We start from the raw sequence: 144,179 nt of genomic DNA on the forward strand, positions 1-144,179 counted from the left end.
AGGATAAATGCCACCACACCATGACCACACAATACCCCCATATAGAACCCAAATATAACCTGTTATTAAACAAAACCCACTGAACAATGTTAAATTCTGCCGCTATACCATGAGTATATATTCTCACCACACGGAGTCTGAATGTTACCACCGTCCGGTTATTAAACATGACTAATACAGCAGACAAGGGACAAATACCGCCACACCATGACCATATATTACCACCACATAGTGTCTGAATATAACCCCATCATGTTACTAAACAAAATCAGTGTACACTACAATGGAAAATAATGCCGTCACACCATGTCCATATATATCTACCACATTAAGTCAAAGGACATTGAATAGACACTCATTGCTGATCTTATTAGAGAACCCTCCTGGCTTTCTTGCCTCCTTAAACAATAACAGTACCTGTCTTATCCCCCTACCTCTCCCCCAGAGGAGCTCCGGTTGGTGGCTCTGGCCACTAGGGGGGCGTCACAGCAAAAAAACACTATATGGAATCTCTGCTCTTTGCTGATGCATGATGGGAGCGATGCGTAAAAATGAGACAATTAACCAAACTGTATTCTGTGAGAATTTATTTTCCCATGTAACCTGGATGTTAATATCGGAAATGATTGAGATTGTACTTTTGCGAGGCGGCTTCACAGAAGGTCCATTCTGCATCCATCATGGTGATGCCAGGGATTTTAGGTTAATGTTTTATGCGGGGAAGGTTGTGGGAAAGGGGCTTGATGATATCACCAAGGAATTTGCAGCGGTGCCAACTCCCATCAGAACGAGCTCCACGATAGATCTGAAATCAATAATTAACAAGCGACGTCCATTTTACACCCAGCAATTGTCAGAAAGTGCTATAAAACTTATAAAAACTGATAAAACTTACAAATGCTTATAAAACTGATAGAAACGGACAACAATTATAAAAACGTCTGAAAGTGATAAAACCTACAAATATTTATTAGACTTAAAGAACTAATAAAAACTTCTAAAATCTGATAAAAAACTGTTAAAAAAATATATAAAAAGTGATAACACTTATAAAACCGTGTAAAACTTATATTACTGACATATAAATACAAATATTTGTATAACATACGAAACTGATAAAAACTTATAAAAAAGTGATAAAAGTTATAAAACTTTTAAAAACTTACAAAATGATAAAAAAAGGATAAAACTGACAAAAATTTACAAAAATATTTATAAAACTGAGGAAACTTAAAAATATTAATGAATCTTATAAAACTCATAAAAAGGTATAAAACGTATCAAATCTGACAAAAACGTATACAATTGAGAAAAACTTTCAAACATTTATAAAACTTCTGAAACTGATTAAAAACGTATAAAAACTAAAACTTAGAAAAAGTTATAAATCAAACAAACAAAGAGTATAGTGATTGAGACATCTAAGCTTCTAGAAGAACACAAGCCAACTTCTTTGGGGACACGTGCGATCATATCTATTGGATACTTAAAAAGTCACTTGCAATGAATATGTAATTTTATACATGGTGTAAAAGCTGCTAAGCACGTGTGATGGTGCAGAGGACCCTGCGGACCCCCACCAGTAGAAACGTCTTTGCTATATCCTATAAGGTATCATATATGACTATGAAAATACTAAACACGCAAAGAAGCGAAATGTTATTCCAAAAAAGAAAGGGTCAATTGTCACAATACACCATGTATATGGGATTTTAGACATTACTTTTATTTTAGTTCACCAGGGTGCATGCTGGGTAAGAGCCGCAATGATTTGCAAGAGCCACAGGACTCCAATTATAGCCATAAATCAGGATCACTCCACAAAACTGTCAGTGCTGGAGATATAGTGGATAACAAGACAGCAAAAAGAGCAGCGAGCCAGCTGCAAATCACCAGCATCCCAGAGAAAAGGAGAAGGACGATGACGTAGATCGGAGGCTCTGACCTCACTGGGTCTGCGATCCACGCATCATCTGCCAACAGCAATCAACGGTACGCGACAGATAGCAATAGATGGAAAGTCGTCACCTCCTACCACATACAGTCATGGCCAAAAGTATTGACACCCCTGCAATTCTGTCAGATAACACTCAGTTTCTTCCTGAAAATGATTACAAACACAAATTATTTGATATTTAATTTGTCATAAATGAAATAACACAAAAGAGAATGAAGCAAAAAGCAAAACATTGATAATTTCACACAAAACTCCAAGAATGGGCCAGACAAAAGTATTGGCACCCTCAGCCTAATACTTGGGTGCACAACCTTTAGCCAAAATAACTGCGACCAACTTTTAGACAATTTTAGACCATTCTTCTTTGGCAAACTGCTCCAGGTCCCTGATATTTGAAGGCTGCCTTCTCCAAACTGCCATTTTTAGATCTCTCCACAGGTGATCTATGGGATTCAGGTCTGGACTCATTGCTGGCCACCTTAGAAGTCTCCAGTGCTTTCTCTCAAACCATTTTCTAGTGCTTTTTGAAGTGTGTTTTGGGTCATTGTCCTGCTGGAAGACCCATGGCCTCTGAGGGAGACCCAGCTTTCTCACACTGGGCCCTACATTATGCTGCAATATTTGTTGGTAGTCTTCAGACTTCATTATGCCATGCACATGGTCAAGCAGTCCAGTGCCAGAGGTAGCAAAGCAACCACAAAACATCAGGGAACCTCCGCCATGTTTGACTGTAGGGACCGTGTTCTTTTCTTTGAATGCCTCTTTTTTTCTCCTGTAAACGCTATGTTGATGTGTTTGCCCAAAAAGCTCTACTTTTGTCTCATCTGACCAGAGAACAGTCTTCCAAAACGTTTTAGGCTTTTTTAGGTAAGTTTTGGCAAACTCCAGCCTGGCTTTTTTATGTCTCGGGGTAAGAAGTGGGGTCTTCCTGGGTCTCCTACCATACAGTCCCTTTTCATTCAGACGCCGACGGATAATACGGGTTGACACTGTTGTACCCTCGGATTGCAGGGCAGCTTGAACTTGTTTGGATGTTAGTCGAGGTTCTTTATCCAACATCCGCACAATCTTGCGTTGAAATCTCTTGTCAATTTTTCTTTTCCGTCCACATCTAGGGAGGTTAGCCACAGTGCCATGGGCTTTACACTTCTTGATGACACTGCGCACGGTAGACACAGGAACATTCAGGTCTTTGGAGATGGACTTGTAGCCTTGAGATTGCTCATGCTTCCTCACAATTTGGTTTCCCAAGTCCTCAGACAGTTCTTTGGTCTTCTTTCTTTTCTCCATGCTCAATGTGGTTCACACAAGGACACAGGACAGAGGTTGAGTCAACTTTAATCCATGTCAACTGGCTGCAAGTGTGATTTAGTTATTGCCAACACCTGTTAGGTGCCACAGGTAAGTTACAGGTGCTGTTAATTACACTATTACTGCTTCCTATGTACAAGAAAATAACTACTATAATACTGCTCCTATGTACAAGAATATAACTACTGTAATACTGCTCCTATGTACAAGAATATAACTACTATAATACTGCCCCTATATACAATATAACTACTATAATACTGCCCCTATATACAAGAATATAACTACTATAATACTGCCCCTATGTACAAGAATATAACTACTATAATACTTATCCTATGTACAAGAATATAACTACTATAATACTGCCCCTATGTACAAGAATATAACTACTATAATACTGCTCCTATGTACAAGAATAGAACTACTATAATACTGCCCCTATGTACAAGAATATAACTACTATAATACTGCTCCTATGTACAAGAATATAACTACTATAATACTGCTCCTATGTACAAGAATATAACTACTATAATACTGCCCCTATGTACAAGAAAATAACTACTATAGTACTGCCCCTATATACAAGAATATAACTACTATAATACTGCCCCTATATACAAGAATTTAACTACTATAATACTGCCCCTATGTACAAGAATATAACTACTATAATACTGCTCCTATATACAAGAATATAACTACTATAATACTGCTCCTATATACAAGAATATAACTACTATAATACTTATCCTATGTACAAGAATATAACTACTATAATACTGCTCCCTATGTACAAAAATATAACTACTATAATACTGCCCCTATGTACAAGAATATAACTACTATAATACTGCTTCCTATGTACAAGAAAATAACTACTATAATACTGCCCCTATATACAAGAATATAACTACTATAATACTGCCCCTATATACAAGAATATAACTACTATAATACTGCCCCTATGTACAAGAATATAGCTACTATAATACTTATCCTATGTACAAGAATATAACTACTATAATACTGCTCCCTATGTACAAGAATATAACTACTATAATACTGCCCCTATGTACAAGAATATAACTACTATAATACTGCTCCTATGTACAAGAATATAACTACTATAATACTGCTCCCTATCTACAAGAATATAACTACTATAATACTGCTCCTATGTACAAGAATATAACTACTATAATACTGCCCCTATGTACAAGAATATAACTACTTTAATACTGCCCCCTATGTACAAGAATATAACTACTATAATACTGCTCCTACATACAAGTATATAACTACTATAATACTGATCTTAAGTATAAGAATATAACTACTATAATACTGCCCCTATGTACAAGAATATAACTATTATAATACTGCCCCTATGTACAAGAATATAGCTACTATAATACTTATCCTATGTACAAGAATATAACTACTATAATACTGCTCCCTATGTACAAGAATATAACTACTATAATACTGCCCCTATGTACAAGAATATAACTACTATAATACTGCTCCCTATCTACAAGAATATAACTACTATAATACTGCTCCTATGTACAAGAATATAACTACTATAATACTGCCCCTATATACAAGAATATAACTACTATAATACTGATCTTAAGTATAAGAATATAACTACTATAATACTGCCCCTATGTACAAGAATATAACTATTATAATACTGCCCCTATGTACAAGAATATAGCTACTATAATACTTATCCTATGTACAAGAATATAACTACTATAATACTGCTCCCTATGTACAAGAATATAACTACTATAATACTGCCCCTATGTACAAGAATATAACTACTATAATACTGCTCCCTATCTACAAGAATATAACTACTATAATACTGCTCCTATGTACAAGAATATAACTACTATAATACTGCCCCTATGTACAAGAATATAACTACTATAATACTGCTCCTACATACAAGTATATAACTACTATAATACTGATCTTAAGTATAAGAATATAACTACTATAATACTGCCCCTATGTACAAGAATATAACTATTATAATACTGCTCCTATGTACAAGAATATAACTACTATAATACTGCCCCTATGTGCTCCGCAGAGTCCTCAATTAATTCCAGTAAGAATAAGTTCACATCGCCTTTTTTCCCACCTTTTTTTGTAGAAAATGCTGGAAAATAAACAGGACAAAAAAAAAATTGACTGAATGTACAAAAAACGCACGTGGGAAGAAAAAGTCAACAAAGATTAAGAGAAGCAAACAAAATATGCATCAGGAAACTTCAGTGACAAGGAGAATTAACTGCAGTGTCTTTCGCTTGAAAGACTGTTATTTTTGACCATTGGAAATGGATTTTTTGATTTTCTGGTTTTTGTTTTCGCCGGCAGCTTCCAAACATTCGAGGTTTCCACAGCAGTGAGTCACCGGGTTCTGGCAGTGATTCTGGTGTAAACTGCGTCCAATTTCTTTCCCTGCTGTAGCTAGTGGTCTGTGCTGAGCAGTGCACTGAGTGGCGGCATTATATATAGCGCTGCTCCTCACAGAGCTGGCACAGGATCAGCAGAGCTGCGGAACAAGAACATGTCATGCCACATCAGGGTGGCCGGGTCTTCTGTGCCCGCAGCTGCGGCCAACACAGGAAATACCAGCGCTGCGGCTTGTAGAGAGGAGATCATTCACTCCTCATGTGTATATTTAGCTGTGTGTGAATGCAGCAGCACCACAACTACTGCAAAAAGTCCAGTAATCCAGAATGCCAACCATTAAAAACCCGTCTCGGGAAAGTATCCAGTAGACGGCCGGGATTAGATCTGCAGAGAGTCCTGTCTGTGATTTCATGGTGGGGGGAAAAAAAACAAAAAATACCAAAAAATGAGATGATCTGGAATCTGATAATCCAGGATTCTGAGCGCGCCAAGTTATTGGAATTTTAACCATCGTAATCTAATCTGAGAAATGTTGTGACTAGGGAAGAACACAAATCCTCCATCCTTGAGCAAGGGGGTGCTTGTGATCAGTGGGGGTCCTAGCAGTGGTTGTGCATGCGCCCTGCAGCTCCGCTCTAAAGAGTATAGTATGGAGGATAGAAAGAGAAAAGCGCTGCGTTACTTGTTAGATTGGAAAAAGGACTGAGGGCACTGCAAAATAATTTACAGAATCACTGGCCACACACTTAGTGAAGGGCCGAAAACATGGAAGAAAAAGAAGTGTGGAAATACAAAGCTAGGATCTCCGTTACACAACATCAATAATTTTATTTAAATACAGACATGTAGACAAGACAAAAAAGACACGTTTATAAACAACTAGATGGTGGCCCGATTCTAACGCATCGGGTATTCTAGAATATGTATGCAGTTTATTTATGAAGATTTAAGAATAATGCAATGAATACACAGGATTTTCCGGGTAAAATATAAACATTATTATCATTAAATTTTATTGCTCTTAGAACTTAATACAACTGAACGAAATTATTAAACAGATAATCAAAATAAATAAACCATTACATGAATATCTAACTGTATGTAAATAAATCATCGGATGAAAGAAGTACGTCGACACTATAATATATTTGTTAACAATATCAACCCAAAATATTTTTGTACACCACATTTCTTGTGAATACCTTTTTGACCATCTATAAGCAACTTTCCTTGTAAAGGGGTGTGAAGAACTTGCACCTTGACGTTGGATGTTAACTCTTAAAAATGCAACATAGAGTTGTCCATGACCAAAACGGGCTCCAGCAGATATATGCCAACATGGTGTAGAGTTTGACCTTGTGACTTGTTTATTGTCATGGCAAGAGCTGGTTTTACTGGAAACTGTCAAGGCCGAAGCCTAAATGGAAGACCAGTTTCCGAAGGACATAAATCAATGCGTGGAATGAAGAACTTCATCTCCTTTTGCTGATCCAGTGATCACTCTTGCCTGAATTACTTGGGAATGGATTCCAGTAACAATAAGGTGAGTTCCATTACATAGACCATTTTTTGTATTTAGATTCCGCAGCAACATTACGATTGTTCCAACTTTCAGTTGAAGTCTGTGGGATGGCATTCCTGATGGTGTAAGACTATTTAAAAATTCAACTGGATAATGCTCTCGTTCATCTTCATTGTCTACATCCATTGAATCATCATTTTTGTACAACTTATACTCTCCAGCTATTCTATCCATCACACGGGAATTTAGCAGAGCCATGTCTTCGTTCTTGAGTCAGAGAATTGCATGAGAAGAGGCCCTCTCAACACTGCTTTGGTCGTTCACATCAATTTTAAGGCATTGTGCAAAAACATCACTTACGATGCAGTCAGTGCACAACATGTCTGCTGGTATTTCAATAATGTCTTCTCCAAGGTTGTATTTGTTGCTAAGTTCACCGTTACCAAGTTTAAGAAGCCAGTTGCTGTACTCTGGGTCAGAAGATCACATGTAGTTAATTAGTTGGAGTTTATTAAACTGTTTTTAAAGGTCAGCCATTTTTAAGCTGGACTCGATAACATCTGTTCTTGTTCCATTTGGTGTGACTGGAAGGCATTGCCTAAAATCTCCGCCAATGAAAAAAAACTTTACCTCCAAACGGAATTTCATTTTTTTCAGCAACATTTGTAGTCATTACTTCACGCAGAAGTCTGTCAATTAAGCTCAAAGCGTATTTGGGTGCCATGGTGCACTCGTCAAGTATCAAAAGATTTGCATTGTTTAACTGTCTTCCTGCAAATGTGTCTTGTTTTATTCTGGAAACTGAGATTTCCTTGACTGGAACTGGTATCCCAAAGAGTGAATGGATAGTGTGACTTCATCCTAAAAGGTATGCTGCAATACCTGTTGTAGCCGATGGCAATATGACTTTTCCCAACCCTCTAACGTGATGCATTAAAACTTCATAGAGGTATGTTTTACGGCTCCCTCCTGGACCGTTAATAAAGAAACATTTTGGCCTTGCATCTGCTTGGTTTTCTACAGCGCTCACAATAGTGTCATATGCAATCCGTTGTTGTTCATTTAAGGAGTTTCTCTGTTGCCAACAATAATTCATAAGCTTGGTCATACTCTGGAACTTGTGGAACTTGAATTGCAGACTGGGGCAAATTAAAGTCTGAAAACTTTTTTCCATGCAGTAGTAGGACGTTTTGGACATCTTGCATGGCATAAGATTCGCAATTTTGACACTTTCCACTTCTGTTGTGACGACATAAGCAGTAATCCTCGATTATATGTTCTTTGAAATTTGTCCAAAGTTGAGCCGGATTTGTAAGCGGTCCAAATACGTAGATGTAGGCAAACAATTCGCGAAGTTGCTTAGGCATATGTAGAGTAACTGTGTCTTCTAAAGTAAGCCTCCACACAGTATCATCCAATAGAAGTCCTAAAGACAAAGCTGCAGCTTTAAATGTATCGTGCAATACTCCGTTAACGGTTTTCAAATCGTCATAACTTGTAGCTCCGTTGACATGCAGTAGTAACAGCCGAAGGCAATATCTTTCTTGATCCTTGACACTAGCAGTATACATGCGTCCAATTATTCTGCTAAGTCCTCGTTGTCTAGGATTCCAAGTTTTATTCCAAACGTAATGCTCTGGAATCTCTCGATACAAATACTGCGTTGCATTTTCGTCACGTTGGTTCAGCAAAAACCATTCCATTAATGTTGACGTCGTGCTTAAAGTTTTTGAGACATCTTTGACTTGAGCATCTTCAAAGAAATAAAGCTGCTGTTGACTTGGTAAATGAATAGCTAAACGTATAATGGCATGGGACTGTGCATGCACTGGAAACGCAAATATCCTCCAAGCAGCTTCTGGAGCACTGATGTATCTTGAGTCAACAAAAGTTGACGATTCATCGTGATTGACTGTTTTCTGCTGTGTTTCGATGTTAGCTTTGTCATGCCCCTTGTAGATGTACTTGAAAAGATATTTTACTTTTTATTGAAGCACAGATTTCTACGGTGATGTGACAGTTGTAGCGTTTTGATAAGTACGGGTTGTATGGGACTATCCATTTAGAATTTTTTTGTTGCGAACAATGTTATCAATGTGTTGTCGCCGGTAGGATGAGTAGCCATCCAAGTCTTTAACATTGTGCTTTGAACTCCTTTGGAAACAATTTTGTACACTTTCCATGCATGAACTTTTTGGATTTGCTACACCGCATGGGCCATGAACCATATAAGAGACTACAATATTATACAGTTCAGGATACTTTTCTTGGTTTCAAGAGTTTCAGCCCACACTATGTTGTTGATTTCTTCCTCCATGCGAAACTTGGAATCCGCGTCCAAGATAATTAGTATATGCGCATGTGGGAGACCTCGTTTCTGAAATTCTATGATGTGTACCATTGCTACGACTGTTCCAAACAGCCCATTTTTTATGTCTTTCAAAAGGCTGCCGAGTTTCAGTCGAAATACACGTGCGACTAAGTCCGGCCTGTGTTCAACTTGTTGCCAGGGTTCTAGATTTTCAAGCCATTTAGGATTACAGGTCATTATCACAAAAATGTCAGGTCTTCCAAACTTTGTTACTATTGCCATTGCATCTTGATAACGCTGTTGCATGTTGCGGGGGCTATTTTCAAACGACAGAAGAATTACTGTTTTTCCAATTGGAATTCCCTTTTGAATTGTTTTTGCAAATGTTCTTGAAGAACGCAGTAGTCTTCAATTTTAAGTTGTTTTTGGTTCATTCGTATGAAATTTAGACGATTAGCTTCAATTTTAACGTATGCGTCGACTAAGTACTGTTGTGTCAGTTTCCCACCGTTTAAAATAGGATAGCAGTAATTTCGGACAGACAGAAGAAAACTGTAGTATTGCAGCTGTGTAATTCTTCTTGAAGTTCCTTGCTGCTTTAGGTTTTCATGCCACCCTTGATCACCTCTTGGAAAGAATAGCGGATACAGAAGAGCATCAAGGTTGCTGTGCAAAAGGCTAATTCGTTGTGTCTTAGGAACCAAAGGGTTGTTTTTGGTCTGGCTTAAGATGGACTAATATATCCCTTTGAAAAGGAGGCTCTCCGTCATCGTATTGAAAAACAACTGCGACCTCACTTACACGTGGTTTGTTGTAAAGTCGGGGATCCAGTTTATGTTCTTGTTTAATGGCCATGACAATAGAAGGCATTTCAGTCCCATTCTGTATAGCCCTCTGTTCCTCCTCAGCTTCAATGTCTTTTAGCATGCGATATACGGCAGCAAATGGGCTGAGTTTTTTGTAAATGTACAGCAATTTGGTTCATCAGTTCAGCATCACACTTTTCGTTTTCTTTCAGGTTCATCCTTTGTTCTGTAGCCTCATTTGTATCAAGGATGTATAATTGTACAAATTTTGGTGGTTGTCCTATTTCTGGGTGAAGTGTTCCAGTGCGGTGGTAGATCTGGCGGTGAATTTTAAAACAATATGGTCCGAATCCAGGGGGCGGTGCAATGTTGGCACCAAATGAAGCAAAGGCGTGAGAACTGTTGATGCTTCTGATAGTTTCCATAAAATTTCTACTATGTTGATGAGTTCCTTTCATCAACTGCTCAAACAGATCTAAGTAGTGAGGTCTCGGTAGCATAACTTTTCCTTTTTGGCAGCGTTGAGTAAAGTGATTGTCAGATGGTTTTTCATCAATGAAATTCAGAGTCGCATTTAGAGCAAACTGCATTCGTATTCCCACAGTAGTGTTCAATAATTGTAGTTTTGTTGTCTGTTACGTCATGTGCAAGTTGCTGAATATTCTCCTGGGCTTGCCTTAGTTGGTAGAGCGTTCGTTTTTTATGAATTTGGCGATCGTGTTGTTGTCGGTTTGCCCTTGATTGTGGAGATTCATTCACCCGACGTTGTCTGTGGGATTCCGCATCGTGTTCCTGCCTAGCGGCAGTGTGTTGTGGTGTCTCCTGCATAAGAGAATGAGAAAGTACTGCTGTAACATATGCACACCACACCAATAAAAACAAAATAACGTACAAAAAATGTTTATTTATGAACAGGAACACAGCATAACAGTTAAAGGGAACCTGTCACCCCGTATTTTAAAGATGAGATAAAAATGGCATTAACAAGGGCCAGAGCTGAGCTTTACAGTACTGTCTTCTGTGTGTTTATATTCCGCACCTATCTTGCCGAAATACCTTTTGAAAGTCGGCGTTTGGTGCTGTCACTCAGTCAGGTCTGGTCAGATGGGCGTTGATAAGTTGCGGTTCCTCCCCCCTGCTCCTCGGCGTGTATGACTTAAATGCGCTCTGTGAATCACACAGATCGCGCACTTTTTTCGCAGTTGCGCATTAAATGAGCCTCTTGCGCCTGCGCATTATGCTGTGCCCAACTGTGGGCATAGCGTACGTTACATCACTGCGCAGGCGCTTGTCGGCACTTTTACCTGTGTGCCCCGGAAGTGATTATATGCGCATTTAATGTATAGCTGGATGCCGGTAAAACTTACGATCGCAGGTGGGGCTGAGAAACTGTTACCGGCATCCAGCTATACAGTATGCGCATATGACCACTTCCGGGGCACACAGGTAAAAGTGCCGACACGCGCATGCGCAGTAATGTCCATTATGATATGCCCACAGTTGGGAAAACCATAATACGCAGGCGCCAAATTATACGTTAGTGCGCAGGCGCTAAGCACAACGCTGACGGCGGGAATAACATTCGCAGGGAAACGCAAGAGGTGGGGGAGGAACCGCAACTTATCAACGCCCATCTGACCAGACCTGACTGAGTGACAGCACCAAACGCCGACTTTCAAAAGGTATTTTGGCAACATAGGTGCGGAATATAAACACACAGAAGACAGTACTGTAAAGCTCAGCTCTGGCCCTTGTTAATGCCATTTTTATCTCATCTTTAAAATACGGGGTGACAGGTTCCCTTTAAAACATAATTAAAAGCAAAATGCATGAGAACAATCACCCCTCAGGACATATAATGTGCCCAATACAATAAAGTCATATGCAAAGCCTATGTGAAGTATAAACCTATTGGCTCATGAGGCAAAAAAGGACGTCACCAGTGCGAGCCCTCTGCCTGAGCAGTTGCAGCACAGAGAGCAGGAAGACACCGACGGTGAGGAGTCCAGAGCAGAGCAGCGTCAAGCAGCGAGAGGTATTTCATTTTTTATTTTTTTAATATTTGGAGCAATATATGGGGATTTTATCAGAAGGAGCCCATATATGGAGCATTATATATGGAGCATTATATGGGGCTAATTCTATATGGAGCATCGTATGGGGCCAATTCTATAGGGAGCAGTATATGGGGCCAATTTAATATGGAGCCAATTTAATATGTAGCATCTTACGGGGCCAATTCAATATGGAGCAGTACATGGGGCCAATAATATATGAAGCATCTTATGGGACTAATTATAAATGGAGCATTTTATATGGCCAATTATATATGGAGCATTTTATATGGCCAATTATATATGGAGCATTATATGGGGCCCATTATACATGGAGCATCTTATGGGGCCAATTATTATTGGAGCATTATATGGGACCCATTCTCTATGGAGCATCATATGGGACTCAGTATACTGTATGGGGCCAATCATATACTGTATGGAGCATTATATATTTTAACATATTTATTAATGACCTTGTAGGGGGCATTCAGAGTAGAATTTCAATATTTGCAGATGACACTAAACTCTGCAGGGTAATCAATACAGAGGAGGACAATTTCATATTACAGGATGATTTATGTAAACTAGAAGCTTGGGCTGATAATTGGCAAATGAGCTTTAATGGGGATAAATGTAAGGTCATGCACTTGGGTAGAAGTAATAAGATGTATAATTATGTGCTTAATTCTAAAACTCTGGGCAAAACCGTCAATGAAAAAGACCTGGGTGTATGGGTGGATAACACTCATATTCAGTGGCCAGTGTCAGGCAGCTGCTGCAAAGGCAAATAAAATAATGGGATGCATTAAAAGAGGCATAGATGCTCATGAGGAGAACATAATTTTACCTCTATACAAGTCACTTGTTCGACCACACTTAGAATACTGTGCACAGTTCTGGTCTCTGGTGTATAAGAAAGACATAGCTGAACTGGAGCGGGTGCAGAGAAGAACGACCAAGGTTATTAGAGGACTGGGGGGTCTGCAATACCAAGATAGGTTATTACACTTGGGGCTATCTAGTTTGGAAAAATGAAGACTAAGGGGTGATCTTATGTTAATGTATAAATATATGAGGGGACAGTACAAAGACCTTTCTGATGATCTTTTTAATCATAGACCTGAAACCGGGACAAGGGGGCATCCTCTGCGGTTGGAGGAAAAAAGGTTTAAGCATAATAACAGACGCGGATTCTTTACTGTAAGAGCAGTGAGACTATGGAACTCTCTGCCGTATGATGTTGTAATGAGTGATTCATTACTTACATTTAAGAGGGGACTGGATACATTTCTGGAAAAGTATAATGTTACAGGGTATATACACTAGATCAGTGATTTTCAACCTTTTTTGAGCCGCGGCACACTTTTTATACTTAAAAAATCCCGAGGCACACCACCAACCAAAATGGCACAAAATGGTGTGTCCAGGTTTGAGATGAAAGTCTGCAGTCATTCTATGTGACTGCAGGCTTCTGAATTCTCACAGCGCAAGCACTGCACACTTTCAGGATTCTCCCTTGCCGGTGGCCAGAGTGGACGGTCATGACAGCACAAGTATGTGATTTGGATACTTCTGGTCACATTCTAACTAGACGTGTCCGGCCTCAGTCAATTCATTTTCATTGAATGAGGCCACACATGTCTAGTCAGCACGTGACCGCATGTATGTAAATCACCAACATCAGAGAATTATGATAGCAGTGCGCACTGTGAGAATTCAGAAGTCTGCAGTCACATAGTATGACTGCAGACTCATCACAACCCTGGACATCCCCTTTAATGTTCCTAACAAATAAAAATGAGAATTAGTATCACAAAAAAAACACATTTACATCCAGGTACCTGATAGATGACGTTGTTTGTGGAGTCGCCTCTTTCTTTTCATCTTCACCTTGTCCAGATGCCATGATGACTCTTCTCATCCACCGGCAGAGCTCGTTTCTGCAGACTTCCATCTTCTCCTGTCTTCTGCAGCACATCCCGACACAACACCCTTAAAGATAGCAGTGTTAATATAATGCTCCGGAATAACAATATCTGCCCTAGGCTGAGCCCCTGAGTAAATAATTGCCCCTCACTTTATTCCCAGCACATATGACCCTCACTGTCCCTCTTATGGTACATGCCATCCACACTACCCTCTCTCTCTTTTCTATACTTCACACTGCCTTCTCATACGGTGTCCCTCATAGAGAGCCCAGTCTCTCTACTGTGCCCCTTCATTACACTCCTCCTACTTGGCATACTGTCTCCTCCTGGCTGTTACCCTCACACTACTCAGTATCTATTCTGTGTCCACTCACACTTTCATCCCCCCATACTGTCTGCACACATTTCTAATAGCCTCCTCCTGTACATCCCCCCCCTGCTAACATACCCCTTTGCTCTCTCCATATTTCCTCCTCACACATTCCCCCGACTCCCCATACTGTCCTCACACATCCCATCACCGTTGCTCCCAGTACTGTCAGCACACATTTTTCCCCTCGCTACTGTGTCCACCCCCATCTCCCCACTCACCCCCACAGAATATATCCACTGCCCTTCCGATAGAATAAATCCATCCCCTTCCACAGAATAAATGCACCCTGCCCCACACATGCTAAATAAATTCCAGCCCCCCCCCACGTACACACTGAATAAATCCCCCCCACACACTGAATAAATCCCCCCCACACACTGAATAAATCCCCCCACACACTGAATAAATCCCCCCAAACACACTGAATAAATCCCCCCCAAACACACTGAATAAATCCCCCCACACTTAATAAATCCCCCCACACACTTAATAAATCCCCCCCACACTGAATAAATCCCCCCCACACACTGAATAAATCCCCCCACACTGAATAAATCCCCCCCACACACTGAATAAATCCCCCCACACACTGAATAAATCCCCCAACACTTAATAAATCCCCCCACACACTTAATAAATCCCCCCACACTTAATAAATCCCCCCACATACTCCCCATAAACTCGCCCCACGCTGAATCTTCGGTGTCTTCAGCTCCACAACTACAGGAGCACTTACCACCAAGTGTCTTCTGTCTCCTGCGCGCCGGATAATGACGCCAGCAGCGTGATCACATGACTTGATCACGCTGCTGGCGTCGCTCTGACCCAGCGGTCAGAGCCTCAATTGTACTCGCAGCTGGTAGATGTCTGCGAGTACAATTGATCTCCGGGAGCCGACGCGCTGCAGCTTCTCTGTGCCGGCTGTCAGCTTGACAGTCGGCACAGAGAACAGCTGACTCCCGTTCCCCGCGGCACACCCGACCATGTGTCGCGGCACACTAGTGTGCCGCGGCACACTGGTTGAAAAACACTGCACTAGATTCCTTGATAGGGCGTTGATCCAGGGAACTAGTCTGATTGCCGTATGTGGAGTCGGGAAGGAATTTTTTCCCCAATGTGGAGCTTACTCTTTGCCACATGGGTTTTTTTTGCCTTCGTCTGGATCAACATGTTAGGGCATGTTAGGTTAGGCTATGGGTTGAACTAGATGGACTTAAAGTCTTCCTTCAATCTTAATAACTATGTAACTATATGAGGCCCATTATATATGGAGCAATAGATGGGACCCATCATATACTGTATGGAGCATTATATGGGGTCAATTCTGTATGGAGCAATATATGCGGCTCATTCTGTATGGAGCACTCTGTGGTGCCCATTATACTGTATGGAACATTATATGAGGCTCATTATACTGTATGGAACATTATATGACGTTCATTATTCTGTATGGAGCATAATATTGGGCTCATTATTTTGTTTGGAGCAATATATGGGGCTCATTATTCTGTATAGAGGACTATACTGTCTGGTTTCTGAGCTAATGTAGAATGTACAATAGATATCACTCATGTACTGTAAGAAGTAAGTGAAATCTTTGGCATTGTACTATACCTATATTTCTCTGCCGTATCGGTGCATTATGAATTGTGGTATGTGTTAAAGGGGCCCACCGGGACTCTTTCGCCCAGGGCCCATGAAAACCTGGAGCCGGCCATGATGGCACTGATGAGATAAATGATAGATCACCGTGAATTTCACTGCTGCCCCCAGAATGCAGACTTGTGTCCTCCATGATCGCTTCCCAGCAAGATCATGGCGTGAAGTTTAATGGAGCAGCTGGTGGCGCATGCGTCCTGCCGATCAGCTCTAAGTCCATGGCACAGACCATACACAAAGCCGAGCGCTGCACTGATAATTGTGGGATCAATGTAGGTTTCACTGCTCCCCATGATAATAAGAACAGGGGACTTTTGCTCCTCATTTTCCCTTTCAGTAAGGACGAGGCCAGGAGTTGTAAGTAGAGGCAAATTTCCGCATCCGCCCTCATCATCAAAATTGTTCCAGCAAGAAGGAAATGTGGTTGGAATGATGGAAATCACAGGATGGAGATGTCACTGAACTGCAAATGATGGAAACAAATGCATGAAACACCTTGATTTCTTCAGTATCAAGTCTTGTGCAGAAATCCCAGTGCCTCCGGCCTTGATTGCTGTCACTGAGGTTATTAGTGGTCGTCTGAGGAAGGTTCTGCTGCTGAATGGACTAGGGCAAATCATCAAGATCCTCTGTTGGCAGCTCCTGTGTAATCACCGACCAATGAAGTCCCCGATGTGCTCTATGGGAGACAAGTCCAGAGACGCTGCAGCTACGGGAGCGTGAATAGACCACAGATCCTGGGACACATTGGAGAAATGTCTGCACAGCTGGTTCCATGACCGAAACAATGTAACACCAAGCTGTTACTGTACCGGGAATGAAGAGTAGAAGGGACCGGCTACCGTACCTTATGCCCCCCACCACCACTATCATCCTAGAAGTAGGACCGGCATGACGTTCCCTCGTGGACGCCTCTTCATGGCGTTGCAGAACATTTTTCTTCTTCGGTGGGTAATTCTCCAGAAGAGGCTCATAAAGGTTTTTTTTTTTGCTAGTTTGTAACCAATATGAAAACATATAGATCCGTCCAGGGGCCGAGTACACAAAACGTAAATAATTTTTAACCAAAACTATGCTTTAGTTCTAATTTTAACGACACTGGGGCAATGATTTCCTGGGTTGTAGTCCATAGTTATAAACATCAGTGCTGGCCGTATAGAGAGGCTTTAGTTCTGCCTCCGATCACAATGGAAAAAGACCAAGGTCCTGGGCTGTCAGGAAGACCCCAAAATGATCCAGAAGACAATTTTTTTTAAATAACCCTTTAAGGATCCTAATTGGATCTCTTCACTCACACCTACGATAGAAGCGATATGTTTCCGTATTGTCGCCATCTCATTCCGATAAGTGAACAGCGCGACGCCGGCGAAACCCCTGATGATTCCAGGACTAATTAATTTATTGCCCTCGGTAAATTACCGTATATTTCACATTCTTAATTACAACTTTGTTTAATTCGCCATCCTGAGCTCCCGGGGACCCGACCGAGAACCTGAAATATTCATTATTCATCTGAAATTCCCACCAGTCCACATTCTCTGGGATTCGGATACAATGTCAGAGATGAAAAGTGCATTTTTAATTTTTGTAATAACCAGAGGTGCAATTAAAAGTATTAATCATCTACAAGAGAATGGGAAGTCTGGCGGCACAGGGACCAAGGCCACATCACCCCCCGGGCTTTGTGATGTGCCCCCCACAGATGCCATGTTAAGCCAAATTCTAAATCTGGGAAAAATACTTTTTTTAAAAAAATCTAATTTTAAATCATTTCCAAATTTCCCTTTGAAAATATCACATTTTCTGGCGCAAATTTCAATGTCAGTTTTTTAATGACAATTTTTGTTTTTGCGTTTTCTTTTTTTTCCCCCTCCTCTTCTCCCAAGAACCATAACATATTTATTAGTCTGTCCACGTAGGGCTTGTGGTTTGCAGGACGAGTTGTAGCTCTGAATTACTTCATTAATTTTACCATAAGATACACTGGAAGAAAAATCCAAGTGAAATTTGAAAAAAAGAAAAAAAAAAAAAGGAAATTATTGTCAATGTTTTCTGGTTTTTAATCTTCCTGCATTTATTTTGCGGTAAAATTAACATGGCAGGAGATTCTTGAGGTCAGTTTTTAATAAATTTTCTTAAAGGGAACCTATCAGCAGATTTTGCCGCTATAAGATGCGGCCACTGCCTTTCATGGATTATATACAGCATTCTACAACCTGCAAGTGAATAAAAGTACGTTTTATTATACTCACCCGGGGGGCGGTGCGGTCCGATGGGTGTCGCAGGTCCGGAGCCTCCCAACGCCGCCCTCCTGCGCAGGCGTACTTATCTGTCCTGTTGACGGCAGAGTAAAGTACTGCAGTGCGCAGGCGCCGGAAAAGGTCAGAGGCCCAGCGCCTGCGTACTGCAGTACTTTACTCTGCCGTCAACAGGACAGTAAGTACGCCGGCGCAGGAGCGCCGATGTCGGGGAGCGAGGAAAAAGCAGGAGGGCGGCGTCGCAAGAAGATGAGAGGTGCCGGACCAGGACCTGCGACACCCATCGGACCGAACCGCCCTGCAGGCGAGTATAATAAAACTTATTTTTCTTCACTTGCAGGGCGGACCGGGGGCTTATCTACGGCATCATACAAGGTGGGCCATGCATATGAACACACCTAAAGAAAATGGGAATGGTTGGCGAGATCAACTTCCTGTTTGTGGCACATTAGTATATGGGAGGGGAAAAACTTTTCAAGATGGGTGGTGACCATGGCGGCCATTTTGGATCCAACTTTATTTTTTTCAATGGGAAGAGGGTCATGCATCACATCAATGATGTGTTTGGTTTTAACGTAACTTTATTCTTTCATGAGTTATTTACAAGTTTATAAGCACTTATATAATGTGTTCAAAGTGCTGCCCATTGTATTGGATTGTCAATGGAACCCTCTTCTCCCACTCTTGACACACTGATAGCAGAACCGCAGAAGAAATGCTAGCGCAGGCTTCCAGTATCCGTTGTTTCAGAAGCTTTGGGGTCATCTGAAGGCAATTGTCTATGCTGTGAAGATATGTTCATCATTTCTTTTTGTTGATACAGTTACAAGAACATTGGACATGCGTTTAATATTGGCCAAGATGAGCAAGAAGTGAGAAGCTTTTGTCGATTTATGATTATGCTGCAAATCATGTTCATGAATCACCCCCCAAATATAGTCTCCCATTATGTTCTCGTTATAATGTCCTTGGTAGCTTTGTTCAAAGTTCTTTATATCCTGATGAAAGCGCTCACCGTGCTCTTCTGAGCCCCCGTGTTTTCCTTGAAGTTGTCAAGATGGGCATCCAAGATATGGACTTTGGGAGACATCCTACATCCCATTTTTCCAAAGTTCTTCATCATAGTCTGAACCAGTTGCACATATCTCTCATCCTTGCGATTTCCCAGCCACGCACCACTGCAGCAAGGCGGCTCCAAGACGCTTTCTCTTTTCTCGTCAGCACCTTTATGAATTCTTCGTTCTCTAGGATCTGCTTGATTTGTGGTCCGATACCAGCTTGTACTTTGGCCTCAGACAGCTTAGTAAAGAGACCTTGTGGCTGACGATTCTTTGTCGAGAGCTGTGACAAACGGTTGTATCGGACCTAACTTGATGCGCGGGGTTGGCATTAATTTAAAAAATGAAAACCTTGATATCTTAGCTATCAACAATTGTTCACCTTACCCTCAAGAGTTCTCTTGCAGTTTTCACATGAGGAATGAGGCGCCCATGGTTTGTCTCGATCCCCTGCAGGCAGATGAAGTAGGCTCTGTAGGCCTCACACACCTTAGAAGATTCCGCCACGTTGTATCTTTTAGCTGGAATTTTTATAAAATCACCACTAATATAGCTAAATGCATCCGCCGGATACTTACAACCTCTTGACGCCATCTACATGAAATGCAGGTATGTATCAACTGCACCACAAACAGAAAGCGACAATTAAGGATCCTGTATCTACACTACTTTATCGACAGTTCTCGCATTTACGGAAGCTTCCCACGGTCGACACAACGTTGCACCTTTTCCTAATGTCCGAGAAAACATTGATGATTTGAATTCTACGTCCTCCTGACCATAAAAGCAAACTTTCTTGGGAATTTTTGCCATTTTTTCACTTCAAACATAAAGTGATTGGGAAAACACCATTGAAACCCACAAAAAAAATTTAAATTTGTTACATAGTGTAATAAAACAAATTGTATAAAAAAATTATACATTTTTAAATGACTTACAGAAATGTGAGAATTTAAAAAAAAAAGTCTCATTTTCCCGGGTCTGTAACGTGATTGTTTTCCTGTTGATGGAGCTGTTTATTTCATGGAGAGCGAGGTTTTTTTTTCTCTGGTATTTTTGGGATACAGACAGGACAATACCGAATGTCGTGTATATATATATATATATATATATATATATATATATATATATATATATATATATACACACGACATATATATACATATATATATTTGGATAGGGCAGGATCACCATTTCATCATGTTACAGCTATTCAAAGGTTTTATAAAGCAAATATTGTAATTCCCCCAGGAAGTAGCTGGGATCCTATGCTCTATTAAATCATCAGAATCTCCCCAAAATAAAACTCTTTAATAAGACGCTATGTGCACTGCCTGCTGCTGATCCGTCTGTGCCAGTGCTGTCTCCCTCTGCTGGGTGACATTGGGTACTGCAGGCAGGAATTCTAACCATTGCACGTCATACATGTATGTGTCATAGCGCAGGGGTAGTTCAAAATAATTCATATATTCTGTGGGAAACAAGTGCATTCGTCAACTACTTATTATCTGAAAAATCATTCAGAGGTTAACTCTTTGTTGCCATAGTTATGGATCCATAGTTGTAGCATTTGGCTCCCACCTTGGAGGGGGGCGCTGTTGCATTGGTGCCTATGTAAAGCACTTGCGGATATACCTGGTGATAAGTGGTACTGCATGTAACAGCTAATCAAGAACATGTAGTTTTTAGGCACTGTAGCCCTAGCAACCAGACTGTCAAAAGTGACAGCAAGGAAAGGCATCTGTCATATATCAAGAAGCTGGTCAATCAGATACTTTCCAAAAATGGGGAAGGCTTTGCATTTATTATGTGAAAAAAAAAAATTGACAATTGGTCGATCGATATAATTCATATGTATAAGTAAAGGGATGTGTCCCGACGGTGAATAAGGGATTACTGCTGTCTGGCAGACACCCAGCGGTCATCATATTCATATATTTCCAGGAAGTATAACTGAGGAACAGCAAAACACAGAATCCTACAATATGATCGTATGTGTATACAGCTCCTTTGCAGATCAATGGAGAGCAAAAAGGGTAGAAAAAAAAAAACGTTTTGTAGGCTAAAAAAAAAATACATTTATCAATTACACATAAGCGATACATATATGAGATGGTTTATTGAGAGGTGTTACTGATTGTTCTGCTTTTCTTTGCTGCGGTTCATTTCTAGATAAGATGTGAAGAAATGTATTTTTCCGGGCTTTTGGGTAAGACTTTATTGGACAAATAACAGAAGCATTACTGGAAAAAATATATACAGTGGGGGAAATAAGTATTTGATCCCTTGCTGATGTTGTAAGTTTGCCCACTGACAAAGACATGAATGGTCTATAATTTTAAGAGTAGGTTAATTTTAACATTGAGTTATAGAATATCAAAAATAAAATCCAGAAAATCACTTTGTGTAAATATAAATTTGCATTTTGCGATGAGAAATAAGTATTTGATCCCCTACCAACCATTAAGAGTTCTGGCTCCTACAGACCAGTTAGACTCTCCTAATCAACTGGTTACCTGCATTATAGACAGCTGTCTTACATGATCACCTTTATAAAAGACTCCTGTCCACAGACTCAATTATTATTATAGAGCCATTTATTCCATGGCGCTTTTACTATATATAGTTAAAACAAGGACAATAATCTTAAACAAGTCACAACTGGTACAGACTCTAGTCAGTCAGACTCTAACCTCTACAACATGGGCAAGACCAAAGAGTTTTCTAAGGACGTCAGGTACAAGATCATAGACCTGCACAAAGCTGAAATGGGCTACAGAACCCAAAAGATGTTGGGTGAGAAGGAGACAACTGTTGGTGCAATAGTAGTGTCATGGATCCCTTCTCCGTGGTGTCACTTATTCGTCATGTGCCTGCTCTCACACGTGACTTGGGGTTGCGTCTGCAAGGGTTAATCTATCTCCCCTCTCTCAGTCCAGCATTCAGCCTCTGTCCTATGCTGTAACGGAAGCATAAATCACACACCGACCCAGGCCACACACCCGCTCATATACGCTGCCACCACTCATCGAATACACGGGCGATGAGTACCAAAACTAATAATACTAATGTCTATCACTCATAAGGCTCACACACCTTAGGCTATGGATTCTTTTAGAACATTCAAGGTTTCTAGACCGGCCCCTCAGGTTAATATCATAATTGCTGGCTTTCTGATTGGCCACGGCCGCGCTACTAATGAACATATTATTTTTCTCTTGAGACACTTGTGAAAAGGTTCTCAGGAATAGATACCCTCAGGCCGCAATTAACATCTCCCCTCCAAGACCTAGGAGGTGCCAAATGTTACTGTAACAACTCTGCTGGCATCACAGCATGGCCTCTCATTTCTCACACTATCTTACCCACTGCTCCAGGCCATGATGTGGCTTCTGTTTCATGCCAGCTGAATATTCTGTCTCTCTGCATGCTTCCTGGCTGTGTGCATAGGGGGCCGGCGCCTGAACTCTCTGGTTCTTATAGGAATCAGGTGCATCTGTCTAATGTGTTCCTGACCAATTACCAAGAGGCCTCCAGTATTTAGTGCAGCTCCACCCAGTGGTCTGGGCCTGTGCAATGTTAGCTCAGTTTGTGTTAAGCTTGAGTTTTCCTGGCCTTGCTCTGTGTTACTCTCTCTCTGGAGGCTTTTCTACTTGCCTTGATCTTGTTGTCCGCCTTCCAGGAGGCAGAATATCCTGGTCCGTGTCTTTTTCCATTGCCTTGTCTGTACTTTGTCCTACCTGTCTCCTTGTCTGTGGCTTCCTTCCCTGCTGTGTCTTTCCTTGTGTTCTTAGTCTGCTTGCGCTCCACACTCTTGCGGCTCTGTACCTTTGTGGCTTTATCTCTACTCCGCACTCCTGCGGTTCTGCTCCATTCTACTCTGCTTCGCTCCCGTTGCTGCAGTGATCTCTTGCTGCAGCTGCTCTCCACATTCCTTGTGGCTCTGCTCTGCTTATATTGCTGTGCCATCTCTTGCTGCTCTACCGCTCCTATTCGCAGCCTTGCAGTTCTCTTCCAGTCTGAACAGGTCCCAACCTGTTCCTTCTTTCTCCTTTCTTTCTGGCGTGTTTCCGTACCTGCATCTCCTGTGTGAACAGTTCCCAACCTGTTCCTTCATATCTCATTCCTTTCTGCTTGTTACCTTTCCTGCACCTCCTGTGTGAACAGGTCCCTACCTGTTCCTCCATACTTCATATCCGTTTCTGCACCACCTGTGTGAACAGGTCCCTACCTGTTCCTCCATACTACATATCTGTACCTGCACCTCCAGTGTGAACAGGTCCCTACCTGTTCCTTCATACACATCAACCAGCCCTGTGTTCTCTGCCGTGCCTCTGCCAGCCCTGTGTTCTTTGCCTTGTCTCTGCCAGCCCTGTGTTCTCTGCAGTGCCTGCCAGCCCTGTGTTCTCTGCCGTGCCTCTGCCAGCCCTGTTCTTTGCCTTGTCTCTGCCAGCCCTGTGTTCTCTGCCGTGCCTGCCAGCCCTGTGTTCTCTGTCGTGTCTCTGCCAGCCCTGTCTCAGCCGTGCCAGCCTACTCGTCTGAGTTTCAGCCGTGCTCTTCTGCCAGTCCTGCCTGATGCCCGCACCTGTGCTAGTGTTCCTGTTCTCCAAGTGGGATCAGCAGCCACAGCCAGACATCACCCTGGAGTAGCACCTGGCAGCTGCCTGCTGCACAAGCCTGACCTCACCATCAGAGGCTCCAGTGAAAACCCAGGCAGCTGTCATAATCACGCCCCTTCCAGGGTAGTCTGGTTTGTGGCTCAGTGGGGCCACAAACCCCCCCGAGCTCACGCCTACCAGTCAGGGCGCGAGCGTGACAGTTACCTTTCTTCTTGACCCTAGCTAGACCTCCTAGTGAGATATGGAGACAATTTCTACTAGTCCCAAGGAAGTACCTATTGACACCTAGGTGCGACTTGCCTTTAGGACAGATGTTACATTATCACTAGTCAAATATAACCCTAGACATATGTCACTACACACATATATATACACATATTTCATCACAAGTAGGAAAACGGAAGAAATACAAAATGACTGTCAATTGACATCAATCTGGGGCACCATGCAAAATCTCACCTCGTGGGGGTATCCTTGATCATGAGGAAGGTGAGAGATCAGCCTAAAACTACACGGGAGGAACTTGTTAATGATCTCAAAGCAGCTGGGACCACAGTCACCAAGAAAACTATTGGTAACACATTACGCCATAAAGGTTTAAGATCCTGCAGTGCCCACAAGGTCCCCTGCTCAAGAAAGCACATGTGCAGGCCCATCTGAAGTTTGCCAATGAACACCTGGATGAGTCTGTGAGTGATTCGGAGAAGGTGCTGAGGTCAGATGAGACAAAAATTGAGGCATTAACTCAACTCGCCGTGTTTGGAGGAAGAAAAATGCTGCCTATGACCCAAAGAACACCATCCCCACTGTCAAGCATGGAGGTGAAAAAATGTTTTGCGGGTGTTTCTCCGCTAAGGACACAGGACTACTTCACTGCATCAATGGGAGACTGGATGGAGCCATGTACCATAAAATCCTGAGTGACGACCTCCTTCCCTCCACAAGGACATTAAAAATGGGTCGTGGCTGGGTCTTCCAGCAAGACAATGACCCAAAACATACAGCCAAGGCAACAAAGGAGTGGCTCAAAAAGAAGCACATTAAGGTCATGGAGTGGCTTAGCCAGTCTCCAGACCTTAATCCCATAGACTTATGGAGGGAGTTGAAGCTCCGAGTTGCCAAGCGACAGCCTCAAAATCTTAATGATTTAGAGATGATCTGCAAAGAGGAGTGGACCAAAATTCCTCCTGACATGTGCGCAAACCTCATCATCAACTACAACAAACGTCTGACTGCTGGGCTTGCCAACAAGGGTTTTGCCACCAAGTATTAAGTCTTGTTTGCCAGAGGGATCAAATACTTTTCTCAATGCAAATAAATGTATATAATTTATACAATGTGATTTTCTGGATTTTATTTTTTATATTCTATCTCTCAATGTTAAAATTAACCGACCCATAGAATTTATAGACTGTTCATGTCAGTGGGCAAAATCAGCAAGGGATCAAATACTTATTTCCCCCACTGTATATATTAATTTGGCATGTTTTTTTCTGTATTGATGCCTTTTATTCAGTTTTTTTTATTACTATCTCTATATATAATGCATGATCAAAACCAAAAGCAGTCATCTTTTCCACTTGTCTGCACTTTATATGTTCTTCGTATTAATTGCATCAATTTTTCTCTGCCTTTCACACATTGTAATGTCTTGTAATACCGGTGAGATTAGTGCATGCCTCGCCGCTACGTGCCTCGCACATCCCCGGCATGTACATGTTGTTCGCGCATGCCCGTGAGCCATCACGCATCTCAAGTTCCCGCGCTCATGACTTCATGGCCAGGCGGGGTTTAGTTGGCGAATGCTGCACGTGCACCGTTTATTCCGAGCTCATATCTAGTGTACGTAATATATATTTTTTTAGTCTAAAAACTCTTTTTGGATCCATTTAGATGGCCAAATTCACACTATGAACAATGTAACCGATATATTCTATTGTACTAAACCTATGAAGAGTGCAGGCTGGAAACGAGCCCGGCGTCATCCGATCCTACAGTCGGCACATCCCTTCTCTGCTCCATCGTACATTTAGCATGATGTTAAAAATAAGGAGGCGTCGTGACTGCAGGATCCGACTACACGAGGTTTGTTTGCAGTCTGTTGCCATGGCAACACGCAGGAGTTAATAGAACTTTTGAAAACTGTAAGAATGTTTCACTCACATAAAAGATGTAAAAAAAAAGATTTATTGAACCAGTATAGAATCACTTTGTTTTTTTTCCTCTTCTTAACGGAGACACACTGTGACACGTACCGGCGGCGATACATGACTACAATGCCGTGTTTGGCAGAATCTAAAACAATACAGAGAGCGGCAGTGACAGAAACGAGAAAAGTCCTGAGATACAGACGTAGGAAGAGGCCTCGTAGTCACACGACTCGCTCAAACCAGCGGCAGCAAGGAATGTACAAAACACAGCGTATGGGGAGGAGCCTGGTGCCCCGCCCCCTGCAATATGGGGAGGTGCCATAGGCTCCGCCTCCTGCATATCACAAGCGCATATCGCAGCCGCCATCCGGGGCTGTCTATACTTTTTTGTTTTAAAATTATCAAATAAAAAACTAATTTTGCCTAAAACTTAAAGGGGACCTCCATGATGACGGTAGCCGAATCTCTCACTAGTAGATGGGGCTAGAAAACGCTCCTGCAGCTTTTCAGAATGCCATGTGGTGCCGGAGGACACCAGACACCGGCCGTTTTTTAAAGGTACGTGGCCCTCTTACCTATAACGATTTGCGGTTATTTTTACATAATTGCATCAAATTCTGTAAGATGCCCCGGAACTGGAGACAAGGCCGTAATCCTTGATGGAGGTCCCCTATGAAGCCTCGCGCCAACAAAAGCCGCAAGCTCAGGAGAGACAACTATTCACCTCAATATTAACTATCCCTATGAACATAGTAGTCTAGGAAGCTGAGATGTGAGGGGCTGTTTGCTGGAGTCCATACACGATTAAGAAGCTGCCATGACCCAGAACAATGCATTCGCTGGGATTTTCACAGTAACGGATAAACCAGCTTTACAGTGCGAGGAGCCTGCAAACAGTTCCCCATATCTCAGCTTCTGAAGCCTAAATGTACATGACAAGCAGATAAAGCAGCACTATAGCCAAGACCCTCATTATACAGCTCACCCCCCATAACTCTGCTCCCTGCAACAGTTACATGACAGAGGTGGAAAAAAATGACGGAGCATTGTAGGGTGACCATTCCATCATACAGCTCATCTCAGCTTTCTGAAGCCTAGTATGACATGGAAAAAAAAATAATAATGGATAAATAAACCAGCATAGCAAAACGGGGACTTCACCATACAGCTCCACAGACCTCTGCGCTTTTGAGTGGAGTTAAGCTTTAAATTAAGGAACATTAATTACCTAAAGTGCAAGAAATACAATTAAACTATACAAAAAATACAACAGAAAGTTGTAGCCATCGGCAGGAAAAGCTGAAATTTTTCGCAAGCAGTCGGCATGAAATAAAAGTACAACTCGGGGGCCAGAAGAAAGGAAGAATGGACACCCATGAGCCGACATCAGAGGTCTCCAGCCTGCGGCCATGACGGGGGTTGTAGTTTTACATTGGGCAGATGGTCACCTACGGCCATCCACAGAAGATTGTCTGTGATCAATGAACTTGACATCCCTCTGGAGACCCCGTGATGTGTAGGGAGCAGTGTGGGGATTGCCTTATATATGAGCCAGATTGAAAAGGTCGGTTACAGAGGGATAGACAGAGAAAGGAATCATATCTGTGAAGCTCCCATATTACTGACTCAAGAGTCCAGCTCACCTACGAGACCAGACGATCCCCACATACGGCATCTGAATATAACCACGTAGTAGAAACACTTCTACTGTAAAAAAAAAAAAAAAAAAATCATTTCTGCTCTGCGTTGTGTCGTTCCTCAGTTACTCTTCTTGGAAATGTAATAAATTGTCACCTGTCACCGTCAGCTCAACTAGGACACTGACAAGAGACACACGATAAAACTCCAGGAGGAACAACAGAGGGACAACATGACAATTTAGCAATTTTGCAGGAAAGCAAAAATTCACAAAGACCGACGAGTCAAAAGAAGGGCCGAGACCCGTTTGAGGGGCAAAAAAAAAAAAAAAAATGGTAAAACTACAACTTTCTAAGACAATTCAGTCTATGAAAGAAAAAATATGAAAGCAGTGTTGATACAGGGCTGATCTCTAGGCGAGACCCCTGTAAACATATCATACATCCCCTTTTAGTCGCGGTCCCCCATATAACTTCTCAAATACCAAAGTTTAAAAGATAATTAAAGTTTAAAAAAACTAAAAAGTTTCACTGGAGGGAATCTGAATCCCAAAACCTCTAAACAGAAAAGTGCAGAGATTTCAGCTAATCCTCCACGGTTTACGCACTCCCAGACTGTGATTGGTAGGGGTCTGGGCCCCGGACCACCACTGAAGAAAACTGCCTGCATGTGGCAAAAGTGAACATACAATACAATAAGAGAGAATAGCTCCGCCATTGGTTACAAAATCCCGGGGAACCCCTGCTGTTGGGCCAAATTCACACTGGATTTAAGTGCAAGTAAAATATATCATTTCTGGTGCAATTACTTTTCGCTTCCATAAAATAATGGAAAAAATAAAATACAGCTAAAAAAATTGTCCAACGGCCCTGCATGAAGGGAGTATAAGTATCTCGCCCCTAAATACTATGGAATATATAAAGCACCAGAGGAATATCACACACAGCACTCAGTGTGAATGCGGCCTGTCCAGGAATGTGATCTGTGTGAAGGTGCTTCAATGCTCCTTGGAAAATACACCCATCCAAGAAAAGGAAAGGAGACAATAGAAAAGTGGAAGACATGGATAGAAGATGTAAAAATAAAGCCATTCTATGTAGGAGACAGAAGTGCAGGTGCGCAAGTCACAGGGGGAAATCCTGGGAACAAGTACAGATCTCGGCACAGGGTGCTGCTGTATTCGGACATCTCTTTGCAGCGGTCGTATTCAGTCCCAGGAGCGTGCCCCTCTCGCTTTTTAATGCGGGCGTTCACCTATAGAGAGGGCAGAGGAGAAAAGCACATATTAGGGGTTATTACTCTACAATGGGACAGCGGCTGTTATGGTTGATAAAGTGAGGGTTAGGCCGGCGCGGCTAATTTTTGCATCAGGAGGTCAGCGACACAGATGATGCACTGGTGCACAGAGACATTATAACAGGGGTCTCACCTTAACCAGCATGTCAGCTACATGCGTGTCCTTCGCATGTTTGGAGAACACATCAGTAAGATCTTGTATGAACCACGATCCGTGCTTTGTGTTGCGAAGTGATACAGTACCTAAATGATGTCACAGATTATAAAAGGGACATAAAACTATATACATAATGAAATGCAAATAACCAACTATGCAAATACATACATTGCTGATCCAGAATTGCATCCTGCATTTTACTCCAGAGCTGCACTCAATTTTTAATACATTTTTTACACCTTCAGTAATGCACTCACTTTATATGCATGTAGGAGATGTAATGACTATAAAGAAAGTTTGTAGGAAAAATAAAGACCAGCCCAGAACTTAGTTTATGTTTTGTGCTCACCCTTCAGACAGGCGTAGGCGCAGATCATGTCAGACTGGGTTGGCAGCCGAATTCTCCCATCCTCTCTCCCTGCGTCGCTCTGCTCACAACCAGGCGATCCGGTCTGCTCTCGTCCGTCTCGCTGGTCCACACCTCGATCCGTCTCCTCTATTGAAAGTAACATATGTTACTACATGCCCAGTGAGTGGCTGCAGCGGTCACAAGCGCTGTCTTTGTGATATCACTAAGGGTATGTGCACACGTTCAGGTTTTTTCGTGATAAAAATGCAGACATGTGCATCCTATCATTTAGAATGCATTCTGCAATTTTTGTGCACATGATGCGTTTTTTTCCGCGAAAAAAACACATCGCGGTAAAAAAAGCAGCATGTTCATTAATTTTGCGGGTTTTTTCACGCTTTTCCTGCTATTTAATGCATTGGGGAAAAAACGCGCAAAAAAAGCATAAAAAAATGCGGGGAAAAAAAAACCGCATGCGGATTTCTGACAGAAATGTCCTTTTTTGTCAGGAAATTTCTGCAAGAAATCCTGACGTGTGCACATACCCTAAGACTGCAGCGGCAGAAAGGCAGTGCTAGCAAGTATAGCAGAGATTAAAAAATAAATTCTTGAAAAATCCATGCGAGAAGAAAGAAATGTAAAGTGGAGAGGCTGGACACACGCTGACAATGTATCGGTGGGTGGGGCACTGTAAGGCCCAGCATGCAGCTCTCACCTCCTCGGCACGCCTGGATGAAGAACATCTTGGGTTTGTTCTGCAGCTGTGGGCAGTGCGCATTGTCCAACAGTGTGAAGACATCCTGCAGCTACGACACGAGAAGATAGAAACACACCACAAACTTATTACATGACTGTAAAACTATCCAACTGCAAATGTAGTAATAGAAAGAAGAAAAAATTAATGAGCTCCTTGGAGGAACGTCTATTACGCCGCGACAACATCAGCTAACCAATATCACAGAGCCGCCATTTCCAAGAGACGCTTTAATTAGAGGTCCTATAACAAGGCCGAATTCAGATGTCTGAGAAACACTGACCTAACTCTTTGTTTCATATCCCTAATTAAAGAATGAAGATAATATCATGTGGCATTGCCCTACTGTAGACACAGCAGAGGGGAGAGGCTCCTGCTGCAGCCAGCGGAAGAGAACATAGCTGAGATAAGTGGAAGATTTCATTTTTTACATCAATATACAACAAAGAAAAGAAGAAAAGAGAATTAACTGCTGGGATATGTTTTGTCCCAGTGTGAATATACCTGGCCTTGTGTCTTACCTGTACAAGTTTGCCATCAGATCCGTACACAGCACCATCTACTCCATGGGATAAGATGGCGATGATACAGGAGTCCAGCTCGGAGTGATCAGGCAGTTTGGAGAAATGTTCCAGTTCAGATATAATTTTCTAGAAAGAGAGAACGAGAGGTGATATTATCGCAGCCTGTACAACACGATCTCATCTGGTTTTAATCGTCTGACGGCGTAATACGAGACGGGGAATTGCAGATGTGTAACACAGACATCTCTATGTGTAACCTGTGCCGCAGCACATCAACCACAAAAGAACAGCATGTCCGCTCTGTCATACATGCCATCATACACGTCATACATGCCCGCGGCTATCAGTTTTTTTTTGCAGTTTTTGCTGCAATTTTAATAACAAAGATTGTGAAACAGAAAATCTAAAAAAAAAAAAAAAACAACAACATTCCTATTGCTTAATTTTATATTTGCCGTTGGGGCCAATCCAAATCTTCCAATATTATTGTGTATGGAAAACTTAAAGGAGTCGTCCTGTTTCAACAATACAGTCTCAATGAGATATAAAATAACATCCCTCAATTTACTTACCCCCCGTAGGACCATCGCTGTGTGTCTCCGCCACGGCCCTGGTCTCGGCTGTTTGGCTTCATAAGTGATGTCACATCGACACAGCTGCAGTCATCACATAGAGAAGAGGCTCGTGCAGTCTGCACTGGCTAAGCACTTGAGCTAAGTGATTGGCCGCAGCGCTGCCATTGTCACCTCACTAATGCAGCCAAGCAACAAAGCTGGGAGAAGCGGAGAAAGGAATCACTGGACCCGGGGAAGGCAAGTGAAGCTTGTGTTATGGCTGTACACCCAATCACAGGTGTGAGGAGCCGGATAATGCTGTTAGTTTGGGTCATAAGACCTGCGGAGCAGTAACATGGGCACACGTGAGCTTCTTGTCATTACCTCAGCAGAGATGTTGCTGCGCTCCATGACTCTGAAGTTCAGCTGGAAGAACAAAAGTTTCAGTACGTTCAGATCCACTTCCCCTCCGTGTCGATAGTCGAGATCCGGAGTGGAGAAGGAGACATTGCTAATGATCAGGCAGATCCCGCGCGGCCGGGTGGTCATCTTGTAGGCCTGAAACCAAACATGTGTAGATTGTGAAGAGAGTCTACTCCAGACACAGTGCTACGTTTGCATACAGGCAACGTCAGGTACTGCAGCTCAGCCTTACATTAACAGATTGTAATAGATTGTGCAGAGCTGCATTATCACACGCAGTTTCTAAGAAATTACATGTATTTCTTTTCCTAATGTTGATGTACTCACAGACGTGTAATGCGACAGGTAGAAATTCACGGAGGTTCGAGACACACTCCCTGGACCGTCGCCGTCATCCATACATCTCTCACAGGGATCTAGGAAAAGACGAGGACATAAAAGGTGAATAGTGGAGTAACCAGTAACAGAATCACAGCCTGAACCCGGCAAGTACAGCACCACGAGACTCCTAACAGTGTGTGCACAGCATTATGGCGCCATGTGCGGCTAAACCTACCGCTGACTGTGCCTCTGTACCCGGCGCATCATTGTCTCTGCTGCTCTAGGACCTCCGCAGAAAGATCTATAGTCTCTACAGTAGTGTCGCCCTGACACATTCCCTTTACACTACTACGGACACTTTCAGTTCTTGGTTTTCCCTCTCCTTCCAGGAGCCATACCTTTTCTATTTATTTCTCTGTTGAGGCTGCCATACGAGGGCTTGGGGTATTTTTACGCCACGAGTTGTACTTTTGGAAAACAAAATTAATTGATTTTTCAATTGACGGAGAGGTGCCAGGGCGTTTGTTTTTTTTACATGGCAAGCTGAGGTCTTTACGACATTTTGATTGCTTCGTACTGCATTATTTGGTGGAGGTGCAGGGTAACAGTTTTTGAAGGCTTTACAGTGTGTACTATGGTAATTATGTTATAATTTGACTGTTTGGACTTTTACTAAACACGGTGATACTGAATGTTTTGTGGGGAAAAGGGTGAATTATTATGTTGTTTTACTTTTGTTAAACTGTTGTACATTTTCAGTCACCTTAGAGGACTTGAACCTGCAATCAATCGCTTGCTTTACACATTTTGATTCCTGAGTATGGCAGCATATAGCCAACATCACGGTCTCTATAAATACCAGCTTCACAGGAGCATCAACATGCGGCTATGGAGCAGTCAGCAGCCCCAGTTCCCATTGCAAACCCACAATTACATGTGAATGAAAGGCAGCGATTGGCACTGGAAATGGTGCACAACAGAGGTTGCGTGCTATAAATGCTGCAAAGATTCACAGTGATTCCAACGAGTTAAACAAGCGATGCAAGCTCTGATCGCTGAAGTTGCAGGCATATGCCGGCTTTATAAAACAGCTCAGCTCCTAAGCAAGCTCTATACACCTGCATTTTGTAAGATTGTTGGTATATTGCTATGTCTCAGAGGTCAAACTTCTTCAGATCCTAAGTATATAGCCGACTGTGCAACTTTGTTCAAGTTCTACTTTTGACTTTTACAAGAAGAGCGGCGCACCTGGCCACCATGAGAATGGGGCTAAGTTGCAGGGGGGCAGGTACATGTTGAGAAGGGAAAAAAGGTCCATTAAATCTTTAGATCATAGGGAGGTCCAGATCTTGAGCCCCCATTGCTCATAAAGTTATATTTCCTAGTGACATGTCACTGATTTAAAAGACAGGACCACCCAGTAATAGATCACTTGGTACTAAGCCGAGCAGCAGATACCACTGGAGGAAGTCATCTAGAATAACCTTTCATGACGACACTGCTCTGTGCCGCCCCTGATTACAGGACCGGGTATGGTAGAGCGGCCTCACCTCGCCAGCGATGCATCCCTCCGTGCTCCTCCACAGATAAAGGAAAGCAGGACTCCTGTAATCAGAGATAATAGATATTCACTCTGGGGGGCAAACACATACAAGCTCCGGGAAGTTTGCATAAATCTTTATTTAGTTAAGGATTCCTGCAGATTTTATAATGGATCAGGCAATAGTTACTGAGCAGAGACTGGAATTGGTCAGTGATGCTGCATAACATCAGAAAATGCAGGTGAGAGAGACTGGATTATCAAGGGATCCTATAGATTTCAGAGTCAAAGATCTGGCCGGCCGGATGGTAATCTGCCCAAACTTGGAAGCATTATTACAATTTAGGAGATACATTTTGTAAATCTGCATTTTTCAGTATGCTTGCCACTCTGAGGTCCTGATCATCTGGGCACAGACGTGATTAGTCAGGGGCTAGTGGTTACTGTTATGTAGTTTCCACGTCGGAGATAAGAGGAAAGATGTACTGCAAGGGGAGAACTGATGAGCAAGTATTAATGGGGGACTGTGTGGCCGTCCTGAAAGAGTGGAGTCCCACGACACCTAATGAGGTGGAGGATGGCTGTGCACACACGCAGACCTCTACAGAGCAGGGCCATGTAATACTAGGCCAATTAATAACTCCCATACTATACGTAGGAGAAAGCTGTAGGCAGTCTCCTCCCTGGAGTGCGGAACAGATAAGAGGGGAACCTCCATCCACCTGAAACCGGCAGCCATCAAGACATTTCTGGCACATATTTATAGCTTATTAAAAGTGTCACAGACCCTTGGGAGTGACATCGTGAAGTTCTGTATGAGGCCACATGTGACCGGCAGAACATTGCTGATCTTACAGGCTGACCTTACCTCTGGTTTGGGCATTCTCGTTTGCTGCTCCAACTGTTCAGCCAAGTGCCCCTGATTGGTGTCTCGCAGCGCAGCGCAGAAGATGGAGAATGCATTTGGTCCTCGCTTAGGGAGCAAATCCAGCAGAGCGCTGTTCTGTCGGAAACTCACTCCCTTGGACTTGTGAAGAGAAAAGCAAACAATAAGCATCAAAGCAACAGCGACGTGCAGAGGATCTGCCACCTAAACCTGCAGCCCCGTCTCTCTTATGTCTCACTGGCACATTGTGACTGGGTGGTATTAATGTAACTATGTTTAGCAATAGGAAAACTTGGTTCTGACAATTAGGTTGGGACTGTATATTAGACGCTGTGTCGCTGCTTATCACACAGGACCCAGACGGCGCCGCAGCGATCAGTGGGATGAAAAGCTTTATCCTGTGTCCTCAGCTAGACAACGGCAGATGTCTTCCCTTCTTACCTGGATTTTCTCTTGCATGTAGGCAGTGAGCACTTTCTTCCCTATCAGATGGTCGATCAGCTCGTCAGGCACCATCTCCTGGATTAACATCACTCTCAGTCTGATGAGGGCATCTTTGTGGTGATCCAGCATCCCACCCAGCATCCTGGAGGTATAGGGGGGAAAAGTTAGAAGACTGGGCAAGAAGCGGCCACTCACTGCAGGAATACTATACCTGCCAAGCACACGGCGGAGAAACGTGTGCCCGCTCAGATGCTTCACATAGCTGATAGATCAGGCACTTCTGAGCCTCCAGCAGAAAATAAGAGACGTCCATCTACCAGTATTTCACAGGAGATTCAACCTCAGCAGTTGGGGGAGGGAGAAGTGTGGAAAGAATGGATGAAAGGGAACCGGTCAGGTACGTCATTTTTATGCAGGATTGTATTGGAAAAAGTGGGGTGAAATGGTGAAAAATATTTTATTCCATTGTGGGTTTTTATTTATTTATTTTTTTAATCGCTGCAACTTTGATAAACAAGCCACAAAAAGTCAGTACCAGCTGCACCTTTTCTTGGCTAAAGCAGCAGCTCGGAGCGATCACTGGCTGTATCCTGATTAGACCTGACGAGGCTGGCGGGAAAATCCATTTCAGAACGACTTTATAATCCTTTATGAATGTTTATCCTAAATCTCCACCACGAAGCCTGCATGACTGACAGCTCCTCCCTGCTACTGAATCTCCTCCCACATAGGCTGACTGACAGCTCCTCCCTGCTACTGAATCTCCTCCCACACAGGCTGACTGACAGATCATTACCCCTCCTCCCTGCTGCTGAATCTCCTCCCACATAGGCTGACTGACAGATCATTACCCCTCCTCCCTGCTCCTGAATCTCCTCCCACATAGGCTGACTGACAGATCATTACCCCTCCTCCCTGCTACTGAATCTCCTCCCACTTAGGCTGACTGACAGATCATTACCCATCCTCCCTGCTCCTGAATCTCCTCCCACATAGGCTGACTGACAGATCATTACCCCTCCTCCCTGCTACTGAATCTCCTCCCTGCTCCTGAATCTCCTCCCACTTAGGCTGACTGACAGATCATTACCCCTCCTCCCTGCTCCTGAATCTCCTCCCACATAGGCTGACTGACAGATCATTACCCCTCCTCCCTGCTACTGAATCTCCTCCCACTTAGGCTGACTGACAGATCATTACCCATCCTCCCTGCTCCTGAATCTCCTCCCACATAGGCTGACTGACAGATCATTACCCCACCTCCCCGCTGCTCTCCTCCCACATAGGCTGACTGACAGCTCATGACCCCTCCTCCCTGCTGAATCTCCTCCCACATAGGCTGACTGACAGATCATTACACCACCTCCCCGCTGCTCTCCTCCCACATAGGCTGACTGACAGCTCATGACCCCTCCTCCCTGCTGCTGAATCTCCAACCAGTACAAGCTGCAGCTCTCAGTTGAACAATAAATACACTGACTCATTAGCTCTCTTACACTTTAGCTGGACTTATTTTTACTATAAAAAGGAAAAGAATATCTGCGCTGGAAAAAACACTAGAGGACCATAGAAGCTAATAAATAAATACGTAAATCTCACAAAAAAATGGAACCGTGTTAAAAATAAAACTAAAACCGGAACCATATGCAAATAGAAAAGCAACCTAATACTGCCAAACTTATAAAAACAAATAATAAACAATGTTGTGTCACTACCTGACGGAATAGTCCAAGGAGGAAAAGGATTGATGCGATGTAGTAGATTAGAGTCTCCCAATATGGAGTAAAATAGAGTCCGTGCCTGATGGCAGCTGTGCGGGAAGCGATGGTGCGGCTTATTCCGATGTCCTTTACTACTTGCGGTGCCCGAAGAAGGTCAGGTGAGACGAGTATCACAAATTGTCCTATATGGATCCAGGTGGCAGGCGCTGCCCCGGCCGGTGGCAGCGCTAGCCTGCGTTCAGTGTAGTATGTCCGCGCTACTAGACAGAGCCGTTAGGTGTACTGCAATAGCAGGACCTAATGTGACGTCACAATCACGTGATAGGCTACGGGGAGAGCTTGGGACCAATTCCTACGCGTTTCGGAGACAAACGATCTCCTTCCTTTTATTTTTTTTTTTTATTTTTACTATCAGCCATTCTGACAGATTTTAACAATATGTACACCAGCCCCATCAGGTCTAAGAAATCTTTGTAATAACATAAATAGTTTGCACTGTGAAATCCGGTTTCAGATTTTTTTCTTTGTTCTATTTACTGAAGGAGGAAACATGAGATAGGAGAGAGGGAAGAAATCCAGAAGTGAAAGGAGCCAATTCTATCGCAGTCTGTACTACTCACCCAACATCCAGCACATCCCGCTGACGTGAACGCCATCTCCTAAGCAGTATAATCATTGTTTTCACTTTGAACGTGTTCCCATTCTCCTGAAGCAGCAGCTTTAACTTTTTTTTTTTGCAGTTAGTTGCAATTTTTATACTCAGACATTTTTGCGGTCACTGCAAAAATCCAAGGGAAAAAAACAAAACCTGTATATATATCTCCTTAGGCCTCTTTCACACTTCCGTCGGTACGGGTCCGTCGCAATAGGTCGGGCCGACGTACCGACGGACGTTGTTAAAGTTCTGCACGACGTGGATAGCGGATGCAGTTTTTCAACGCATCCGCTGCCCATTCTGCAGTCCGGGAAGGAGGGGGTGGAGTTTCGGCCACGCGTACAAAAAAAAAAAAAAAAACACGTTACATTGAACTTTTTTTGTGTCGACGGTCCGCCAAAACACGACGGATCCGTTGCACGACGGATGCGACGTGTGGCAATCCGTCGTGAGCACATTTGCAGGATCCGTTTTTTGCCCAAAACGACGGATTGCAAAAAACGGAAGTGCGAAAGAGGCCTTAGGCCTCATGGCCGTTTTGTTCAGGCTTCATGAAGCCTCTACTGGACCCCCTGCCACTGTAACCTCTAAATAAAAAAAAAAAAAGCCACACTGCCAACAGACTCTGGATGTATGGAGGTGTAAGGAGAGCGACGACATCCCAAAAAGCCAAGCAGTTCAGGCTCCACGTCACATCAGTTGTAACATCATACACTCATGTTCTCTGCCAAATTTCTGCAAAGTGTATTTGTCATCAAGTTGCAGCTGCGGTTTTCCAAAATCGTTTGCGTCAATTTTGGAACCATCTCTGCCCCGTATAAACATGTACGCTTGATCCCGCAGGCTCTGCATGTGCAGTACATGAACAAGGCGGAGGATGCGACCATCAGACTCACGTCACCGTCATTAGAACTCATGGTGGGGGGGTTAGGTCAGGTTCACATGTTACACACTTGTGGAACTATTTTCCGTGTGTAAATTCTGCAGCATTTTTTTTCACTTCTAGCAAAGTGGATGAGTTTTAATTTAATTCCTGATCTAGACGCGGTTATCATGCTGTCCTGGCCCTGCTCTGTTGCTTTTTTGCACACAAAAAAAAACATGGAAAATGTGTGGATTTTTTTAGATGCATAAAAGCTGCAGTTTAGAAATGGGTGAGTAAAATCCACCCCAAACATGCACCATGTGAACATAACATTAAAAGAGCAAGTGGTGCTGATGGCGTGGTGTCTGCACACATCTCAGAGGACGCACAATTGGTACATTGTCCATTAGTCGCTGATCTCTGTATGCGACAATGAGCAGAGCCAGAAAACCCCTTTGTGGTCGCCTGTGTTACATCGTATCACCTTGTGCTCATCTAAAAGATGGCAATGCAGCAATTCTGCAACCAAAATCCACATCTGCCTCTATGCACCATAACCAATGCCTCCATGCCGCCCTGCAATCCCCAAAATGCAAACTAGAGAAATTCATTTGTAGGTCGGGTCAATAAACTTGTAATGTGGGAGCAGAAAGTTCTATAATCTCCTCTGCCCATTAATGAACGGTAATATACTATTACACGCAGGCAGCGAGGGTGGAACAAAGCGAAACAAGTACAAAGCCAGAAAGGAAAACAATAACTTATGAGAAAGAGGAAGCGAGTAATGGAGGGTGAGAAGAAAGGAAGAGGAGCGGGGAGGGGAAGTGGTGCAGGCCAGGACTCCGTTTAAGTCTTAAAGGGCCCTCTAACCATCCTGTATTTGCACTATGTTTCTGTTCCATGCTTGATATATACTTTTCTTTGTAAGTTCTTTGCCACCATTTTCAAAGTTGTAGCAAATAAAAAAAATAGTTTTCACAAAAACGCAGATGTTTTGCAATCATTTCCTATATTAATCTATGCAATACACCCGAATCAAGTTGTTCCTGCAGATTTGCATAGGATTTCTGTAACCGATCTGAATGCATGCACAAAGGAGTAGGCGAGTCCGAAGTGGAAAGTGTCATACCGGCCTAACTAGTGGCCACTCAACCGTTCCCTAGAATCAATCATCATTAAGATGATCAAGAAATTGGGATTCATTGCAAAACTATTTTATGTTTTGGATGGGATTATCTAGTTTTCAAAAAAACAAAAACAAAAAAAAACACACAAAAGCCATTAGAATAAATACCCCTGTTCTTTGTGGCAGCCAATCATTGGCCTTTGTGTGTCGTACTACTGGCGTGATTTAAAAGACAGGACCACCCAGTAAGGCTACGTTCACATTGGCGTTCCGCCAATGTGCGTCGCTGTTGCGCCGGCGACGCGCCCCTATGTTTAACATAGGGGACGCGTGCGTTTTTTGGGTGGCGTTTTTTGACACTTGCGTCGTTTACGACGCTAGCGTCGGACGCAAGAAAATGCAACAAGTTGCATTTTCTGTGCGTCCGATTCTCGTCAAAAAACGACGCACGCGTCGCAAAACGCGCGCGTTTTTGCGTGCGTTTGTGCGCGTTTTTTCGTGCGTCGCGCCGCCGACGCAGGGCGGCGCAACGCTAGTGTGAACGTAGCCTAATAGATCACTTGGTACTAAGCCGAGCAGCAGATACCACTGGAGGAAGTCATCTAGAATAACATTTCATGACGACACTACTCTGTGCCGCCCCTGATTACAGGACCGGGTATGGGCCTGGCAGCCATGATGAGACTTCTCAGGGCATAGATAAGATATGCAGGGGTTTTGTGTGTTTTTAATAGCATTTTGCTGCTGTTTCTATCTGTACTAATTACAGGGGAAATATAGAAATAAAATAAGTAGTAAGTTCCATTACATAAGAATCACATGCAGCCGCTTCTGTCCCCTGAGGTCTATATATGAGAACCACATGTCCTCCGGCTTCCAAATCCTCCTCTCTCCACATCCCCCAGTGTCCTCTCCAGCTTTGCTCAGCGCTGACCCGTACACATCAGGCCATGGCTTTATCTGCTCATGATTCATTGTTTGCAGACGTTTTACGCCTTTATCCTGCATATCACATAGTAACTACAGACACAAACAATCTCCAGCAATCGGTGACTGCGCTTTATCTTTAAAAACATTTAAGACAAGCAGCTGAGGCGCTCCACTACATGAAGAAGGATGTCGGAGCAGATCAGGAGGGGTGTCCGTACCTCCACCAATCAAAAACTTCTGACATGTCAAGTTTTCAGAAAGTGCAGCAACCAAAACTCCTCCTTAATCCACCATAAATACGCACTAATCTCGGTGAAACATGCGTATTGGGCGGCAGGACAATTAGCGGCTGCTAACACAGGAACCAAATAGGGGGCATGCGGATATTCCCCCCTCTCCAGTCTGTGCTGAATGCTGCAGCCAGGATCATATTCCTCACCAATCGTTACACCGATGCCTCTGCCTTGTGCCAGTCATTGCACTGGTTACCCATCCACTCCAGAATCCAGTATCTACTACCCTCATCCACAAAGCACTCCATGGCTCAGCACCACCCTACATCTGCTCTCTGGTCTCAGTCTACCACCCTACCCGTGCCCTCCGCTCCGCTAATGACCCGAGATTAACATCCTCAATAATCAGAACCCCCCACTACCGTCTCCAAGACTTTTCACGTGCTTCGCCAATTCTCTGGAATGCACTACCCAGGATAATACGATTAATCCCCACAGTTTTAAGCGTGCCCTAAAAATGCATTTGTTCAGACTGGCCTACCGCCTCATTGCATTAACTTAACTATCCCTGTGTGACCCATTCAAAAAACTTCAACCATAATCAGGTTCCTCGCATCATGTTCTCATACACTTTATACAGTTAATAGCCCTCTGTGTCTGTACTGTTATATATTTAGGCTGATAACCGGTTCATGCAGCTTTACATGAACACCCGATTTATTACACTTTGGCTGGTTCGAACAACGAAAGCAATTGTTACCATCCACCTCCCGTGTCTCCTTTTTTCCTATAGATTGGAAGCTTGCGAGCAGCAGGACCCTCACTCCTCTTGGTATCTATTTTGATCTATGTTTATTGTTATGCTGTAATGTCTATTGTCTGTACAAGTCCCCTCTATAATGGAAAGTGCTGCGGAATATGTTGGTGCTATGTAAATAAAAATTATTATTATTATGTGCACCTGCTCTTTCAGATGCCGGCAGACCTGCTGTGTTTTGGTCACTTCTTTTGGCGACTTCACGGCTTTCGAAGCTTGAAGCAGGGATCCAAGAAGTAACGTTTCTCCTTGCAGACAGACATTTTAAGCATGCCGAGATGAGGAGACTTAAAGCATTGCGGCATTAAGTCTCCTCATCTCGGCATGCTTAGCATGTCACTCTCCGCAAGGAGAAACCTTACTGCTTGGATCCCGGTCAGACGCCTCTCACACAGCCAAATCAGACCTCACACTTTGCACTGACGAGGGGCAGTACCCCGAAACACAGTGTGTGTAAATTGAGATTCTGGTTTGGCTTTTATCCGAAGTCATGTGACAAGGCTCGTTAAAGGGTCGACATTGACTTGTAGGATTGCTACTTCCAATAGGTGGCACTAGAGTTCTAGGTCTTTTCCTCTCTGAAGCGACAATTTGCATAATTCCCAGAGATGCTTGAAGCAATAAGAGAAACTCAAGACGCCTGGGTAGAATTACCCTTCGGAGATCACTTTGCACTAGAACATCAGTCAACACCCAGGTCTGTACGACCATCCTCAACACATTACCTGGAAAGAGAAGCAGGGCGCTGGAGATATATGATCAGGTGCACCGCAGAGTCAATTTACGCACTTCAACATCTAAAGAGGTTACTGAAGACTTAAAGGGAACCTGTCACCCCCAAAATCAAAGGTGAACTAAGCCCACCGTCATCAGGGGCTTATCTACAGCATTAGAGAATGCTGTAGATAAGCCCCCGATGTATCCTGAAAGATGAGAAAAAGAGGTTAGATTAAAGGGGTGGTCCCGATGCAGTCCGGTCCGATGGGTGTAGCGGTCCGGGGCCTCCCACCTTCATTCTTCATCCACGTCCTCTTCTTGTCTTCATGCTGCGGCTCCGGCGCAGGCGTACTATGTCGGTCCTGTTGAGGGCAGAGCAAAGTACTGCAGTGCGCAGGTGCTGGGCCCCTCTGACCTTTCCCGGCTCCTGCAGTACTTTGCTCTGCCCTCAACAGGACCGACAAAGTACGCATGTGCCGGAGCTGCAGCGTGAAGACAAGAAGAGGACATCACCACTGGCGGGTACAACAGCAGATCAGCGAGTGTCTTGACACCCGGCACATCCACCGACCCACCCGACAGATCGATCACTACCCTATGGACAGGTCATCAATACATACGGCCCTGGCACGTCAGTGATGTTATTAGTTAGTACCACCAGACTGATGTTCCTTTCTCTCCATTTTTATATGTTTTTATCTACTGATAAACTGAGTAAAGCCTTGATATCGGACTTGCACGGGGCTTTATGTATAGACGCTACATCTTACAACTTACAGCTGAGCGGTATTACACTGCCTGGGACGAGAATTTATCTATACGCGGGGGCTGCGGAGCCGGCTCAGACCCCCGTCATTCATTATTCTTCTCTTTCGACTCCTTACAAGGCTGGTACTTTGTAATAACATTTACTGCAGAAAAATGGTTCAGTTTATTGATAAATGGGGGAGGGGAAGAAGATAAAATGTGTCAATTAAGATTTCTAAACTCATCTAAATTCCGTTAAAAATCAATACTCCATTATTAATTATGGAAATTCTACATTTTTTTAATTGAAGTTGTTACAGGCTGCCTGGTACAGTACACACCGGCGGGCGCCTCAATGACCCCTCCACAGGGAGCCCTGGTGCAAAACTGTGCACACCCCTCTCCTTATAGAAGTCCTCATGCCCTGAACCATGCTGATGGGTGCAATCACCCTGATCAGGAGCCATGACACCAGGAAGAGGACAGTAATCCCCCACACACGGTGTAATGCCAGAGACTCCATAACAAGAATGGCCAATAACAACCAATAAGGTCACAAATGACACAAAAACCTATTTTTTGCCATTTGTAAAAGAAAAAAAAAAGGGACCCCGGAAACCCAAACTAAAGCCCCTTCTGGGGCCCCATCAGGCTTCACAACATGACGCATGCGCGCTAGTAGTCAACACCGCTGTACCCCACCACAATGATGACGTCATGCTCACCTGTCGGTCAAGTAGAGGTGGTCACGCCCACTCAATCACGTGGTGTCATTAACAATAATATTACTGCTGCTGATGTGGAGGAGGCTGTGGCACCGGGGGAGCCCGGCTGGAGGCGGAGCTCATCGCATTTAGCGCCCGAAGATGGCGGTGAGCTCAACCGAGACTGAGCCTCCCCGTCACACACCGTCCACACACGATCCCTCCGGTGCTGCTTGTGCGGGGCGGGCCGGATTCCCTCACAACAACTGCGCATGCGTCTCCAGTCCTTTCCTCCGCCTACTCGTCAGAGACAAAGCCTAGACGTCACAGGATTTTCGCGGGCTTTCCTCTGATTGGTCCGTTTTAGTTTTTCCCGCGGTTTTCAGGACGACGAAGAAGGAGGAAGTTTGAAAAGTCACAAAGCACAATGGCGATCTGTGCTGTGCTGTGTGTGGCTGGAGTTGTGACAGAAATAAGACCTGTCAGGGCTAGTGCTGTCGTGATCGAGCCAAGATAGTGTGGAAATAAAGATGTACAATCCCATAAATAATGAGTATGAGTGCTGTCAGCAGCATGGCTGCTCTCTGAGGTGTTTCTTGAGGTAAATAAAAGTGTTTCTGAGGAGAAAAATCAGTAAATGTAAAATGATTTTTCACGATTGGATTGAAATGGTCATATGGGAAAACATACATTCATGGCCCTATGATAACACTTCAGGTCATATCAAAGCTAAGAGCCAGGTTCACACTATGTGGAGAAAAGTACATGTGCCCCCACCATATTCTCACAGGATATTTTCTGACCTATCTATGTACACAGACATTAATATGGAGCTGGCATCTGGCACTGTGCTTGGTGAGATACAGCAGGCACACATAGCTGCTGACCTGCATCTTGTGGATGTCTCCCGGTCAGCACCACCTACACAGTCTATGAATTGGGGTAACCGCTCAGCATCATTGGAAGTCACCAATTATGGAGGCAGGTGGCCGCTCTAGGAGACTGCCCGGCCGAGAGGGGACAATGACTGACTGAGGGGGAACAATATCCAGTTGAGAGGGGACAATGGCCGTCTGAGGGAGGACCATGCCCAGCTGAGAGGGGACAATGCCCGGCCGAAAGGGGACAATGTCCGGCCAAGAGAACAGTGCCTGGCCGAGAGAGGACAATGCCCGGCCGAGATGGGACAATGCCTGACTGAGGGGGAACAATGTCCAGTTGAGAGGGGACAATGGCTGGCTGAGGGAGGACCATACCTGGCTGAGAGGGGACCGCGCCCTGTAATAGGGGGACAATGCCTGGCCAAGAGAGGACAATGCCCGGCCGAGAGACGATTACCTGGCTGTGACGCCAGCTTCACCTGGGAAGTATTCTCTGGCATGGACACACTACAGTTGTACCGTCGGGTTTGCACCCTTTTTGGGGACAGTCTTGAGCGGTTCCTTCATACTTCGCTCACTGTTCAGGTTGCTTCCTCCAGTAAGGATAAAGCTCTCCCAGCGCCTCAGAGGTTTTAATGTGTTCGAGGCAAAAGTACAAGAAGTCAATTCACACCAAAACATCAACAAAACGCATATTTATTGAAGTGCGCTACAAACTCAAAATAAATAACCATCTCTTAAACATGAACTGAAAGGGAAAAAAGAAAATAAATAAACCGTGTGCGGACGCCGGCCGTCATCCGTGGCGAGGCTGGCTCACATCACAGAACAGCTCAATAACTCAGATCTGGCCAAGGAGATCACAGGGAGGAAGCTCCATCCTTGTCAAGAGCTGGAAGCAAGAAAGATACAGGAGGTTAAATATGAGAGGTGGCAAAACTTAGAATATATTTTGTATTTCACGTGGTCCCAAAGATGAGAGAAGACTGAAGACGACAGGGCCGAATGTTACTATAGAGCATGTGAATGAAGAGCCAGCTCATCGCCGGCTGTGGGGGCACTGTGGTTGCCACAGGCTGTAAGGGCACCACAACTGGTGGTTTCAACTGTATGGAAAGCATGACTTATCTGAGGGGGCACGGTGGCATCACTAATGTGGAAACACCCAGTCTCTGGGCATACTAACTGCTCACCATCTATGGGGCATTCTGTCATTATGAGGTGTCTATTGTGGGCTTAGTCTATGGGGGCACTCTGGCTGTCATTATGAGGTGTCTATTGTGGGCCAAGTCTATGGGGGCATTCTGGTTGTCATGAGGCATCTATATGGTGGGCCCAGTCTATGGGGGCAATCTGGTTGTCATTATGAGGCGTCTATATGGTGAGCCCAGTCTATGGGGGCACTCTGGTTGTCATTATGAGGGGTCTATGGTGGGCCCAGTCTATGGGGGCATTCCGGCTGTCATTATGAGGTGTCTATAGTGGGCCCAGTCTATGGGGGCATTCTGGCTGTCATTATGAGGTGTCTAAGGTGGGCCCAGTCTATGGGGGCACTCTGGCTGTCATTCTGAGATGTCTATGGGGGCACTCTGGTTGTCATTACGAGGTGTCTATATGGTGAGCTCAGTCTATGGGGGCACTCTGGTTGTCATTATGAGATGTCTATGGTGGACCAAGTCTATTGGGGCACTCTGGTTGTCATTATGAGGTGTCTATGGTGGACCAAGTCTATTTGGGCATTATGGTCGTCATTATGAGGTGTCTATGGTGGGCCCAGTCTATGGGGGCACTCTGGTTGTCATTATGAGGTGTCTATGGTGGGCCCAGTCTATGGGGGCACTCTGGTTGTCATTATGAGGTGTCTATGGTGGGCCCAGTCTATGGGGGCACTCTGGCTGTCATTCTGAGATGTCTATGGTGGGCCCAGTCTACAGGGGGGCACTGGTTGTTATTATGACGTATCTAAGGTGGGTACAGTCCATTCGAGGCATTCTGGTTGTCATTACATGGTCTCTTTAGCGGTCACTTTGGGGCACATATGACGGATACCATGTGTCTCATTGTCGGTGTCTTCCACCTCCGCTGTCTCGGTGATCTCCTGGCTCGTTGCTGGGGGTTTCTGAGGCTGCTGCAGAACGGTGGCTTTGTACTGGGAGTACTGGGGCTGCTCCGGCACGCTGGGCACATTTCCTGTCTGAGGGCAGGTATACGGCGCACCCTGTATATACATATCATTCCATGGAGAAGGGTGAAAGGAAAGTCCGCCTGTAGCAAAGAGGGCAGTGGTGGCAGAAAAACAGCGAGAGGCACATAATCTACAGAAACATCCCCAAAGGAGCAGGGGCCCAGGATTCAAAATCAGTCACACGGTGCAGCACATTTTAGTTTCTCAGTTATTACGTGTGGAATTGCAGCTCCGCTCCATCAGCAATACCAGACAACTCACAGACAGGAGTCGAGGAAACCAAACATGTTTTTCTAATATTTTTTGTTCTTAAAAAAAAAAAAAAACAACAGCAAAAAAAAAAACCAAAGTATAGTTTATAGACTATGGCCGTGATTCATTATCATCTTTGCACCTGTTTTTTTTTTTTCAATTTTATGTGTTTTGTGTCATTTTTTTTGTATGCACCTAATACATTATTCTATTTGTGCCTTTTTTTAAAACCTGTGTTTTACATGCTCGTTTTTTTTTTTTTCTTTTTTGCTTTGTTTGTTGCGATTCCTGATGTTTCTATGTGTCATCATTTTTTTTCATACTGATCTTGTGAATCATGTTTCCAGGTAAATTTTAATTTTTGTTGATGGTTATAGGAAGTGATTGATTGCAGTTATTTATTCTAAAGGGTGCAACCAAATAAATTGCGGGTGCCAACAATTTTGTCCGGCCCATTTTGGGAGTTTGGGGTGAAATTATGTCCAATTTTCATTTTTTCTTTCTTTTTTTGTGTAGTTCCAATACACACAAAAGAAATAAACGTGTATAACAAACCATGTGTAGCTGCAATAATTTTCATGGAAAAATATTTTATTTTCCGAAACAATTTCAAGGGTGTCAACACTTTCGTCCGTGATTGTATACGGAAAAATAAAGTTATGGCCCTAGGAAGAAGGGGCCCAAAAACGTAAATTGGCTGCGGAGGGACACAATTAAAAATGCAGAAGAGTCTCATGATATACGGTAAATAAGAATGTTTCCATTCACACACAATAAGCAGAAATTGATGAAAAATTGAAAGAGTATATTAGAAAGTTGCAGAAATGTTACATTACCGCATAGAAGGGTTACCTAGTTCTCCCACTTTGTTTTTGTTTTTTAGCAATTTAATTTCACATTTTTTTCATAAATTACTTATTTTTTTTATTTCGCCTTTTGAATAAAGCCTCCGAGAGGCGAGCTCCCATTATTTCCAGACTGGAGTGTCTTGATGGAGAGCCGCGAAGTGTGTGCTCACATTGTGGCTGGCGTGTTAGGACTCATCATGGAGGAGATCTTCGTCACCGCTGCTGACAATCACCCATTGTTTAGAACAATCGGCTATTGTCTGCACGATGGCTGAGGCGTGGGCCGAGCACAGGAGATCCAGACAAACATGAGAAAGGGGGATTCCAGGTTAAGGGAAACGCTCAGAAAGTTTCTGAAAGCAAAAATTGCATCCAGTCTAAACAGGGACTGATACATAGCAACAAACTCTCAGGGTAGGAGAAGAAATTTGTTGCTTTGCCAAATCTGCTTGTTTTCTATTTTTATAATTTATATTTGGATGGGTAAAAAGTGGGGTCATTTAAGTTTTTAGACTTGTAAAATCCAGTCCTTTAATTAACGCATGGACAAACTTAGCAGGGAGGGGTGTGGAGGATGACGGACGACGGCCGTTTCGCGCTGCCGAGCGCTTCTACGGGTCCAGGAGCCGTAGAAGCGCTCGGCAGCGCGAAACGGCCGTCGTCCGTCATCCTCCACACCCCTCCCTGCTAAGTTTGTCCATGCGTTAATTAAAGGACTGGATTTTACAAGTTTGGTGAGTGCGTTCCTCCTTTTCTTCTTATGTATGGACATTTATTGCCTTCTTATCTCAGATACTGCACCACCTATCAGTCAGCAGGGACTGGCAGCATGGTCAAGGCTATATGATTCGGCATTTTGAGTGAGTGCAGCTGTGCGGACATGCTTTTTTCTTTTCTCTCTGTGTGGCTAAGTTTTTAGACTATTTCCTTGCGGGCAGGGGCCTCTCTCCTACTGTACCAGTCATCGCTTTTATCGTTTAAGAATACTGTACTCGTTTTTATTACGTATACCCCTTTTCAGATGTAAAGCACAATGGAATAAATGGTGCTATAATAATAAGTAATAATAATTTTTTTTTACTTATTTTATTTTGCCATTTGATCGCTTTTTCTATATACTGCAATGCCTTGATGTTTCATTATATGGTGAACGTCATGTTCTTTGAGAACTTCACATAAGCACCAAGTTGGCGGTAATAGGGTTCTTCAGAAAGTTTTGGTTGCAATCGCGTCACTGATGTCAGATGTCCACCCAAACCGATGCCCCACCAGGATGGCGGTACTTACATCTCAATCTCGAATAGTGGCATTTAAGTGGTTAAGCAGCAGAGATCAGAGCTGATACAGTATGTGATGAAGCGGGGAAACTTTAAAAGGTATCCCCACATTGGAGTAAGCTATGCTGAAAATGTCTGATAGATGTGGGTCCACCATCCACGGGGAAAATAAGTAAAAAGGTGGCAGTGCAGGGCTCTCCATTAAATTCTGTGTGAGTTAAAGGGTTTGTACAAAGTTAGAAAGTTACCCCTACCCACAGGATGATAGATGGGGGTCCCACTGCTGGGAACGCCCATACATTTAGATAGGGCACTGCACAGCCTAGTTCTGCAGATTAGCTTTCTAACGTTGTACAAACCCTGATCGATAACTTGTGCTTAAATGAATACAGAGCCGAGCACAAGCGTGGCCACTTATACAGCCATTCCTTGCCTGGATGCAGCAGGGGGCCATCTCACCATTTCCAGGGAGAGTCTTTGGACCCTCATTTTCTACCAAAGATGCAAGTCCCAGAAGTGGCACCCGTATGTAGCAGACATTTATAGCATACTCTGTCCAAGATGAAAGGAACCCATTAAGTCTCCGGCTGTCTTCCCATTCACTGAGAGCAAGAAGACATTTTCAATCAAGGCTAAGAATAATTGAAATATTATTTTAAAAAGTTGCAAAACTTTTCACGACTTGAGGGTTAAGCTGAACTCGGAGCAGAATGAATATACAATATATGGCATAAAGGAAAGTTTGAGTTATCCAACATCCACAGGAGCGATGTGATGTCCGTCTACCAGGTGTTTGGAATTGGCGCCAAGTCTTAAAAAGCCTGGGAAAGGGCCTATACACCAATCTAATGGCCCATACCACATGTCCATTTGCCCATCCCAATGACTTCCATCATTTTTTTTTGTGTGCACCCGTTTGGTTGGGTGGCCACCAAAATCCAGGATATTACGGTCTACATTTCCATCCCCAACCTTTTGCCTAGAGCCAGCACTTATCGCCTGAACTGCCTACTGACCATGCAAGGATTGACACATAGATAGGTATGACAGCTCCAGGGTTGTGTGCCCACCACGTAGCACCATCATGGGACCTATACCATAGAAAGTATTGTAAGGTTACCTGTGCCTGGCTGGAGCACGATGTGACCGGCTGGTCGCGCCTGCATGTAGCTTCCTGGGTTTCCATATGCCAGCATGCCAGTGTTGCTGGCGGGCACGGCAAGGAAAGCGGTGTCTTCGGGAGAAGTTGGTGTAAGGCTGTGCACTGGAAGGCGCTGGTACTGGGAGTAGTGGGGCATCTGGAAAGGTCCCAATGGGTTACTTTGATAATAGAACTGTGGGCCATACCTCATGGATGCAGACACGGTCTCTGGTGCTGAGCATCTGCAAGGAGGAAAAATACAAAATTCAGACTAGAAAAAAATTAAAAGGGTAAAGGTTGTATTTTTAACTCCTCAAGGACATGGCGATATTTAATTTTTGCTTTCCCTTCTTCCAACTGCTCAATCGTTTTTTTGCAGGACAAGTCGTAGTTTTGATTTTACCATATAATTTACTGAAAACCAGGACAGAAATTCAAAGTGGGATGAAATGGGTAATAAAAAAAATGCAATTATGCCATGGTTTTTGGGGTTTGGTTTTTATGGCGTTCACTATGTAGTAAAAGCTTGATTCTCCAGATCAGCACGAATACGGAGATACCAAACTCATATCATTTTTTTTTAAATTATTTTAATGGTTACGAAAATTCAGAAATTCATAAACAACAAAATATATATATTTTTTGGATGCCATTTACTTTGACCGGCAACTTATTTACTCCGTAATGAAGCTTAGTGAGGACTTGTTTTATGCATGGAGGGCATTTTACAATACAATATTTTTATTATTTATTGCATTTTGATTGAGAGCGCTGCAGTGATCGAAAAAACTGAAATTCTGGCATTTACTGTTTTTTACTTTATTGCATTTACAGTAGGGGTTAATTATTTTTGAACTATTATAGATCAGAATTTAATGGACATGACGATACCAGATATGTTTTTTTTATTTCTAGAATTTTCAGACTGAATAAGAGAGCAAATTATTTTTTTTTTTTAAATATTTTTAGTTTTGTTTTAAGTCCCCTTGGGGCACCTGCAATTTTGATCGCTTCTTCTAAGTAGTGCAATACCAAAAAATTGAGATATATAGGGAAACTGGTGGTCTCCTATAACTGAGCTTCATAGGAGACTCAAGGTGGTAGCCATGGGGGCTTTCATCAGGTGCCCCATCATGGATATGTTGTGGGGGGCCAAAGGGAACCACTGACTGTGATTGACAGCAGCATCTAAATAGTTAAGCAGCTGGCTCCGGTTGCGGCTTGTTAAAGGCAGATACCTACTGCGTAACGCTGTTGTCATTTGCCGCGCGTGATGTGGGCTCAGTCTATATGCAATAAGGAGTTAAAAGGAGCCATTCCACCATTAATGCTGAGAAGTCAGCTCACAATTCATACCCAGACAATACATACCCTTGGATATTATAAGTGAAGATGTCGCCGTTGGATGGCGTGCCGGAGTTGTCTGGGGTGTCCAGCATCAGAGGAACCATGTGATTGCTGTGGTTGAAGGCCATAGACATGGGCAGCCCGGCACGTCTCAGCGGTGGTGGGCTGTGGAATGTGGGAGGATATTCCTGGGGCGGTGGTAGGTAAACGGCCCCTGGAGAGCCGAGACTTGACCCTAAAGAATGAAGAGTATTGATTACCATAGGTCTAGAAGGTAAAGTTTCTCCACGTGGACCCCGCCAGCAGGCAATGCTCCCTGGGGAAAAATAAGTATGCAAATTATCTCTCTTGCAAGAAGAAGATGGGTGGTTCTATAATGCCAGCCATGCGCTGCACTGACGAAAGGAAAAAAACAAAGAAACAGCTCTTACTTTTGGAAAAATGTCTCTCGTTTGCCTCCTATTGGAGGGAGATCCAAAAGAAATTAACTGGAGTATAAGTTGGTATACATGCACTGGGTAGGAGCGTGTTCACATGGGACATTAAACATACAGAACAATATTTTTGGACACATAGCAAGGTTTTGAAGTCACCAGGTTTGGCCGATATAAGACCATCACCTTTCAGCTGATATACAGCATTCTACACTGCTCCAAAAAATAAGGGAACACTTAAACATGATGAGAGCATTATACTGCCTCTGTACAAATCCCTAGTTAGACCGCACATGGAGTACTGTGTCCAGTTTTGGGCACCGGTGCTCAGGAAGGATATAATGGAACTAGAGAGAGTACAAAGGAGGGCAACAAAATTAATAAAGGGGATGGGAGAACTACAATACCCAGATAGATTAGCGAAATTAGGATTATTTAGTCTAGAAAAAAGACGACTGAGGGGCGATCTAATAACCATGTATAAGTATATAAGGGGACAATACAAATATCTCGCTGAGGATCTGTTTATACCAAGGAAGGTGAGGGGCACAAGGGGGCATTCTTTGCGTCTGGAGGAGAGAAGGTTTTTCCACAAACATAGAAGAGGATTCTTTACTGTTAGGGCAGTGAGAATCTGGAATTGCTTGCCTGAGGAGGTGGTGATGGCGAACTCAGTCGAGGGGTTCAAGAGAGGCCTGGATGTCTTCCTGGAGCAGAACAATATTGTATCATACAATTATTAGGTTCTGTAGAAGGACGTAGATCTGGGTATTTATTATGATGGAATATAGGCTGAACTGGATGGACAAATGTCTTTTTTCGGCCTTACTAACTATGTTACTATGTTACTATGTTAAACAACAGAATATAACTCCAAGTAAATCAAACTTCTGTGAAATCAAACCGTCCACTTAGGAAGCAACACTGATTGACAATCAATTTCACATGCTGTTGTGCAAATGGAATAGACAACAGATGGAAATTATTGGCAATTATCAAGACACACTGAATAAAGGAGTGGTTCTGTAGGTGGGGACCACAGACCACATCTCAGTACCAATGCTTTCTGGCTGATGTTTTGGTCACTTTTGAATGTTGGTTGTGCTTTCACACTCGTGGTAGCATGAGACGGACTCTACAACCCACACAAGTGACTCAGGTAGCGCAGCTCATCCAGGATGGCACATCAATGCGAGCTGTGGCAAGAAGGTTTGCTGTGTGTCAGCGTAGTGTCCAGAGGCTGGAGGCACTACCAGGAGACAGGCCAGTACACCAGGAGACGTGAAGGGGGCCGGAGGAGGGCAACAACCCAGCAGCAGGACCGCTACCTCAGCCTTTGTGCAAGGAGGAACAGGAGGAGCACTGCCAGAGCCCTGCAAAATGACCTCCAGCAGGCCACAAATGTGCATGTATCTGCACAAACGGTTAGAAACCGACTCCATGAGGATGGTCTGAGTGCCCAACGTCCACAGATGGGGTTGTGCTCACAGCCCAACACCGTGCAGGACGCTTGGCATTTGCCACAGAACACCAGGATTGGCAAATTCACCACTGGCGACCTGTGCTCTTCACAGATGAAAGCAGGTTCACACTGAGCACATGTGACAGACGTGACCGAGTCTAGAGGCGCCGTGGAGAGCGATCTGCTGCCTGCAACATCCTTCAGCATGACCTGTTTGGCAGTGGGTCAGTAATGGTGTGGGGTGGCATTTTTTGGAGGGCTGCACAGCCCTCCATGTACTTGCCAGAGGTAGCCTGACTGCCATTAGGTACCGAGATGAGATCCTCAGACCTCTTGTGAGACCCATATGCTGGTGCGGTAGGCCCTGGGTTCCTCCTAATGCAGGACAATGCCAGACCTCATGTGGCTGGAGTGCATCAGCAGTTCCTGCAAGATGAAGGCATTGAAGCTATGGACAGGCCCGCCCGTTCCCCAGACCTGAATCCGATTGAGCACCTCTGGGACATCATGTCTCGCACCATCCACCAACGTCACGTTGCACCACAGACTGTCCAGGAGTTGGCGGATGCTTTAGTCCAGGTCTGGGAGGAGATCCCTCAGGAGACCATCCGCCGCCTCATCAGGAGCATGCTCAGGTGTTGTACGGAGGTCATAAAGGCACTTGGTGGCCACACGCACTACTGAGCATCATTTCCTTGTCTTGAGGCATTTCCACTGAAGTTGGATCAGCCTGTAATTTGATTTTCCACTTTGATTTTGAGTATCATTCCAAATTCAAACCTTCATGGGATATTAAATTTGATTTACATTGATCAGTTTTATGTTTTATTCTTCTCAACGCATTCCACTATGTAATGAATAAAGATTATTTATTTTTCATTCAGTTATATCTAGGATGTGGGATTTTAGTGTTCCCTTTATTTTTTTGAGCAGTGTATAATAGTGCATATCTGCCCTCAACCTGACCTGCAAGAGAAGAGGAGGAGCTTTTATTATACTCATCTGCGGTGCGATTCGGTACGAGGGGTGTCGCTGGTCTTGGTCCTGCGCCTCCCTTCTTCTTGTGATGCCAACCTCCTTCTTGCTTCATGTGGATGATGTGTCTCTGTGACATCCACGCAGACACCCCGGTAACGCGCTCCTGTGCAGGCGTACTTCTCTGCCCTGTTGAGAGCAGAGCAAAGTACTGCAGTGCACAGAAGCTGGGAAAGGTCAAAAAGCCCCGACGCATGCGCACTGCAGTACTTTACTGTGCCCTCATCATGGCAGCGAAGTACGCCTGCACAGGAGCATGACGCCACGGAGACTGTGTATGACGTAGGGATGCCTTATCCACATGAAGCAAGAAGGAGGACATCATCACAAGAAGAAGGGAGGCGCTGCACCAGGATCTGCGTCACCCCTCGGACTGGACCGCCCCTCAGGTGAGCATAATAAAAGCTGTATTTCCTGTCTTACAGGTTGGGTTGGGGGCAGATATACAGCATTATAGAATGCTGTACATCAGGCCTGAAAGGTGGTGGCTGTATCTCTGATCAAACATGGTGACAGGTTCACTTTAATACTAGAAGTTAGGACCATCCCAACGGGGTACACCTTGGCGTTGGTGGGATGGCTTTTACGCTTGTTTTTTTTTAAATCAAAAACAGCATTTACTAAGTACCCAGTGTTATTTTCATGCACTATTGCTTTTTACTTACAAAAGGGTATATGTTCATTTTATTTCTACCTTAGGTTTTGTCTGTTTAATGGCCCGTGTGAACTAGCTCTTACACGTTGCCTGTATACCACCTTATACTCCAGTTTATTTTTTTGGGTTCTGCTTTATGTTTTGTGCACGTGCAGACAAGGACATGGCCTCCCATTTTTTTGGGCTGAGCATTATGTTTAAATAGTTTCCCATTGCTGGGTGTCCAAAGTTAGGCACCGATCCTGCTCAGCCCTTATTCACATTTAGGAGATTTTCAACATATGGTTAAGTTTTTAATATTAGAGGTTAGGACCGTCCCGACAAAGTCACCTTGTCGTGGTGGGATGGTTTTTACACTTTAAAAAAAAATATGAAAATCGTTGTTTACCAAGTACCCAGTGTTATTTATATGCCCTAATGCTTTTTGCTTCTTTACAGCAGAATTCATTTTGTTTCTATCTTAGGTTTTCTCCTATTTTCACCCATCAATTTTAACCCCTTCACGACCTTGCAATTTTCCTTTTTCATTTTTTCCTCCCCTTCTTCCCTGAGCCATAACTTTTTTTATTTTTCCCATCAACATGGCCATACGAGGTCTTGTTTTTTTTACAGGACGGAGTTGTACTTTTGAACGACACCATTTATTATACCATATATTGTAAAGGAAAACAGGATAAACATTTCAAGTGCGGTGAAATTGCAAAAAAGAGCAATTATACAATGTTTTTTTGGGATTTTTATTTACCACGTTCGCTAAATGCTAAAACTGACCTGCCTTTACGATTCTGCAGTTCAGTACGAGTACGCAGATATTAAACATGTATAGGTTCTTTTTTATTTAAGTGGTGAAATAATAATACAAAGTTCGTAGGAAGAAAAAAAAACATTGTGCCATTTTTTGTAGAGTCTCCATTTTTGGGTGAGGGCTTACTTTTTGCGCTCTGAGTTGATGTTTTTATTGATACCATTTTGGAATAAATACAATGTTTTGATCGCCTGTTATTGCATTTTATTCCAATGTTGCAACGACCCAAAAAAATGCAATTTTAGCGATTTTAATTTTTTTCTCATTACACCATTTATTGATCAGATTAATTGGTTTTATATAAGTATATTTTTATTTTTTTAATGGGGCAAAAGGGGGGCGATTTGTACTTTTATATTTTTTTCAAACATTTTTTTCTACTTTTTATTTGCTTCAATAGTCTCCTTAGGAGACTTAAAGCTGCGATCGTCTGATTGCTTGTGTTACACAGAGGGCTGCAGCACTGCTGTGTGTACCAGAAATCATCATCTTCTATGAACGCTGGGCATGCACCAGCGTCCATAGGAAATCCGCAATGACAGTGGCGCCAATCCACCAGCTCCCAGCGATCATGTGACAGAGGCATTAGGTTTGCTTAAGTGAAATACCGCTGTCAGGGATTGACAGCCGTATTTAACAAGTTAACAGCTGCACGTGGACCACGGTTCCACCTGTGGCTGTTAGGGGCAAATGATAGCTGATCAAATCAGGTGTCATGTGCAGAGAAAGATGCGGGATCAGCGCTGGTGCTCGAATCAAAGGAATGGACATGGCTGATTACATATACAGTACAGACCAAGTTTGGACACACCTTCTCATTTAAACTTGTTTCTGTATTTTCAAGACTACGAAAATTGTAAATTCACACTGAAGGCATCAAAACTACACATGTGGAATTATATACTTAACAAAAAAGTGTGAAACTACTGAAATTATTTCTTATATTCAAGGTTCTTCAAAGTAGCCACCGGAGCTTCAGGAGGTAGTCACCGGGAATGGTCTTCCAACAATCTTGAAGGAGTTCCCAGAGATGCTTAGCACTTGTTGGCCCTTTTGCCTTCACTCTGCGGTCCAGCTCACCCCAAACCATCTCGATTGGGTTCAGGTCTGGTGACTGTGGAGGCCAGGTCATCTGGCGTAGCACCCCATCACTCTCCTTCTTGGTCAAATAGCCCTTACACAGTCTGAAGGTGTGTTTGGGGGTCATTGTCCTGTTGAAAAATAAATGATGGTCCAACTAAACGCAAACCGGATGGAATAGCATGCCGCTGCAAGATGCTGTGGTAGCCATGCTTGTTCCGTATGCCTTCAATTTTGAATAAATCCCCAACAGTGTCACCAGCAAAGCCCCCCCTCCTCCATGCTTCACGGTGGGAACCAGGCATGTAGAGTCCATCCGTTCACATTTTCTGCATCGCACAAAGACACGGTGGTTGGAACCAAAGAGCTCTAATTTGGACTCATCAGACCAAAGCACAGATTTCCACTGGTCTAATGTCCATTCCTTGTGTTCTTTAGCCCAAACATGTCTCTTCTGCTTGTTGCCTGTCCTTAGCAGTGGTTTCCTAGCAGCTATTTCACCATGAAGGCCTGCTGCACAAAGTCTCCTCTTAACAGTTGTTGTAGAGATGTGTCTGCTGCTAGAACTCTGTGTGGCATTGACCTGGTATCTAATCTGAGCTGCTGTTAACCTGCGATTTCTGAGGCTGGTGACTCGGATAAACTTATCCTCAGAAGCAGAGGTGACTCTTGGTCTTCCTTTCCTGGGGCGGTCCTCATGTGAGCCAGTTTCTTTGTAGCGCTTGATGGTTTTTGCCACTGCACTTGGGGACACTTTCAAACTTTGCCCAATTTTTCAGACTTACTGACCTTCATTTCTTAAAGTAATGATGGCCACTCGTTTTTCTTTACTTAGCTGCTTTTATCTTGCCATAACACAAATTCTAACAGTCTATTTAGTAGGACTATCAGCTGTGTATCCACCAGACTTCTGCTCAACACAACTGATGGTCCCAACCCCATTTATAAGGCAAGAAATCCCACTTATTAAACCTGACAGGGCACACCTGTGAAGTGAAAACCATTCCTGGTGACTACCTCTTGAAGCTCATCAAGAGAATGCCAAGAGTGTGCAAAGCAGTCATCAAAGCAAAAGGTGGCTACTTTGAAGAACCTAGAATATAAGACATATTTTCAGTTGTTTCACACTTTTTTTTTCAGTATATAATTCCACATGTGTTAATTCATAGTTTTGATGCCTTCAGTGTGAATTTACAATTTTCATAGTCATTAAAATACAGAAAAATCTTTAAATGAGAAGGTGTGTCCAAACTTTTGATCTGTACTGTACATCAGATTATATGTACATTGTTTTTTTTTATGAATTGTATTTAATAAAGTTTATTATATTTTAATAATTGGCATGATTAATTTTGTCCTGGCAGATACACTGCCTTTTTGGGTCACTTACATTACATCGGATTATGAGCTTCGGTAGCTCATATTGGAGGCAGCCACAAGAGCCAATTGCTATCAAACATCAAATTCGCCTCTAATTCTATAAAAAAATTCTGATTCACCACTATCCAAATGTTTTCAATTCATTGAAATTCTACAAATCAACTTTTAAATTCAACAGAAACCGTCTTTTTTAGCTGAGTTTTTATCTTGATAGATTCGCTCATCACTAGTAGCCACCCTATCAATCCCCATAAGGGCTCATTCAGACAAGCAGATTATATTATAGCCAGTGTGCTATATATACAGAGATAGGCATGCAATTTGTGGATACGACGGGCCTGTTTCTCTATACAGGTGTCTGAATCTGGCTTAAAGCAATGTTTGACCTTTATAGCAGTCAAACCAGTGTACTCCCAAGACCTCTGTCAAAGGCAGCCCACAACCTGTACCCTGCTCCTTCCCGATGAGGAGCAAGAACCCAAAACAGCTATTTACAAATTGGCTCACATACTTGGTGCTGCTATCAGGCTTGCTAAAGGGTCAGGCATTAACTCATACAGTGGCCAGTGTTGTGAATTCTGTTGTCGAGCTCCATCCTGTGTTCGTGAATGGTACTTCGGCGAGTTCTGTCTATGGACTCCCTCTGGTGGCTGTGAGTGGAGCTGCTGCTTCTGAGGTTCCTTACGCAGGTGACGTGGTTTATCCTGTGGTTGGCTGCTCTATTTAACTCCACTCAGATCGTTACTCCATGCCAGCTGTCAATGTTCCTGCATTGGTTCAGTTCGCTCTTGGATCTCTCTGATGACCTGTCTATTCCAGCAGAAGCTAAGTTCCTGCTAGTTATTATTTGTTCATTGTTTCCTTGTCCAGCTGGTTTTCATGATTTTGTCTTGCTAGCTGGAAGATCTGGGATGCAGAGTGGCATCTCCGCACCGTTAGTCGGTGCGGAGGTCTTTTTGCACACTCTGCGTGGTCTTTTTGTAGTTTTTTGTGCTGACCGCAAAGATACCTTTCCTATCCTCTGTCTGTTTAGTATGTCTGGCCTCCCTTTGCTGAAATCTGTTTCATTTCTATGTTTGTGACTTCATCTTAACTCACAGTCAATATATGTGGGGGGCTTCCTTTACCTTTGGGGAATTTCTCTGAGGCAAGGTAGGCTTTATGTTCTATCTCTAGGGCTAGCTAGCTCTTAGGCTGTGAAGAGGCGTCTAGGGAGAGTCAGGAACGCTCCACGGCTATTTCTAGTGTGTGTGATAGGATTAGGGGTTGCGGTCAGCAGAGCTCCCACATCCCAGAGCTTGTCTTGTGTCAGTTTAACTATCAGGTCGTGCCGGGTGCTCCTAACCACCAGGTCATAACAGGCCAGCACCAAAAGATGCAATTGGAGTGACACTTTTCTTAAGTCTGGTGCAGAGCTCATTTGCATATCTGTATTAGGACCCTCAGGAAGTAACATGCGAGAAGCCGATCAGCAGGCGCCCTCAAGTATGGGCAGCTTCCTAAGCCGGAGTCTGCGGTCAGGGATCGGCACTGGAGAAGAAAAGTCTGGCAGAAAGGGTCACAGATGGGTTGTGTTCTGGGATTCTTGCTTGGCTTGGCATGGAGAAGTCAGGGGATGCAGGAAGATGCTGCTAGAGCCACTTACATCCATGTACCCACCTGAGCTGCTGCTAGTTGAAGTGCAGGAGGTGCTGTGCTGGGAGGAGATGTCCACGGACTGAGTCCTCTGAAGAAGAGTGCCGGGCACCAGGGACAACCTGAAAGACAGAGATGGAGAGAGTAAATGCCATCACTTGTGGGTGGATGTCATACTTGCCAACAGAGAACCAGACTCCAAAAGGGGCTCTGCTTAACAAGACCATGCCCAGGAGCACGGCGTGTTCGGTCTGGGGGCAGTCAAGTACATTTTGTGGGCACTCCCAGGTATTCCGGTGTAACGTGCTTAAATGTCCCCAATTTGGCCTTGTAAATGTTGGCATGTATGTGGTGTTAGGGAGGTCGGTGAAGAGAAGAGGGAAGTCAAGAAGTATTTAAGAAACCATCTGGTTCCCTCACCTAGTTCTGATGCCTGGACCATAGGGGTGATGTCCGGAAGTAACTGCGAATGATACAGTTTCTGGCCGGGGAATTGCAGAAGAAGAAAGAGCAGCATTCTCAGGGTGACACATCCCCACTGAGGCAGGGACTGTCTTCTTTCCACTCTTAATGGAGGTTTTCTCTACTTTGCGCCATTTGGCTCGTCGGTTTTGGAACCAAACCTAAGGTTAATGCAGAAAATCAGGAACCAAGAGGCGGGAAATACATGCTATCAATACACCCAGCAGTGCAAAATCCAGTATCTCACACCCACTGGAGCCAATTCACCGAGCAGGATGTTTTTGGATTTTGAGAGAAAAACAAAACATAGAGAGAACATGTATCCTGTGTGCTGATATGGGCCCTAGCTGACCCTGAACATGTATCCTGTGTGCTGATGTTGGCCCTAGCTGACCCTGAACATGTATCCTGTGTGCTGATGTTGGCCCCAGCTGACCCTGAACATGTATCCTGTGTGCTGATGTTGGCCCTAGCTGACCCTGAACATGCATCCTGTGTGCTGATGTTGGCCCTAGCTGACCCTGAACATGTATCCTGTGTGCTGATGTTGGCCCCAGCTGATCCTGAACATGTACCCTGTGTGCTGATGTGGGCCCTAGCTGACCCTGAACATGTATCCTGTGTGCTGGTGTTGGCCCCAGCTGACCCTGAACATGTATCCTGTGTGCTGGTGTTGGCCCCAGCTGACCTTGAACATGTATCCTGTGTGCTGGTGTTGGCCCCAGCTGACCCTGAACATGTATCCTGTGTGCTGATGATGGCCCCAGCTGACCCTGAACATGTATCCTGTGTGCTGGTGTTGGCCCCAGCTGACCCTGAACATGTATCCTGTGTGCTGAAGTGGGCCCTAGCTGACCTTGAACATGTATCCTGTGTGCTGATGTTGGCCCTAGCTGACCCTGAACATGTATCATGTGTGCTGATGTTGGCCCCAGCTGACCCTGAACATGTACCCTGTGTGCTGATGTTGGCCCCAGCTGACCCTGAACATGTATCCTGTGTGCTGATGTGGGCCCTAGCTGACCCTGAACATGTACCCTGTGTGCTGATGTGGGCCCTAGCTGACCCTGAACATGTATCCTGTGTGCTGGTGTTGGCCCCAGCTGACCCTGAACATGTATCCTGTGTGCTGATGATGGCCCCAGCTGATCCTGAACATGTACCCTGTGTGCTGATGTGGGCCCTAGCTGACCCTGAACATGTATCCTGTGTGCTGGTGTTGGCCCCAGCTGACCCTGAACATGTATCCTGTGTGCTGATGATGGCCCTAGCTGACCCTGAACATATATCCTGTGTGCTGGTGTTGACCCCAGCTGACCCTGAACATGTATCCTGTGTGATGATGTGGGCCCTAGCTGACCCTGAACATGTATCCTGTGTGCTGATGATGGCCCTAGCTGACCCTGAACATGTATCCTGTGTGCTGATGATGGCCCTAGCTGACCCTGAACAGGTACCCTGTGTGCTGATGATGGCCCTAGCTGATCCTGAACATGTACCCTGTGTGCTGATGTGGGCCCAGCCGATCCTGAACATGTACCCTGTGTGCTGATGTGGGCCCTAGCTGACCCTGAACATGTATCCTGTGTGCTGGTGTTGGCCCCAGCTGACCCTGAACATGTACCCTGTGTGCTGATGATGGCCCTAGCTGATCCTGAACATGTACCCTGTGCGCTGATGATGGCTCTAGCTGACCCTGAACATGTATCCTGTGTGATGGTGTTGACCCCAGCTGACCCTGAACATGTATCCTGTGTGATGATGTGGGCCCTAGCTGACCCTGAACATGTATCCTGTGTGCTGATGATGGCCCTAGCTGACCCTGAACATGTATCCTGTGTGCTGATGATGGCCCTAGCTGACCCTGAACATGTACCCTGTGTGCTGATGATGGCCCTAGCTGACCCTGAACATGTGTCCTGTGTGCGGATGTGGGCCCCAGCTGACCCTGAACATGTATCCTGTGTGCTGATGATGGCCCTAGCTGACCCTGAACATGTATCCTGTGTGCTGATGATGGCCCTAGCTGACCCTGAACATGTACCCTGTGTGCTGATGATGGCCCTAGCTGACCCTGAACATGTGTCCTGTGTGCTGATGTTGGCCCCAGCTGAGCTGTAGTCACAACTCCAGGAAATTTGCAATAATGATTATTTGTACATTTGTTTCAATCTGTCAGAAATGTGTAGACGAAGTCCTGGTGGGATATGTCACATAATTCAGTCTCCGCACCGTCTCCCCCTCCTGTTTGGCTTTATAATGAAGCATGACAGTTACCATTATTCGCTGTGGAGTGACCCCAATAATGTCAGCTATTTCTTTTCTCTTCTCACTGTCCGGGTAATGATCCTCCATGAATATTCGTTCTAATTCCTGCAACTGATCTACATTGTGGTTCCAGGCATTGAGAAAATGGAGAAATTAGTGGAGAAAATGCACAGTTTACATACAGAGTCCACAACCAGCATCACTACTAGTAATTACCTGGATTTACTGCAATGGTTGCTAATAGCAAATATTCAAATAACCCAGACATCCCCCCAAAAAGTGATTCCATTGTTATATACAAATATTGTATTGTCATACATACTGTAGGTGCAGTATTATAGTAGTTATATTCTTGTACATAGGGGGCAGTATTATAGTAGTTATATTCTTGTACATAGGTGCAGTATTATAGTAGTTATATTCTTGTACATAGGGGCAGTAGTATAGTAGTTATATTCTTGTATATAGGAGCAGTATTATAGTAGTTATATTCTTGTACATAGGGGGCAGTATTATAGTAGTTATATTCTTGTATATGGGGGCAGTATTATAGTAGTTATATTCTTGTACATAGGTGCAGTATTATAGTAGTTATATTCTTGTACATAGGGGCAGTATTATAGTAGTTATATTCTTGTACATAGGTGCAGTATTATAGTAGTTATATTCTTGTACATAGGGGCAGTATTACAGTAGTTATATTCTTGTATATAGGTGCAGTATTATAGTAGTTATATTCTTGTACATAGGGGCAGTATTATAGTAGTTATATTCTTGTACATAGAGGCAGTATTATAGTAGTTATATTCTTGTACATAGGAGCAGTATTATAGTAGTTATATTCTTGTACATAGGCGCAGTATTATAGTAGGTATATTATTATAAATAGGGGGCAGTATTATAGTAGCTATATTCTTGCATATATGGGCAGTATTATGGTAGTTCCACTCTTATTCTTGCATGTAGGGGCGCTATTATATTACGCTCTGGTTTAGGTCTATATTACAGATCTCACCGATGTTGTATAAAGTACGGCTTTTCTTCCTGCTCGGAGCGAACACTTCTTCAGTACTTTGGCATTTCGTTTTCGGTTGCTCTCCTCCTGGTCCTGTATCATATGCAGAGTCTGTCACCTTACATGATGTTGCACAACGAGCAGAGCGCCGGGGAATCTGTGCAGCTGTCGGATAGTTGCCTGCCATTTTCAGGTTTACCGGCTGTAACTGCCCCTCTGAATTAAAGAATTGGGGCTCCTGGGGAGCCTCTGTAGAGTAGTTTGCATAACACTTGCCCACGGTGTCCGGCAGGGGCCCACATACTGTCAGGAGGCTCAGCTGGCAGTGCCCACTATAAGCAGCTGCACTCTCAGGTGCATTAGGGGTATATTCTGGGTGATGCGATGTCTCTGGTTCATTCCTCTGTCCTGCTACAATCACGGTGTTGTACTTGGAGGACTCTTCTTCTTCCTGCTCCGTGCACAGCAGAGACGGCTCTTCCTTGGAATCTGCCAAAATCAAGAAGCGACAATGATGTTGGTCTTACATTGAATAATGTAAGAAATCTACATAATCCTGATCATTTTCTCTTTTTGGGTAATTAGAATCATCCAGATCTATTGACATTGCATCCTCCATATTACATAGAGTCAGCATCAAGCTCGCTGCCTCGGGGTAATCCTTGACACTGATCTCTCCTTTAAACCACATATCCAAGCCCTTTCCACTTCCTGCCGCCTTCAACTCAAAAAAACATTTCACGGATCCGTAACATTCCTAAACCAAGAATCTGCAAAAACCCTAGTCCATGAACTGTCCTCCCACCTCTCCTCCTGCTCCCTCTTCGACCGCTTACAATCTGGCTTCCAGTCACACCACTCCACTGAAACTGCCCTAATTAAGGTCACTAATGACCTATTAACCGCCAAGAGCAAGCGACACTACTCTGTCCTCCTCCTCCTGAACCTGTCCTCTGCCTTTGACACAGTGGACTATTCCCTATTACAGACCCTCTCTCGCCTTGACTACTGTAACCTCCTGCTCTGTGGCCTCCCCTCGAACACTCTCGCACCCCTCCAATCTATTCTAAACTCTGCTGCCCGACTAATCCACCTGTTCCCCCGCTATTCCCCGGCCTCTCCCCTCTGTCAATCCCTTCACTGACTCCCCGTTGACCACAGACTCCAGTACAGGGCTGCTGTATACATCACATAGGAGATGCTGAGGCTAGAGCAGAAGCATCACAGGACATGCTGGGGCTTATGCATCACAGGAGATGCTGGGAATGTGGTATATACATCAGAGGATATGCTAGAGCATATACATCAAAGAAGATGCTGCGGCTGTTGTATACATCACATAGGAAACACTGGGGCTGGGGCATATTCGTGACACAGGAGACACTGGGGTTACTGTATACATGACATGGGCAACATCACAGGAGAAGATGGGCTGGGGCATAAACATTAGCGAAGATGCTGGGGCTGGACCTTATACATCACAGGAGTCGCTTTGACATAGGTATCACTGGAGAGACTGGGCATATACATCACAGGACATGTTGGGGCATATACATCACAGGAGAAGCTGGGGCATATACATCACAGGAGACGCTGGGGCATATACATCACAGGGCATGTTGGGGCATATACATCACAGGAGAAGCTGGGGCATATACATCACAGGAGACGCTGGGGCATATACATCACAGGGCATGTTGGGGCATATACATCACAGGAGAAGCTGGGGCATATACATCACAGGAGACGCTGGGGCATATACATCACAGGGTATGTTGGGGCATATACATCACAGGAGAGGCTGGGGCATATACATCACAGGAGAGGCTGGGGCATATACATCACAGGAGAGGCTGGGGCATATACATCACAGGAGAGGCTGGGGCATATACAGTGCCTACAAGTAGTATTCAACCCCCTGCAGATTTAGCAGGTTTAATAAGATGCAAATAAGTTAGAGCCTTCAAACTTCAAACAAGAGCAGGATTTATTAACAGATGTATAAATCTTACAAACCAAAAAGTTTTGTTGCTCAGTTAAATTTTTAAAAATTTTAAACATAAAAGTGTGGGTCAATTATTATTCAACCCCTAGGTTTAATATTTTGTGGAATAACATTTGTTTGCAATTACAGCTAATAATCATCTTTTATAAAACCTGATCAGGCCGGCACAGGTCTCTGGAGTTATCTTGGCCCACTCCTCCATGCAGATCTTCTCCAAGTTATCTAGGTTCCTTGGGTGTCTCATGTGGACTTGAATCTTGAGCTCCTTCCACAAGTTTTCAATTGGGTTAAGGTCAGGAGACTGACTAGGCCACTGCAACACCTTGATTTTTTGCCTCTTGAACCAGGCCTTGGTTTTCTTGGCTGTGTGCTTTGGGTCGTTGTCTTGTTGGAAGATGAAATGACGACCCATCTTAAGATCCTTGATGGAGGAGCGGAGGTTCTTGGCCAAAATCTCCAGGTAGGCCGTGCTATCCATCTTCCCATGGATGCGGACCAGATGGCCAGGCCCCTTGGCTGAGAAACAGCCCCACAGCATGATCCTGCCACCACCATGCTTGACTGTAGGGATGGTATTCTTGGGGTCGTATGCAGTGCCATCCAGTCTCCAAACGTCACGTGTGTGGTTGGCACCAAAGATCTCGATCTTGGTCTCATCAGACCAGAGAACCTTGAACCAGTCAGTCTCAGAGTCCTCCAAGTGATCATGAGCAAACTGTAGACGAGCCTTGACATGACGCATTGAAAGTAAAGGTACCTTACGGGCTCGTCTGGAACGGAGACCATTGCGGTGGAGTACGTTACTTATGGTATTGATTGAAACCAATGTCCCCACTGCCATGAGATCTTCCCGGAGCTCTTTCCTTGTTGTCCTTGGGTTAGCCTTGACTCTTCGGACAAGCCTGGCCTCAGCACGGGAGGAAACTTTCAAAGGCTGTCCAGGCTGTGGAAGGCTAACAGTAGTTCCATAAGCCTTCCACTTCTGGATGATGCTCCCAACAGTGGAGACAGGTAGGCCCAACTCCTTGGAAAGGGTTTTGTACCCTGTTGTGGATTCTGTTTTGGGGCTCCCTCTGGTGGTTACAGATGGTACTGGGTGACTTGTGTTCTCTGCGGTCTCTGGTGTCCACCTGTTCTATCAGGATATGGGAGTTTCCTATTTAACCTGGCTTTCTTGTCATTTCCTCGCCGGCTATCAATGTAATCAGTGTGTCTTGTTACCTCTGCTTCCCGCTTCTGCATTCTTCAGGACAAGCTAAGTTTTTGATTTTCCTGTTCCACGTTTTGCTTAATTTTTGTCTTAGTCCAGCTTGCAGATATGTGATTCCTTTTTGCTGGTTGCTCTAGTGGGCTGATATTACTCCTCATGTTCCATGAGTTGGAACATGAGTTCAAGTAATTTCAGGATGGTTTTTTGTAGGGTTTTTCGCTGACCGCGCAGTTCACTTTTGTATCCTCTGCTATCTAGCTTTAGCGGGCCTCATTTTGCTGAATCTGTTTTCATAACTACGTATGTGCTTTCCTCTCATTTCACCGTCATTACATGTGGGGGGCTGCTATTTCTGTGGGGTGTTTCTCTGGAGGCAAGAGAGGTCTGTGTTTCTTCTAATAGGGAAAATAGAATTATTCTTACCGTTAATTCGGTTTCTAGGAACCTTCCACGACGGCATATGGAGGTTGTCTCTTTGCCCTAATGGGGAACAGGAAACACAGAGAGGTTTAAAAGGACCTCCCACCTCCCACCTGCCAGTGACTTACAACTGAACCCATAGCACCGGTTTACCTTCCGAATCCCAGAACTAATCCAGGAATATATATCGGGTGGGAAATTAGTGCCGTCGTGGAAGGTTCCTAGAAACCGAATTAACGGTAAGAATAATTCTATTTTCTCTAGTCACCTTCCACGACGGCATATGGAGGAATACCAACTAATTTGGCACTAGGGAGGGACAACGGCCTGCAGAACTTTACGGCCGAAGACTAAGTCCTTATTGGACAATACATCTAATCTGTAATGTTTAGAGAAAGTATGAAGTGAAGACCACGTTGCTGCCCTGCAGATCTGCTCTGGGGATGCACCTGCTCTTTCTGCCCAGGAGACTGACGTAGATCTTGTTGAATGGGCCTTGATCCCTACTGGAGGTATTTTGTTTTGAGCAAGGTAGGCTTCCGTTATAGCCTTTTTGATCCATGTAGCAATGGTACTTTTAGCTACTTTTTTACCCTTATTTTGCCCAGAGGGATGGACAAAGAGGTTATGATCGATTCTGAAAGCACGGGTCTGATCTAAGTATTGCAGCACAATACGTCGGACGTCCAGAGTGTTGAATCTTCTTTCTTCCGAATTTGCAGGACTATGGCAAAAGGTTGGTAGAACAATCTCTTGGGAACGATGAAAATCAGAGACTACCTTTGGAAGAAAAGAAGGATCTAGACGAAGTACTATTGAGTCATCTCTCACTAGAAGATACGGCTCTCTTATAGATAAGGCTTGTAGTTCACCCACTCTTCTAGCCGAAGTTATGGCTACCAAAAACACAGTTTTGTATGCAAGATTTTGAAGAGAGCAGGAGGAAAAAGGTTCAAAAGGCGGGCCTGTAAGACCTTGAAGCACCACATTCAGATCCCATGGGGGAACTATTATCTGTTTTCTAGGATTCATCCTAGTTGCTGATGTTAAAAATCTTTTGATCCAGCGATGGCCTGCTAGATCTTGATCAAAAAAGGAGCTAAGTGCCGAGACCTGGACTCTGAGAGTACTGGGCCTAAGACCCATTCCTAAGCCTTTTTGCAAAAAATCTAAGATGTTAGGTATATTAGGCTTGAGAGGGTCTGGAAGGTTAGGTAGACAAAAAGACGAAAACTTTTTCCAGATTTTGTTGTAGATGGCGTTGGTTACTGGCTTTCTCGATTTTTGGAGAGTAGCTATGACAGAGTCCGATAGTCCTTTTGCTTTCAAGACCTGGGCTTCAGTAACCACGCCGCTAAATTCCATTTCTGAGGGTCTGCGTGGAGAATAGGACCCTGAGAGAGGAGATCGTTTTTTAGAGGTAACATTACTGGTCCATCCACTTGTAGTTGGATGATCAAGTTGAACCAACTTCTCTTGGGCCAAAAAGGGGCTATCAGGATAGTCGGAGTTCCTTCTATTCGTATCTTCCTTAGAACCTTTGCCAGGATTGGGATTGGTGGAAATGCGTAGACAAGCTGGAAGTGCCAATCTTGGACTAGGGCATCCACTCCTCTGGGATTGCCTCTTGGGTTCAAGGAAAAAAAGGTTTTGACTTTTGCGTTCTGGTGAGAGGCAAAGAGGTCGACTTCTGGAAGACCCCACTTTTGTACTAGCATATTGAACGTTTGAAGGTCCAGGCTCCACTCGCCAGGATGAATGTCCTGGCGACTCAGGTAGTCTGCTTGAATATTTGCAGTCCCTTTTAGATGAATTGCTGTCAGTGACAGTAAGTGTTTCTCGGCCCAATAAAAAATTCGAGCGGAGATCTTTTTCAAACTGAGGAATTTTGTGCCGCCCTGACGCCTGATATGCGCCACCGTGGTCATGTTGTCTGAATAGATCTGGACATGTTGACCGGAAATCTGACGGCTTGCTGCTAACAGGGCCTCTTCCACAGCTTTGAGTTCTCTGAAATTTGACGATTTCTCGCTGATCGACTGGTTCCAAAGACCTTGGTAAGGAACATGATTTACTATGGCTCCCCAGCCTCTCCTGCTGGCATCTGTCTTGATCGTAGTTATCGGGAGCTGAATCCAGCTCACCCCCTTCAGGAGGTTTCTGGAATTCATCCACCATGTTAAGGATGCTTTCACTCGACCTGGTGTGTGAATCCTTCTTGTTAGAGTGCCAGGTTGACCATCCCACCTGTCTAGAATGTGGGTTTGGAGAATTCTGGAGTGAGCTTGAGCCCAAGCCACTGATTGTATACAGGCTGTCATGGAGCCTAAGAGAGACATTCCTTCTCGAAGAGTAGGACATCTCATCTCCTTGAATTTTCTGACTTTTGCTACTAATGGTAGCCTGTGATCGTCTGGGAGAAAGGACATCTGTTTTGTTGAGTCCAGAACCACCCCCAAGAACTTTCTGGTTCTTGAGGGTTGAAGCTGAGACTTCTTCATGTTTGGAATCCAACCCAGAGACTTCAATATCTCCAAAGTGGTTGACACATGGGACATCAGGGTCATCTCGGTGGGGGCTACTATCAGGAGATCGTCCAAGTAGGGCACTATACAGACACCTTGACTCCGGATAAATGACACTGCCTCTGCCATGATCTTGGAGAATACCCTTGGTGCTGAGGAAATGCCGAAGGGAAGGACTCCATACTGATAGTGCTCCACTCGATGACTCCCCCGTATCGCAAACCTGAGGTATTTTCTGTGTCTCGGGTGGATAGGAATGTGAAAATATGCATCCCTTAGGTCGATGGTTGCCATAAAGGACTGATGTCCTATCAGAGGAATTGCAGATCTTACAGACTCCATCTTGAACTTGCGATATTTCACATGTCGGTTTAGACCTTTTAGGTTTATAATAATTCTTACGTCCCCTGAGGGTTTGGGTACTAAGAATAGACGGGAATAATGTCCTTTTCCTTGTTCCAGATGTGGAACTGGTGAGATCACATTTGATTTCATAAGATCTCTGAGACCCAATGTCAACAAATTGTGATCTCTTGAAGACGTAAGGGTAGTAACTTTCAGACCCTGAGGGGGGGAAGAAATTAACTCTATTAATAGGCCCTCCTTGATGACATTGAGGACCCAGTGGGAACTGGTGATATTTTCCCACTGACCCACATATTTTGAGAGTCTCCCCCCTACCGGGTCGGAGTCATTGCTTGTCCTGTTGGGACTGTTGCTGCTGCTGCTGGGGGACAAAAATATTTTTCCCTCTACCTTTGGCGTAACTCCACCTGCCGGTTTTGCCTTTCCCTCTTTGAGGGGGCTGAGACTGTGGGGCACGAAAAAACCGTTTTCTCGGTTGTTTTTGCTCCGGGAGTGCCTTTTTCTTGTCAGTAGCCTTGTCAAGAATATCGTCTAAGGCTGGACCGAAAACATAATCTCCCTTAAAAGGTATAGCACACAACTTGGCTTTTGAAGTGATATCACCGCTCCATATTTTAAGCCAGAGGGCTCTTCTAGCAGAGTTGGAGAGTACGAGAGATCTGGCGGCCACTCTAACAGATTCCAGAGAAGCGTCAGCCAGAAACCCAGAGGCTCTATGCAGGATGGGAAGTGAATCTAATAATTCACCTCTCGGGGTACCCTGAGATATATGAGACTCTAATTTCTCCAACCAGCAGGAGAGGGCCCTGGCAACACAAGTGGAAGCGACATTGGCCTTAAGGATAGACGTTGAAGTTTCCCAAGACTTTTTTAGGAGGCTTTCAATCTTTCTGTCCATAGGATCCTTTAATTGTGAGGAATCCTCAAAAGGGAGTGCTGTTCTTTTGGCGACTCTAGCCACCTGCACATCCACCTTTGGAATGTCCAATTTGATTACTTCACCCTCTAGAGGAAATCTATGCTTCATTTCTGCAGGGGTAGTGAGGCGTTTCTCAGGCTGTTCCCATTCCTGATTAACCATACTAACAATGTTAGCGTGCACCGGGAACCCCACTCTTTTCTCCGATCTGAGTCCGCCAAACATCTGATCCTGTACGGACTGTGGCTCATATTCCTCTTCTAGGCCCATAGTATTACGGACAGCAGATACTAAATCCTCAATGTAATCTGAGGAAAAGAGGTATTTCCTGACCTCAGCTTTAGGTGATACAGGATCTTCCCAGCCCACAGATGAAGTATGGGAGAGGTCTGAATCAGAGTCTGATTCGACCGCCTGAATTTTTCTCTTTTTAGCTGGGGAATGCGGCGGCGGAGGTGGAGGTGGAGGAGTAGTAAAAGCTGCTAACGAAGATTGCACCTCCTGTTTTACTAAGGAGCGAATTTCATCCAGCAGAGATGGTTGCTCAGCTTTTACAATCTTGTCAGTACATGGCTGGCAGAGTCTTTTGTCCCAGTTAAGAGGGAATTTAGTAGAACAGACTGGGCACTTCTTTTTAATAGCGGCTTTAGGGGCAGACTTCTCTCCCTGAAATGACAAGGGAGAGGGGAGTGAGGACATTAAACCCCCTATAGGTACTATCTCCCGGATCCTATCCCTGCAAAACACTTACTGTAGCAGGGGTAGCGCTGGGCTCCGCAGATGCAGGGCACAAGGAACCATCCATACTGGGAAAATTAGTCTTACCTCAGTGGTGGTTCAGCAGGGTTTAAGAACGCTGTCCGCACCTGCCTCCAGCAATCAGCAGTTCCCCCTCCCCCTCCGGGATCCATGTGAGGGGACGCCATCAGTCCGACACGCCGGCCGGCGAACCCGGAAGAAGCGGCCTCCAGGAGAACGAAGGACCGGAAGTGACGCGCGCGACCGCCGACGTCACATCCGGAACGCCGAGCCGGCAATGGAGGGGGAGAACGCCGAGCAGCTCATGGAGGAGCCCGGCGAGGGATCCCAGGCCTGCTTTGCCCTCGTGGGGGCGCGGGAAGGCCGGGAGGGGGTCCCTGAGGCACCTGCATAGCAGGACGACGGGAGCAGCAGGGGAGGAGACGGAACGCGACCACCAGCTGCCCGGCTACAACAGGCAGAGCCTGCACAAAGGTACCGCAGTCGCCGGCCACAACAGCACCTGGAGACCTCTCCCTGTCCCATGGGGAACAGGAAAGACACTGGCAGGTGGGAGGTGGGAGGTCCTTTTAAACCTCTCTGTGTTTCCTGTTCCCCATTAGGGCAAAGAGACAACCTCCATATGCCGTCGTGGAAGGTGACTAGAGAAAGTTAGTTCTTCGGCTGGCGCGAGACGTCTAGAATCATCGTAGGCACGTTCCCCGGCTACAGCTAGTTGTGTGTTGAGGTTCAGGATCGCGGTCAGCTCAGTTTCCATCACCCTAGAGCTTGTTTTGTTTTTTGTGCTTGTCCTTTTGTGATCCCCTGCCATTGGGATCATGACAGTACCCCTTGCCAGCCTTGTGACCCTCCACGATCTTGTCTCTGATGGCCTTGGAATGCTCCTTTGTCTTTCCCATGTTGACCATGTATGAGTGCTGTTCACAAGTTTGGGGAGGGTCTTAAATAGTCAGAAAAGGCTGGAAAAAGAGATAATTAATCCAAACATGTGAAGCTCATTGTTCTTTGTACCTGAACTACTTCTTAATACTTTAGGGGAACCAAACAGAATTCTGGTGGGTTGAGGGGTTGAATAATAAATGACCCTCTGAAAATACTTTTCACAATTTAAAAAAAAAAAAATAAACAAAGAAATAACATTCTTTTTTGCTGCAGTGCATTTCACACTTCCAGGCTGATCTACAGTTCAAATGTCACAATGCCAAGTTAATTCCAAATGTGTAAACCTGCTAAATCTGCAGGTTGAATACTACTTGTAGGCACTGTATATCACAGGAGAGGCTGGGGCATATACATCACAGGAGAGGCTGGGGCATATACATCACAGGAGAGGCTGGGGCATATACAGTTAGGTCCATATATATTTGGACAGAGACAACATTTTTCTAATTTTGGTTATAGACATCACCACAATGAATTTTAAACAAAACAATTCAGATGCAGTTGAAGTTCAGACTTTTAGCTTTCATTTGAGGGTATCCACATTAAAATTGAATGAAGGATTTAGGAGTTTCAGCTCCTTAACATGTGCCACCCTGTTTTTAAAGGGACCAAAAGTAATTGGACAGATTCAATAATTTTAAATAAAATGTTCATTTCTAGTCCTTGGTTGAAAACCCTTTCTTGGCAATGACTGCCTGAAGTCTTGGACTCATGGACATCACCAGACGCTGTGTTTCCTCCTTTTTGATGCTCTGCCAGGCCTTCACGGCAGTGGTTTTCAGTTACTGTTTGTTTGTGGGCCTTTCTGTCTGAAGTTTAGTCTTTAACAAGTGAAATGCTGCTCAATTGGGTTGAGATCAGGTGACTGACTTGGCCAATCAAGAATATTGCACTTCTTTGCTTTAATAAACTCCTGGATTGCTTTGGCTTTATGTTTTGGGTCATTGTCCATCTGTAGTATGAAATGACGACCAATCAATTTGCTGCATTTGGCTGGATCTGAGCACACAGTATGGCGGCTCTGAAGACCTCAGAATTAATTCGGCTGCTTATGTCCTGTGTCACATCATCAATAAACACTAGTGACCCAGTGCCACTGGCAGCCATGCATGCCCGCGCCATCACACTGCCTCCGCCGGGTCTTACAGATGATGTGGTATGCTTTGGATCATGAGCTGTACCGCGCCTTCACCATACTTTTCTCTTTCTATCATTCTGGTAGAGGTTGATCTTGTTTTCATCTGTCCAAAGAATGTTCTTCCAGAACTGTGCGGCTTTTTTAGATGTTTTTTTAGCAAAGTCCAGTCTAGCCTTTTTATTCTTGATGCTTATGCACCGTGCAGTGAACCCTCTGTAGTTACTTTCATGCAGTCTTCTCTTTATGGTAGATTTGGATATTGATCGCCGACCTCCTGGAGAGTGTTGGTCACTTGGTTGGTTGTTGTGAAGGGGTTTCTCTTCACCATGGAGATTAGTCTGCGATTATCCACCACTGTTGTCTTCCGTGAGCGCCCAGGTCTTTTTGCATTGATGAGTTCACCAGTGCTTTCTTTCTTTCTCAGGATGTACCAAACTGTAGATTTTGCCACTCCTATTATTGTAGCAATTTCTCGGATGGGTTTTTTCTGGTTTCGCAGCTTAAGGATGACTTGCTTGACCTGCATGGAGAGCTCCATTGACCGCATGTTTACTTCACAGCAAAACCTTCCAAATGCAGCACCACACCTCAAATCAACTCCAGGCCTTTTATCTGCTTAATTGAGAATGACATAACGAAGGGATTGCCCACACCTGCCCATGAAATAGCCTTGGAGACAATTGTCCAATTACTTTTGGTCCCTTTAAAAACAGGATGGCACATGTTAAGGAGCTGAAACTCCTAAACCCTTCATCCAATTTTAATGTGGATACCCTCAAATGAAAGCTGAAAGTCTGAACTTCAACTGCATCTAAATTGATTTGTTTAAAATTCATTGTGGTAATGTCTATAACCCAAATTAGAAAAATGTTGTCTCGGTCCAAATATATATGGACCTAACTGTACATCACAGGACACGCTGGGGCATATACATCACAGGAGAGGCTGGGGCATATGCATCACAGGAGAGGCTGGGGCATATACATCACAGGAGAGGCTGGGGCATATACATCACAGGAGAGGCTGGGGCATATACATCACAGGAGAGGCTGGGGCATATACATCACAGGACAGGCTGGGGCATATACATCACAGGAGAGGCTGGGGCATATACATCACAGGAGAGGCTGGGGCATATACATCACAGGAGAGGCTGGGGCATATACATCACAGGACACGCTGGGGCATATACATCACAGGAGAGGCTGGGGCATATACATCACAGGAGAGGCTGGGGCATATACATCACAGGAGAGGCTGGGGCATATACATCACAGGACAGGCTGGGGCATATACATCACAGGACAGGCTGGGGCATATACATCACAGGACACGCTGGGGCATATACAGGGTGGGCCATGTATATGGATACACCTAAATTAAATGGGAATGGTTGGTGATATCAACTTCCTGTTTGTGGCACATTAGTATATGGGAGGAGGAAAACTTTTCAAGATGGGAGCTGACCATGGAGGCCATTTTGAAGTCGGCCATTTCGCATCCAACTTTATTTTTTTCAATGGGAAGAGGGTCATGTGACACATCAAACTTAATGAGAATTTCATAAGAAAAACAATGGTGTGCTTGGTTTTAACGAAACCTTATTCTTTCACGAGTTATTTACAAGTTTATGACCATTTATAAAATGTGTTCAAAGTGCTGCCCATTGTGTTGAATTGTCAGTGCAACCCTCTTCTCCCACTCTTGACACACTGATAGCAGCATCGCCGAAGAAATGCTAGCGCATAGTATCCGTTGGTTCAGATGCTGCACATCTCGTATCTTCGAAACCAAAGAGAAAAAATAGGAGTAGACGTCCATAATTTAAATATAAAATTACTTTCCAATTTTTATTACATAGAATAAATATAACAAAACATCACATAACAAAATAAGTACTACAAAGTGAGAAAGAGGGAAAAACTAGAACAACACTGAAAAAACAACACACATCCAGGAAGACGTCCCAAGGAATGTCCGTATACATAAGTAAAGTGCCACTAGTGCATATCAAACAAATGGGCAAGCAAAAGGGTTAGAGGGAGTGAGCATGCTGTACTAAATACTAATACCCGAAACCGGGGTTACCGTTCAAGTGACATACTAAACGCTCACAATCCCCATCAGACTCTTACCCATTTTCCGGACCACCAAGAGAGACCACCGGAGCCCCTTGGGGGCTTGCCCATTTGTTTGATATGCACTAGTGGCACTTTACTTATGTATACGGACATTCCTTGGGACGTCTTCCCGGATGTGTGTTGTTTTTTCAGTGTTGTTCTAGTTTTTCCCTCTTTCTCACTTTGTAGTACTTATATTGTTATGTGATGTTTTGTTATATTTATTCTATGTAATAAAAATTGGAAAGTAATTTTATATTTAAATTACGGACGTCTACTCCTATTTTTTCTCTTTGGTTTCTATGATTGTCTCTTGGAGTGTCCTTAACATTAGAATATATGCAGTCTCTTTTTTTCATGGTATGAACACATGGCTACATGCATGTGTATGAGATCACATATTTTTTGGTCCACTGTGGGCTGTATTTACTAACATCTCGTATCTTCACAGCATAGACAATTACCTTACCATGACCCCCAAATATAAAAGTCTAAGGGGGGCAGATCGGGAGACCTTGGTGGCCATTCAACTGGCCCACGACGACCAATCCACTTCCCAGGAAACTGTTCATGTAAGAATACTTGCACCTGACACCCATATTATCATAGGTACTAGTTATATCCTTGAAAAACATTGATAAAACTCATACGCAGAAAATGGACGTGTGAACGAGCCCTTAATCACGGACTGCACACAGATGGCAGACAGAGTGCATCCATGAGCTGCCCATGATATCCATCGGCCCAGAGACTTATATGTGTGATTGTTATCCATGACTCGGACACGTGTCTGTGATTTATGGTGGGTAGCTGGGGCTCGATTCATCGCTGCAATTTCACCACTTTTTTATGTGACTTTTTTTATTCGTGATAAAGCCATCAGCGCTTTTATTCAAGTTGTCCTTTGTTTAGTTTTCTGATTTTCACATCACTGTGGCTTTTCCAGATGTTTTCAGACAAGCTACAAAGTTGCAAAACGAGTAAAAAAAAAAACCAAACAATTAGAATAAGAATTCGGCATAAAAACCAGCAACGAAAACCACGAGACAAAAAGGAAAAGTGACTTAAAGATAATGCACAGGATAATGAATCGGGGCCTCAGTCTGCGAAAAAGCAGGAACCTCCGCCAGCACCGCGGACGATGGAAATCACAGGAACAATACGGACATGGAAAACTGATTGTGACTGAGACCGAAGAGTCCTACGCTCGGCGAGGAGAGGGCGAGTCCGGGAAGGACGTTTACTGGAGAGTTTCTGATTACAGAAGTAACTGCTCTAGACAAAATAAAAAATAATTTCATAAAAAGAAAAGGGCGATTTACTTTATTCTTCTTCCAGCAAGACTGCCACCACTGTGGTGCATTGGCTGCGGCTCACACTGCAGTTCAGGTCCATTCACTTGAATAGGGTGCAATACCTGGGACGGCCAATAGATAAAGGGGGCGCACTGTTCCTGGTAGCAAACGAGTCCCATGTGTACGTACCCCACTATAACCCCTGGAGAACCAGCACTTTATCACTGCTGGGAGAATTGTGCCACTCTACGGGGATGGTCTTTATTATTGTGTCGCTCCATTGTGTTCATCACTGTACGGCACTATTATACTATCGTATTCGAGGGATTGTCTTTTTAGCAATATCGCTACACTATCACATTTAAGGCTACGTTCACATATGCGTTCTGCCGGGCTGCGTCGCATGCGCCCCTATATTTAACATGGGGGCGCATGGACATGCGTTTGCATGCGTTTTGCGATGCATGCGTTTTTTTTGCCACAAGCGTTAGGGCGCAGAGGACGCAGCAAGATGCATTTTTTTTGCGTCCAAAATTCGGCAAAAAAGGACGCATGCGTCGCAAAACTATGCGTTTTAGCGTGCGTTTTTGTTTGCGTTGTGCGTTGCGTCGCCGACGCAACATCGCACAACGCAAATGTGAACGTAGCCTAAGGGATTGTCTTTTTAGTAATTGTCCGCATGTATACTGATCGCACCCACTTTCACATTGGGCGACTACAGCTGGGTCACCATGGACCACATGAAAAATGGGCACAAGGGGGGACGTGTAATAGACTTATCGGATGATACCATTTTAAAAAATTAAAAAAAATTTGGTGCAAATGTGCTCCAGTCCTTATCACCCCCCATTCTCCGGAGTTATTTTTATATACATTTGCTTTATTGCTGCAATTTTTGCAATATTTCGTGAAACGTGCAACTTTTTTTTTTTTTTTCGTGCTAATACGTTTGCAAACGAGTCAAAGGCAAAAAAAAAAATTAATGCAGCCGGCCCCTTTTCTGTAGTTACAAGATGAGTAGGTGCCAGGGAAGGGAGCAGCTTCACTTGCCACCCATAGAAATGCATGGGCCACAGTGGGACCCCCTAATCACATCCATGCCCCCCCAATATGGGATTTGATATGATGCTCTCCCACAGTGCAGTGGCTGAGTGCAGGCTGATCCCTCATTGAACTCTTATTAAAGCTTTTTATTCATTTATACCCCATCAATGAGCAGTAATGAGTCCTGATAATTAATCATCTCAGCTCACACATTACCCAGTGCACAGGGCTGGATCTCCTCCTTCACCTGCAGTCCTCCTCCTCCTCCTTCCTCTTCATCCATCCTTTCTCTATCTTTAGTTCTTTGCACTTTTCACCTGAGTTTTGCAATAGTTTGCAACTTTTCGCAAACTTTTTTGGACGGTTCCATTGTATCCCCGGGGTGGGGGGGAGCGAGTCCTCTCCTCTGCCTGTGTATGGTGAATGCATAGCTCATACAATTGAATTAGTCATGCATTGAAGAGTGGTGGAGAGCTGGGTAGGTGACAGTGTGGGACTATGCAATGTGCAATCGTACAGGAGATGGACGACTCTCCTATCGGTGAAAATGGTTTGGTCCAAACTGAGGAAGCCCAGGTGACTGGGAGCCCTCATTAGAGCAGGTCTGGGGTGGGAGAGATGATTACAGATTAGGAGGGGAAGATGAGAACATTTTAATTAGATTTTTTTTTTTTTTAAATAAGTTTAATTCTATTTTCTGAAAATTGTTGGATGGTGCAAATGAGGAGCTGGGAGGTGGCAGTGCTGCAGCCCAGGCAATAGTCAGTGTGGACACAAAATATCATCATCCCCCAAAATACAACCTTGGGGCATAGACTCCAATTTAGAGGTGTAGGACCTCGATGCACTCGCAGAGGTCACCTTGTAGCGTCCTCTCATATGTAAAGAACTTTTCACGTTTTCGCAAATCCTTTTTTATGTATTGGGGCAAAGCGACGCAATTTTGTGTCTCGTTATAGTTTGAGGCTGCTCACACGTCCTTGATTTTTTTTTTTTTTTTTGTGTCTGGTTTAGATCCAGGCCTGAGGCCTCCCATTACAAATCTACGGGACCATGAAAATTGCAGAGAGGACATAGATGGCATTAGTGCGTTGCCCATTTTTAGCATTGTGATGGGTAGCAGGAGCAGAAGCTTTGCAAAAATTATTTTTTCTTATGCATGTGGAAAAAAAATACTGATGATAAAAAGACTGAAAATCTAAGGTTGAAGTCACACTGTCAGTATTTGGTCAGTATTTTACATCAGTATTTGTAGCCAAAACCAGGAGTGGAACAATCAGAGGAAAAGTATAATAGAAACATCTGCACCACTTCTGCATTTATCACCCACTCCTGGTTTTGGCTACAAATACTGATGTAAAATACTGACCAAATACTGACAGTGTGACGGCAGCGTAATGTGCACACGTAGATGGGATTTCTGTGGATTTTTCCACACCTGTTTTGAAAAATCCGCAGGTAAAAAGCACTGCGTTTACCGCGGATTTTATGCGGATTCCACCCTCGGATTCCTATTATGGAGCAGGTGTAAACCGCTGCGGAATCTGCACAAAGAATTGACATGCTGCGGAATAAACAACGCAGCGTTTCCGCACGGTATTTTCCGCAGCATGTGCACTGCGGATTTTGTTTTCCATAGGTTTACATGGTACTGTACAACGCATGGAAAACAGCTGTGGATCTGCAGCAAAATCCTCAGCGTGTGCACAGGGAAAAAAATTCACATACCAGGAAAAAAACCCATCTGAATGGGGCTTAAAGGGGTTGTCCGGTCCAAATCGCTGTGCACAGTGTGTGCTCTAGGTGGATTCATAAGTCTGCAGTCACACAGGGGGACACACACAGTGACTGCAGACTTATCGATTTGGATAGGACAACCCCTTTAATCCTGCATGTTACAGTGTTAGCAAAAATTGCTCTGACATCTGAAGCGTAAATTTATATCCTGCTGCTCTTGTCAATCTTTTGCAGCGTGTGCATGATCTTAAAATAAAAAAAAAACATGGCGGATTTTGTGGTTGCAAAGCAACCCCTTGGGCATCGTTCAGATGGCATTATTAGCCTGACTACTACTGAATGGCTCTTTGCTCGGCTTCCTTCACACAACTCTCTCCCAAAAAATAATGTTTAAAAAGTCTGCATCATTATTTATTTTTTTTCATATAGTGTGTTTTAGCTCCTGTTCTTTTTTTCTTTTTAGTATGTGTGTATACATAATTTTTTTAAATTTTTTTTCATGTGACTCACAGATTCCTCTAAGATCGTGTTCCCATAAAACGTAAATACTGACTTTTTTTTACCCTGTTTTTTTTTTTTTTTGTAGAAAATGTTGCTTGGACAGTTAAACATAACTGTGCTGTGCGTTTATTTTTTTTTCTCTGTAGGCTTCCATGGAGAACCTGAAAAAAAATGCATATAAAAAACGCAGTGTGCTGAATCAGAGCTTTTCTATATTAAAAAAAAAGTTTTAAACGCTGTTTCAAATCTGCACCAAATAAATGAGAAAATGCAGCAGAAACGCAATAATGGAAGATTGTTATTCCTTGTTATGGTGCCAACATTTGCAGAAAATGTGGATAAAAACCACATGCTTCATGTGAACACAGTCTGAGGCTAAGTTCCCTTGCAGCGCCCCAGAGATCTGGTCGTTGCAGTATAGCGCTCTGCCACTAAGGGGAGCAGCGGTACGTCTGATGGCACTAAGGAGTTCTTCTGACCAGGTATCACCAGCACACATTACACTTCACACTCCGGCCACTAGGGGGAGAAAAAGGCTTTATTATTGGGCCACTCCTCACACTGGTAAAACTAGGGGTTGGATAGGAAGTTAGTCAGAAGCTGATTGGGTTGGATTCAGGCAACATCCCGTGGCAGGGGGTGTTGCAGGGAGAAGACACAGGGGGGGTCCCTGTCAGGCGTGGGAACCTGTCAGGCACCTAGCGACAGAACAGAACGTTACGGAACCGCGCCTGCACACCCCGCGGCGGTATCCAAGAGAGAGACATGAAGGGAACAATATTGTGGAACAGTGTAAACGAGATCAAGCACAAAGGAGAGCCAGTTGGAGTCGTGCCGTGAGACCGAGGCAACATCCTACTGAGGCGCGTAGCCGGTGGCCGGAACACCGAGGGAGTAACTGACTCTACGCTTTACTTCAAACTCCGCAGGACAGTTAATAATAGGTTGGCTGTCTCACCTAAACACCTACGAAGACATAGGGGGCAACAGTGGGAGAGGGGCGTCTCTAGGGTCCCGGAAGAACTCCAGGCCTTCACGTCATACGGGTGCGTCCTAGCCATAACATACCTGGGGGACGTTGAACTAGAAACATCTGGAACACATTAGAAAGAACGAACGAACGAGAACAGAAGTTGTGAGGACTATTCCGAATGCTCAGCAGGGTAGCACTACAACACACAGGCGCTATTGGTAGGCACTGATTTCCACCTGCAAAGGAAACTCTGGATGTGCCCATCGGACCGGCCGGTCTCAGAGAGCCCTGTTAACGTGCTAAGGATTGAGGATCCTGAAGTCTTCAGTGAAAGGTAAAGAGACTGCAATCTTGTGTCCTCGTTATTGCCTGCACCTCACACCATCACCATCCACCTTACTGGGAAGCCCTGGGGACATACTTCACCTGTGGGAAGATATACCATCCAGCTGCCATTCCATCACCCCAGAGGACCCCACAGCAGCGTCGGTCACCCTGACCGAACACCACAGGTGGCGTCACGAATCCCTGACAGACTGCACCACCTTTATTGGGCGCCCATTAGCAGGGTCGCGGACCGGGTCTAGCCACCGTGACAGCCTCAGAACTGAACCAGAGAGGCCCGGTACCGAGAACGCGTGGCCCTGTGTCTGGGGGCGCTCCACCCTCACTGAGTATTTCTGAATGGACTAGATTTATTTCTGATTTTTAAAAATGTGGAAATTGACCTGTGATGTGTTGTTTTTGTTTTAAAACTTTTTTATTTAACCCCTTTCTGACATGTGACGTACTATCCCGTCGAGGTGGGGTGGGCCCGTATGATTACCGACGGGATAGTACGTCATTGCGATCGGCCGCGCTCATGGGGGGAGCTCAGCCGATCGCGGCTGGGTGTCAGCTGACTATCGCAGCTGACATCCGGCACAATGTGCCAGGAGCGGTCACGGACCGCCCCCGGCACATTAACCCCCGACACACTGCGAACAAACATGATCGCAGTGTTCTGGCGGTATAGGGAAGCATCGCGCAGGGAGGGGGCTCCCTGCGGGCTTCCCTGAGACCCCCGGAGCAACGCGATGTGATCGCGTTGCTGCGAGGGTCTCTTACCTCCTCCTCCCTGCAGCAGGCCCAGATCCAAAATGGCCGCGGCATCCGGGTCCTGCAGGGAGGGAGGTGGCTTCACAGCGCCTGCTCAGAGCAGGCACTGTGAAGCCTGCAGCTGTGCATGTCAGATCGCTGATCTGACACACTGCACAACAAGGTGTCAGATCAGCGATCTTACACTATAACATGATGCCCCCCCCCCCCCCCGGGTCAATGTTAGGGTATGTTTCCACGTGCAGGAAACGCTGCGTGTCTGACGCTGCATAGAGCCGCAGCGTCAGACACGCAGCGTCCAGATGTTACAGCATAGTGGAGGGGATTTAATGAAATCCCGTCTCCACTATGTGTGGTAACACGCACGCGGCGGCCCTGCGACTCCGGACATGCTGCGCGTCTTTTCAGATCGCAGCATGTCCGTATATCTTGCGGCGAAGCCGCTCCGACGATACCGCCGGCCATCCTGATCGTGGACACGTAGCCTAATAGTGTAAAAAAAAAAAAAATCACATGTGTAAAAAATTTTTTTAATTCCCCCAAAAATTCCCCCCCCTCCCCAAAAAAATATATTGTTCCTATAAATACATTTCTTTATCTAAATAAAAAAACAAACAATAAAAGTACACATATTTAGTATCGCCACCCTTCAGTGAACGCGGTAAAAAAAAAAAAAAACTAGGCAAAAAACAACGCTTTATTATCATACCGCCAAACAAAAAGTGGAATAACATGCGATCAAAAAGACAGAAATAAACATGGTAGCACTGAAAACGTCATCTTGTCCCGCAAAAAACGAGCCGCCATACAGCATCAGCAAAAAAATAAAAAAGTTATAGTCCTCAGAATAAAGCGATGCAAAAATAATTATTTTTTCTATAAAATAGTTTTTATCGTATAAAGCGCCAAAACATAAAAAAAAATATAAATGAGGTATCGCTGTAATCATACTGACCCGAAGAATAAAACTGCTTTATCCATTTTACCAAACGCGGAACGGTATAAACGCCTCCCCCAAAAGAAATTCATGAATAGCTGGTTTTTGGTCATTCTGCCTCACAAAAATCGGAATAAAAAGCGATCAATAATTGTCACGTGCCCGAAAATGTTACCAATAAAAACGTCAACTCGTCCCGCAAAAAACATGACCTCACATGACTCTGTGGACCAAAATATTGAAAAATTATAGCTCTCAAAATGTGGAAACACAAAAAATATTTTTTGCAATAAAAAGCGTGTGTGACGGCTGCCAATCATAAAAATCCGCTAAAAAACCCGCTATAAAAGTAAATCAAACCCCCCTTCATCACCCCCTTAGTTAGGGAAAAATAAAAAAAAAGTATTTATTTCCATTTTCCCATTAGGGCTAGGGTTAGGGCTACAGTTAGGGTTAGGGTTTGGATTACATTTACGGTTGTGAATAGGGTTGGGATTAGGGTTAGGGGTGTGGTTTGGGTTACCGTTGGGATTAGGGTTAGGGGTGTGTTTGCATTAGGATTTCAGTTATAATTGGGGGGTTTCCACTGTTTAGGCACATCAGGGGCTCTCCAAACGCGACATGGCGTCCGATCTCAATTCCAGCTAATTCTGCATTGAAAAACTAAAACAGTGCTCCTTCCCTTCCGAGCTCTCCCGTGCGCCCAAACAGGGGTTTACCCCAACATATGGGGTATCAGCGAACTCAGGACACATTGGACAACAACTTTTGGGGTCCAATTTCTCCTGTTACCCTTGGGAAAATAGAAAACTGGGGGCTAAAAAATTTCCCATTTTTGTTTATTTTCACGGCTCTGCGTTATAAACTGTAGTGAAACACTTGGGGGTTCAAAGCTCTCACAACACACCTAGTTGAGTTCCTTAGGGGGTCTACTTTCCAAAATGGTGTCACTTATGGGGGGTTTCAATGTTTAGGCACATCAGGGGCTCTGTAAACGCAACATGGCGTCCCATCTCAATTTCAGTCAATTTTGCATTGAAAAGTCAAATGGCGCTCCTTCCCTTTCGAGGTTTGCCATGCGCCCAAACAGTGGTTTACCCCCACATATGGGGTATCAGCGTACTCAGGACAAATTGTACAACAACCTTTAGGATCCATTTTCTGGTAAAATAAAACAAATTGGAGCTGAAGTAAATTTTTTGTGAAAAAAAGTTAAATGTTCATTTTTATTTAAACATTCTAAAAATTCCTGTGAAACACCTGAAAGGTTAATAAACTTCTTGAATGTGGTTTTGAGCACCTTGAGGGGTGTAGTTTTTAGAATGGTGTCACACTTGGGTATTTTCTATCATATAGACCCATCAAAATGACTTCAAATGAGATGTGGTCCCTAAAAAAAAATGGTGTTGTAAAAATGAGAAATTGCTGGTCAACTTTTAACCCTTATAACTCCCTAACAAAAAAAAATTTGGTTCCAAAATTGTGCTGATGTAGACATGTAGGAAATATTACTTATTAAGTATTTTGTGTGACATATCTCTGTGATTTAATTGCATAAAAATTCAAAATTGGAAAATTGCGAAGTTTTCAAAATTTTCGCCAAATTTCGTTTTTTTTTCATAACTAGATGCAGGTAATATCAAAGAAATTTTACCACTATCATGAAGTACAATATGTCATGAGAAAACAGTGTCAGAATCATCAGGTTCCGTTGAAGCGTTCCAGAGTTATAACCTCATAAAGGGACAGTGGTCAGAATTGTAAAAATTGGCCTGGTCATTGACGTGCAAACCACCCTTGGGGGTAAAGGGGTTAATCCACAGCATGTCACTTTATTTTGTGGTAAAAAATGCATTTTATTTGTGGATTTTACCTGTAGACTTAAAAATCCACAGATAAAAAGTGCAGTAAAACTGCATCTAATCTGTTAAATTACTTTATCAATAAAGTGTTGTCAGAGCAAAGTAAGGCTATGTGCACACGTTGCGGATTCTCTGCGGATCCGCAGCGTTTTTTGCGGTGCAGAAACGCTGCAGATCCGCAATTGATTTACAGTACAATGTAAATCAATGAGGAAAAAAAATGCTGTGCACACGTGGCGGAAAATCCGCTGTGGAAACGCTGCGGTTTAAAAGAAGTAGCATGTCACTTCTTTTTTGCGAATCTGCAGCGTTTTTGTACCCATTCCATTATAGAAAACCGCAGGGGTAAAAAACGCAGCAAATCCACACAAAAAAAAAACGCTACAAAAACGCACAAAAAATGCTGAGGAACCGCACAAAGAACACAACAAATCCGCAGGTGCGTTTTCTGCCAGGAGAGGCAGAATCCGCACCAGAAATTCCTAAGGCTAATCCGCAACGTGTGCACATAGCCTTACACTGTAACCAGGACGGACCGGATTCATCATATCCGCTTTCTCTGAAGTCACTTTTCTTTTTTTATCTTGTGGTATTCGTTGATGATTTTTACACCCATTTCTTCAAAACGGCGCATGTCGTTTGTAAATTCTGTACAAAATAAAAAAAATCTTTGTTCTAACTTTTTGCTTGTTTTGAATCCTTTTTAGGCCATGTTCACACAGTGCGTTTTTTTCTGAGGAACCGCAGCGGTTTTGCCGCTGCGGTTCCGCAGCTGTTTTCCATGCAGGGTACAGTACAATGTACCCTATGGAAAACAGGAACCATTGTGCACACGATCCTGAAATTCAGAAAAAAAGCCGCGCTGAATAGCTGCGGGAAAAAAGAAGTACCATGTCACTTCTTTTTTCAGAGCCGCAGCGGTTTTGCACCCATAGACCTCCATTGTGAGGTCAAACCCGCAGTAAAACCCGCAGATCAAAAATATATCTGCGGGTTTTATTGCGGTTTGTGGTGCCGAACCGCTGCAGCAGGAAGTGCGGGGAAGCGGGCGGAAGTGCGTGGGCGGAGTGTGGCTGCCCCGATCCCACCCCCCCATGCTCCGATGCCCCACCCCCGTGCTCAGATGCCCCCCCCCCCCCGTGCTCCGATGCCCCCCCGTGTCCTAATCTCCCCCCCTTATACTTACCCGGCCTCCCGGTGTCCGTCCGGCCGTCTTCTCCCTGGGCGCCGCCATCTTGCAAAATGGCGGGCGCATGCGCAGTGCGCCCGCCAAATCTGCCGGCCGGCAGATTCGTTCCAAAGTGTATTTTGATCACTGAGATATAACCTATCTCAGTGATAAAAATAAAAAAAATAGTAAATGACACCCCCCCCTTTGTCACCCCCATAGGTAGGGACAATAAAAAAATTAAGAACTTTTTTTTTTTTTTCCACTAAGGTTAGAATAGGGTTAGGGGTAGGGTTAGGGTATTTTCAGCCATTTTAACCCTAAAAAACTCCCTAGAAAACACACAGACTCTGCATAGAAAACTGCATAAAAAAACGCATCAAAAAACGCACCAAAAAAAGGACCTGCGTTTTCTGCAAAGAGCTGCGGTTTTTAGTCCTGAAAAAAAGGATGGAAATCAGGAACGTGTGAACATACCCTTAAAGGAAAGAGTCACATGTTGTAAAACTAAAATGTTGCAAAATTTGCATACGTACACAGGATCACACCAGAGACGGAGATTTGCACAAAACTTTTTCAACTTTTTGAAAAGTTGCAGTTGATAAATTGTCCACAAACATCAAGACAAAAAAAAAAAGCGCCCACATTGATGAACGTTTAAAAAATATGGAAGGAAAACCGGCACAAATTAAAAGAATTTGTTGTAAGTCAAAAACAGACTAGAAACCGGGAAAAAAAGTACAACAAATTGGGCTTGAGATTTCCAAAATAAAGTAATTTTTTTCAAAATATGATGTTCGAAAGAGTAAAATGTTCAGCAGGAGGAAAGTAACAAAACCACAAAGAAAAAAAAATCAAGAATCAATTTAGTCTCGTAATAAACTTGGTGCTTCTCCGTCAGCCGAGGTTCACACTATAGTTTACAAGGTTTTCAGGCATAAATGATAGTAAATGGTCAGATCACAGGAGGACAGCGCTCCTCGCGATAAATTCCACTCGTTTTCTGACAGGAGGACAGTAACAGAAGAACAATATGTTGTAAATGGCGCGTTAACATTACATTAACATGGCACATAACATTGGGTCAACATCCAAGAGGTCAGGGAGCAGCTTACATCTCCAAAGCTCGTGGACACATTTATATGGTTTATGGAGAAAACTTCCTCAAAGCAGTGACAAGTATCATCACGGTCTGATTTATACGGCCGTCTGACTGTGCCCTTACTAAAACGGCTCATAGAAAATGCTCAATAATGTCAAACCTCTGATCTCAACTGAAAGGGAGACTTCTCGTGTTGTTAAATTGCTTGAATTAGTTGCCAATTTTAATACTAAGTTTGCAATAGACTTGCTTTTTTCTGCCTGCTATCAATCTCCTGCAATGAGAGCTTTTATCTCTCATTGTGTGTAGCTAGTTTCCATGGAGCTCCACACCACGGCAGAGTGTGCATAGTAGCTACATTATAGGAGAGGAGCCAACTCCTAACATACTAGCCACCTCTCTGCAGCCCATTGATTTCCATACAGCAGTTATCTCCTCACCTACAGGCTCTTAGGCTATGTGCACACGTTGCGGATTTGCAGCGTTTTTTGCCGCGCAGAAATGCTGCAGATCCGCAAGTAATTTACAGTACAATGTAAATCAATGAAAAAAAAAACCCGCTGTGCTAATGGAGCGGAAAATTCCAAACGGAAAAGCTGCAGATTAAAAGAAGGAGCATGTCGCTTCTTTTGTGCGGATCTGCAGCGTTTTTGCACCCATTCCATTATAGAAATCCGCAGGGGTAAAAACGCATGAAGTCCACATAAAAAACGCATCAAATCCGCACCTACGTTTTCTGCCAAGAGATGCAGAATCCGCACAAAAAATTCCAGAGGCTAATCCGCAACGTGTGCACATAGCCTTAAGGTACCGTTACACTAAACGACTTACCAACGATTACGACCAGCGATACGACCTGGCCGTGATCGTTGGTAAGTCGTTGTGTGGTCGTTGGGGAGCTGTCACACAGACAGCTCTCTCCAGCGACCAACGATCAGGGGAAAGACATCGGCATAGTTGAAACTGTCTTCAACGATGCCGAAGTCCCCCGGTAACCAGGGTAAATATCAGGTTACTAAGCGCAGGGCCGCGCTTAGTAACCAGATATTTACCCTGGTTACCATTGTAAAAGTTAAAAAAAAAAAACAGTATATACTCACATTCCGATGTCTGTCACGTCCCCCGCCGTCAGCTTCCCTGCACTGACTGTCAGCGCCGGCCGTAAAGCAGAGCACAGCGGTGATGTCACCGCTCTGCTTTACGGCCGGCGCTGACATAGTCAGTGCAGGGAAGCTGACGGCGAGGGGACAGACACCGGAATGTGAGTATGTACTTTTTTTTTTTTTTTTTTTTTTTTAACTTTTACAATGGTAACCAGGGTAAATATCGGGTTACTAAGCGCGGCCCTGCACTTAGTAACCCGATATTTACCCTGGTTACCAGTGAACACATCGCTAGATCGGCGTCACACACGCTGATCCAGCGATGACAGCGGGTGATCAGCGACCAAAAAATGGTCCTGATCATTCCCCAGCGACCAACGATCTCCCAGCAGGGGCCTGATCGTTGGTCGCTGTCACACATAACGAGATCGTTAGCGGGATCGTTGCTACGCCACAATCCCCTGAACAGCACCCTTCATCCCATCAGCAGTATACACTTTCCCGAGCCGTGTGCTTGTTTAAAGCCTGTGTAATCTACATATGTAAATATAGTGAACCTGAACAAACACCGACGGACCATTAATGTGTAGTAGCTGAATAAAGCGGTCACCAGTACTGCACTGTATTAGTGGCTGCAGAATGAGCTAACTCAGAATCTGTCAGTGAGCTCTTTCTGATGAGGAGTTAGCAATTCTTATGTCTTTCTCTGGCTTCCTCTCAGCTGATTTATGATCACAGATCTCATCAGTGTTTCATGTGCAAGGACACAAAGAGACAAACTATTCTAGAGACACCCAATTACAAAAGTGATTTTAAGAAACAAAACACATGCATTAAAGTAGATAAAAAAAAAATGGTCCTAACGTTCACAGCCCCTTTATAAAGATATTGATGCCTTTTTTTTTTTTGCTTAAATGGTTCCATTTTTGGCTAGAAATTATTTGCTATTGGGTTTCATTCCACATTTTGCACCGCTTGGGCTCAAGTCATTATTGCATTTGGGCATTTTTTGAGTTTTGCCCGTTTTTCACTTGCGCCTTCCTTTAAAGTCTACTTCACATAGGTGTTTTCTTGATTATCTTTCGTTATGCCGTCATTCCAGCAAGTCGCAAACTTATTGCACAAACTAGTTCAGTCCCAAGGCAGAAATGAGATTGGGGTCCTAAGTTTCCCTGCACATTGCTTACTGCCGCAGAATGAGTCAACTGAAAACTAATCAGTGAGCTTGTTCTGAGTGAGAGATAGGCCAGAGTCACACTAGGGAGTTTTACGGACGTATGAGAGGCGCAGAAAATACGCATTGCACACGGACCAATGATTTTCTATGGGGCAGCTCCTATCTGCCGTATTTTACGCATCCGTATTACACGGTCTTGTAGGGCCGTAGAAAATCACAGCATGCTGCGTTTGCCAGCGTATTGCGCAAAAAATCCGCCAATGAAAGTCACACACGAACCATCAGTGTGACTTGCGAGAAATACGCAGCGGTGTTCTATAGAAAAGCCGGCAATTCAATTGTCGGCTTTTGCCATCTCCTTCCCAAACCAGACAGCATATGAGACATGCTTTACATACAGTAAACCTTTTCTTATTACTTTTTTTTTGTAGATTCCTCACTACTAATGTTAGTAGTGTGTATGTGCAAAATATGGGCGCTCTAGCTGGTAAAATAAAGGGTTAAATCACGGAAAAACTGGCGTGAGCTCCCACGCAATTTTCTCCGCCTGAGTGGTAAAGCCAGTAACTGAGGGCAGATATTAATAGCCTGGAGAGGGTCCAAGGTTATTGCCCCCCACTGGCTAAAAACATCTGCCCCCAGCCACCCCAGAAAAGGCACATCTGTAAGATGCGCCTATTCCGGCACTTGACCTCTCTTTTCCCATTCCCGTGTAGCGGAGGGATATGGGGTAATGAAGGGTTAATGTCACCTTGCTATTGTAAGGTGACATTAAGCCTGGTTAATAATGGAGAGGCATCAATAAGACACCTATCCATTATTAATCCAATTGTAGTAAAGGGTTAATATAACACACACATTAGGAAAAAAGTATTTTATTGAAATAAAGACACATGGTGTTGTAATAGTTTATTCTGCTCTCAATCCAATTGAAGACCCTTGTCACCTGAAACAAAGTTAAAATAAAAAAAACAACAATATTCCCATACCTTCCGTCGTTCAGTCTTGTCCCACGCTGTAAATCCATCTGAAGGGGTTAAATAATTTTTACAAGCAGGAGCTCTGCTAATGCAGCTGTGCTCCTGCCTGTAAAAACTGGGGAATGAATGGAAAGCAGTCTAGCTACCTAGACTTGCGGTGCTGCGCCCCCTGCTGGTAGAAACTCATATGAACTCTAGCGTGAGAAACTATTCAGAAAAATTCCCACGCTCGAGTTCATGTGAGGTTATGCCAGCAGGGGGCGCAGGCGCAGCACCGCAAGTCTAGGTAGCTACATTCCCCTGCTTCCCATTCATTCTTTATTTCAATAAAATACTTTTTTCATAATATGTGTGTGTGTGTTTTATTAACCATTTACTACTGTTGGATTAATAATGGATAGGTGCTATATATACACACACACACTATATAAGATTTTCTATATATATATATATATATATATATATATATATATATATATATATATATATATATATATATATATATATATACACATACACACGCACACATACATTTTTAATGCAAGTCAGATTTTTGCTAATGTAAAAATAAAAAAAAAACTTTGGTATTTCTGTAACTGCAAATACTTAAAGATTCAAGTCTCCACATTATTTTAGCTGTGCAGTGAAACCTGTAAAAAAAAAAAAAAAAAAAAGAAACAATGGCAGAGTTGCATCTTTTTATTTTTATTCCTCCATTTCGCTGAGCTCGGGTATTTTTTTTGCCATTTTCCCTCACTTTATATGGTTATAGGAATGGGGTCATTCAGAACTTAATCTTGTCCATCAGAAATAACAACAAGTATTAATGTGTTTATACAAATACAAAAATAAAAAATAAAAGTTGTAAAGAAAAAAGGTGAGGGAAAAAATGAAAACGCAAAAGCGAAAATTGGCTGCTGAGGAGAAGGGTTAATCCAATTGCAAAAATAACACTGAGCCCAAAATACGAGCATTTCAGAAAAAAGCACACACACCAAAATCACCCATATAAGTCTATGAACCGGTGAAATTCACAGGCAGTGCATATACAGATGAAAGATCAGTCAATTTTTTTTTGTTATATACGAGAACGAGAAAAATGTATTAAAATCCACAATGGGGCTTCAGTGTCACAGATTTCACTCATTAGTAAAGTTTTTTTTTTTAATTAAAAAAAAAAAGTCATCAAACATTCTTAACTGAATAAATGCTGCCATCTGCTGGCCATTCCGTACATGACACACAGAAGAAAACACGGTCAAGGTTTGTAGACCAGTTTATTACCTTTTCTGACCATCTCCTACTAGAAGCCGATATTACATGACTCTGAACAAGAACAACAACAAAAAAAAAAAAATTATCGTCTGCACATTCTTATAAAATTTAACGTAAAACTATTTACAGAGGTCGACAACCCTGGAAAGTGCTTAGACTTTGATTTTCTTAAATACATAAAGTCGTTCGGAATGTATGATCATTAAAAATATAAATACATCCATAAGGGAAGGAGAAATCGCGGTGTCCAGATTATTTTATGGTACATTTACAATGATCGGGGGCCATTGTGTACCATCCCTTTAAATGATTGCAGAGGGGGGGGCAGATGGCAGAGCGTGCAGGATCATGTCGCCACTATTATAGTCTTACAGGCCCCCGTCCAACTCCAGTCTGAGATAGATGAGACGAAGCAGAGCAGCAGAACTTAATGAGCATGGGTGGAGCCGGCGAGCGAGTACGTCAGGCCGCGGTTAGTGGCCCGTGGCCCCTGTGGGTTGCAGCTTGGCTCGAGCGGTCTGTAGTCGTTGTTCTTCTTGCAGGTTGCGAATGCAGGCGTTGCGGCTGATGGGCTGAACGTTGGCCTGTGGAAACCAGCCAGACTGCTGATCGGAGAGGCGGATACCGCGCAGCCATCCTGCAATGAGTAAAGGAGTCATTAGCATAGGAAACGCCCCCGAGGAGCAGACATTTATAGGAATAGTCTAGACTCCCCATCACTTTGGTAATCTCGAAGATCCTGTTATCAGACCTGATGTCACCTTTCAAGAAGGAGGAAGAACAATACACAAAGGTCTCCGACACAACAACCCAAGTCCGTGTACATCAAAACACCAGGAGACCGCGTGCAAACCGTGAACGGATTATTGCAGTCCCAATAATGTCTGCTGGAACCCCGACTTCCATCAGATCTAAAAAATTTTATCCATTCCTTGACAGCAGAAAATGTTTAAAAAAATTTTTTTTATGTAAAAAAAAAAAAAAATATCACGAAACAAAAAGGTAGAAAAAAAAAAAAAAAAAAAAAAAAAGTTTTGCAGTTTTCACACTGACCACCAGGGCTGTTTCAAACTCGCACTTCCCATTCTTTACATAAAACTTTTCAGCAGTCTCATTATCACGACAGACAGGATTACAAATCAATGATCGGAATCTCCTCTGCCTGTGTGTGAACAAGAGCAGTCAGCGATATAAACTATTAGGGTACCTTCACGCAAAAAGGTTTTGGACAAGGATTTTCCAGGCTGGAAAAAATGCACACCTAAAAAATGCACACCTAAAAAAAAAAAATGCAGTTTTGATTGAATTTATTTGGAATTTTTTTTTGTTGATATTTTTTGTTTTAAAACTATATTAAGAGGTGCTCTATAGAAAGCGATAAGATACACGTTTCTACCTCCAAAATATCGCAAAAAAAAAACATTAAAATCTGGTATAAAAAAAATGTGCCAAAGAATTGACAACACTGTTTCTAACACAAAAAACCATGCAGAATAAACCCCTCTGCATGTGGACGACGCCTTTTCTCACTCAAACGAATTATGACCTTGTTAGAAATAGATTTAAAGCTTTTTTTATATTAATTTTGATATCTACAGCGGGGAAAATAAGTGTTTGATTCACTGCTGATTTTGCGCGTTTCCCACCTACAAAGAATGGAGAGATCGGTAATGTTTATTGTACGTACAGTTCAACCGTGAGAGACAGAATCTAAAAATAAAATCCAGAAAATCACATTGTATGATTTTTACATAATTAATTTCCATTTTATTGCATGAAATAAATATTTGATCACAGAGTAACCAGCAAGAATTCTGGCTCTCACAGACCTGTTCGTTTATCCTTAAGAAGCCTCCTACCCTGCATTTATTACCTGTATTAATTGCACCTGTATGAACTTGTTACCTGTATAAAAGACACCTTTCCACCATGGCCGAGACCAAAGAGCTGTCTAAGGGCACCAGGGACATAATTGCAGACCTGCAGAAGGCTGGGATGGGCTACAGGACAATAGGCAAGCAGCTTGGTGAGAAGGCAACAACTGTTGGCACAATTATAAGAAAATGGAAGAAACACAAGATGACTGTCAGTCTTCCTCTGTCTGGGGCTCCATGCAAGATCTCGCCTTGTGGGGCAAGCATGATCCTGAGAAAGGTCAGGAATCAGCCCAGAACTACACGGGAGAACCTGGTCAATGACATGAAGAGAGCTGGGACCACAGTCTCAAATATTACTGTTAGTAACACACTACACCGCCATGGAGTAAAATCCTGCAAGGTTCCCCCCGCTCACGCCAGCACATATCTGGGCCGGTTTGTAGTTGACCACTGACCATCTGGATGATCCAGAGGAGGCATGGGAGAAGGTCATGTGGTCAGATGATATTAAAATAGAACTTTTTAGTATTAACTCCACTTGCAGTGTTTGAAAGAAGAAGGATGAGTAAAACTCCCAAGAACAACATTCCAACCATGAAGCATGGTGGGGGAAACATCATACTTTGGGGTGCTTTTCTGTAAAAGGGACAGGGTGACCGCACCGTATTGAAGGGATGATGGATGGGGTCATGAATTGTTAGATTTTGGCCAACAACCTCCTTCTCTCAGTAAGAGCATTGAAGATGGGTCGTAGCTGGGTGTTCCAGCATCACAACGACCAGAAACACCCAGCCACGGCAACTAAGGAGTGGATCCATAAGAAGCATTTCAAGGTCCTGGAGTGGCCTAGCCAGAATCCAGACCTGAGCCCAATAGAAAATCTTTGGAGGAGCTGAAACTCAATGTTGTCCAGCGACTGCCCGGTAACCTGAAAGATCTGGAGAAGATCTGTATGGTGGAGGGGGCCAATATCCCTGCTGCAGTATGTGCACACCTGGTCAAGAACTACAGGAAACGTCTGACCTCTGTATTTGCAAACAAAGGTTTCAACACCAAATATTAAATGCAGTTTTTTCCATTGTATCAAATACTTATTTCATGCAATAAAATGCAAATTAATTACGTAACAATCCTACAATGTGATTTTCTGGATTTTATTTTTAGATTCTGTTTCTCACAGGTGAAGTGTAGCTGCGATAAAAATCACAGACTTCTCCATTCTCTGTAGGGGGGAAAACTTGTAAAATCGTCTGTGTATCAAATACTTATTTTCCCCATTGTACGTAAATGCCAAAAAAATACATAAAAAAAAATGAAAAAGAAAAAAAAATACATGAACATGGCCTAAGGTGTTTTTGTTGTGGATTTTTCGAACTAAAAAAATATAACCATCTAAAAAAAACTTCTGCAAAAAAAACACTTAGTTTTTGATGTGGATTCCATGCGCTTTTTCAGCGTGATTTTAAGCGTTCTTGTATTTAATAATCATGTTCTGAGCAGGGGGAAAACTTTCTTATTTTGTGCATGGAATAAACGCATCAAAAAGCAGTGTGTGAACAAACCCCAAAGGCTGGACTATTCAGAAGTGGACTGGCAGTGGCGTTACATTTCGGTTCCCACTATGCAAACACTCCGGATAGAACGCAGACTTCACCCTTTGCACTGCGGATATTTTACGTTGTTTGTGGTGCTACATTAATATCTGTGATAAATTATTTAACTGGGACATTATGTCGTTGAACATTTTATTTTTTATTTTTTTTGCAAACTCCTTAGATGCTGCAGTCACTGTTGACCTTAGCGCTGAAAGGGTTAAACAGCCAAGATCACAATTCTGTAAAATCCGCAAGTAAGTGATGATGAGGACAAGACACAATGTGTGCGTGCACCATCACTGCCGTGTAATAGTACTGCGGATAGCAGGAACAAGCAACGACACACTACTAAGTCCCAGGAGGGGAATGGGTTGGGGGCCACTAAAGCCGCTGCCTGCTCAGTACATTTAGTGGCGACCTCTGCTGGCCGATTTCTGCAGCGCACGACGGCTTAATAACTTAAACCAATGCAAATAGATGCCACATTAGTAAATCAGAGCAGCAGGCTGGATAGGAAAGCTGCGCGGCAAGCAGTATCGGTACAAATGATAAGTGAGCAGCGATACAGAGTGCAGGGACACGACGCTGTATGACTGAAGAAAGGTGACAACCGAGCATGCAGATATAAGGACAGAAAGCGATTTGTACTGAATATTTACCATCATCGCTGTTCTGCGTGATCATCAGTATATCGGCTTTCTCCAGAGAGAGTTCATCGTTTTCTCGAGACTTATAAGACTTTAAACATTGCATCTGGGACAGACCTGAGACATCAAAGACGAGAAATGACAGCACTGCTAAACACGTAATGCGCCCACTCCAACATGTACAACACCGATATATTCAGCTTCATGGGAGCAGTATTATAGTAGATATATTCCTGTACATAGGGGCAGTATTATAGCAGTTATATTCTTGTACATAGGAGCAGTATTATAGTAGATATATTCCTGTACATAGGGGCAGTATTATAGCAGTTATATTCTTGTACATAGGAGGAGTATTATAGTAGTTATATTCTTGTACATAGGGGGCAGTATTATAGTGGTTATATTCTTGTACATAGGGGGCAGTATTATAGTGGTTATATTCTTGTACATAGGGGGCAGTATTATAGCAGTTATATTCTTGTACATAGGAGGAGTATTATAGTAGTTATATTCTTGTACATAGGAGCAGTATTATAGTAGTTATATTCTTGTACATAGGAGAAGTATTATAGTAGTTATATTCTTGTACATAGGAGAAGTATTATAGTAGTTATATTCTTGTACATAGGAGAAGTATTATAGTAGTTATATTCTTGTACATAGGAGCAGTATTATAGTAGTTATATTCTTGTACATAGGAGCAGTATTATAGTAGTTATATTCTTGTACATAGGAGCAGTATTATAGTAGTTATATTCTTGTACATAGGAGCAGTATTATAGTAGTTATATTCTTGTACATAGGGGCAGTATTATAGTAGTTATATTCTTGTACATAGGGGCATTATTATAGTAGTTATATTCTTGTACATAGGGGCAGTATTATAGCAGTTATATTCTTGTACATAGGGGCAGTATTATAGCAGTTATATTCTTGTACATAGGAGCAGTATTATAGTAGTTATATTCTTGTACATAGGGGCAGTAATATAGTAGTTATATTCTTGTACATAGGGGCAGTATTATAGTAGTTATATTCTTGTACATAGGGGCAGTATTATAGTAGCTATATTCTTGTACATAGGGAGCAGTAATATAGTATATTCTTGTACATAGGGGCAGTAATATAGTAGTTATATTCTTGTACATAGGGGCAGTAATATAGTAGTTATATTCTTGTACATAGGGGCACTAATATAGTAGTTATATTCTTGTACATAGGGGCAGTATTATAGTAGTTATATTCTTGTACATAGGAGCAGTATTATAGTAGTTATATTCTTGTACATAGGAGCAGTATTATAGTAGTTATATTCTTGTACATAGGGGCAGTATTATAGTAGTTATATTCTTGTACATAGGGGCAGTATTATAGTAGTTATATTCTTGTACATAGGGGCAGTATTATAGTAGTTATATTCTTGTACATAGGGGCAGTAATATAGTAGTTATATTCTTGTACATAGGAGCAGTATTATAGTAGTTATATTCTTGTACATAGGAGCAGCATTATAGTAGTTATATTCTTGTACATAGGAGCAGCATTATAGTAGTTATATTCTTGTACATAGGAGCAGTATTATAGTAGTTATATTCTTGTACATAGGAGCAGTATTATAGTAATTATATTCTTGTACATAGGGGCAGTATTATAGTAGTTATATTCTTGTACATAGGAGCAGTATTATAGTAGTTATATTCTTGTACATAGGAGCAGTATTATAGTAATTATATTCTTGTACATAGGGGCAGTATTATAGTAGTTATATTCTTGTACATAGGAGCAGTATTATAGTAGTTATATTCTTGTACATAGGGGCAGTATTATAGTAGTTATATTGTACATAGGGGGCAGTATTATAGTAGTTATATTCTTGTACATAGGAGCAGTATTATAGTAGTTATATTCTTGTACATAGGAGCAGTATTATAGTAGTTATATTCTTGTACATAGTGGCAGTATTATAGTAGTTATATTCTTGTACATAGGAGCAGTATTATAGTAGTTATATTCTTGTACATAGTGGCAGTATTATAGTAGTTATATTCTTGTACATAGGAGCAGTATTATAGTAGTTATATTCTTGTACATAGGAGCAGTATTATAGTAGTTATATTCTTGTACATAGGGGCAGTATTATAGTAGTTATATTATTGTACATAGGAGCAGTATTATAGTAGTTATATTCTTGTACATAGGAGCAGTATTATAGTAGTTATATTCTTGTACATAGGGGCAGTATTATAGTAGTTATATTCTTGTACATAGGAGCAGTATTATAGTAGTTATATTCTTGTACATAGGGGCAGTAATATAGTAGTTATATTCTTGTACATAGGGGCAGTATTATAGTAGTTATATTCTTGTACATAGGAGCAGTATTATAGTAGTTATATTCTTGTACATAGGGGCAGTATTATAGTAGTTATATTCTTGTACATAGGAGCAGTATTATAGTAGTTATATTCTTGTACATAGGGGCAGTATTATAGTAGTTATATTCTTGTACATAGGAGCAGTATTATAGTAGTTATATTCTTGTACATAGGGGCAGTATTATAGTAGTTATATTCTTGTACATAGGGGCAGTATTATAGTAGTTATATTCTTGTACATTGGGGCAGTATTATAGTAGTTATAGTCTTGTACATAGGAGCAGTATTATAGTAGTTATATTCTTGTACATAGGGGCAGTAATATAGTAGTTATATTCTTCTCTTTCGTCAGCATGTCATCTCACCGTGATCCCTCAGGAAGTCGATCTCTTCTCTCGGTGGAGACAATGCACAGATCCATCTCAGCTTCTGACTCCTATAACAGTTGAACAATGTAAATGAATGTACGGGGAAAAAAAAAAAAAATCACAGCATAGAAGAGCAGCGTTGTTACTGTAAGTCTAGACTATAGGAATACGGCAAATAGATATAACATCTCACCCTTAGAGAAACTGACTGTTCGGCACATTTTACCTACACAGATACAATGTAACAAACGATCGAGACAGGAGAGAGATTTGAGTTAAAGTCTCTGATTTTCAGCCTCTGCTTGCTGTCAGTGAACGTTTGTTAAAGATTTAAACCGCAAAAAAAACCTCCCTAGTTCTTTTTATGATTTGAAGCAACTCACTGCGTCTCTGTCCGGAAGATGAACTCCGTCTCTCGTAGGTCGTGGAAGGAGTCCCGTCCCATAGCAGCAGAATCTCTCAGGAATACGCGGAAAATATTTTTCTGGTTGGTATGAAGTTTAATTTCACATCGTTCCACTCTAAACTCAGACGCGTGGTCGAATACGACGAAACGTCCTCCCCTAGGGAAATACATCAGGAACTAGATTTTATTTTATTTTTTTTTATTTATAAGTATTATTTATAAATGTAAAAATTGTAAACATATATCATGTTTAGTATTGCGTTAAGAAACAATAGAGCTGTGCATACCCTAAAATTATATCCAAAAGACCCTCGCACGGCTCCATGGAGAGGAAAAGGAAACAGTTCTCAGTTTCAGATTTTGCCCACTATGTTTATTTAATGTTTTTAAGATTTTTTTTAAAATTTGTAAACTACGTAAAATTGGTATTGCTGTAATTGTAATAACCGCAGAATAAAATCTGCCTGTGCCACACAGTAAAATGAACCCTAAAAAGGAAAATGACTGAATAGCAAAGAAAGTTGTTTTTTTGACAATATATTACACAGTCAAATTAGATGTCGCTATGAAAAACAACAAATAAATCTTCATATGTTGGAGGCAGAAACAAAAGTTTAAAAAATAATTAACTGCTCACAGCGAGAAGCATTAAAGGAATTCGGTTCATGGGCCATTAATTAACAGGTCGTAGAAGTGTAGGATACTCACTCTCTGACGCGAGACAGCAGCAGACAGTCATTGAAGAGATGCAGGTAGACCGGCCGAGTGCTGACCTTCCATTTTGAATTGTACTCCAAAGATGTGACCTCCCCGTGTTTAACAAGACGCCGAGACTGAGAGATGAGGGGAAAGATCTGAAATACAGAACCAAGGAGATTCAGTAACTCCTGGAAAACCAGAATGACCCAATTATACACTGCTGCTCAAAAAAATAAAGGGAACACTTGAACAACAGAATATAACTCCAAGTAAATCAAACTTCTGTGAAATCAAACTGTCCACTTAGGAAGCAACACTGCTGACAATCAATTTCACATGCTGTTGTGCAAATGGAATAGACGACAGATGGGAATTATTGGCAATTATCAAGACCCCCTCAATAAAGGAGCGGTTCTGCAGGTGGGGACCACAGACCACATCTCAGTACCAATGCTTTCTGGCTGATGTTTTGGTCACTTTTGAATGTTGGTTGTGCTTTCACACGCGTGGTAGCATGAGATGGACTCTACAACCCACACAAGTGGCTCAGGTAGTGCAGCTCATCCAGGATGGCACATCAATGCGAGCTGCAGCAAGAAGGTTTGCTGTGTCTGTCAGCGTAGTCCAGAGGCTGGAGGCGCTACCAGGAGACAGGCCAATACACCAGGAGATGTGGAAAGGGCTGTAGGAGAGCAACAACCCAGCAGCAGGACCGCTAACTCACCCATTGTGCAAGGAGGAGCACTGCCAGAGACCTGCAAAATGACCTTCAGTAGGCCACAAATGTGAATGTGTCTGCACAAACGGTTAGAAACCGACTCCATGGGGATGGTCTGAGTGCCCGACGTCCACAGATGGGGGTTGTGCTCACACCCCAACACCGTGCAGGACGCTTGGCATTTGCCACAGAACACCAGGATTGGCAAATTCACCACTGGCGCCCTGTGCTCTTCACAGATGAAAGCAGGTTCACACTGAGCACATGTGACAGACGTGACAGAGTCTGGAGACGCCGTGGAGAGCAATCTGCTGCCTGCAACATCCTGCAGCATGACTGGTTTGGCAGTGGGTCAGTAATGGTGTGGGGTGGCATTTCTTTGGAGGACCGCACAGCCCTCCATGTGCTCGCCAGAGGTAGCCTGACTGCCATTAGGTAACGAGATGAGATCCTCAGACCCCTTGTGAGACCACATGCTGGTGCGGTTGGCCCTGGGTTCCTCCTAATGCAGGACAATGCCAGACCTCATGTGGCTGGAGTGTGTCAGCAGTTCCTGCAAGATGGAGGCATTGAAGCTATGGACTGGCCGCCCGTTCCCCAGACCTGAATCTGATTGAACACATCTGGGACATCATGTCTCGCTCCATCCACCAACATCACGTTGCCCCACAGACTGTCCAGGAGTTGGCAGATGTTTTAGTCCAGGTCTGGGAGGAGATCCCTCAGGAGACCATCCGTCGCCTCATCAGAAGCATGCCCAGGCGTTGTAGGGAGGTCATACAGGCACGTGGAGGCCACACACAATATTGAGCATCTTTTCCTTGTCATGAGGCATTTCCACTGAAGTTGGATCAGCCTGCAATTTGATTTTCCACTTTGATTTTGAGTATCATTCCAATCCAGACCTCCGTGGGATATTCATTTTGATTTACATTGACAATTGTTATATTTTATTGTTCTGAACACATTCCACTATGTAATGAATAAAATTTGCAACTGGAATATTTTATTCAGAGATATCTAGGATGTGGGATTTTAGTGTTCCCTTTATATTTTGGAGCAGTGTATATTATACTCCAGAGCTGCACTCACTATTCTGCTGGTGCAGTCACTGTGTACATACATTACATTACCGGTCCTGAGTTACATCCTGTATTATACTCCAGAGCTGAACTCACTATTCTGCTGGTGCAGTCACTGTGTACATACATTACATTACTGATCCTGTACTGATCCTGAGTTACCTCCTGTATTATACTCCAGAGCTGCACTCACTATTCTGCTGGTGCAGTCACTGTGTACATACATTACTGGTCCTGAGTTACCTCCTGTATTATACTCCAGAGCTGCATGCCACTCACTATTCTGCTGGTGCAGTCACTGTGTACATACATTACTGATCCTGTACTGATCCCGAGTTACCTCCTGTATTATACTCCAGAGCTGCACTCACTATTCTGCTGGTGCAGTCACTGTGTACATACATTACATTACTGATCCTGTACTGATCCTGAGTTACATCCTGTATTATACTCCAGAGCTGCACTCACTATTCTGCTGGTGCAGTCACTGTGTACATACATTACTGATCCTGAGTTACATCCTGTATTATACTCCAGAGCTGCACTCACTATTCTGCTGGTGCAGTCACTGTGTACATACATTACATTACTGATCCTGTACTGATCCTGACTTACATCCTGTATTATACTCCAGAGCTGCACTCACTATTCTGCTGGTGCAATCATTGTCTACATACATTACATTACTGATCCTGAGTTACATCCTGTACTATACCCCAGAGCTGCACTCACTATTCTGCTGGTGCAATCATTGTCTACATACATTAATTTACCGATCCTGAGTTACATCCAGTATTATACCCCAGAGCTGCACTCACTATTCTGCTGGTGCAGTCACTGTGTACATACATTACATTACTGATCCTGAGTTACATCCTGTACTATACCCCAGAGCTGCACTCACTATTCTGCTGGTGCAATCATTGTCTACATACATTAATTTACCGATCCTGAGTTACATCCAGTATTATACCCCAGAGCTGCACTCACTATTCTGCTGGTGCAGTCACTGTGTACATACATTACATTACTGATCCTGAGTTACATCCTGTATTATACTCCAGAGCTGCACTCACTATTCTGCTGGTGCAGTCACTGTGTACATACATTACATTACTGATCCTGAGTTACATCCAGTATTATACTCCAGAGCTGCACTCACTATTCTGCTGGTACAGTCACTGTGTACATACATTACATTACTGATCCTGAGTTACATCCTGTATTATACTCCAGAGCTGCACTCACTATTCTGCTGGTACAGTCACTGTGTACATACATTACATTACTGATCCTGAGTTACATCCAGTATTATACCCCAGAGCTGCACTCACTATTCTGCTGGTGCAGTCACTGTACATACATTACATTACTGATCCTGAGTTACATCCAGTATTATACTCCAGAGCTGCACTCACTATTCTGCTGGTACAGTCACTGTGTACATACATTACATTACTGATACTGAGTTACATCCTTTATTATACTCCAGAGCTGCACTCACTATTTTTGTTAACTACAATCTTGTGGACAAGAATACTTCCCAGAATGCAAATCATCGGGGCAGACTATGAAGAGTCAGGGAAGGATTGGAGATTTTTAAATTGCAAAATGTCCTGGCTGTCGGCTGTTGCAGCTCAGCCACTTAGGGTCACAGATCTGGGGAAGTGCCGCCTCCGAGGAGCCGGGAGACACTCACCTTACACTCAAACTGAATCTTCTGGTTGAGTAAAATCAGTTCCTCCGTGTCCTTCATCCTCTGCACGCTCTCATTACAGTCTCTTATCAGCTGACAAAGAAGAGATTCACAGAAACACGGGATTAATAGATCGTCCAGGCTGATGTAGAAGGTTTCCGCTTAGTCACCATTTTTTACATTTCTCTGTTTGTGGTCGGTGAATGAGAACATTCTTCTCTATACCGAGATTCTATATAGTTACAATTTCTCCGCTCGCTTAACATATTTCAGTCTGAGTTTATATCAGTAAATTGCCTGCACTGGATACATAGTAACAAACCCTCATCTGTGAGAAGTACTAGGTCTGTACAGGTTTCCTCAAAGTATTAGGCAGTGTGCACACGGAGCCTTTTGGCTGAATATTCAGATCACAAAATGTGAGATTTGCAGAGCTCCGTTCAGTTTTTGATCCCAAGAATTCTGGAAAAACTCAGTGTGTATAAAGCCTTAGGAAGTTCCTCTTCACTGACTGATCATTTTAGACAGGAAAAATCTATGTAAATGAATGCAAAGAGCTAAATATTGTGGTTATATCCAATGAAGACCTTCCGACCTGAGCTGGAAGCATCAGCAGTGGGTTTGTTACAGTGTAGCAGTAAGGCCAGTTTAAACACTGCATAGGAATGTAGCAAGAGTTCAGATGTAGGAGGTGGTACAGAGTGGAAGAATACCAGATCTTTATAGATCCCTCATTTCACTACATTATAGCGCAACGATCACAGATTCAAATGATCCAGCCAGCAAACTGCCCAATCTTCTGCTTTTATAGAGGCGGTCACATTTGTTGACCAACAATTACTCAAGGGCATTTGATTCCCGACACCCGGCCCCTACTTACCCTTTTATGTGCTATGGAAGCAGTAAGAGTGTACTTAATTTTTTCACATACTGATACTAGAGCGGAGCTTTATAGATCCCTCATTTCACTACATTATAGCGCAACGATCACAGATTCAAATGATCCAGCCAGCAATCTGCCCAATCTTCTGCTTTCATAGAGGCGGTCACATTTGTTGACCAACAATTAATCAAGGGCATTTGATTCCTGACACCCGGCCCCTACTTACCCTTTTATGTGCTATGTAAGCAGTAAGGGTGTACTTAATTTTTTCACATACTGATTCTGCATTTTTGCTTAGTTTTTGGTAAAATAATGACTGTAATTTTTTTGCCTGTGTTGTTCATCTAATTTTAACATTTGTTTAAGGACCAGATGTTTTTATATTGTGTCCCGATTAGTAGAATCATAGAATTTGAAGAGGGTGTACTTAGTTTTTCTGATTGCTCACCAAAATGGTATTACTAAAAAATTACAGGTTTGCCCACAAAAAAAAAAAAACAACAAAGAAAACTTCACACTGCTCCAGTGACTGAAAAGTAATTAATAAAAAAAAAAAAGTTAAAGATCTCAGAAAACGGTGACAATTAAATTTTCTTGTACAAAAAGTTCTACAATTTTTTTTTTTTTTAACCACTTAAATATCACGAAAACCGTGTACAAGTTTGGCATCGCTGTAATTGTGCGGTCCTGGAGAATCAGGGTGCCAGGTCATTGTTAACGCACAATATACACTGTGAAGACAAATCCCAAAAACAATGGCTACATAGTTTTTTATCCCATTTTATAAAGTGTTAAATCGTAAAATGGATGGCGACAACAAAAAGTACAATTTGTCCAGCAAAAAAACAAACAAAAAAAAACAAAACAAAACAACAACCTCATATGGCTAGGTCGATGGAAAGTTTATAAAATATTTTCTCTTGGAAGAAAATGATAAAAAAATAAAAAAGTTCAAAAATAGCCACAAAAGGAAGAGGTTGAGTAAAAAAGAGGAGATACCCTGCACTACCGGGTTGTGGAAACGGCGCAGCTCAGCCGCTCTCACCATATCCGTAACCCCACAATGGCGTTACTCCCATCCTACCCATGGAAGGCTGAGCTGGCGTTCATACTATAAGAGGATGACAGTCACTGACCATGATGGAGGACACATCGCTCACCTTCCCCAGTAAATTGTGGGCTTGGGTGGCTTGGAGCTCCTCCGTAGATCCTGGGGCAGAGCGCTTCAGAATATTCTGTGGAAATAGAGGAGAAGGATCTCGGATGAAAGTTAAGAGTTAAGTAATTTCTTCACTGTTTGCGCTCATTAAATAGTCACAATTTACACTCCCAACACCCGTCATGCTCACGTCTGGCTCACACAGCTGAGGGTTTGTTACACTGTGGATGTGCAACACCCTGCCAACAAGGAACCAGACTGCGGACACATGGACTCTCAAAGCGCACGGCGCCCACTGTCAGGATTCTCTTGTGTCGGGAGCGGACAGTCGCGACATTGCAAGTATGTGATATGAACACTCCAGGCCACATTCAGACTAGACGTGCGCAGCCTCGCTCCGTACAAGTGGGTCAGAAGAACTGCAGCTGGTACAGATGAATGGACAGATCCACCGGACCCCGGTCCATGCGAACCGCCTTCTACCTGCCGACATCCATGACTCCTTTCCTAAATAGTGGGTCCATGTCAATGTCGTGTGTCCATCACTCCACAACGCCTGGCCTACAGAGCAGAAGAGGCGCCAGGGATGCCAGACTCCCTTGCGGGGGCCACGGGTAATGGTTGCGGCCGCTGGACAAGGATCTTGTGAGTCAACGTGCTCATCTCTAGCAGCTGATCCCGACCTCACAGACTTTACTCGAGAAGTGAAGGTCGGACCTGAGAAACTCTCCTTAAGAGGGGACTATCTCCACTTTTTGCCCCTTCTGCACCCTCCTGTGTGTGAATTATACACTGCACATACGTCAGTGGCTCTTTAATTCCATGAGGAAAGAAGCTCATGGTCTTAAAAAGGTCATTACTAGGGACAGCGCACCGTCCCAGTGGGCATTTGTCTGAGGACTGTAGTCAGGGCCGACGTCAGTTGGGAGGGGCGGCTGTAAGAACCGCTAAATGAGCGTCATGTCCCAATCCAGAAGCGTTACCTGCAGGAGCAGCCGCAGACGAGTGATCCTCTGGAAGGGGAGGATGAGGAAAGATTTGAGGCTGAGCCGTTGGCACACGGGGTCACTCTCCAGCTTGGCCAAAACTTGCTGAAAACGCGGAGTATCAGTCCTGTAGTGGAGACAAAAGCCAATCTGTGATTGTAGTGTAAAGAGATAAAGTCACAGAAAAAGCGTCTGCAGGAATCCGAGGGTCGGCAGGATGGGGCGGGGGGCGCTCGTCTAGGGTGTGACCCTAAATTAGCCCAGATGGCCGTAACGGTAGTGACACAGATCTATAATGCATGACAGAAGCGCCAATCCCAACTTTTACAGTCTATCTACATTCAACTTAAATCGCATAAAAGTTTTGCAAAACTACAACAAAACTTTTAAATGCATCAGTAAAAGTTTTGGAACTTTCTCGTAAACTTTATGGCATGTTTGTCAAAGCTAAATGCACCAGAATTCTGGAGTAAAGCGTGCCAAAATAAAACAGTCGTGCCTTTCTACTTACCCCACATTTATTATGTGTTTTACACTTGGGCATTTCCAAATGTGTGACATCGTGCCCCAGAATTTGGGGGCAAATTTCTGGTGCAAAGTAAACTAACCAACCGGTGCTGTAAGCTTAGGCGAGACCGGCAGAATATTACTCAATAGGATTCATTTCCTCACCATGTGCAAAATCTCAGCTTTTACATACTTTACAGAAATCCAGACATATAGGACATGCAGCTCTTAGTCTTGGCCAGCAGAGGGCAGCACTGGACATATTAGGGACTTAGGGACACTTCTGATAAGGGCCATACAAAGATTGGGGGTCCTCAACCTGTAGTGTACATATCTGCATATATGAGGGGAGATATCCCGGGTGCACTTACATCAGCCTTTGGAAGGTCCTGTCCTGGTAACTCTGATTGGTGACGTACGGCAGGTAGACCCTGCGGAAATTGGGCTCATGCGCGATCACCACATCACACACCTGGAAGTTGTATATGTTGCTCTCGAATTCTTCTTCCAGGTCAAAAAGGAAACTGATCCAAGATAAAAACACAATAGTTTTACTACAAGAAAAAGTTGAAAAAGTTGTTTAAAAAAAAATAATAAACTAAACCATATAATGGTTTCCTATGAATATCTTTCACTGAGAAAGCTGGGTGACATCCAACATAGCTGCCATTATACTGTAGATCCAATTAAAAAAATAAAAAAACTTGTCACCCAACTTTCCTGCACTCATTAACTATTTTTTTGGTACAGGCCTGAAAAGATTTCTCATTCATGGATATAGGAAATCCTGATTGCACAGTAACCCAGCTTCCCTGCAATCATGAATAGTAATTCTTAAAGGGTTATTCCTACAATGGCAAGGCTTTTTTTTTTTTTTTACAAAGCTCAGTATCCACATGACTATTGCCATTGTTACAGTATGAGCCCAACAGTGATTTCTTTTTTTTCCCATGTTTCATCTGTTTCTGAACTTCAGATCTTCATGGTTGCTCCTACACTTATCTGCTAAAACTACAATTCCCAGCTGCACCCTGTTTCTCCTCAGTGCTGCAGGCCCCTTCCTCGTCTTTACTGGCAGCTTCCTGATACAGACAGATGGATCTCAATATGGACAATTTTTATATCTGTGGATCAAGTGACCACCGATAGGTCTGAATGTGAGGACTGTGACCCACTATTCGTCAAATATCCATCACTATTGACAAACTCCACATTTCATTGGTGGTTCCTGGGGGTCTTCAAAGCGTGATTATGCTCCCACCTGCATGCATAACACAGCTGGGAATAGCAGAGCTGGGCATGGAATAGCGGAGTTGTGCTACAACCCAGCAGTCAGATGTTTAATTAGACAAGGTCATTAGGATTTAGGTGGATCTCAGACAGATCATTGACTGCAATGAACGGACTGGCTGCGGGTCTCCTGACCCGAAAGTGACAGCTTCATGTATTTCTATAAGGCTGCCAAGCTTGGGTTGGGAGACCCGCGGCTTCTCCATACATTGCTGTCCGAGATTGGAAAAAGAGCCACGGATGTCTGCATGAGCCCTAAGGAGTCTTCACTCCTGTCCTAGTTACTGTTCACGTACCAGGAAACTCAAACTAAAAATTAGAGCCCCTGACTAAGCATGGGAACGTGCAAAACCATCACAGGCATGTATATGTGTGTGTGTGTGTGTGTATAATTTATATATATATATATATATAATCAGCTGAAGAGCCCGGCGTTGCCTGGGCATAGTAAATATCTGTGGTTAGTTATAGCACCTCACTTCTCTTATTTTCCCATTACGACTCATTTTTCCCCTCACATCTCTCATTCCCTCCTAACACTTGTCATTTCGACCTCACATCTGTCATTTTCCGATCACACCTGTATATCACTCCTCATTTTCACCTCACCCCTCATTTTCACCTCCGTATATACATGTTTGTCATCTCCCTTATATATAGTATACACCTGTATATCATCTTCTGTATATTGTATATACCTGTATGTCATCTCCCCTGTATATAGTATATACCTGCTGTATGTCATCTCCTCCTATATATATATAAATACCTGTATGTCATCTCCTGTATACAGTATATACCTGTATGTCATCTCCTTCTGAATATTGCATATACCTGTATGTCATCTCCTCCTGTATATAGTATATAACTGTATGTCATCTCCTCCTGTATATAATATATACCTGTATGACATCTCCTCCTGTATATAGTATATACCTCTGTCATCTCCCCTGCATATAGTATATACCTGTGTCATCTCCCCTGTATATAGTATATACCGGTGTCATCTGCTACTGTATATAGTATATACGTGCGTGTCATCTGCTCCTGTATATAGTATATACCTGTATGACATCTCCTCCTGTATATAGTATATACCTGTGTGTCATCTCCTCCTATATAAAGTATATATCTGTGTGTCATCTCCTCCTGTATATAATATATACCTGTATGACATCTCCTCCTGTATATAGTATATACCTGTGTCATCTCCCCTGTATATAGTATATACCTGTGTCATCTCCCCTGTATATAGTATATACCTGTGTCATCTGCTACTGTATATAGTATATACGTGTGTGTCATCTGCTCCTGTATATAGTATATACCTGTATGACATCTCCTCCTGTATATAGTATATACCTGTGTCATCTCCCCTGTATATAGTATATACCTGTGTCATCTCCCCTGTATATAGTATATACCTGTGTCATCTGCTACTGTATATAGCATATACGTGTGTGTCATCTGCTCCTGTATATAGTATATACCTGTGTGTCATCTGCTGCTGTATATAGTATATACCTGTGTGTCATCTGCTGCTGTATATAGTATATACCTGTGTGTCATCTCCTCCTGTATATACCTGTATGTCATCTCCTCCTGTATATAGTATATACCTGTGTGTCATCTCCTCCTGTATAAAGTATATATCTGTGTGTCATCTCCTCCTGAATTAGACCTCGTTCACACGTTATTTGCTCAGTATTTTTATCTCAGTATTTGTAAGCTAAATTGGCAGCCTGATAAATCCCCAGCCAACAGGAAGCCCTCCCCCTGGCAGTATATATTAGCTCACACATACACATAATAGACAGGTCATGTGACTGACAGCTGCCGTATTTCCTATATGGTACAGTTGTGGTACATTTTGAGTATGTGCAAGTTTTGTGTGAGGCAACTTTTGCATGTATTGCAACTTTTGTGCACGTAGCAATTTTTCCGCATGTGGCGAGTTTTGCGCGTGGCGAGTTTTGAGCGGTGACTTTTGTGTTTCGACTTTTATGTGGCGAGGTTGGTGTATGTGTGGTGAAATGTGTGCTGAGGGTGGTATATGTGTTCAAGCACGTGGTAGTGTGTGGCGCATTTTGTGTGTGTTCATATCCCCATGTGTGGTGAGTATCCCATGTCGGGGCCCCACCTTAGCAACGGTACGGTATATACTCTTTGGCGCCATCGCTCTCATTCTTTAAGTCCCCCTTGTTCACATCTGGCAGCTGTTAATTTGCCTCCAACACTTTTCCTTTCACTTTTTCCCCATCATGTAGATAGGGGCAAAATTGTTTGGTGAATTGGAAAGCGCGGGGTTAAAATTTCACCTCACAACATAGCCTATGACGCTCTCAGGGTCCAGACGTGTGACTGTGCAAAATGTTGTGGCAGTAGCTGCGACGGTTCAGATGCCAATCCCGGACATAAACACATACATACATACATACATACACACATACACATACATTCAGTATGATAGATAGATAGATAGATAGATAGATAGATAGATAGATAGATAGATAGATAGATAGATAGATAGATAGATAGATAGATAGATAGATCTATCTATCTGTCTCATGAAAACATTCAAGAAAATTAATACAATGTTATCACTCTGCAGCTATACACAGATTCTGGGTGGAGCGGATACGCACTCGTTGCTGGCATCTCGGACATCGGACAGACGGGAGAAGAGCCACTGGCGATCCTGAGCGCTCATCAACTCCTGCAGGTCGGTGTTTAGCTGGAAATGATCCACCGCGATGTGGAGACTCCGCAGGTAAAGCGCCTCCGACAAGATGAGCTCAAACTTCGCCTGATGATGAGGAGACACCAAACAATGAGGAGTAAATCACTGGAATAAGTTCTACAACACTCTAATATTTATATTTCAGGTCATCATCTTCAATTTCACCAAATTTTGTGACTGAAAATGCTACCTCCGGTGGCTGAGAATCCAGCCTGCCCCTACTCACCCAGCAGAGCAAGTATACCCGGACTGATACATTGTACCAAACCCTCACAATGAAAAGCTCCATCGGCTACAGTCAGGAGATAAAATCTACTCCATGACATAGGTAATCCCTCACCACAGATCCACCACAACAGGGCGTAACCCACAGATCGCCCATAACAGAGCATCATCCACAGATCCCCATAACAGTGCATCATCCACAGATCCCCATAACAGTGCATCATCCACAGATCCCCATAACAGTGCATCATCCACAGATCCCCCATAACAGTGCATCACCCACAGATCCCCCATAACAGTGCATCATCCACAGATCCCCCATAACAGTGCATCACCCACAGATCCCCCATAACAGTGCATCACCCACAGATCCCCCATAACAGTGCATCATCCACAGATCCCCATAACAGTGCATCATCCACAGATCCCCCATAACAGTGCATCACCCACAGATCCCCCATAACAGTGCATCACCCACAGATCCCCCATAACAGTGCATCATCCACAGATCCCCATAACAGTGCATCATCCACAGATCCCCATAACAGTGCGTCACCCACAGATCCCCAATAACAAAGCGTCACCCACAGATCCCCAATAACAAAGCGTCACCCACAGATCCCCAATAACAGCACATCAGCCACAGATCCCCCATTACAGCGCGTCAGCCACAGATCCCCATAACAGTGCATCATCCACAGATCCTCATAACAGTGCATCATCCACAGATCCCCCATAACAGTGCGTCACCCACATTTCCCCATAAAAGTGCTTCATCCACAGATCCCCATAACAGTGCGTCATCCACAGATCCCCCATAACAGTGCGTCATCCACAGATCCCCATAACAGTGCATCATCCACAGATCCTCCATAACAGTGCATCATCCACACATCCCCCATAACAGTGCATCATCCACAGATCCCCCATAACAGTGCGTCATCCACAGATCCCCCATAACAGTGCGTCATCCACAGATCCCCCATAACAGTGCGTCATCCACAGATCCCCATAACAGTGCGTCATCCACAGATCCCCATAACAGTGCATCATCCACAGATCCCCCATAACAGTGCATCATCCACAGATCCCCCATAACAGTGCGTCATCCACAGATCCCCATAACAGTGCATCATCCACAGATCCCCATAACAGTGCATCATCCACAGATCCCCCATAACAGTGCGTCACCCACATTTCCCCATAAGTGTGTCATCCACAGATCCCCCGTAACAGTGCATCACCCACAGATCCCCCATAACAGTGCATCAGCCACAGATCCCCATAACAGTGCATCAGCCACAGATCCCCATAACAGTGCATCACCCACAGATCCCCCATAACAGTGCATCAGCCACAGATCCCCATAACAGTGCATCAGCCACAGATCCCCATAACAGTGCGTCATCCACAGATCCCCCATAACAGTGTGACAGACAGATGAGCGTTATTCGCACCTCCTGCAGCTTCTGCTCCTCTCGGGTCATTGTTAGAAAGGTGACGCTGTCCCGGATTTTGGGGATGTCCTGCCATAGGGAGTCAGCTGAGGAGATGGAAAGACGCTGCAGGTAGGACTCCTGGGATGATAGGATTCTCCTCCGCACTCGCGGAGAGCTGGGCAGGCTGTCCTCCGCGGGGGAGTCGCCCGGTTTCTGCCTTTGGATCTCCTGGTTCAGAGCCACATCACTGTACTCCTGATACAGGAGGCTGGCTGCAGGGAACAGCGGGAACCACTCAGACATACAAATATGATATCAACGGCGGCTTCACCCAGAGACAAAGGGGCCACGGGCAACTTACAGGAGTTTATGAACGTGGAGTAACGTCGGTGGATGCTCTTCGATGACTCGGAGGAAGGGGCTGCGATCTTGCTGCGGGACCCTCTTGGGAAAAAAAGTTACCAGTTACCGACAGTTCAGATAATCAATAAGTTATGATCCTTCCCTGATATCAACAGTCTGATGGAAAATATATATATTCAGCCATCGCTAAGGGGAAAGCTGATTGCGGGGATCCACCGCTCCATTAAAATGTCACGCTTTAAAGCCCTGATCTCAGGATCAGTAGGCAGCGCTCACTATTCTAGTGGTGCAGACACCGTGTACATTCATTACATTATTACACGCCAGAGCTGCACTCACTATTCTGCTGGTGCAGTCACTGTATACACAAATTACATTACTGATCCTGAGTTACACCCTGTATTATACTCCAGAGCTGTACTCACTATTCTGCTGGTGCAGTCACTGTGTACATTCATTAAATTACTGATCCTGAGTTACATCCTGTATTATACTCCAGAGCTGCACTCACTATTCTGCTGGTGCAGTCACTGTGTACATTCATTAAATTACTGATCCGGAGTTACATCCTGTATTATACCCCAGAGCTGCACTCACTATTCTGCTGGTGCAGTCACTGTGTACATACATTACTGATCCTGAGTTACATCCTGTATTATACCCCAAAGCTGCACTCACTATTCTGCTGGTGCAGTCACTGTGTACATACATTACATTACTGATCCTGAGTTACCTCTTGTATTATACTCCAGAGCTGCACTCACTATTCTGCTGGTGCAGTCACTGTGTACATACATTACATTACTGATCCCGAGTTACATCCTGTATTATACCCCAGAGCTGCACTCACTATTCTGCTGGTGCAGTCACTGTGTACATACATTACAATACTGATCCTGAGTTACATCCTGTATTATACCCCAGAGCTGCACTCACTCTTCTGCTGGTGCAGTCACTGTGTACATACATTACATTACTGATCCTGAGTTACGTCCTGTATTATACCCCAGAGCTGCACTCACTATTCTGCTGGGGCAGTCACTGTGTACATACATTACATTACTGATCCTGAGTTACATCCTGTATTATACTCCAGAGCTGCACTCACTATTCTGCTGATGCAGTCACTGTGTACATACATTACTGATCCTGAGTTACCTCCTGTAGTATACTCCAGAGCTGCACTCACTATTCTGCTGGTGCAGTCACTGTGTACATACATTACAATACTGATCCTGAGTTACATCCTGCATTATACCCCAGAGCTGCACTCACTATTCTGCTGGTGCAGTCACTGTGTATATACATTACTGATCCTGAGTTACCTCCTGTATTATACCCCAGAGCTGCACTCACTATTCTGCTGATGCAGTCACTGTGTACATACATTTACATTACTGATCCTGAGTTACATCCTGTATTATACCCCAGAGCTGCACTCACTATTCTGCTGGTGCAGTCACTGTGTACATACATTACATTACTGATCCTGAGTTACATCCTGTATTATACACCAGAGCTGCACTCACTATTCTGCTGGTGCAGTCACTGTGTACATTACATTACTGATCCTGAGTTACATCCTGTATTATACTCGAGAGCTGCACTCACTATTCTGCTGGTGCAGTCACTGTGTACATACATTACATTACTGATCCTGAGTTACATCCTGTATTATACTCCAGAGCTGCACTCACTATTCTGCTGGTGCAGTCACTGTGTACATACATTACATTACTGATCCTGAGTTACATCCTGTATTATACTCCAGAGCTGCACTCACTATTCTGCTGGTGCAGTCACTGTGTACATACATTACATTACTGATCCTGAGTTACATCCTGTATTATACTCGAGAGCTGCACTCACTATTCTGCTGGTGCAGTCACTGTGTACATACATTACATTACTGATCCTGAGTTACATCCTGTATTATACCCCAGAGCTGCACTCACTATTCTGCTGGTGCAGTCACTGTGTACATACATTACATTACTGATCCTGAGTTACATCCTGTATTATACCCCAGAGCTGCACTCACTATTCTGCTGGTGCAGTCACTGTGTACATACATTACATTACTGATCCTGAGTTACCTCCTGTATTATACTCCAGAGCTGCACTCACTATTCTGCTGGTGCAGTCACTGTGTACATACATTACATTACTGATCCTGAGTTACATCCTGTATTATACCCCAGAGCTGCGCTCACTATAGAAGATTAGTGGCTTGCAGAATTGTAGCCAACCACGATAGACAGCGATGTACTTGTCATTTTGAATGGCTGAGCAATACACAGGCACAGATCGCCTACAGGTCCAGCTATTTTTGCTAATCTTTTTATTAGTGTTCTGGGAAGCGCAGTCCATGTTGACCACCGTGACGGGCTCAGCTTGTGGACTCACCTTAGTTGTACAGAATCTGGATTATTGGAAGGCTTCTCTATGGTCGTGTGATGTCCTTCCTCTGCAAAGTAATAAAACATCTGTCTGTATATAGATAAAGTCTAACTCCAGCCATATACACACGAGCAGTTCACCAGTAATACTCCAGTACATGCCAGTCTGTTCTCCTTCCTTACCCTACTCTGCACTGATGAGGGGCAAGAACCCCCATACAGCAGTCTGCAGATAAGGACGGCTTGGCTCTGATGAGCGTCGTAGTCACTACCTGTGAATAGCGGTAAGTTTAGTGCTATGCACAGACGCGGTGTTTCTTGTGTTTATTTCTGCATTTTTATGTCTTTCACGTATCCTTTTCTGGACTGCATCAGATTTGTCAATTTGTTGGATTACTTCGGGCCTGCATGGAATTTTTTTATTTTATTTTACAATAAATTGGTGAGTGAAGGATCGTGTGGGTGGAGTATTTATTCAAATATAGTGTTTCTTTTCTGTGTTTGATTTTTATTACCGGGTTAGTAATGGGGGTTACCTCTCCATTACTCACCATAGGGCTAGATGCCAGCTGCGATTTTAGACAAATCACAGCTGACATCAACCCCAACTTCCATTAACCTGATTGCCATCGCACCAGGGCAAGATGGACGAGTCGAGCAAAGTGCGCATCTCAAGTTATGTGCCAATTCTAGGGCGGCTGCGAGCTGGTATTTTTAGACTGGAAAGGGCCCAATAACCATGGACCTTCCTTGCCCGATAATACAAACTCACAGCTGTCTGCTTTACCTTGGCTGGTTATCAAAAAAAAAATTATATATGAAGTCAAACCAGGCTAAAAACTTTTACGTAAATGCACTTACAACGCATGTTCTTTTTTTTTTTTTTAACTGTGGATTTACCCTATCTATTGCAAGTCTATGGGGAAATTCTGCTCAAAAATGCTGCGGCTCGGAAACCCGTACCGCAGGTGATTTTATGCAACTTAAAAAGGAAGCACAGTGGGCATGAGATCTGTATGAATCCCATTCACTGGGCAACGCAATTTGCAGCAGAAAAAAAAAAATAAGCTCCACATCCAGAGCGCAAACGGTAACATTACTTCTGGGCATGCATGTAAAGCAATAAACCCTGCCGATATGCCTCTAATCCAAAACTATCCCTCCTCTACCAGCTATCCCTACACTGAAAGCAGGTAAAAGTGTTTTTCCTAGAGAAGGACAGTATTTAGCCCTGAAAAAGGACTTTTGTTTTAATGATGCAGCAGTAGTGTACAAGTAATGTAATAGCAATTAAACCCTGCCTAGACACTGTGTGCAGAATTATTAGGCAAGTTGTATTTTGATCACATGATACTTTTTATACTTGTTGTCCTACTCCAAGCTGTTCAGTCTTGAGAGCCAACTACCAATTCAGTAAATCAGGTGATTGCATCTCCGTAATGAGGAGGGGTGTTGTCTAATGACATCAGAACCCTATATAAGGTGTGCTTAATTATTAGGCAACTTCCTTTCCTTTGGCAAAAAGGGTCAGAAGAGAGATTTGACGGCCCTGAAAAGTCCAAAATTGTGAGATGTATTGCAGAGGGATGCAGCAGTCTTGAAATTGCCAAAGTTTTGAAGCGTGATCACCGAACAATCAAGCGATTCATGGCAAATAGCCAACAGGGACGCAAGAAGCGTGTTGGGCAAAAAAGGCGCAAAATAACTGCCCATGAATTGAGGAAAATCAAGCGTGAAGCTGCCAAGATGCCATTTGCCACCAGTTTTGCCATATTTCAGAGCTGCAACGTTACTGGAGTAACAAAAAGCACAAGGTGTGTGATAGTCAGGGACATGGCCAAGATAAGGAAGGCTGAAAAACGACCACCTCTGAACAAGAAACATAAGATATTTCTGGGGCCAGTCTTGACGTTTTATCTTAAGACTGACTTTTCAAAGGTTTTATGGACTGATGAAATGAGAGTGACTCTTGATGGGCCGGATGGATGGGCCAGAGGCTGGATCAGTAAAGGGCAGAGAGCTCCACTCCGACTCAGATGCCAGCAAGGTGGAGGTGGGGACTGGTATCGAAGATGGACTTGTGGGACCTTTTCGGGTTGAGGATGAAGTGAAGCTCAACTCCCAGACCTACTGCCAGTTTCTGGAAGACAACTTCTTCAAGCAGTGGTACAGGAAAAAGTCAGTGTCATTCAAGAAAAACATGATTTTCATGCAGGACAATGCTCCATCACAGCCTCCAACTACTCCACAGCTTGGCTGGCCAGTAAAGGTCTCAAAGAAGAAAAAATAATGACATGGCCCCCTTGTTCACCTGATCTGAGCCCCATAGAGAACCTGTGGTCCCTCATAAAATGTGAGATCTACAGGGAGGGAAAACAGTCCACCTCTCGGAGCAGTGTCTGGAAGCTGTGGTGGCTGCGGCACGCAATGTTGGTCGTAAACAGATCAAGCAACTGACAGAATCTATGGATGGAGGCTGCCGAGTGTCATCATAAAGAAAGGTGGCTATATTGGTCACTAATTTTTCTGGGTTTTGTTTTTGCATGTCAGAAATGTTTATTTCTAAATTTTATGCAGTTATATTGGTTTACCTGGTGAAAATAAACAAGTGAGATGGGAATGTATTTGTTTTTTATTAAGTTGCCTAATAATTCTGCACAGTAATAGTTACCTGCACAAACAGATATCCTCCTAAGATAGCCAAATCTTAAAAAAAAAAAACACCCCATCTTCCAAAAATATTAAGCTTTGATATTTATGAGTCTTTTGGGTTGATTGAGAACATAGTTGTTGATCAATAATAAAAATAATCCTCTAAAATACAACTTGCCTAATAATTCTGCAAGCAATGTATGCCTGCCCTAACCTAAGCTCTCCCTCCTACATCAACTGTCCCTGTACTGCTTCCAGAGGACAGTGGGCAGATCATCGAGTCACCAGGTTTTAGATAAGACCGGCCAATCACAGTAATGCTACGGTATTACCATGTATGGCGGGCAATACTTGTTTATTGGCTGTCTAACAGTCGCGAAACATGTGGGGCAGGAACTCAACCATGGCGCTCAAGCACCCATGACACTTGATCAATGAGATACCCAAGCACACCGATGCTCAATCGAGCACGCTCGCTCATCACTAGTTGATCACCTCTCTGGTGATGGTTGAAGGTCTGACCACTGGGACCGCACCAGTGAAAAGAATGGGGCACTTTTATCCCTGTTAGTATGGATAGGTGATACTTATACAACTTAAAATAATGTCACCCAAAGAATGAACGTTTTGCTCAATCGTGATGCGACATGGACAGTTGTAGAGGTTTGTAGTTGTATTAAATTTTAGCTTTTGTGTTAAGGCTGCAACACTCGATTTTCCCACCAGTCAATGGACGCCGACTCCAAATCATTATAGATCTAAGGTTTATGTTAGTTGAAATGGTGAGGTGCATGAAGTTTAGCTGTGTGAGGCTGGTCTGTGTGAATTTTTTTGGGGGGCTAGATAATTAATGATTCAGGTTGAAAACCACAAATTGTGTTCTTGTGCGTTTGATGAGACATCTCCCAGTCTCAGATCCCTAGGCACCATATTTTTTTAACTGGTCATACATGATCATTGTTCTCCAAACTGCTGTAGAAATTTAGTCCACGATTACTTCACATTCACTGGCAACCATTGTATGGAGAAAAAAAAAAAATGATCGAAATATATAACACACTGTAAATTATGAATAAAGTTCCTGAGGCTTGATGATATTCCTTCTACACCTACCTCTTACAGTTGCCATGGAAGATGAACCTCTCGATTGACCAGACTCTTCTGAAATTCTTTGCTGTTGTGCCGATTGTCTATTTCTAGAGGAAATTTGGATCGCGCTGATATTCATTGGTTGGATCTTTGGCAAGTTACTTGTTTTAGGTCCCATTCGATCATCTCTTTGAGGGATGGTGGGCAGGTTTGGGTTACTAAACCTCTTGGTAGTTGGTTTAACCCCAACATTGCTTCTTTTGTGCCTTATCGTGGCTCGTCTTATCAGGTGATTGTCTTGCGTTTTCGGAGATCCAGTGTCATTTACCCCACCCACGTAACGTGTAGGGTGAGGAGGAAGCCACACAGGGCCAACCGAAGGAGGCAGCATTGTTCTGGCTTTAGAGGCTTCTTCACTTGATATTTTGGGTTCTCCAACAATGCTATCAGGGTGATTGATGTGCAGAAAAACCGGATTATCTTCCTGATCATGACTTTGATTTTTTTTGCCTTGTCGAATATTCTCTTCCTGGTAGAACCCAGATTCTTGTGTGTGACCTAACAAAAGCATAGGGTTAAATATCTGTGTAGGATAGAACGTATGTTCCTTTTTTAAGGGTGTATCCTCGGCCCTATGTGAAGCTTTCTTTTCATCTGGCATTGGATACAAGACTGAAGTTGGGGTTTGCTCCAGAGTTTTTGTTGAGGTAGGGGTGTAAGAAGAGGTAAATTTGTCACAAGGAGGCGTTACACTTCTTAATCTACTCCTGGAAGAACCTTCGCTGTTGGAGAAGGACTGTTTTTCTCCTTGGTCACTATTCAAGTAGGGATCTGTGTTACTTCGCTGCCTTCTTAAGAGTTTTATATTTTCTAAGTCTATATCTGTAGTTTTTCCCATTTCTGAACTAAGAGTTGTTGTGTCTTGGTCAAGGCCAGTCTCAGAATGAATATCACCCAAAGTAGTTTCTTGGTGGTCGGATTCTCTACATGATTCCTCTGGAGGTAAGTTGGTGGTTTCTTGTGCAGCTATACATTCTGTGTCCAGTGTGTTTAGTAATAAATCATGAGATTTACTTTTTAAATCAAGTTCATCTACATTTCTAGGTACAATCGCAATGCTCTTCAAACTCATGGGAAAAAAATTTAGCTTATAATTATCAAGCTCATCCTGTAGAACTTTTTGAGTGCTTTGACCCACCTGTAAGAAACATGGGCTACTGTGAGAGTCCAACATTTCCATAGTTTCGTCCTGATGTTGTTCTGGACCACCTAACCGCTTATCCTGGACACTAGCGTTTGAATCAACTTTTAAGTCAGTGCTTTGTTCTACAAGTAATTCCGGTAGTGGCAGACATGGTTCCACAATTCCCTGACCATACGAAGAACCAGCCTGGACCATCGGTTCTGCATTGTAGACAAGGTGTTGGTTGTAATCAAGTTCATTTTGGGTATCTGTAGGTCTTATATTTTCAGGATCTCCAAACTGGGTTTCCATATCCTGTAAAAGCTCTGCATAGTTCACCAGGTTTTTTTCTTCCATCTGTAGAGGACCACCAACATTGAGTTGAGTTTCTGTATTCATCATTGACTCTATGTATGATTTCTCATTGTGAAATACTGGGGTAATGTATTGTAACTCAAGTAGTGTCTCTTGGTTCAATACACTTGGAAGATGTTCGGAAAGTCCCTCATCCGTCTCTACAAGATTTTCAATGCCAAGAAGCTTCTCTTCAATTCTTGTACGCTCTAGATAGGCGATCTCTATATCCTCACTTAGCCCATGTTTACTGAATGTTTCTGCCAAATCCCATCTCTGCTTGGAAATCTCATCATCAAGCTCATGTTCATTGGTGACACTTTTTTCGAGGACTCTCGAAGCTTCAGAAAGTTCATCAGTGCATTCACAATCTGCATTAGATGCCATCTGAGCTTGTTTATCTGACATTTCCCTTTCTTCACTGGATGGTTCAATGACAATTCTTTCTTCACTTGCGACTTCCTTCATGCTTTCCGATATCTCGGAAGTTATATCTAATACATTTGTATCCTCAGAGTCCGGTGTCTCCTGCACAGTATTTTTCCTGAAAGTTTCTTTATAAATGCCCTGCATCTCTTCACAGTCTGTCCCTTTGTAGACTTTCTGAATTTCTTTAAGCTTTGCCTCTTCACAAAAGGAATCTTTACATGCATTCGAGACTTCATCATTGATCGTTTCTATGTAGACTTCCTCACGAGGAGCCCTTTCTTGATCAGAACAGAAAGTCTCTATATTGACACCTTCACTCTCTATGTCATCTGTAATGGACCCTAGTTTTTCTACACTATTTATTTCATTTTCAACTGGACTTTCTGTAGTTACCGTCTCTTTTTTATCGTTGGAGGTTCCTTGGTTCTCAGTTATCATATTTTCATCAGATGCCTGGTCAGGAACCGCACTTATATTGTCCTTATTAAGATCTATCCTACAGTCAAATTCTACACTTTCCATCCTACTGACTGTCTCATTGTTCTGGACCTCTGGATCTGCATTGTGATCATATGGCCTAGTCACGTCACGAACAGTCTCATTACCTAGAAGCCTAACTAACTCTACAACTGTCTCTTCATTAGGATGCATAATCAAGCGACTGACTGATTCATGAACAAGAAGTCCTGTTCGTTCCTCACTGCTCATCACCTGACCATGAGGCTCAGCCTCCTCACTGACTGTCTCCAGAGCATAAGACCCAGTATCACCATCATAGGTGTTCTGTCTGTAAAGTGAGGCCTCCCTTGTATCTGTTTCCATATGCTGAGGCTCAACCTCCTCACTCACCGTCTCCTGCCCATGAGGCTCAACCTCCTCACTCACCGTCTCCTGCCCATGAGGCTCAACCTCCTCACTCACCGTCTCCTGCCCATGAGGCTCAACCTCCTCACTCACCGTCTCCTGCCCATGAGGCTCAACCTCCTCACTCACCGTCTCCTGCCCATGAGGCTCAACCTCCTCACTCACCGTCTCCTGCCCATGAGGCTCAACCTCCTCACTCACCGTCTCCTGCCCATGAGGCTCAACCTCCTCACTCACCGTCTCCTGCCCATGAGGCTCAACCTCCTCACTCACCGTCTCCTGCCCATGAGGCTCAACCTCCTCACTCACCGTCTCCTGCCCATGAGGCTCAACCTCCTCACTCACCGTCTCCTGCCCATGAGGCTCAACCTCCTCACTCACCGTCTCCTGCCCATGAGGCTCAACCTCCTCACTCACCGTCTCCTGCCCATGAGGCTCAACCTCCTCACTCACCGTCTCCTGCCCATGAGGCTCAACCTCCTCACTCACCGTCTCCTGCCCATGAGGCTCAACCTCCTCACTGATTGTCTCATGACTTTGATGTCCAGCCTCCTTACTGTCTGTTTCTTGAAAACTATTCTCAGTATCCTTATTAACAGAGTCATGCCCATGTGGCCAAGTATCTTCACCAACTGTCTGATAACAATGAGGCTCAGCCTCTTCATCAACTGTCTCAAGACCACAAGGACCAGCCTCCTCACCGACTGTTACGTGAATATGAGGATCAGCATCCTCTTTGACTCTCTCCTGACTATGAAGCCCCCTGTCCTCATTCACAGTCTCAGGACTATGGAGCCCAATGTCCTCACTGACTGTTTCGTGACCATATGGCCCAGCCTCCTTACTGACTGTATCATGAGAATGAGGTTTATCTTCCACACTATCTGTCTTGTAAACACGAGGCTCAGACTCTTCGTTAAGGGTCTCATGACCATGAAGCCCTACCTCCTCATTATATTTCTCCTGAGCTTGAGGCCCAGTGTCCTCACTCATTCTATGATGACCATGAATCCCGGGGTCTTTAATGTCAGTTTCCTGACCATGAAGCTCAACCTCCACATTGTGTATCTCTTGACCGGATGACCCAGTGTCATCTCTGACCTCGTGTGGATCACAACGTTCTCTGTCATTTGTAACACTTTCTTCACTGGCAGTCTCCCATTCGTCTGTTCCATCACTGATTGCTTCAAGCTCTTTAAAACTTGTCTCACTTTCCTCTTTAGGATGTCTCATTTCAGTCTCTTTAGGATGTCTTGTTTCAGTGTCGGTTTGTCTCTCCTCTGTGGATGTCTCCACCATAGAAGGAGAAGATTCCAGTTCACCCAGTAAGGTGGCATCACATATTTCTTGGGTGTTATCATTGGATGGTGACGTGTGGAGTGATCTTTGACTTGTTTCTTTATGATGGGGAGATACGCTGGCCTCTGCCACAGCATTTATGGTTTCATTAGTCAGCACTTCCAAGGTAGGTGGTTGCAAGTTCTCCAGTAAATCAGAGGGCGCTTCCATAACTGTCTCATAACTGAGGCCGAAGTAGTCTACCTCGTTTGTTATTCTGCACGTAGACGTCACGCTTCTCTCTGAGCAGTCGGCCTCCTGTTTCGCTCCTTGCTCATCTTTCAAAATACTTTCCATTGTTACTCCATCTGTAAGATAAAGGAAAAAGGCTTTACAAAAGGGAAAACCAAAAATAAAAACACGGTCAAAAACTGGAAAGGTCATTAAAAGGGAGTGTCCATTTTACAATAGGCATCCTTATAGAGGTCCTGAAGTGCATAGTATACATTGTAGACATCTACTGATGTCACTGCTGCTCTGTCAACCTCACGACCTAGTGCTGGAGGAGTGGAAGGTTGCGTCAGGTGTAAACACGGCCTAAGGCATTCTTATATAGCAAACAGTCACTGTAAGAAGTGATTGAGGGCCCCAAGTCCGGCTACGCACAGCACTGCACTATGTAACCTTATTGGAAGGGTCCAGACATGGTGTTATTTTGTGGTGCAACTTCAGCAAAATCTGCATCGGATTTTTGTGGATTGCACTCACACTACACTGAAAATCTGTGACTAGACATGAGTGAATTGGTTCAAAATGTAAGTAATGGTGCAAATTAAGCAAATTTGCGGCAGGCCTTCTGCCATTTGTAAAGGGAAAGGGAAAAAAAAATTCACATGCTCTTATTTTTCTCTCATACAGCTCCACGTGGAGCTCCATCTTGACTCTCCTTAACTTTAGCAAGCAATATCCTCTTCTGGTATATTATCATGTGCACCAGGGCTTCCAATGGCAAGTAGGCCTCCAACGTCAAAGCATACTTTGCCCAAGGCCTAGTCAACTTCTCGAGTGATGAACATTGTGGGCAGGACGATTCGGCAGAAAGAACATCCAGGTAAGAACGCGGCATACCAAAGGAAACATGCTGGACGAAGCTCTGCGCCGGTGGGACAAGTGGGTAGCGAGTTTTTTTTTTTTTTTTGTTACACCTTATGTGTGAGAGAACATTCAATTTGGGTTGGATTAGTTCAATGCAGATTGAATTTCCTGGCCAAATACGCTCATCACTTTTGGTGACAAATCTGTAAAAGCATTGCAGATATGGGGTTTAATTGTTGTTCTGCCGCCATACTGAAAGTGCGGCTACTGGGAGAAAATGAACTTTATTATCCCAGGAGCTTCCTGCTCTTAGTCATAAAGGCATCCAAGGAGCGGATTCAGCCACCACTTACAGTACTGTGAGCGGCGACTGTAAGCACCCCCGCACTTTGATGGACAGCTTGCTCTTCACAGATGCGCTGCAGAGCTGGGTATGCTTAAAGTCACTGCTTATCGTGTCCTGTGCATTGACTGTAGCTGTGCCCGCATGCCTCAATGACTGAAAGCCGGAAAATTTCCATCTGCAGAGTACTGGCGTTTGTGGGCAAGACAGGTTCCCTGTGACCTGCAAAAATCCCCCCCAAAAAACTAAGGTCCCATTCCTCGTTGTTGCACAAGTTTTGGGGGGCGTGCCTGTGACTTGATCGCAGTTCGCCGATGAGTAGCTATGACAGTCTGGGATCTCTAGAAGACCTATGTGCCTGTCATTACGGACCACCCTCGAAACCTTGCCTGTGTAGGGGGCTTCATAACGGGACCTTGATTTTTGCTGTATACATCAATGCTGTGGTATTGCCGTATATAGCACAAGTGATCAGACTGTCGCAGCTTCAAGTCCCCTAAGAGGACTAACAAGTGCAGTGAAAAAAAAAAGTATGAAAATAAAAAAAAACCAAAAGTTTAAATCATCCCCCTTGCCCCCCCCCCCACTAAAAATAGAAAAGTTAAAAAAACCTATGTATGTAGTATCGCCACATTCAGAAATGTCTGATCAACAATCTAAAAATAATTAGCACGATAGATAAACACTGTAAGTGGAAAAAATTTAAAGCACTCCAAAATTATGTTTTTTTTTGGTTGCTGCAATATCATAAAAAATGCTGTAACAAAAAGTCATATCTATCCCAAATTAGCATCAATGAAAACGTCGTCTCGCCCCGCAAAAATGAAAACGTTACACTTCTCGGAGAATGGCGACAACTGCCAAAACATTTTCACCACTAAAATAATAAATAAAACTGGACGTTTGATATCACTAATTGTACTGATGAGGAGAATGATATTGCGAGTTCAATTTTACCACACAATGTACACCCTAAAAACAATTCCCAAAAAAACAAACGTGAGAATTGTGATTTTTTTCATAACTTTTTTCCAAGTTTCCCAGTACATTATATGGTAAAATGAGTGAGGTTATTCAAAAGTGAAACTTGTCTTGCAAAAAAAAAAAAAAAAAAGCCCTCATATTTCTATGTGGGCAGAAAAAAAACAGTTCCTTTGGGAAGAAGGAGAAGACAAAAACGAAAAACGGAAACTGCGAAGGGGTTAAGTTGTTTCTTTCCTTTTAAAATCTTTTTACTTCCTCCACAGCCTTGCTTGTCGATGTTTTTTGGGCGCAGTCCCTGGCTGGAGTAAAGTTTTTGGCTGAGTATTTTGGGACAGAGCGGAGGACTAACGTGCAACATTGTAAAAAATTCTGCATCTCTTCTAAAGAGGAGCAAAAAAAAAAACAAAAAAAAACTTTAAAAAATAATGGCCTAAATCTCGCTCCTTTGGTGATAGTGTGGGTAAGGCTCTATTCGTATCACATCTGAGGCCTCTATTAAGTGTCTAGAGCATTTCCCATTATCTACCTCTGATGTAGGACTCAGGCGAACGCCACCAGGTTCGTAGAGTCTTAGTTTATGTTCACACGGTGCGTTTTTGTTGTGCATTCTGATAAAGTTTAGTGACCCCCCAAAAATCATGATGCAACTTCCTTTTATGGAATTGCACCAAAACCTGATACCTGCATTTTTTTTGCAGTTATGGACACTTCTGGTATGTGCCCCGGGCACTTCTACAGCCCAGCATTGGTAACATGTAATGTGAACACTTGCCTAAATTGGATCAGCTTGGAATCCAGAGTAACAAACCCTCAGCTTTGACGTTGATCTGCTTTCAGCCCACGGATTTAAAAGAAAAAAAAAAAAAATTTAAATCCCATTCACTGACAGCAAGCCGAAAGATAGAAAATACCTTTTTTTCTTTTACAAGTAAGGTTTCTGCAGGATGGAAATCTCAGCAGCTGCAGAGCAAAAGTTTTCTGTTAACCCTTAAATCACCGGAGTAGGCTAATTAAGCCCTGTTGTTCTAGTATCAGGGAGTATCATGAAGGTAAAATTAGCCCAAACTCCTCCCAGGTGAGGCGCTCACACCCTGCGCCTGTATGCTGTGAATGTTTGCATGTATGAAGAGCATCCAGAACAGGCGGAGGGCGGTCAAGTGACCCAGTAACCATTTCTGGAGAAAAGTTATTTCTAAGAGGCGCGGCCGCAGCGACCAGATCAGTGAAGGAAATATGCAGGACGTAATAAGGGTTCATTTACAGGAGTTGGTTTTCATCACAATTTTTTTTTATAGCTTGGAAAATATTTTCTAAAAATAAAAAAAATAAAAAAATTACAAAATCAATGATCGGACGGCAAAAAAACCCTATTTCCCATAGGCCGGCTTCACACTTGCGAGTTTTACGTACGTAAGAGCGCAGAAACTACGTCCGTAAAACTCGCAAAAAATACGGCACAATTATTCTCTATGCCCCTGCTCCTATCTGCCGTATTTTACTGATCAGTATTATACGGCTTTCTACGGCCGTACAAAATCGCAGCATGCTGCGTTTGTCACCGTACTGCGCAAGAAATACGCCAATGAAAGTCTATGGAAGCGTGAAAAATACGGATTTCACACGGACAAGCAGTGTGACTTGCGAGAAATACGCAGCGCTGTTAGAGAGAAAAGCCGGTAATTCAGTGCGGTGTACAGTAAAATCACACTGACAGCTTCCAGTAGAATAGGTAGAATAAATGTGTACACATAGAATAGGTATATATATATATATGTCAGTAGACACATATATGTATATATATTAATATTTATTCCAGCGCTATACAGCTTGAAAGCCGGTAATTCAATTACCGGCTTTTTCTTTCTCCTTCCTAAAACCCGACATGATTTGAGACCTGGTTTACATACAGTAAACCATGTCTTCTCTCCATTTTTTTTGCAGATTCCACACTACTAATGTCAGTAGTGTGTATCTGCAAAATTTGGCCGTTCTAGCTCTTAAAATAAAGGGTTAAATGGCAGAAAAAATTGGCGTGGGCTCCCGCGCAATTTTCTCCGCCAGAGTAGTAAAGCCAGTGACTGAGGGCAGATATTAATAGCCTGGAGAGGGTCCACGGTTATTGGCCCCCCCCTGGCTAAAAATATCTGCCCCCAGCCACCCCAGAAAAGGCACATCTGGAAGATGCGCCTATTCTGGCACTTGGCCACTCTCTTCCCATTCCCGTGTAGCGGTGGGATATGGGGTAATGAAGGGTTAATGCCACCTTGCTATTGTAAGGTGACATTAAGCCTAATTAATAATGGAGAGGCGTCAATTATGACACCTATCCATTATTAATCCAATTGAATGAAAGGGTTAAATAAAACACAAACACATTATTTAAAATTATTTTAATGAAATAAAAACAATGGTTGTTGGAGTATTTTATTCTACGCCCAATCCAGTCACTGAAGACCCTCGTTCTGTGAAAGAAAAAACATAATAAACCAACAATATACTTACCCTCCGCAGATCTGTAACGTCCAACGATGTAAATCCTTCTGAAGGGGTTAAAAAATTTTGCAGCAAGGAGCTTTGCTAATGCAGGCTGCTCCTCGCTGCAAAACCCCGGGGAATGAGTCTAAATATAGATCAATGAGCTATATTTAGCTTCATTTGCGGTGAGGCGCCCTCTGCTGGCTGTTTATAGATCGTGGGAACTTGCCTAGAAAGCTCCCAGGCATAATTGACGCCTCTCCATTATTAATTAGGCTTAATGTCACCTTACAATAGCAAGGTGGCATTAACCCTTCATTACCCCATATCCCACCGCTACACGGGAATGGGAAGAGAGTGGCCAAGTGCCAGAATAGGCGCATCTTCCAGATGTGCCTTTTCTGGGGTGGCTGGGGGCAGATATTTTTAGCCAGGGGGGGGCCAATAACCGTGGACCCTCTCCAGGCTATTAATATCTGCCCTCAGTCACTGGCTTTACTACTCTGGCGGAGAAAATTGCGCGGGAGCCAATTTTTTCCGCCATTTAACCCTTTATTTTAAGAGCTAGAACGGCCAAATTTTGCAGATACACACTACTGACATTAGTAGTGTGGAATCTGCAAAAAAAAATGGAGAGAAGACATGGTTTACTGTATGTAACCATGTCTCAAATCATGTCGGGTTTTAGGAAGGAGAAAGAAAAAGCCGGTAATTGAATTACCGGCTTTCTGCTATATAGCGCTGGAAAAAATATTAATATATATACATATATGTGTCTACTGACATATATATATGTCAGTAGACAGTATATATATATATTTTTTTCTTTTTGGGACACATGGATCATTTCTATAGCGGTATGTTGGTTTTGCAAGCCTGCGAGAAAACCACGCAGTACGGATGCCATACGGATTACATACGGAGGATGCCATGCGCAAAAAACGCTGACACACCCTGCCTACGGAGGAGCTACGGACCACTATTTTCGGGACATTTCAGCGTATTACGGCCGTAATATACGGACCGTATTTTCATACGCTGAGTGTGAAGCCGGCCATAGCGTCTCAATCAGACGTCCACATTTCACGTAGGCTACTTTCACACTGGCGTTTTTTGCCAGACGTCGCAATGCGTTGTTTATGGCAAAAAACGCATCCTGAAAAGTTGTTTGCAGGATGCGTTTTTGCCCCATAGATTAACATTAGCGACGCATTGCGACGCTTTGCCACACGTCGCAACCATCGTGCGACGGTTGCGCCATGTTGTGGCGGACCGCCGGGAGCAAAAAACATTAAATGTAACATTTTTTGCTCCTGACGGACCGCTTTTTCCGACCGGAAACTCCGCCCCCACCTCCCCGCACCTCACAATGGGGCAGTGGATGCGCCGGAGAAATGCATCCGCTGCCTCCGTTGTGCAGTGCGTCAAACGCTAGCGTCACAATCTCTGCCCGACGCATTGCGACAGGGAGATTCCGACGCTAGTGTAAAAGTAGCCGTACTTGTCATATGTGCATATTTCACAGATAAAACATGAGCCCATCACCTTTTAGGGGGTTGTTCACACATCTGTTTTTTTTTTTATTATTTGATAACAGATTGTCCACAAAATAAAGAAAGAAGACATGTCTGCTTTTTTTTTTTCTCTTTTTTTTATTCAAGTCATTAATCAAAGTCACCCAGTCAAATCAATAAGGGTACATGTCAACATTCAGGATGGCCGGCGGTTTTGACGGAGCGGCGAACTCGCTCCGCCCCCTGCTGGAGACGCAATGATGCCGGATGTGTTCATTGCACACATCTGGAATCATCGCACCCCACACATAGGGCCCTGAAGTATACCTTGTGGAGGCGCAGCGGCGCCGCAAGGTAAACGGACATGCTGCGATCTAAAAAGTCGCATGTCCGGAATCGCAGGGCCGCCGGATGCGTGTTACCACGCATAGTGGAGATGGGATTTTATTAAATCCCCTCCACTATGCTGTAACATCTGGACGCTGCGTGTTTGACGCAAACACGCAGTATTTCCTGAACGTGGAAACATACCCTAAGAAGAAAAAAAACAAACCCTAGACGCCCAACCGTGTGTCATCTGCACGCTATCCAGCAATGTTTTTCTTCTTTTACTGTTTAAGGCCGGTTTCACACGTCAGTGGCTCCGGTACGTGTGGTGACAGTTTCCTCACGTACCGGAGACACTGACACACGTAGACACATTAAAATGAATGTGTCTCTGCACATGTCACCGTGTTTTCACGGACCGTGTGTCCATGTGCAAAACTCAGAGACATGTCAGTGCTCGTGGGAGCGCACGGATCACACGGACCCATTAAAGTCAATGGGTGCGTGTAAACATGTACTGCACACGGATGCCGTCCGTGTGCCGTCCATGTGCTTTTTTAAAGTCATAGGGTTAAAACTGAAACAAATTGCTTCAAAACACGAACACGGACAGCACACATATGGCCTGCGTGCACACTCGGAGACGGATAGCTCCGGGTCTGTTTCTTCACGTACCGGAAAAATCTGGACGTGTGAGACTGGCCTAATGGTTGTAGGCATTTTTTTTCTGCATAAGAAAAAATGACGCTACACTAATGGCAGAAAGACACATGGCCCGGAAATAGATAAAAATCAGATTCAATCTTATTCTTTTTTCATCCATGAAAAAAAAAAAAAAAAAAAAAAAAAAGCAGTATTAAAAAAGGCATGTCTGAACGAGGCCTAAAAAAAAGGCTTGCTAGGCATGCGATGTGTTGCAATACAGATGTGAAATCGGACACCCACCATGACAGTTAGGGTATGTGCACACGTCAGATTTTTTTCCTGACAAAATCCTGAGAATTCTGCCAGAAATTCGCGTTTTTTTCCGCGCGGATTTCTCGCGGAATTTGCGTGTTTTTTTTGCGGATTTTTTGCGTTTTTTTTTTTTTCCTGAATGTCAGTTTTGCTATTAAATCCGCAAAAAATCCGCAAAAAGAATGAGCATGTCCATTCTTTTTGCGGATTGCGTTTTTTTTGCGGAAAAAAACGCATACATCTGCACAAAAAATGCAGAATGCATTCTAAATGATAGGATGCATAATTTTAGCATTTTTAATGCGGATTTATAGCGTTTTTATAGCGAAATTCCGCAAAAAAAACGCAAAAAATCCGGACGTGTGCACATACCCTAAAGGGTATTTGTTTTGTTTTCTTGTGGCACCGCTGGATTTCTGCAGGTGCGACGTATGATAACTGTAGGTTCAATCGATATGGAGTCACAGTCTTATGTTTGGTTAATTCTGCATCTGAAAAACATTGGATTTCTTGTCACACATCCACGTGAACCTCCATTATGTTACGATATAATATCGCCATACTGCGATCCTTGCGATATGCAGAGCAGGCGACGCCATACAGCCGCACCCTTAGGGCGCATTCAGGCGATCGTATATTCGGTCCCGACGCATTATGGCAAGTGAACATGGATGATTTTTTACATGGACCAAACAAAAAATTGCATCATGCACTTCTATGGGTCAAAATAATGCATGCTATGTGGGCGAGTACATGGAGCCCGTCACATCTACAATATGTACAGGTTACTGGCCCGTATTTACTGTAAATATGGCCGTCTGAAGAGACTGAAAACCAAATTTGTAAGAAATGAAGTTGGCCTGTTCTAGACAAGTGGTCGGAAACCCCTTTGGTTGAGACTATACTTATGTGGGGTTAAATATGAATATATTAACGAGACGATGTTCTCTGCTTTTGTACGGATAAAGCTTATTGAAATGAATAAGTTAGGCCTGGTGTACACAGGCAGTACAGGCCTAGTTCTGTGTTGCCCATAGCAACCAATGAGATTTTAGCTTTTATTTTTACAACTCTTGACAAGTAGAGGATCCGATTGGTTGCCGTGGGCAGCGACGTCTTCATTTTATCTCGGCATTGGTTTATAAACATGGAATATGTCGCTTTTGTTGTAATATGGAAGGGCAGCCTGAGGGGCGACACAGACTCTCTGCAGGCTCAGCAGGTCACCATTTCAATAAGCTTTATTAAAACAAAAGTAGACAACCATAAATTGCACATCGCAATTGTATAATGAATGTGGCGCATGGGCGACAAATAAGTCAGACATAAGCTCCACCTTCAAATATCCTGACAAAGCCCCAAAATCCGTGTCATCCTCCATGGGTAAAGAAGGCCTAATCCTGACATTCCCCACTGGAATACACAACTGGTATACAATCAGTGTTTGTGGAGTCTCGGCCTTCTTGAAATTAGTACACCCAAACCGAGCCGAAGGCCAGAGCTCTGCGACAATTAGATGCTCACACAGTTGATTAGCATGGGGGCAATGGAGAAGCATTGTGCTGGCCAAAAAATTATTGGGGGCACAAAAAAAAACAAACAAAAGACTCAAGGGCTCATGCAGACTTCTGTGCACATTGGTCTGCGCACGTGACGTACAGGCCTCGTCTCTTCCGATGTGAGTGTTACAGCCTCATAAAAATGTGTGAACCGGTCATACTCGGGTCACGAGAGCAGAGGCCAGTCCATGTATTGTGTTCTCAGATCGGATCAAAATCCACGGACGTCTGACTGGAGCCTAAGGATCGGCGCCACCAATGCTGAAGACCCGGGGCAGTGCACATGCCCTGACATTCTGGCTGAGTTCCCTGAAACTCTGCCAACGTTTCGGCCACGCAGGTCCTTTATCAAGCCAAGAAAAAAAAATGCATGATGTTAGATGATAAAGGCCCTGCGTGGCCGAAACGTTGCTATTTTTCCTGTATGAACACAGGTGTCAATAAAAATCCATTTGGAAGGAGAATACACGGTGCCTTGGATCTTTATAATGCATGTAGTTTTTACAACCCAGTGGAGGAGCTGTACTAAGTGTGCACAGGACACGGAGTGGTGCATGGGATATACCCTGCATAGACACCATTTTGAGTAAGGCTACTTTCACACTTCCATCTTTTTTCCTCTGTCGCAATCCGTCGTTATGGGCAAAAAACGGATCCTGCAAATGTGCTTGTAGGATGCGTTTTTTGCCCATAGACTTGTATTAGCGACGGATGGGCACACGTCGCATCCGTCGTGCGACGGATCCGTCGTGTTTTGGTGGACGCGATGCACAAAAAAAGTTCAATGTAACTTTTTTTGTGCGACGTGTCCGCCATTTTTGACCGCGCATGCGCAGCCAAAACTCCACCCCCTCCTCCCCGCTCATCACAATGGGCAGCGGATGGGTTGTAAAACTGTAAAACTGCATCCGCTGCCCACGTTGTGCTAAATTTAGCACAACGTCCGTTGGTACATCAGGCCGACGGTTTGCGATGGCCCCGTACCGACGGAAGTGTGAAAGTAGCCTAATATGCCAGCTTCAACACAGTGATACAATTGGACCCTTCTTCCACCACTCTCCATCATGGAGGCACCTACTAGTCATCATCAGCATCCTGGTGCAATGATATCATAGCATTGCAACAGAACGCTCTGTGAAGCTCAGATTAGGCGAGAGGGCGTCAATACTTTCTAAAAGGGGGCTACTTTTTTTTTTTTAAGTGGTTGTATGTGCTCGAAACTTAATGCTGCATTCGCGCTATGTGACTGCAGAATCATGACAGAGTGTAGGGTGCGCACACACACTGTCACGATTCCCCAGCACTGTCGGCAATAAGCGGGCGGCCACTTGACCACATTTACGTGATTTTCCTACGCGTTTGGCTTTTCTTCATAGAAGTAAAAAGAGAAAAGCAAAGCGAGACGAGTCGGAGCATGACCACATGGAGTAGAGGGTCATTATTACTTTTGGAGTGGGCACTCCAGATCCATTACTGTAAGAGGGGGCATCGCTCTCGGGATTGCTCGCTATGCACCTGCAATTTCACAGTTGCAAAATAAAATCAGATCCCATGTTGTAGAATTTGCTGTGATACCAGAGATCCAAGTGCACGCGCCTCTAATCTGCAGACTGGCACAATATATATCGTCACGGCCTAAAAATATAGATTGGATAAATAAATAAAAAGTTTCCTCCCTCCAGATATAGGCGTACGTGCAGCCTCCCCCGTCTGGACGAGCAGGATTCCCCGCAGGACTCGGAAACCGAAGTCAAGTTCACCCACCTGATAAATGGTCACGGAGGTCCACGGCGCTGTGGTCACCAGAACTACCCGCGATAGACATTAACCCCTTCCTGTACGCCCTCCTTCTGGGTGATCCATAAATGCCATTATTGACGAGCTGAGCATTTTTTTTTCCCCTTCAGCCTGGCTTTTGGAATCTGACCCCCTCCGTAGTCCTGACCACTCCGAGCGGCCGGTTAAACATTACCCCAAAGTTACAGATCAGCTACAGATGTCATCGCCTCTAATTGGACTTTACGAGTCATCGACTCATTGCACCCCCCGGGGATTTTCAGGCCTCGTGAACTTGTAGCCATGGTCTACCACTTTACAGTAGAGACCACAGGGGTCCTCAACCTGCGACTCGACCGCTGTCGCGACACTACAATCCCAAACGTGCCCTGGAGCAGGTTCGAGACCGCCGGTGGGCACAGCGCGGACACAGGAAGAGTAAAGGTTACTCCATACACAGACAGGGAGGGACGGAAAGAGCAAAAGTATTCTCTCACCTGTGCACTGCGGAGATTTCCCAGGGGGGTCCACGGCAGCCAATCGGGCCCCCCCTAAACGATCAGGATGTGACAGTCACACTGTGGTCCCACCAGGAATAAAGGTATTTCCTGTAATGGAGAGGAGAGAGCAGGCAGGTGAGACAGGCGCAGTATGTCAGGGACATCAGAGAGGGAGAGACGGTGGGGGAGGGGAGGCACAGGTGAGACACACCTACAAAAGCATGGACGTCAGTGGCAACAGACAGGCAGGGACAGGCAGAGAGATAGCGTTACATGTGGCAGAGACAGCCCAGGAGAACGTACAAGCAGGCGAGACACGAACAATACCCGGAGAAAAGAAAATTACTGCGTCTTTAAGAGAATTAAACACCGTTTACTGCCTCTGTAAATTAGATTTCCAGTGAACATAAATCCTTGACGTCGCCTCTTCTGCAAAGTTATGAAAAGTTCTACTCATGCTAAATATACCGTATATATATATATATATATATATATATATATATATATATATATATATATATATATATATATATATATATATGTCCAGAAAGTTACCCTGATCCCCAATATGGCTGGGAGACACAGCCTGAGTCATTGTTGCATTTTTTTCATCAAAAAAATTTTTTTTTCTCTTTAATTTTTGCTGAACTCTTCCTGTAATTTCTGCCTTTTTAGAAGTCTATTTAACGGTATGTGCACAAGTTGCGGATTTTGTTGCGGATCCACAGCGGTTTCCCATGAGTTTACAGTACAATGTAAACCTATGGGAAACGAAATCCGCAGTGCACATGCTGCAGAATAAACCGCGCGGAAACGCAGCATTTTATTTTCCGCAGCATGTCAATTCTTTGTGCGGAATCCGCAGCGTTTTTACAGCTGCTCCGATAGAAAACTGCAGATGTAAAATCGCAGCGGAATCCGCAGTAGAAACCGCGATAAATCCGCAGGAAAAACCGCAGCGGTTTTGCACTGCGGATTTATAAAATCCGCTGCGGAAAAACCCGCAGAGGAGCTTTCTACGTATGCACATACCCTTATGTGTTCACTTATTGTTTCTTTTTTTTTTAATGTTCGCCAAAGAGGGTGAGGATTTTATTTTCCAGTTTTTGCAGATGATTCATTCAGACACATTTTAAAAAGTTGCAACATTTTTGTGAATTTATTTTTTAATTTATACCATATATATATTTGCAACATTTCAGCATAACAGGACTTTTTTTTAATGAAAAGTCAAAGACAAAAAAAGATGATTTTTGATTTTGCTCACTAGCCGTGATCTGCGTGTGCTCGGAGTCTGCGGCAGTCGCCCGGTTATGTGACACCACATCCCGCATTTCCGTATAGCTGCATAATGAAGGACTTTTGTAAAGTTGGGACACAAACTGTTAATAACATTTTTGGTTCCTGTGACTTATTTTACTGATTATTAGAAACTAGCAGGGAATTAATTTGTTTGGTCTGAGACCCAATGTCGGCAAACTTAAAGGGGATGTATTAGATTAAAGGAAAATATGGCCACTTTCTTCTCAAAACAGAACCACTTTTGGATATCATTAATCTGCATTAGGCCCACTGGAAAAAGTGGTGCTGATTTGGGAAGAAAAGAAGATCTGTGGATGACTCACTGTTATGGGGGATCTGTGGGTGATGCACTGTTATGGGGGATCTGTGGGTGATGCGCTGTTATGGGGGATCTGTGGATGACTCACTGTTATGGGGGATCTGTGGGTGATGCGCTGTTATGGGGGATCTGTGGGTGATGCGCTGTTATGGGGGATCTGTGGATGACGCACTGTTATGGGAGATCTGTGGATGACGCACTGTTATGGGGGATCTGTGGGTGATGCGCTGTTATGGGGGATCTGTGGGTGATGCGCTGTTATGGGGGATCTGTGGATGACGCACTGTTATGGGAGATCTGTGGATGACGCACTGTTATGGGGGATCTGTGGATGTTGCACTGTTATGGGAGATCTGTGGATGACGCACTGTTATGGGGGATCTGTGGGTGATGCGCTGTTATGGGGGATCTGTGGATGACTCACTGTTATGGGGGATCTGTGGGTGATGCGCTGTTATGGGGATCTGTGGGTGATGCACTGTTATGGGGATATGTGGATGACGCACTGTTATAGGGGATCTGTGGATGATGCACTGTTATGGGGGAGCTGTGGAGGACACACTGTTATGGGGGATCTGTGGATGATGCACTGTTATGGGGATATGTGGATGATGCACTGTTATGGGGGATCTGTGGGTGACGCACTGTTATGGGGATCTGTGGATGATGCACTGTTATGGGGATCTGTGGGTGACGCACTGTTATGGGGATCTGTGGATGACGCACTGTTATGGGGGATCTGTGGATGACGCACTGTTATGGGGGATCTGTGGATGATGCACTGTTATGGGGATATGTGGATGATGCACTGTTATGGGGGATCTGCGGGTGACGCACTGTTATGGGGATCTGTGGATGATGCACTGTTATGGGGATCTGTGGGTGACGCACTGTTATGGGGATCTGTGGATGATGCACTGTTATGGGGATCTGTGGATGACGCACTGTTATGGGGATCTGTGGGTGACGCACTGTTATGGGGGATCTGTGGATGACGCACTGTTATGGGGGATCTGTGGATGACACACTGTTATGGGGGATCTGTGGATGATGCGCTGTTATGGGGATCTGTGGGTGACGCACTGTTATGGGGATCTGTGGATGATGCACTGTTATGGGGGATCTGTGGGTGACGCACTGTTATGGGGGATCTGTGGGTGACGCACTGTTATGGGGATCTGTGGGTGACGCTCTGTTATGGAGGATCTGTGGGTGATACCCCGTTATGTGGCTGAGACTGTTTTAACCCTAAAAGTTGAGGTAGCATGGCCATTTCCAAAAATGTCCAGCCTTTTAATCTTTAATTTTTTTTTAATGAGTTAGGATTTTCCCTAACGCCTTTTGGGGGCAGAAAAGGGTTTTGAACAAAATGAAAACCTAATCTCTTCTCTCTGCCCTCGCCGAGTGCTGCGGTTTTCTATCCCCCCATTCCGGACTCGTGATCTCACACATACCGCGCTGTGGATGTTACATTGTACGGACACGATGTGACTAATATCCCAACAGTGTTTGGCACGCTGTTTTTTTTTTTCACATTTCCTGATATTTGTTTTCTACCCCCTTCTGTTTCCTCCTTGAAATTACAACAAGAATAGTAATATATATATCACCCGGCTGTAATGCCGCGCTTCCATTATTTGCTAGTGCGTCTCAAAAATGGCTCAAAAATCAAGAAAAAACTCTTGTTTGCACATGGGGAATCACATTGTTTTTGGCCATTTCATGACTTTTAGCCGCATTTTCACACATTTTTACCCTGCTGGCTCTTTTGGTAATTTTTAATTGTCTTTGCACCACTGGATAGAGATGAACTGCTGTGATGTCTCCAAGACACAGAACACATTGACATAAAGGATTCCTGCTCTCCGGCCTCTTTGTGGCGCATGGTCAGAAGTGGCAGCAGAATGGCCGACATTCTCCAGCTCTACTGAGCAGTGTACATCTGAAACCAGACGTTTCCATCCACTATATAAAGACACATCTGCAGGGATCTCTTTCCACAAGCTTCTCACAATAGTTGGTCGGAATTTGGGTATATTCCTCCTGACAAAACTGGTGTGTCTGATCCAGGTTTGTAGGTCGCCTTGCTCGCACTGACCTTTTCAGCTTTGTCCATAAATTTTCAATAGGATTGAGATCATGGCTTTGTGATGGCTCCAAAACTTTGACTTTGTTATCCTGAAGCCACTTTGTTACCAATGCTTTGGGTCATTGTCCAATTGGAAGACCCATTTCCGCCCAAATTTAGCTTCCAGGCTGATGTCTTGAGATGTTGCTTCAGTATTGCCACATAATCTTCTTTTCTCATGATGCCATCTATTTTGTGAAGTGCACCAGTCCCTCCAGCAGCAAAACTACCCCACAACATGATGTGGCCACCACTGTGTTTCACATTGGGGATGGTGTTCTTATGCTTCCAAGCTTCTCCCTTTGTCCTCCAAACGTAACAATGGTCATTATGTCCAAAACGTTCAATTTTAGTTTCATCAGACCACGGGACATGTCTCCAAAAATTAAGGTCTTTGTTCCTGTTTGCATTTGCAAACATTAATCTGGCTTTTTTATGTTTCTTTTGGAGTAATAGCTTCTTCCTGGCAGAGCGGTCTTTCAGCCCATGTTGATACAGTAGTCGTTTCACTGTGGATAGTGACACAGTCTTACCAGCTTCCACAATCATCTTCACAAGGTCTTTTGCTTTTGTCCTTGGGTTGATCTGCAAATGCCTGACCTAAGCACGTTCATCTCTGGGACACAAAACCCGTCTCCTTCCTGAGCGGTATGATGAACATTCCTATCTTGTTTTTTCGTGCGTATAATTGTTTGTACAGATGAACGAGGCATCTTCAGGTGTCTTGAAATTGTACCCAAGGATGAGCCAGACTTGTGCAAGTCCACAATTCTCTTCCTAATATCTTGGCTGATTTCTTGAGACTTTCCCATGATGCTACACAAAGAAGCAGTGTGTTTCAGGTGTACATTAAAATACATCCACAGGTGTGTCTTTAATTAAATCAGATGTTGGCAAATAAGAAGCTTCCAAACACATGACATCATCATATGGGCAGTCCAGAATTGTTTAAAGGCATAGTAATCTTAGGGTATGTGCACACGCTGCGGATTTTGCTGCGGATCAGCAGCAGTTTACAGTACAATGTAAACCTATGGGAAACCAAATCCGCAGTGCACATGCTGCAGAAAAAACTGCGCGGAAACGCTGCGGTTTATTTTCTGCAGCATGTCAATTCTTTGTGCGGATTCCGCTGCGGATTTCAACCTTCTCCAATAGAAATCTGCAGGTTAAAATCCGCAGAGAAAACCGCAAAAGAAACCGCGATAAATCCGCAGTAAAATCCCCTGCGGTTTTTCACTGCGGATTTTGCAAATCCGCTGCGGAAAATTCTGCAATGGAATCCGCAGCGTGTGCACTTAGCCTTAGTGTCTGTAAACTTTTTACTTTGCAGTAAGTAATAAAAAAAACATTATTTCTCTCTCTCTCTCTCTCATTATTCTGGCATGTGGCAAATATTATTAATTATGGTAATCCTAACTGACCTAAAACGGGAAAGGTTTATTCTGATTTAATGTCAGATATTAGGAAAAACATGCAGATGTGTCTTTTTATATACTGGATGGAAATTTCTGATTTCAACTGTAGCTGTAAATCCAGCTCTGGGTGAGATAACACACTTACTAAAAAGCAGCAGTATGTAGGACAACAGAGAGTATTACTGAGCAGAGTATATGTGAATCCAGCACTAGAGTGAAATAAATTACTTACTAAAAAAAAAAACAGTCTGCAAGACATTATACAGCCGTAGTAATCAGCTTAGCTATTAATCCATCTGAGGGGAGATAAAACACTTACTGGAAAACAGCAGCAAAGGTTTGTGTGTTATTTCTGCCTCCCTCTCTATCAGTCAATTTCTCATTCAGCTCCTCCTTTCTCAATGGAATCCAATAAGCAGTTGTAATCTGAATCCTTCCCAGCAGTCTGTATTAAGCAAGATGGATTTAGGCAGTATTTCTGAGTGAATGATGATTCTAGGAGCAAGGGCAGGAGAAGAGGTGGCTCATAAGTGGAGAAAGAAACATATTTCTATAAGATATATTACAAAATGTATTGTACTTGTATTGATTTATGCAAAGTTGGCTGAAACAACATTGACCACTTTAAAAAAAAAAAAAAAAAACATAAAAAACATCAAATTATGGAAAAAAAAATACCTGTTATGTCAAAGTTTAAGAAGCAGATAATTTTGTAACAAAACCTTTTGGGAATTTAATTTGTAGTTTATAAAACAGTAACTAATAAATTATCATATACAGTCATCGCCGAAAGTGTTGGCACCCTTGAAATTGTTCCAGAAATGAAGTACGGTATTTCTTCCAGAAAATTATTACAATTACACATGTTTTGTTATGCACATGTTTATTTCCTTTGTGTGTATTGGAGCAACACAAAAAAAAAAAGAGAAAAAAAACAAATTGGACATAATTTCATACAAAACTCCCCAAATAGGCCCGACAAATTGTTGGCACCTTTCCAAAATTGTGGGTAAACAACTTTGTTTGAAGCATGTGATGCTCGTTCAGACTCGCCTGTGGCAAGTAACAGGTGTGGGCAATATGAAAATCACACATGAAACCAGATAAAAAGGGGAGAAGTTTACTCAAACTTTGAATTGTGTGTCTGTGTGTGCCTCATTAAGCATGGAGGACAGAAAGAGGAAAAGAGAACTGTCTGAGAACTTGAGAACCAAAACTGTTGAAAAAATATCAACACTCAAGGTGACAAGTCCATCTCCAGAGATCTTGATGTTCTTTTGTCCACAGTGCGCAACATAACCAAGAAGTAGCTAATCTCCTCGAACAAGGACATTAGAGAAATATGGATGAAAGGTTGTAGCGCAGGATAGTCCGGATGGTGGATAAGCCCCAATCAAGTTCAAAAGAAATCCAAGCTGTCCTGCAGGCTCAGGGGGCATCAGTGTCAGCTCAAACTATGCGTGCACATGTGAATGAAATAAAATGCTATAGCAGGAGACAAAGAAGGACCCCACTGCTGACACAGAGACATAAAAAACTAGATGGCACTTTGCCAAAATGTGCGTGAGTAATCCAAAATCATTCTGGGAAAGCTTCTTGTGGACAGGTGAAACCAAGATTGAGCTTTTTGGTAAAGCACATCATTCTACTGTTTACTGAAAACGGAATGAGGCCTACAAAGAAAAGAACACAGTACCTACAGTCAGATATGGTGGAGGGTCCCGGATGTTTTGGGGTTATTTTGCTACCTCTGGCCTGGGTGTCTTGACTGTGCGCAAGGCATCTTGAAATCTGAAGATTACCAAAGGATTTTGGGGGGCAATGTAGTGCCCAGTGTCAGAGAGCTGGGTTTGTGTCCTAGGTCATGGGTCTTCCAGCAGGATAATGACCCCAAACATACATCAAGAAGCCCCCAAAATGGATGGAAACAAAGTGCTGGAGAGTCCTAAAAGTGCTGGAGAGTTCTAATACACAAAAAGGAAATAAACCTGTGTATAACAAAACATGGGGAACTGTAATAATTTTTCTAGGAGAAATACTTCATTTTCTGGAAAAATTTCACGGGTGCCAACACTTTCGGCCATGACTGTATAAAACATATATAAAATGTTATACAAAAGTCTACGTACAATAGAAGGCCAGCGTGTGATCCAGCTGTGTGCGACGAGATAGAAGGGCTTTTCCTGTCAAGACTTAAGAAGGAAACAGAATAAGAGCGTAGCGCCGGCCGCTACTATCGCTGCACATACAGAACGCCTCTCCGCAGCGCCAGGGTCTGTATTTTCGTCCGGCGTAAACAGACATCACACACGGGTAACAACGGGTCACAATATTTCTCCTTCTTTACTTACAGTCGCGAGGGAAGACTTTGCAAATATGTGAGACATTTCCCTTTGAGAAGTGACCGCTTTCCAGGCTGCTCGGCAGGTTTTTAGGATACTCAGCTCAGAAACAGCGCCACCTCGTGGAAACCACCGGCAAGTGCAAGTCTAATATCCAGTGCATGTAGAAGCCCCACCTTGTGCTCACAATGTTACCACTGGCAATATTCCGCGTTGCTACATTTCCTTTAAGGCTGTGTGCACACGTTGCTGATTTTTCGCATTTTTTTCACGATAAAAACGCTATATAACCACCATAAAACAGCATACAATAAGCATCCCATCATTTAGAATGAATTCCGCATGTTTTGTGCACATGATGCGTTTTCCGCAAAAAAACGCATCGCGGTAAACACAGCATGTTCATTAATTTTGCTTTTTTTTTTGTGGATTTCCCACTATCAGGGTATGTGCACACGTTCAGGTTTGTTCGCGATAAAAACGCATTAGAAAACGCCTACATATGCATCCTATCATTTAGAATGCATTCTGCAATTTTTGTGCACATGATGCGTTTTTTTCCACACAAAAAACGCATTGCGGTAAAAAAAAAAGCAACATGTTCATTAATTTTGCGGATTTTTTGCGTTTTTCCCGCTATTCTATGCATTTGGAAAAAACGCACAAAAAACGCGTCAAAAACGCATAAAAAACACATGCGGATTTCTGGCAGAAATGTCCGGTTTTTGTCAGGAAATTTCTGCTAGAAAATCCTGACGTGTGCACATACCCTAAAATGCATTGGGAAATGTCCAGAAAAAAAACGCGGCAAAAACGCATGCAGATTTCTTGCAGAAAATTTCAGGTTTTTCTCAGGAATTTTCTGCAAGAAATCCTCAACGCGTGCACATAGCCTTAGGGGGACAAATCTGATTTTCAAGAGAAATCCATCCGTTGTTTTAGATTCTTTTACGTGGATTTTGAAGCAAATCTTGGCATTTTTACAGCTTTTTTTATGCTAATTTTCAGCTTTGTTTTACAGTACCAGCAAAGCCTATGAGATTTCAGAAATCTTCTGTACACACATTGGGTTTTTTTGCCGTCAGTATTTTGTGCTTTGCATGGTTTTTTGGACATAGAGCATATCGCTCCTTTCATCGTTTTTCATTGTTTGAAAAAACAATTTTTCAT

At 43.5% G+C, this 144,179-nt stretch overlaps 3 protein-coding genes and 1 pseudogene across 3 annotated transcripts; all 4 read right to left on the bottom strand.

Moving 5' to 3' along the window:
• Positions 1 to 8,284: 8,284 nt before the first annotated feature.
• Positions 8,285 to 10,933, bottom strand: LOC138666868 (uncharacterized; annotated as a pseudogene).
• Positions 10,934 to 26,461: 15,528 nt separating this feature from the next.
• Positions 26,462 to 44,122, bottom strand: CASP2 (caspase 2). Its single transcript, XM_069754239.1, has 11 exons — positions 43,868 to 44,122; positions 35,329 to 35,473; positions 34,870 to 35,028; positions 34,012 to 34,066; positions 32,468 to 32,556; positions 32,102 to 32,275; positions 31,161 to 31,289; positions 30,601 to 30,691; positions 29,886 to 30,032; positions 29,513 to 29,622; positions 26,462 to 29,337 (listed from the first exon to the last, which is right to left on the bottom strand). Exons 2-11 carry the CDS (start codon positions 35,470 to 35,472, stop codon positions 29,176 to 29,178), a joined length of 1,260 nt encoding a protein of 419 aa, XP_069610340.1. The 5' UTR covers position 35,473; positions 43,868 to 44,122; the 3' UTR covers positions 26,462 to 29,175.
• A 1,343-nt stretch (positions 44,123 to 45,465) lies between these two features.
• On the bottom strand, positions 45,466 to 69,821 carry NOBOX (NOBOX oogenesis homeobox). Its single transcript, XM_069755048.1, has 9 exons — positions 69,719 to 69,821; positions 64,009 to 64,497; positions 63,003 to 63,109; positions 60,684 to 60,886; positions 60,284 to 60,385; positions 51,802 to 52,005; positions 50,410 to 50,672; positions 46,777 to 46,992; positions 45,466 to 45,619 (listed from the first exon to the last, which is right to left on the bottom strand). Exons 1-9 carry the CDS (start codon positions 69,819 to 69,821, stop codon positions 45,588 to 45,590), a joined length of 1,719 nt encoding a protein of 572 aa, XP_069611149.1. The 3' UTR covers positions 45,466 to 45,587.
• Positions 69,822 to 92,647: 22,826 nt separating this feature from the next.
• Positions 92,648 to 141,093, bottom strand: LOC138666106 (uncharacterized). The gene is made up of 16 exons (XM_069754241.1): positions 140,987 to 141,093; positions 135,498 to 135,608; positions 119,887 to 124,338; positions 116,129 to 116,189; positions 113,721 to 113,803; positions 113,378 to 113,631; positions 111,601 to 111,761; positions 108,037 to 108,189; positions 107,156 to 107,285; positions 106,174 to 106,248; positions 104,134 to 104,223; positions 100,644 to 100,789; positions 99,913 to 100,092; positions 99,527 to 99,597; positions 96,796 to 96,900; positions 92,648 to 93,301 (listed from the first exon to the last, which is right to left on the bottom strand). The coding sequence occupies exons 3-16, from the start codon at positions 124,325 to 124,327 to the stop codon at positions 93,138 to 93,140; spliced, it is 6,114 nt and encodes a 2,037-aa protein (XP_069610342.1). The 5' UTR covers positions 124,328 to 124,338; positions 135,498 to 135,608; positions 140,987 to 141,093; the 3' UTR covers positions 92,648 to 93,137.
• Positions 141,094 to 144,179: the final 3,086 nt, after the last annotated feature.

The sequence above is a fragment of the Ranitomeya imitator genome, chromosome 2, assembly GCF_032444005.1.
Source record: "Ranitomeya imitator isolate aRanImi1 chromosome 2, aRanImi1.pri, whole genome shotgun sequence".
Taxonomy (NCBI): domain Eukaryota; kingdom Metazoa; phylum Chordata; class Amphibia; order Anura; family Dendrobatidae; genus Ranitomeya; species Ranitomeya imitator.

What these genes read in the sequence shown, in the direction of transcription:
- NOBOX (XM_069755048.1), bottom strand. Translation starts at nt 69,821, where the DNA reads ATGGTGGATGAATTCCAGAAACCTCCTGAAGGGGGTGAGCTGGATTCA. An exon ending in GGAGAGGCTGGGGAGCCATA is followed by an intron (nt 64,498 to 69,718) that starts GTAAATCATGTT and finishes TGATTTTGGCAG; the next exon opens with ATTCCAAGGAAGAGCCGTCT. An exon ending in GGTCCAGGCATCAGAACTAG is followed by an intron (nt 60,386 to 60,683) that starts GTGAGGGAACCA and finishes TCTGTCTTTCAG; the next exon opens with GTTGTCCCTGGTGCCCGGCA.
- CASP2 (XM_069754239.1), bottom strand. Translation starts at nt 35,472, where the DNA reads ATGCTGGGTGGGATGCTGGATCACCACAAAGATGCCCTCATCAGACTG. An exon ending in ACATGCAAGAGAAAATCCAG is followed by an intron (nt 35,029 to 35,328) that starts GTAAGAAGGGAA and finishes TCTCTTCACAAG; the next exon opens with TCCAAGGGAGTGAGTTTCCG. An exon ending in TAGCTGACATGCTGGTTAAG is followed by an intron (nt 29,338 to 29,512) that starts GTGAGACCCCTG and finishes CCCTCTCTATAG; the next exon opens with GTGAACGCCCGCATTAAAAA.
- LOC138666106 (XM_069754241.1), bottom strand. Translation starts at nt 124,327, where the DNA reads ATGGAAAGTATTTTGAAAGATGAGCAAGGAGCGAAACAGGAGGCCGAC. An exon ending in CCAGATTCTGTACAACTAAG is followed by an intron (nt 113,804 to 116,128) that starts GTGAGTCCACAA and finishes TTTTTTCCCAAG; the next exon opens with AGGGTCCCGCAGCAAGATCG. An exon ending in AGGAGCAGAAGCTGCAGGAG is followed by an intron (nt 111,762 to 113,377) that starts GTGCGAATAACG and finishes CCTCATCATCAG; the next exon opens with GCGAAGTTTGAGCTCATCTT.